This window comes from Mixophyes fleayi, chromosome 1 (genome assembly GCF_038048845.1).
Source record: "Mixophyes fleayi isolate aMixFle1 chromosome 1, aMixFle1.hap1, whole genome shotgun sequence".
Classification (NCBI taxonomy): Eukaryota; Metazoa; Chordata; class Amphibia; order Anura; family Limnodynastidae; genus Mixophyes; species Mixophyes fleayi.
Window position 1 is genome coordinate 75,777,166 of NC_134402.1, and position 144,179 is coordinate 75,921,344.

The 144,179-nt window shown below is 41.8% G+C and overlaps 3 protein-coding genes across 5 annotated transcripts; all 3 read left to right on the forward strand.

Annotated features, from left to right (window-relative positions):
• Nucleotides 1-18,639: 18,639 nt before the first annotated feature.
• Nucleotides 18,640-47,031, forward strand: CENPU (centromere protein U). 2 transcript variants are annotated; one of them, XM_075197016.1, is made up of 13 exons: nt 18,640-18,738; nt 25,345-25,414; nt 25,684-25,735; nt 27,929-28,073; nt 30,016-30,133; nt 31,644-31,740; nt 32,352-32,409; nt 33,957-34,071; nt 37,268-37,346; nt 40,693-40,740; nt 42,666-42,727; nt 43,811-43,967; nt 46,490-47,031. In XM_075197016.1, the coding sequence occupies exons 1-13, from the start codon at nt 18,690-18,692 to the stop codon at nt 46,613-46,615; spliced, it is 1,176 nt and encodes a 391-aa protein (XP_075053117.1). In that variant the 5' UTR covers nt 18,640-18,689; the 3' UTR covers nt 46,616-47,031. The 2 variants fall into 2 exon arrangements, with proteins under 2 accessions (XP_075053117.1, XP_075053126.1); XM_075197025.1 differs by lacking the exon at nt 25,345-25,414 and having other exon boundaries at nt 18,699-18,738.
• A 7,103-nt stretch (nt 47,032-54,134) lies between these two features.
• On the forward strand, nt 54,135-73,778 carry LOC142104747 (caspase-3-like). 2 transcript variants are annotated; one of them, XM_075189486.1, is made up of 7 exons: nt 54,135-54,278; nt 54,803-54,893; nt 58,017-58,138; nt 58,624-58,752; nt 59,692-59,867; nt 67,547-67,664; nt 72,848-73,778. In XM_075189486.1, exons 2-7 carry the CDS (start codon nt 54,871-54,873, stop codon nt 73,060-73,062), a joined length of 783 nt encoding a protein of 260 aa, XP_075045587.1. In that variant the 5' UTR covers nt 54,135-54,278; nt 54,803-54,870; the 3' UTR covers nt 73,063-73,778. The 2 variants fall into 2 exon arrangements, with proteins under 2 accessions (XP_075045587.1, XP_075045588.1); XM_075189487.1 differs by lacking the exon at nt 54,135-54,278 and adding an exon at nt 54,545-54,653.
• A 15,301-nt stretch (nt 73,779-89,079) lies between these two features.
• Nucleotides 89,080-132,581, forward strand: LOC142139434 (caspase-3-like). The gene is made up of 7 exons (XM_075197038.1): nt 89,080-90,139; nt 94,910-95,003; nt 104,800-104,912; nt 116,788-116,928; nt 120,612-120,787; nt 126,705-126,822; nt 129,533-132,581. Exons 2-7 carry the CDS (start codon nt 94,933-94,935, stop codon nt 129,760-129,762), a joined length of 849 nt encoding a protein of 282 aa, XP_075053139.1. The 5' UTR covers nt 89,080-90,139; nt 94,910-94,932; the 3' UTR covers nt 129,763-132,581.
• Nucleotides 132,582-144,179: the final 11,598 nt, after the last annotated feature.

Sequence of the window (144,179 nt, forward strand, 5' to 3'; positions counted from 1 at the left end):
GAAACTATGTCCTAGATTAGAACTATCATACCCTGATGGGAATTTATACATCTGGGTGCTGATTGCAGTAATTTGCCTGCACAGCCAGTGTCTGGTAACATGGGTTCTCTTGAGATCTTTTCCTTTGTGCACTACATGCCTGGATCTGCCAATCTAGCTTTTAGTGGGTTCCACCAGATTGGGTACCAATCAGGTTATTTAGTAATTGGTCTGTATGTGACAAGATCTCATGCTCCCATGGTTCTTAATTATTTTTTTTTATTTTTTTAACTTTCCCCCATTAATGCAGGGGGTGGACAGAGTGTAAAGAAACATATATTAAAGTCTATCCTGAGTATAAACAATCATGGGGAATAAAGTCTGTCAATCTGTCATCCACATTCTATATATCTACTTGTGACTCAGGGCCTGATGCGGTTTAGCATGCAACTTGGGCGAAACTTACCTCCCAAGAATGTGTCCACAAAAATAGTGTATTTCAACCCATATGCTGAGTCTGATGCATCCAGCTCTGCATATGTAGCATAAGCCAGGATTACGACGTGCTTTACACCCACACACACAGAACCAGCTGGTAAGTGCAATAAAACATTTGTGTTTTCATAGTGGGAAAACACATTTGTTATTGGGCTTCATATTACACAGCAGATGTATAACCTTCTTTCTTGCGTCCACATTGATTAAGCAAATCTGTATTTATTTATTTTTGTATAGACAAAAAACCCTATAATCTATACACAATCAATGAAGAGAGCACCCGGTAGCTTCAGAGGTGAAACCACAATAATCCAGGCTGGTGCAAATACAGTGTTGAAAGGTGCATCTGCATTCAGGTCAGCTGGCAATTCAGCAAACATGTCTTAACTGTACTCTGCCTAAGTTAGAACACCCTGTTCCTCCCCCCATCACGCCTCGTCAGGCTCAAGTGTGGATGCATGCAACCTTGCATAGGTAGAGAGGTTCTGGTTGGATTATTTGGTGGGCTTATGCAGAACGAATTCACACAATTTATGCTATGCAAATGTGTATGTATGTTCAACTCTGCATCAGCCCTCTAGTGTTTATAGTAATACTGAGATTTAATTTATAGGTGTGTGTGTGTGTGTGTGTATATATATATATATATATATATATATATATATATATATATATATATATGATTGTTGATTTAGAATTATTCTTTTATTGCTGAACCAGGTGTAGTTTTCATGTATTGCAAAGCCCAGGGACTGTACCTGACATCCAGCCTCGCTCTTCTTACAACTAGATTTGTGGAAAGTGGGATTTTCTACATTTCAAGTGTGGTTCTGGTGATTAGTCCACAAAATAGCCATATGTTATATCCAGACTGGTTTGTGTTTGTTTTAATGGCCAACTCAAAACAAATGCTCATGAGAAAATATTAAAGCCACCAGGTATTAACCACCAGGATTAATTTTTCCACTCCTGCATGGAAAAAAAAAAAAAAAAAAACCTTATAGCATTACAACTAAAAGATAATCTGAATGTAGCCTTTTAAGGACGGTGGTAACTTTGTAAATATCTAAAGTTTTATCTGGAACCTCTTTATATTTCTGGTCAATCAAACTTTCTTTTTTGTATGCAGAGCTTTACAAAAAATCCTAAATTAAAAAGCTTTGTCTTATGCATTTTACTAAGAAAATATGGGGAAAAAATAGTTTGCGGTTTTATAGGGAAGAAATTGTAGCATTATTGAATGTATGTGTCAATCATATTTCTTTATGGGGCGCAATGGAGAAAAGATTTGGTGAGGCCTGATTGCCCAAAATAAATATACAAAAAGGGAAAGAAAATGGGTGACTTACAAGGATCTGAAGCTTCATCATTTATGAACACGGTGTTAAAAAGAAATATATGTAACTAGATATGTGTGTAGTGCTCATGTGTTTTTAAAAAAGTTATTTTATTTTAAATAATTGCATGGATTGAATGCATTAAAATAGTGTCGAATCTAAATCAGATTGTTCACCTGTAAGTTTGTTTATCAGTTAGGAGTTCATCAGCTGGAGAGAATTAAATAGACTGCATGTTTTGCGTGTACAATTAGCGCTGCTTTATTAGTTACAAGTCCATATCTATATAGCACAAAATCACGTATTACAGAAAACCGCCCCAAAAGGTTTTAACCACTCATGCTTCCCATTACACAGATCTTGCTACATTCTCACATTTTCACACAGGAATACTCCCCAGGGGCGAGTTGTTCATCGCCATCTGCTATATCCAAGGTTATAGGCCTAGTTTTGTGCAAACAATGACTAACTCCTACATATTAACTGTATCTAATCTGTCTTAAAGCTATAAAAGAAGAAAATGGCGTCAGCTTAGCAATAGAAGGGATTGTCCATTGTGCTGTATATCTTCATAAGGATAAGCTTCCGTAACGAGCATGTGGATTCTAAGGAAAAGGTTCTTGGTTTCTGCACTGATCACAACTGGCAGTAGTTCTGAGAGTTCCACAATGTTCACACTCATTAGATGGGGTGTACAGTACAGCGATTAAGACAGATGTGGTTACTTTAATTTTTCTGGAAGAGAAACACTTCGCTTTACTACACTTGTTAATAAGCCACATCATCAATTTTACTAGTGTGTGTGTGTGTATATATGTATGTGTATATATGTATATATATATATGTGTATATATGTATATGTATGTATATGTATATGTATGTGTATATATATATATATATATATATATATATATATATATATATATATATGATTAGTAACAGTCCTTGAAGTACAACATGTATAAGACCTGATAACCTTCCTCCTATACCCTTGAACCTATTGGGCAAGTACAACCATGAAAACTATACTTCTAGATAAGCATCTCCTGTGTGCTTCTTTAAAAAAATGTATATTTCATGTCTTAATTATTTTGTAAGTGTTCATCAAACATTTTCTCTGGATCATCTGCATCACTAGTTAAAAAGGTGCAACCCTGGGCTTCACTTTATATATTTAGGGTCGGGCAGTGCCCTCCAGACTAAGCCATCAGGTAGTCCAATATTGACCTATTGTCTTGTGTAAATGTAATGTGTTGGGCCACAATACTGACATACATTTCTGTATTGGGTGTAAACCCCTACAGTTATGGGTTGCTCTTTTCTTTATTTCATTGGGTTAAACTTTCATATTAGAATTTTTCTCATTATGTATAATGATCTCTACATTACTATTGGCATGAGTCTGGTTCTTCCAGACCTAGCTTTCCTTTCTAGACTAGTACACATCTACAGCCTACAGCAAAGGAACATAACGTGCAATCAATATTCCTACTGCTAGTATCAATGAACACCACTCCCTGATGACCCTTGGACCTTTAAATAACTTGTAGAATACATTTTACTCAGACTCCCCTTGCCTGAAGATCTTGCAGTGGGATGCGTGTATTCAGGTGTCATTTCCCTGTACATCCACTGCCATGGGAGTCGGCAATAAGACCTGGAAAGGACTCTTGTATCTGGGTTCAAGACTCTTCCTGACGTACTTTTTCACGACCACCCAGTCCCCTGGTTGCAGTTTATGGGTACCTGCATCAAAATTAGGGCCTGAAATGGAAGGAATCACTTGACCATGTATTTCAGTTAGTTGTTTCTATAATAAAGCAACATAGTTCAACAAATCACCATGTACATGCTGTAGTTGCTATGGAAAATAACAGCCTGTTCTGTGCCAAACAATATCTCATTTAGTGCTAAACCTGTGTCTTTCCTAGCAGTGTTTCTTACTGAGTGCAGGGCCATAGGTAAACATGAGATCCATGGCAGACCTGTTTCAGCCATTATTTTCTGCATTTTCAATTTCAGAGTACCATTAAGGTGCTCCACACATCCTGAACTTTGGGTTCTATGAGAGGTGTGAAGGGCAGATATGATTCATATGTCTTTTAACAGTTCCTGGAATCCTTGCCCTGTAAAGTGTGTCTCTCTGTCACTTTCAATGACCTCTGGTACGTCATATCAGCAGATTACCTCACTCGTAATTTTCTTGGCTACTGCTTTAGCATTTGCTTTCCTATACAGCCACGCCTCCAGCCAGTGACTAAAAAAGTCGACAAACTTGCACATTCTCAAAGTCCGAGCATTTGGGAAGTTGTATATAGTCTAGCTGTATCCTCTTATACGGATACTGTGTCTGGGGTCTGCTTTTCCATAGAGTTGGGACAGACTTACCCGGGTTATTCTGTGCACAGATTAGGCATTCTGCCACTAACGACTGTGCTGCTTGGGCGAACCCTGGTGCTATCCATAACCTGCTAGTGAGTACAACCTTGGCATCTTTCCCCAGATGAACTTTCCTGTGTGCTATATTCGCCATAATGGGATAAAGTGCTTTTGGCAGACACAAACGCTGTCCTTTACACCACTCTTCTTGCACTTCTAGTGCGCCATGTTTTGCCCAAGTCTTTTACTCATTTTTTGTTGCTTGTCTCTGCATAAGTTGGAGTGTGGTACGGTCAAACTTGGGGTCAGGGGGTCACCATGTAAACAGACTCCTCTTGGGTTACTGGGGCTATGGCAGCTTCTCGTGCGGCCTGGTCTACCAGTCTATTTCCCTTAGCTTCGGGGGTAGTGTCTCTGTGTGTGCCTTCACCTTCATCGCTGTTTGGAGGGCAGCTGGAATGTGGTGAACAGTGTCCTGGTATGTTCAGCATGTTGACTGGTTTGCTTGCTGAACCCATAAAGCCCCTACTTTTTTATATAGGGCCATAATCATGCGTACTTACCAACGCATAACTTGAATCAGTGTAAATGTTTACTCTTTGTCCTTTTGCATATATGCATGCAAGTGTCAGGGCCTTTAATTCAGCTTCTTGCGCTGACATGTGACTTGGTAGAGCGGTGTATCTTTAGTGTCAGATAAAACCAAAGATCCTTGTCTCATTAGTTCTACACAATGATATTCAGAATAATTTTGTGTTTGCATTTTTTCTTTCTGTTCAAACTGGGATGGGATTCCCCCAAATCCCTAGGGGAACCCCGATATATACAGGTACTTTTCCCATTTTTTGAATCTTGCTGCAATAAGGCAGCAGGATTCAACATTGTGCACAGCTTAAGTGTAACATTACAGGGAGTTAGCAGTGCTACTTCATATTTGGTAAGTCTGGCTGCTGAGCAGTGTATGGCATGTGGCACCATTAGGGTTAATGGGTGCCCTAGCGCAATATCTGTACTGTTTCCAAACACTATGGCTGCTGCAGCCACTGCTTTAATACATGTAGGTGCTGCTCGTTTGACTGGGTCTAATTGTGCAGAGTAGTATGCAAGTGAACTTAGCTTGCGACCATGTATCTGTGTCAATACTCCTTGTGCATGTGCACTTACTTTATAACAAAATAATGTGAAAGGCTTGTCACAATCTGGCAAAGTCAGTGCTGGCGCTGAAGTTACTTCAGCTTAAAATTGGTTAAACATTTGGTTCTGCTCAGAGGAGAGTGTAAATGGATTGCTATTATCCAGAAGTGCTAACGCAGGAGCACAGATAATAGCTCATAAAGTCTTAAGGCTTTTTTAATTTATGTACAAACATTGAATTCCCATCAATGCATAACCATACTCATCATATAAAGAGGTATCTACAGTATAAAATGATTAGAGCACAGCAAATAAGGGCAGTGAATGTCTTTACAACACTGACTCAAAACTATTATGAGGATAAAAAATAAAAACCTTTTGTTATTGTTACGAGCCGCGGCGGTGCCCAGCCGCCGCGACTCTCCTACCTGCGTCCCGGCCGTCGCTATGGCGACCGGGACGTCACTTCCACCTGTGACCCGGCCGTTGCCGGGGCAACGGAGGGACGCTTCAGCGCTGCGTCCCGGCAATGAGAAGCCGGGCGCATGCGCCCATCCATATTACTAGCCTGCGGGCTAATGAATTTAGATTCAGGGGGCTGGGTATTATCAGAGCCAGGCTCTGATTGGCTGTCCTCACTAAGGCAATGAGGTCTGCTACCTCATTGCCGGTTATAGCTTCTGTGCTCCAGTCTGCTGACCTGCTTGTTCCTGTTCCTGTATCCTGATCCTGATACTGCTACTGATTTCCCGTGTATGACCCCTGGCTTTGAATTGGACTTCGCTTGTGTTTCCTGTGACCCTGATCTTCGGCTTGTTTACCGTTTCTGCTATCTGCCTGTGACCCCTGACCTCAGCTTGTTTACCGATACTGTTGTCTGCTGCCGGCCCTTGACCTCTGCGTGGACCTCACTCTGCTTGCCTGGGTTCTCCCCAGCCGGTACACACTTCACGACCCTCTGTCAGTCTGCGGCCCAGTCTGTCCCCACCATCAGGGGCTCCAGTGAACACCTGACTGGCAGAGTAGATTCCGGGTTGTGTTGTGCCGGCTGGAGGGGTTCCTAACATTATAACCGGCCCCACTAAGACGAGGTTGCGATGGATGGAAGCGGAACCACATCGTCTCCAGCACAGGCCTTAGCAGCCCATGTTGAGTCCTTGTATCAGATGATCCAGGGATTGGCTGAGCGTCTGTCGGTTCAAGAAGAAGCCGCAAAAACTTCTCAAACCACTCCAAGTTCCTCCTGTGAACCCAAGATGAATTTGCCGGATCGCTTCTCTGGAAATAGATCTCTGTTCCGGAATTTCAGGGAAAGTTGCAAGCTCTATTTCTGGTTGAGACCCCGTTCCTCCGGTTCAGAGCAGCAAAGAGTCGGGATCATCATTTCCCTCCTACAAGGTGACCCCCAGTCCTGGGCTTTTTCTTTGCCGCAGACCAGTCCGTAGACTCTTTCTTTGAGGCATTGGGTCTACTGTATGATGACCCGGATCGAGTTGCCTCCGCGGAAGCTCATCTACGGGCTTTGAAACAAGGCCGGCGGTCGGCAGAAGAATACTGCGCGGAATTTCGTAGATGGTCACCTGATAGCGGATGGAATGACCCTGCCTTACGCAGTCAGTTTCGTTTAGGCCTGTCAGAACAAATCAAAGACTCTTTGGTGCAATATCCGTCTCCTACCTCACTGGAGGATCTGATGCACCTCTCCATTAAAATTGACAGGAGAATTAAAGAGCGAAAAACTGAAAAAGAGGCATCTTCTCCTCCATCTGTTCTGATTCCTGTTTCCATGGATGACGAGGAGCCTATGCAATTAGGAGCATATCGTCTCTCTTCTGAGGAAAGAGACAGGAGACGTTCGCAAGGTTTATGTCTCTACTGTGGCATAAAAGGCCACTTCTCCCTTTCCTGCCCAAATAAGTCGGGAAAAGACCATGCCTAGGGAATGAGGGGAAAGTTCACCTAGGTCTGCAAATTATCTCCCCGAAAAATGCCGTATTAATCCCTGCACAGCTCACCTTCCGGGCTCGCTCTGTGGACCTGTCGGCCTTCATTGATAGCGGAGCTGCAGGCAACTTCCTTGATATCGGGTTTGCCCGCTCTGCCGGAATTCCGATGGTAAAACTCAAATCTGCTATTACTGTCTGTGGCTTAGACGGAAGTCCGTTGCCTGGTGGCAAGATTTCCTGGGAGACCCCGCCACTACAGTTGAAGATCGGAGCTCTCCATTCACCTTCTTCCTGATCGATTGTTAATCGGTTCCTTTGATCTTGGGCCACCCATGGCTTTCCTGTCATAACCCTGTCATAGACTGGGTAAAAGGAGAGATTGTCCAGTGGAGTACTTATTGTACACAGTCTTGTTTGTCACTGTCTCTGCGTATGATTCAGCCTATTCCGGAGCGGCTTCCCTCACAGTATCATGAGTTCTGGGACGTGTTCTCCAAGAAGGCTGCTGATACCTTACCGCCACATCGTGACTTTGACTGTGCCATCGAACTTATTCCTGGTTCCAAGTTACCTAAGGGGCATTTGTATTCCCTTTCTGCTCAGAAACAAAATCCATGCAGGAATATATCGACGAAAACCTGGAGAAAGGCTTTATCAGGCCATCTAAATCTCCCGTAGGAGCAGGATGCTTCTTTGTATCAAAAAAGGACGGAGGGTTAAGACCCTGTATTGACTACCGGGGATTGAATCTTATCACAGTCAAGAACACCTATCCCCTTCCGCTCATCTCAGTATTGTTTGATCAGTTAAAAGGGGCTACTGTCTTCACTAAAATCGACCTTCGTGGAGCGTATAATCTCATCCGTATCAAAGAAGGAGATGAGTGGAAGACGGCTTTCAATACGCACTCTGGCCACTACGAGTATCTGGTCATGCCGTTTGGCCTCAGCAATGCGCCTGCAGTGATCCAGGACTTGATCAACGAGGTCCTCCGAGACTTCCTGGGTGGTTTTGTGGTCGTCTATTTAGATGATATCCTCATCTATTCCAAATCTTTACTCGCACATCAGACTCACGTCAAACAAGTCTTACAAAAATTGCGAGAAAACCACCTCTACGCCAAGCTGGAAAAGTGTGAGTTTGAGGTGCAGAAGGTATCCTTTTTAGGTTACGTAATCTCTTCTGAGGGATTTTCTATGGATTCAACAAAGGTCCAGGCTATTGTGGATTGGGTACAACCCAACAATCTAAAGGCGGTACAGAGGTTTCTGGGCTTCTCCAATTATTATCGAAGGTTCATTTACAACTTTGCTGACATTGTGGCTCCCATTGTCGCTTTGACCCGTAAAGGAATGGACCCAACTAATTGGTCGTCTCAAGCAGTAGCCTCATTCAAAAGTCTGAAAAAGGCCTTTATCTCAGCTGAGGTCCTTAAACATCCAGATCCAGCTAAAGCATTTGTTCTTGAGGTCGATGCCTCGGACGTCGGGGCCGGCGCCATCCTATCACAGAAGGATCCTCATACTAATCGTCTACACCCATGTGCCTATTTCTCCCGACAGTTCTCTTCAGCAGAAGCCAACTACGACGTCGGTAATAGAGAACTATTGGCAATCAAGTGGGCCTTCGAGGAGTGGCGGCATTGGTTGGAGGGTGCTTCGCATCAGATCTCTGTCATCACCGACCACAAGAACTTGCAATATATACAGTCAGCCAAGCGTTTAAACCCTAGACAGGCCCGCTGGCAGAGCCGTAACGAGGCAGGTGCGGACGGTGCCGTCGCCCAGGGCGCAAGCCCAAGGGGGCGCAGAAGCCGCCCGCTACCTGCCTCTGTACCTTAACTTTCAGCCCTTGACATGAAGTTCGGCATTTGCGTTCCAAATGCCAAACTTCCTGTTAGTGGAACGCATGTGCGTTCCACTAACAGGAAGTTCGGCATTTGGAACGCAAATGCGTTCCACTGCGGAGGTAACAGGCTCTCCCTCTGCATTTGCCAGCCGCTACTCCCTTAACTCCCGCATGCACTTGGACAACAGGCTGCTAAACAAAATACCAAATCGGTTGGAGCAGTAAGTCACGGACTCTACTATTCTGGCCAGCCTGGTCTTTTTCCAGAAAGGTATCATGTTATCCACTGATAATATGTGTGTATGACGAGAGAAGCAGTTGAGAGCCGATTGAATATGTTGGGGAAATTCGCCAGGGAACTGGAATGCCATACTCCAGGTAGATAACTTTACGTGGAAGAGCTTTTACTTTTAATGTTCAACCCAAAACTTAGTTTTGTGTGGAATTATCTTTTAATATATACAAAGGTAGCATATTACTGAGCTGAATGATATATTTGAAATAACTGGAGTGTTTACATGTATACAAATAAGTGGACTATTTTCTTTTCTCACTGCTCTGCAGCCATATCGACCACCGGTCCTGATTTTGGCGGGATAATCCCAAATTGCGGACCTTGAAAGAGGCACGTTATGCACAGAAGGGACAGTGGGCATTTTGGAAAGAGCCCGGGTGTGGTTTCGTCTGTCTGTTACACAGTGTAAAGGTAACAGAGTGTAATGTCAGATTAATAGAGAACAATTACTTGAAAGGGAAAGAGTTGACCGCACTAGGTATAATTTTTAGGCATTATCCTTCAATATATCTAAATTTAGATTATTTAGGAAAGATATAATCCTAAAGGATGCACCCAACACATAACATTGAAGCATTGGAAAAAAGAAGAAAAAAAAATAAAAATATGCATTTCAGGGGCACTCCAGGGTAGCCAATACATTAAAATATATACATTTTATTAGGTATGCATTAAAAATGTAGAATTGGTTGGATGGAAAGCTAAATAACTAAAACCAAAAATAAAAAACAAGTGTGCTGTGAAATTAAAAATGCAACGTAAATTGCATAGCCTTGCTGCTCCCATGAAATAATCCCATTATTATCTATAGATTTATACAATCTGCTTGTTCTTAATACAGTTTTTTTGGATTATACTACGTCGGTTTCTGTATCATTAAAATAAACATAAATTAGTGGAGAAAAATTTGCAGACAGGACTACATCACTTCTGAAGTGGTATGACAGATGGTGACATTATAGACCCCTTTATGTTGTAAATTGATTTTTCATACACAGGTCTAAACAACCACACAGATGAAAAGGAATAAGATCTTTTAAAGGAGGCAGGGAGAAACAAACCAAACACATACAGCAAGCAATGGAAGGAGGGACAAATTAAATACATTGAGAGGGAAAATAAACTAAAAGTTCAGGTAGTGGCAGCGAAAACTAAGATCAGGGATGGATAAGACAAGTTTACATATTATCTTAAATTTCCCCAGCGAAGAGATGTAAATCAGTGATACTGACAGCAGATAATAGCTGGAGGTGAATGAGGCGGTCGTCGCCTGTGAGACCCCTTGTACCTCAGCTTACAGAAGAATGTCTTCTTCTTCTCCATGCTTTTGTGCTCATGTTTGGGGTCCGCATACATGTAAAAGAATTATTTCAGTAAAGTGCTAGCCACACCCCCACATTAGGTTGGCCACACCCACTTGGCAAAAGTCACTCTCACTGATGGGGGGGCGCCGGTGTCCTGTCTCGCCCAGGGCACTAAAATGTCTAGTTACGGCACTGCCCGCTGGGCATTATTTTTTACCCGGTTTAATTTCCTGATCACCTACAGACCAGGTTCCAAGAATGTCCGGGCAGATGCTCTGTCCAGGAGTTTCATGGCACACCATGTTCCAGTTACTAACCCGGAGCCTATTATTCCTCCTTCCATAATCCATGCTAGGTTAACCCAAGATCTGAGTGTCACACTTCAGAGATTCCAGAGATTAGCCCCAGATGCTACTCCGGAGCAACGACTTTTTGTTCCAGTTCACTTAAGAAAGACAGTTCTTGCGGAAGCACATTGCAGTAGGGCTGCTCTGCACCCTGGAATTTACAAGACGCTAGAAATCCTCTCCCGCATGGTCTGGTGGCCATCCATGTCTGCCGACGTCAAGAGTCATGTCCTCTCATGTGAGATTTGTGCTAGAAACAAAGTTCCTAGGATCCGTCCACTAGGCCAATTAGTTCCTTTGGCCCCTCCTGCGAAACCATGGACTCACTTGTCTATGGACTTTGTAGTGGATTTACCACCTTCTGCAGGACACAACACGATTTGGGTCGTGGTAGACCGGTTCAGCAAAATGTCACATTTCATTCCGTTAACCAAACTGCCTTCCGCTCGGGATTTGGCTCTCTTATTCATTCAACATATTTTCAGGCTCCATGGACTCCCTACTGACATCGTCTCTGATCGGGGTTCTCAGTTTATAGCGCAATTCTGGAGATCCTTCTGTACCTTTCTCGGAATCAAGGTCAGTTTATCATCCGCCTACCACCCTCAGTCAAATGGGCAAACTGAAAGGGTTAACCAGTCCCTAGAAAAGTTTCTACGATGCTACACATCGGAGTTCCACGATAATTGGTCTTCCTTGTTACCCTGGGCGGAATTTGCCTGTAATAATTCCTGTCACTCAGCTGCTAAAATCTCTCCGTTCTTCTGCAATTATGGTTTTCACCCCAGATCTAACTCCCTGTATTCACTCCAGTCCGTTGGTTTCCAGGAGATCCGCTCCACTGCAAGAGATCTCAGAGTTATCTGGAAGAAAGTTCACTCATCATTGAGACAAGCCTCACTTGTGGCAAAAAAAAAATCGGACCGACAACGTACCACCTGCTCCCTTAAGGTTGGCCAGAAAGTGTGGCTGTCTACAAAAAATATCAGGCTCAGACAGCCTTGCAAGAAGTTGGGCCCTAAGTTCATTGGACCATTCTCCATTATCAAGAAAGTTAATTCCGTAGCATTCAGGTTAAAAATTCCGGTTTCGTTAAGGATCCCCAACACATTTCATTGTTCATTGTTGAAGCCTGTACTGTATCCGAGCCAATCTCCAAGTGTGCCCGGGAGAAATTCGAATAGACCACAGAGATATGTGGTTCAAAGGATCCTGGATTCCAAAAGAGTGCAAGGGCAGGTGCACTTCCTGGTACAGTGGAGGAACCGCGGGTTAGAAGAGCGGTCTTGGGTTCCGCGGAGACAACTCCATGCCCCTAAGCAATTAAAGGAGTTTTTCAAGAGATTCCCAAGAAACTCTGGATGTCGGGGTCCCTCGACCCCTCCTCAAGGGGGGGTACTGTTACGAGCCGCGGCGGTGCCCAGCCGCCGCGACTCTCCTACCTGCATCCCGGCCATCGCTATGGCGACCGGGACGTCACTTCCACCTGTGACCCGGCCGTTGCAACGGAGGGACGCTTCAGCGCTGCGTCCCGGCAATGAGAAGCCGGGCGCATGCGCCCATCCATATTACTAGCCTGCGGGCTAATGAATTTAGATTCAGGGGGCTGGGTATTATCAGAGCCAGGCTCTGATTGGCTGTCCTCACTATTTGAGGCAATGAGGTCTGCTACCTCATTGCCGGTTATAGCTTCTGTGCTCCAGTCTGCTGACCTGCTTGTTCCTGTTCCTGTATCCTGATACTGCTACTGATTTCCCGTGTATGACCCTTGGCTTTGAATTGGACTTCGCTTGTGTTTCCTGTGACCCTGATCTTCGGCTTGTTTACCGTTTCTGCTGCCGGCCCTTGACCTCTGCGTGGACCTCACTCCGCTTGCCTGGGTTCTCCCCAGCCGGTACACACTTCACGATCCTCTGTCAGTCTGCGGCCCAGTCTGTCCCCACCATCAGGGGCTCCAGTGAACACCTGACTGGCAGAGTAGATTCCGGGTTGTGTTGTGCCGGCTGGAGGGGTTCCTAACAGTTATCTACCATAATTTTACCATATAGTGCATTACTTTCTTTCAAACCATCTGATATAAAATTTGGTTAAAAAAAGCAAAAACAAACCAAACACTATTTTATATTCAACTATGTTAGTCCATTTCTCCTTTTCTCTTTAAAAGTACAGTAGTCATTACTCAGAGTCTACGTTATTTAAATTCTTCATTAGTTTCTACTTATGTTTGTTGTGGCTGTGGACCAAAACACATTGCAAACTTCTATTGATTGGAAGTTGGATAAATTCAATCTGGATTGTTCTGTAGCTGGAGACCTTCCGTGAAGAAAAAAAACTTTTTGCACAGAGATTAACATTTATTCATTAGGGATTACAGTAACTATCATGCTTGTCAGTATCAGTACACCGTTATTAGGTAACCAGTAAACATTTTTGTGCAGTGAACAGCTGCTAAAAGCTTAACTATGACGCTATGCGTTCCATGCCATGAAAATATGATTTCCTCAAAGGGTCAGTTCCTAATCTCACAAACAGGAAATGTCAAAGTGACAGGACCTGAACGAGTGTTCAAAGCCACTTCTTTCTCATCATCACCTAGTACAGCCCCCTTGAATGACACTAATATGTTTTCCGGGTTTACAAACATTTAATCTGTAATCTTGGTTCCAGGCTTTCAGCCATTTGAAAGCAAAACTGCTTCTCTCATAAATCAGAGTACTCTCGTTAGAGACCTTACATTGTGTCTACAAATCACTAAACATTTTCTCAACAAAATCTCCCATCACCAAATATTCACACATATTTCCAGATTCTGTGATTTTCATGTTGAAAGTACAAATATATTAATTTAAGCAAGTCTCGCTCACAGATGACATTTTATCTCGTAACATTTCTTTATGGGCATAACAAATCCTGATTTCTGAGAACATTCATCAGCGCCATTTTTACACAGATTAAACCGCTTGTAATATTTGCATGTAAAAGTTCACTCCCACAATTCTCAACTTCATTAAAGAGAAAGCTATTTTTTTAAACTTCAGAAACAAAATTATTTTATTCAAATACAAAAATGGCTCGTTGGACCTCAGCCAGTTTTCTTCTGACACTATCTACATTATTTACAGTCTTGTCTGTCCACTGAATCTTGCAGTGACGGACCAAAGATTTTAAAACCTGTTTTGCATCTCTTCAAAAAGCTTACAATTAAGTAATGCAGGCATTACATTTACAAATGTACAACTTTTTCAACCTTGAAACATGTCTCTTTTAAAAACGGACAAGACAGACAAACACGGATCTCTCTCACACGCAGTAAGACGGAGGCAAAACTCACATACAAAGTAAGAAAAATTAACTGTTATCTTCCAGCCTACAGCTGTGGAACTACAAGTCCCAGCATTAAATTAAATACAATTCAGCTTCAATATGCTATTATCACTCAGCACTCCGGACATATTTTTTACTCGAAAAATTGAAGCATACTTAAAGAACCTTTTTATCAATGATACATACATTGCCAGATAACAAAATACAGAGTCCTTCTTATCTCAACACACTGAAGTCTTCTACATAGAATAAGGGCACATTTCACTCTTTCAGCTGCGCAGCATCAAACATACATTTTTAGTACACAACCTACTTGATTCATTATTTTAGTCATTATATCATTTAGCTTGTGATACATTTAGCATATCCACATATATTGCGACTTTCCAGTTCTCTTAACTTTCCTATGTCACCCCAAACTATCTCTTGGGGTTTGATCTCAATACCCCTTTTGTTCTTGTCACATTACCACTTGCAACACCGTTGTTTCTCCATCCACACATGTCAATTCCTTCTTTGGCTATCCCCGCTTTCTTGAAAAATTAGTTGCAGACCTTCTACTCCCCCATATTCTAGAAATCTGCGCATCATCTCTATGGAGGGGGGGGGGGGGGTTGTTGTCCTCTATCTGCTTACTGTCTATATTCCCCTATATTGACAGTACTTTTGAGTCCCAAGAGACTCTGATCTAGTTTCTGTGGGTTGTCCCGGTAGTGAACATCCCGTTCTGTGGACACCTTGGGGTGGATGTCCGGTACTGTGGGCTCCAAACATTGGATGCCCCTCTTGGACTCCTTACACTGGATGTCCGGTTCTTTGGGCTCCGTGCACTGGATGCCCCTTTTGCAAATTAGCCTGACAGCATCTGGGACGAAGGTCTGCCAAATTCATCTAACTTCTTGACAAAGTTCTGGTGAAGGTGTATCACACATGCACTCAAAGTTCACTCATCTTTCAGAAATCTAATTACCAATACAATTACAGTAAACACATTGAGTTATTAATTACTGTATAAATCTGAGACTTACAGATCTGCGTGCCTGATACCTTAGATGGACATGAGGAAGCTCTAAACAGAGGAACCTGATGAGTAGAAAACTCTACTCACCCAGGTTATAGTCAGAGTCCTGTGTCCAGGGTGACCTCCAGTTGTAACTCTCCTTGGCTCAGGGCAGCAGTCTCGATGTCAACCTGACATTGAAAATAAATCAGATTGTTCACCTGTAAGTGTCAGTTTATCAGTTATGAGCTCATCAGCTGGAGAGAATTAAATAGACTGCATAGATGGCAACAAGATGATGTCAGCTTAGCAAAATCACATTTCTCAATAGTAAGCTCTTGACGGTAATGAATGTGAAGCCTGTTGAACTGTTTGTCTTATACCCTAACACCTAAAGGCACATAAAGTCAAGAGGACATTATATAGACTGGCATTGTAGATGCCTGTACTATTTTTTGGAAAACTTAAGAAAACAATCTCAGATTTCTTCAGACTGGGAGACGGCTGGTTAAAGTCCTACCATCAAGTTCCGCTTTGGTAGCTTGTAGGGAGCTGTAGCTTTGCCAAGCACTCAACCACAAGGCAGCTCCAAGAATTCTTGTTTGTTAAAAGCGCCATCATAATGGTAGACTTTTGAGTGCTAGGAACTGTCTACTGGCTATGACCGAATCTCTGCTCTTTCCATGCTGAAGAGCAAGTCTTTGGGAGTGGAGCAGAAACTACCTGTTGGCACCAGTGATTTGGGGTCTGTGTTGTATTAGTCCCCAGAATGTGGTGACTGTATTGTAGCTTGCTTACAGGACAACCACCTTTCTGGACAAAATACTTACCTTCATCTATTGGTTTGTGCCCTGGTTTACTCTGACCGCATTAGCAGCATTTATTAATTTTTTTTGGTCAGCTTGGTTACAAAAATTAAAACCAGTTTAGCAACTCGTAATTGTTAAATTAGAATGCTCCCTGTATTGTGTAAAGACTACCAGAATAAATTTGCTATTGATTACTCCTCAGATGTAGCCACATTGTTTTATTATACTTCATTCAAATAAGAAAATAAAAATGTATAGTTTACTGGCTGTGTAAAACACAATGCATGAAACACTGCCAGCGTCCTTGGCTGCAATCGTACAATCTCACGCAGTACACCATCCAGCTACAACAGGGGTGTCCAACCTTTTAGCTTCCCTGGGCCACATTGGCAGACGACGAGTTGGTTTGGGCCGCACATAAGATACACTAACAATTAGAGATGAGCGGGCTCGGATTCCGCTAATTCGAGCCCACCCGAACAGTGCGGATCCAAACGGGATCCAAACACTGTTCGGATATTTCCGGCGGGCAAAAAATTGAAAGCGAGGCTCTGTCGTCCAAGTCTCGCGTCGAATCTCGCGAGGGGAGGGAGGGCCCAGAACAATTCCATCTTGTACCTCTTTTTTTGGCATTATGTGCTCAAGCTACCTCGGTGCAACCTTTTGGCCTAACAATATTGTGAGGTGTTCAGAATAGACTGGAAATTAGTGGAAATGATTGGTATTGAATGTTATTGAAGTTAATAATAGCATAGGAGTGAAAAAAAAACACAAAACTGGTTTTTAGCACTTTTTATGCTTTTTTAAAAATAAATCAGAACCAAAACCTTTCGTCGGATGTTTTGGCAAAACAAATCAGAACTAAAAACCTCAAGCTAATCAGAACCCAAAACCCAAAACACTAAAAGTGGCCGGTGCACACCCTTACTAACAATAACGATAGCTGATCATCCAAAAAAACATAGAAAACATGGTTAACATATATATATATATATATATGTAAAAAAGTGATATATATATATATATATATATATATATACATATATATATATATATATATATATATATAGATATAGATATCACTTCTTTTTCAAATTCCCATATACTTACCTTTCAATCGCCCTGTTCCAAAAAATCCTCTCTAGTTATTATACTATAATCACTTTTTGTATTGTTTCGATGCAATATCATTTAAGTCAGGCATTGTATATCAGGGTGCCCTGACCAGGCCTGCGGTACCTGACATATACACCACTGTGACCCCAAATTGTGACCTGTTTTGATAATTACACCGCTATGTTAGTTAAGGGATAAAAACTTATAATGGGCCAAAGAGTGGCTCCTCTGTGCTGCGCTCCGCAATGGATGTTGGGCGTGATGACATCACACCTGACATTCACTATGAGCGCCACACGGAGGAGGAGACAAGGGAGGGAGCCGGAGTACCAGCTGACATGTCCGCGTGACCGCAAGGTAAGTAGTTTCTTTTCTTCTTTTTTTTTTCCATTGAGAGCGCTGCCCCCTTGCCACAACCAAAACTCCTTCTGGGCCACATTTACAGGCGTGCTGGGCCGCGGGTTGGACAACCCTGAGCTACAATATTCCAGAGTCCTCACCCTACCAAAGCCTACCTTGGTGAGCTTAAAAGCACTGGAACACTTCGTGGGAACCCCGCTGATCCCAGTATGATGGGAATGTGGTGACTAAGATCCCTTATGATTTTTTTTTTATACATATATATATATATATATATATATATATATATATATATATATATATATATATATACATACATATACGGTATATATATATAGTAATAAGATAATCAGAAACAATTTTAAATATAAAGTTTAAATAAACTACATACACCCTCATACCTCAATTTACCACTTATTACACCACCATAATCAACTGGTACTTCTTGCACATTTTATTGCACGGGGAAATGTAATTTTATTTGTAATCCAAGTCATGCTGTCTTTTAATCCTGGCGATTTGTTTTCATAGTCCTATGATATTTCAAACATGATCCTAAAGCTGTTGCTGGATGAGCTTGCCGGTAAAGTCAGGGGAAAATGCCCTACAAGTCAGTCCACATATAGAAGTCATTGATACAAATTTCCCCTGAATAGCTTCAGAAACTGACAGCTAGAATGCCAAACATAGCTCAGTTCTAGGAAATAAAAATAATAAATTACATTTTCAAAAATATGTACTAAACAATAATAATGAATTTCTTTGTTGTATGTTACGTTCCTCTATTCAATAAATGATCATGAGACTAACGAGAGCTAGTTGCAGCCTATACACAGCATACGGGTACATTATGTATCTGCTAATACAGAGACTGTATAATGATAATGACATAATTCAGAACGCCTAGAATGTGGCATAAGAGGAGACGTTCGCACCGCGTGCGCACACAATACCGGAACTGAGCTTTCTGCGGCCCAAGCCTCGCCTTGGATTGGCGCCTGAAACGCTGAGTAATGACGTCACTAAGTGGGAGAATCAAATGTGTTGTGTTTAGGAGTGTCGGTAAGTACTGGCTTGTTCTATAGTGCTTGCGGTCAACTTGACGGTTGTAACGGAGAATGGTTCATTATAATTTATTTAATGGGTCTAAGGGTTATGCCGAGGAAAGCGTCCTATGGCTTACCACTTGTAGTCCCAGCATGCACTGCCAAGACGGGCACTTCCAGCACAAATGGAAGAGCCATTGGGTGCATATCTTTGTTGTTATTGCCGCATGCTACATCAATACACGACACTAGAGGGCGCAACTGTGTAGCAGATGAATAGTTCTAGCATCACAGATCACAATGCTGTGGTAATCGCATAGTGTACAGTATGTGCAGAATTGAGAACTAGTGATGGGAAATCTAGTTCATTTTGAAGATTAGTTCATTCTGATCTAGTTCACACAAAAGATTAGTTCAAAAGATTACTTCATTTCACTCAGTAGTTCTATTTCACTCAGTAGTTCTATTTCACTCAGTAGTTCTATTTCACTCAGTAGTTCTATTTCACTCAGTAGTTCTATTTCACTCAGTAGTTCTATTTCACTCAGTAGTTCTATTTCACTCAGTAGTTCTATTTCACTCATTTCACTCAGTAGTTCTATTTCACTCAGTAGTTCATTTAGCTCAGTTCAGTTAGATCACTGGCTCTGGAACACTGCTAAGAGAAGTGATTGGAGACATAGATCTAGTCTATTACACATACTGTAGGCATATATACTACATCTCATTAGATGAGTTTTAGTCCTGTTAAAATGATCAGATAAGTTTAATACGTTAGATCATTTTTAATATTTTAAAAAGGGCAATCACTTATAGAAAAACTAGTAGTGACATGTTGAGCTCTGCAAAGTTAATTACATTTTGATTATTATTTTTATTTCCATAATATGCGAATGAAAAAGACCCAAATTCAGAGTATTATAAAGTGTCACTTTTTTGCTTTTAAAATTGAGATCAGTGCAATCAGGATATAGGGGGGATGTATCATACTTAGGGGGGAATTTTTACAGCTGTAAAAAGACCCCAAATAGGCATCAAGTCACTGGGGGTGAAGCTAAAATGGCGCAATTCATGAAGCCCCGCCCCATACACCAATACCCCGGTCCAGGAACTCCCAGATGTAAACAATATAATGTTGGCAATTATGACTAATCAGCTTCTGTCATTTATCTAGCAGAGTCTATAAAATGACAGAAACTGATTAGTTGCTATGGGCAACACTTCCACTTTATCTCTCTTGAAGGTATAATACATCTCCCCTGTATATATGGTGCAGTAAACAGAACTACAGTATATAACATGCAGCACTCAGCAGTGCAGTGTATCTTGAGCTGACAGGGAAGGGAATGTATCCTGTGACTCATGATCTAAATGATTTCAAAGATTCGAAAGAGTGGAATGATTTGAAGACTCGTATGAGTCACTGAGTGAAATGAACTATTGAACTCCTGAGAGAATGACTCATGACTCTCAGTCAGTGATCAGCTCCAGAGTCTCACACAATGTCTGAGCACAGCAGTGCCACCTTTGGTAGTTTAGAGGTACTGACTCATGAGTATTAAATGAGAGAGCTGAATAGAAACAAAAGAGCCAGTGTGAATGAGCCAGTGAGTGAGGCTGCTGGAGCTGCTCGGCTTTATCTTTAACTCCTCCCACATGTTTTAGTTCCTGGTGAACTAATCTTTGCCAGAGCTGAGAATTAAATGATTTAGTTCACTTTGAAGATTAGTTCATTTGAACTAATCATTCGTGAACTACCCATCACTATTGAGAACATGTTACTCTACTTCACCAGCCCGGTTAGAACATCTTGTTGCAGTTGATTGGAATTGCTGGTTAATCTTCGCTAATATTCTTGATATACTATTGGAGTAAAATGCATGTAGTGTTCTAGTGTTACCAGAGGTCAAAATAAACTTTTGGTGGATAATGGAAATAACTGACTCACTGTGCATATGACAACTGATACCATATGTTTTTGCATAATATTTGACATTGATAACTATGATCATGAGGTTATGTTTGGGTATTTGTTCAGAAAGTTTTTAAACAAAAATCTATATAAGATTAACATTCTTGCCATTTTCAATAATCATCATCATCAACAACATTTATTTATATAGCGCCAGCAAATTCCGTACGCTTTACAATTGGGAACAAACATTAATTAGACAATACTGGGTAATACATACAGACAGAGAGGTAATAGAACCCTGCTCGAAAGCTTACAATCTATAGGACAATGGGAGTTAGAAACACAAGGACATGTGCTACATCATATTGCACAATGGACCAGCCAGACTGCAAAGGTAAAAGTACTGAGTGGGCTGTGTGTGTTGCAATGTTGGTCAGAAGGTTGTTGTCTTGCGTTAGCAGTGTAGAGGATGGTAATAGGGTAATCTAAGGAAATTAAGATGATGGTTGAGGAATATCATAACCTTGTCTGGAGAGGTGGGTTTTCAGTGAACGCTTGAAGGTTTGAAGACTAGAGGAAAGTCTTACTGTGCGTGGGAGGGAATTCCACAAAGTAGGTGCAGCCCGGAAAAAATCCTGTAACCGAGAATGGGAGGATGTGATGAGAGTGGAGGAGAGACGTAGATCTTGTGCAGAACGGAGGTGTCGAGTAGGTAGATATTTCGAGACAAGTGAGGAAATGTATGTCGGTGCAATTTTGTTGACGGCCTTGTATGTTAGTAGAAGAATTTTATATTGGATTCGTTGAAATACAGGCAGCCAATGTAGAGACTGACAGAGTGGCTCAGCAGAGGAATAACGGTTTGTAAGGAAAATCGGTCTAGCCGCTGCGTGCAAAATAGATTGTAGGGGTTCAAGTCTGACTTTGGGAAGACCAGTAAGGAGGGAATTGAAATAGTCGATGCGGGAGATGATGAGTGCATGAATTAATGTTTTTGCGGTGTCTTGTGTCAGATATGTGCGTATTCTGGAAATGTTCTTTAGGTGTATGTAACATGATTTAGATATAGAGTTGATGTGGGGAATAAACGACAGTTGTGAATCAAGGATTACACCTAGGCAATGAGCTTGCGGGGTGGGATTTATGGTCATGTTATCGACAGAAATAGAAATGTCAGGCAGGAAGCTTCTGTTTTTGGGTGGGAATATTATTAATTCAGTTTTTGAAAGATTGAGTTTGAGTTGGCGAGAAGACATCCAAGATGAAATGGCAGAAAGACAGTCAGTAACGCGAGACAACACAGATGGTGAAAGATCAGGAGAGGATAGATAAATTTGTGTATCATCCGCATAGAGATGATACTGAAATCCAAAGGAGCTTATTAGTTTTCCAAGAGAAGTGGTGTAGATAGAGAATAGCAGAGGACCTAGGACTGAGCCTTGTGGAACTCCAACTGATAGAGCAGAGGTGGATCCAGAGAAATTAACACTGAAAGAGCGATTAGATAGGTAGGATGAGAACCAGGATAGGACAGTGCCTTCAAGACCTAGGAATTGTAGCGTTTGTATGAGGAGAGAGTGGTCAACAGTGTCAAATGCAGCAGAGAGATCCAGGAGAATTAGAAGAGAGTATTGGTTATTATTTTTTGCTGTGATCAAATCATTGACAACTTTGGTCAGCGCAGTCTCTGTGGAGTGTTGAGAGCAAAAGCCTGACTGAAGAGGATCCAATAGGTTGTTTGCTGTAAGAAAGTGTGTGAGGCGTGTGTAGGCAATTCTCTCGAGAAGCTTGGAGGGGCATGGGAGCTGGGGCGGTAATTTATGAGAGAGTTGGGGTCAGAATTCTGTTTTTTTAAAATGGGAGTAATCACTGCATGCTTGATTATAGATGGAAAAATACCAGTAGAAAGAGAGAGATTACAGATTTTAGTTAGAGGGGGAATGAGCACAGGAGACAGGGACATACCCATTTGTGAGGGAATGGGATCAAGAGGACAGGAGGTAGAGTAGGAAGATGAGAAGAGAGTAGAAACTACCTCTTCATTTGTGGGATCAAATGAAGAGAGAGTGTCAGAGGGTGCTACAAAGGAATTGAGCAGATTGCTTGTCAAAGGAGATACCATTTCAAGCCTGATCTTATCAATTTTGTCCTTGAAATAGGAAGCAAGATCCTGTGCACTGATGTTAGTTGGAGGATTTGGGGCAGGAGGATTCAGAAGAGAGTTAAATGTGTTAAAGAGGCGTTTGGGATTAGAAGCCTGAGCATAGATGAGAGATCGGTAGTATGCTTGTTTAGCAGTGTCCAGAGCATTTCTGTAGGAGTGGTAGATATCAGTATATGTGATGAAATCATTAGAGGCACAAGATTTACGCCAGTGACGTTCTGCTTTACGAGAGAGTTTTTGTAGAGTTCGTGTTACTGTAGTGTGCCACGGTTGGCAACGAATTCTACGCGAAGTATGTAGTGTCGCTGGAGCCACTTGATCCAGGGCAGTTGCTAGGGTTTGATGAAAATGGGGTACTGCCCGATCAGGGGAGGAGAATGTAGAAATTGGGGAGAGAAGGTGTTGGAGAGAGGTGGAAAACTGTTGAAAATCAATAGCGTTGATATTCCTGCGGGTACGAGGAGGCTTGGAAGAGTTTGACACTAGGGAGGGTAAAGAACTGAGGGTGAGCGCGTAGCTAATAAGGTGATGATCCGAGAGGGGAAAAGGATTGTTAAGGAAATTAGAAACTGAGCATAGTCTAGAGAAAACAAGATCAAGACAGTGGCCATCCTGATGAGTAGCAGATTCAATCCACTGGGAGAGGTCAAGTGAGGAGGTTAGAGAGAGTAGTTTGGAAGCAGCATTGGAACGTGGATTAGAAATAGGGATGTTGAAATCACCCATGATGATGGTGGGGATATCAGTAGATAAGAAGTGAGTGAGCAATGCAGAGAAGTGTTCAAGAAATTGTTGGTGTGGACCAGGGGGGCGATGGATGACAGCAACACGCATAGAGAATGGGTTAAAAATCCTAACAGCATGTACTTCAAAAGATGTGAATGTGAGTGATGGGACATTTGGTAGAACTGTGAATGTGCACTGAGGGGAGAGAAGTAGTCCAACCCCCCCTCCTTGTCTGCCTCCTGGTCTGGGGGTGTGGGTGAAATGGAGACCACCATGTGAAAGGGCTGCAGGTGAGGCAGTGTCTGAATGCGTGAGCCAAGTTTCTGTTATTGCTAGAAGGTTGAGGTTGTATGAGAGGAAGAGATCATGTACGGAGGTAAGTTTGTTACAAACAGAGCGTGCATTCCAAAGGGCACATTTAAAGGACTTTGGAAGAGAGGGGAAACAGGTTATGTGTTTGAGGTTTGCCAGATTTCTGTAGTGTTTAGAATTATATGTTGGAGAAGTGAGGGGGACCTGGATTAGGTGATATATCACCAGCTAATAGAAGCAGGGAGGAAGAAAGGTAGGAAAGATGATTGTAGGATGTGTGTCCTTTTAGTTTCTGGCGGCAGGGTGAGGCTGTTAAAGTTATTGAATTTAAATAGCAAAAGAGTTCATGAGTGTTCACTAGAGGTGAGTGAAGTAATGAAGGGGCAATGTGGACAGAGGTGTGTGTTGCAGGATGGGTGAGGGATGATACAGTACAAAAGATAATGCCATGAAAAGAGATAAAGAAAAATATTTTGGCAAGCATTGGGAGTTATGAGTCAAGTAGCAAAAATGAGGAATTAAAGGAATTGCCTAATTGCAATGTCCAGTGTAATCAGATAAGTAGTGCAGAGCCAGGCTGCAGCAAATGTAGTGTATTCCTGGATGTCTGGATAGTATAAAGTAATGATGTGGGTGGAAGTGTTGAATGGAGAGTAATAAAGAGCAGGTAATTGAGTAGCTGAGATTTTGCAGACTCATGAGAGAGGAAAATTGGTTGAAAGACAGAATAATTTCTTCCTACTTGTAAAGGGAGACCATGCTTAAATAGAATTGAAGTACAGTGCTGAGAAAAGGGACTGAAATAACTGTAGCATGGGTAGGGAGTGGTTGTGCAAGTAGTACAGCAGGCAGATTAAACAGAGTGGATTTTGCATTGAAAACAAACTGATAAATAAAACAAACTTTCATGAGATGAGAGGAAAATGAGATCAGAGTCCAAAACAGTCCTCATGTTGCATGTAGCTTGTAGCCAGTGTGAGTTGAAAACATCAGAGGTAGAATATGGAGTTTCAGGTGAATACTGACTGTAGTCCTTGTGAAGCTGTGGTAATAGGCAGAATGTTCTTCTCCTTTTTCCTCCTATTAAACTCCGGTATAACTCCGAATTATGCTGTTTAAATTTTTGTTTCACACTTGTATCTATACACACTTGGAGCTATACACACTAACTAAGCAGCCATCACTGGCTTTGCAGCCATTCTACTACAATTTAAAGTAAAATATTATTTAAAATCTGATGTAGTAATAGCAGCCTTGTTCTCCATGTACCATTCCCTGTTGTGCACAGCATAATTATCAAAAGCTGATAATACAAAACTGATTTGTATTTTTTTTTGTTTGTTTGTTTTGTTTCTCTTTCTTTTTTTATTTGTGTGTTTAAAACCACTTTAATTGTAGGCCCTATTTTACGTTTGTGTATTAAATGTTTTTTTTTTTACAATTGTAGCCACAATGTTTGCAGGACCAGCAGTAAATACAACCTTTAATCTGTCTCTTCATGGCAGGTGTGAGACTGAGGAGTCGAAGAAAGAAAATGTCCAAAAAGAAGAACAAATCAAAAAATATAAGCACATTGTACGTTTATTGGAACATTATGAACTGATGGGTCCAGTCTGTAAATAAATTTTCCAGGATAGAAGAGTTTGTTTAATTTTAAATAAAAGAAGATATTTCCTGTTTTTGTTTCACAAAAGGGGTTTCTGGGACCCCTAATCCACACGTCATAGCAGATACTTGACATCATAGCTTGAGTTCAGTCGGGTGCTGTAGAGGAATTTACACTACTGTTTTTTCAGTGATATCAGCCAGTATAATTTATATTGGTTTTTTTCTTGTTTGATCAGGAAAAAATACCTGAAAAGACAAGATGTCAGAGACAGAGAACCTACAAGGAATGTGAGTTGTCCAGCAGTGACATATTATGTCTGCATCACGTAGCTATACTCTGTATTATATAAAGGAGATGGCCCATTAATGCATCAGTTCACATCTATGGGCTCATTTTCTTCCTTTTATTTGTATCCACTTTCCCCTCTGGAATCCAACATTGTGTAAATCTGATGGTCTATTTGTGTTCAGGTACTAATTTCAGTTGCTGGTCCCTTATTCTTTGTGGGACTATATTAAAAGGCAACTTGGTGGTATTATGATGATTACACCAATCACAGACTCCTACATAGAGCTCATTAGCTATGTGTTATAACAGCTCTCCAATGGTGCATTGGACTTTCAGAAAGTCTTTTCAACGATACAGAATTTGATTCTTGCTAAGCCACCCCGGCTGTACACATTGACCTGCATCCTGCACAGCTAGCAAGTTTAAAACTCATTGCTTCAGCCTGTTCTCTCTGGGCTCTGCTTTGTTTATACTGCTGGAGTATTTGTAATGTAAACACAGTCTGCATTAGGGGAAATAAATGTAGAAAGGAATGCAGCTGAATACACTACTTCCTCATAAATGACCTTTTATATAACAGTTACTTGTGGGAGTACAATATGAATATTACAGATACTACTCATACTAGTAAAAATGTGACGAAAGCCCTCTAAAGGGCCCCCCCCCCTTCCCTGTGGGAGGTAACCAGTGGGTTGAGCTTAAAAAGCCAATAGAATATTGTGTGGTCTTCTACAATAGCAAGGGTGGAATACTTATAAACACTGCAGGTAATTGGTTTCAGCTCACAAGACCTCTGTTCCATTCCTGGTTACAGCGCTTTTTTAGTGGTAGCATAATGCATTTTACGTTGGCTCTGCGGCAGTCTGTGTACCCCAGTGGTGGGCAGCTTAGCTTAGCTGAAGGGCCACATTTGCAGCCCTCCAAATTTTAAAAGGGCTATACAGAGGAAGGAGGGACTGCAGTGTGCTCTACCTCATCCATGTCTGCCATGTGATCTCTCTTCACTGCGCAGAGGCGGTCACGTGACTCCGATGGTAGCTGCCCGTTCTGTCATATTCTCTGCTTCATTATTTTAGAATAAGATCAGGAGCTGGGTGCTGCAGGTGAAGGCTCTGCACTGGTATACACTATGAATATTGATCTGGTTGTGCGAGGATACAAAATATAATTCATATAATAATTTGTATAGTAATTTTTTAATGTAGCTGAAGTAGAAATATTTATTCAGAGATTGAACTTATTGACAATGAAGGTGATCAGGCATCTGTTCAGTACAAATACAACAGGCTGCAGATATGAGCATTTCAATGCCAAATTCTGCATTATGCTGTACTATTTTTGACCATTATTTCTCTGGGTGCATAAGTAAGAAAAGTCACCAATGAATAAATGCTGCTCCCAATAACCTCCTTTGTCAACAGATGCCTAATGGACTACAGTGCCTGTTAAATAGAGGAACACCTGATTTTAAACTTTTAACTGGAAACCATATAATCACTTTATTAATGGATCCACCTCAGAATTCCATTCCTAAGAGCAAGTCTCTCAGTCTCTCATATCTTCGGTTAGCAGGAGCTGGCTGGGCAGTGGAGCATTTGCCCCCTGGGCCGGTCCCATAGTGGGCTACCTTGGGCTGGGTCACTGGGCCTCCTGCATTTTGTTTTTCCTTTAGAATGTTCCTAATAGGCTGCTGAGTCGATTGTTGACCTCTGGGATAAAATTTGCCAGCCCTCCCCTGTCAGTAACTATACCTTGATCTACTTCCTTTTATTTTTCTATGCTTCAATCAAACAAACAATTTCCAGCAGTCTCTCAATGTATACATGAATTTAGCATCAGCGGTACGGAGCACCTTGTAATTTGAATCGTTGAATTGGCAAGTACAGCAACATGAGATTATACCACTGTATTTGATTGGGCAATGCTGAAGAATCGCCAACTATCCGTTTTTATTGCTTGCTATATAAACACAATGTGTTAGGTTTACCAAACCTAAAATGAAAAAGTGGAGTTGTTTCCCATAGCAACCAATAGATTCTAGCTATTATTTATCTAGTAGATTATAGACAATAACTGCTATGTGTAAATACTATCTTAAACATCTTCTCCAGTTATTATATTTAGAGAGAAATTGGTTATATGTTGGATACAACTTCATCCATACATCTGTTTTATTACCCTTTCTGTTGTAGGCTGATGTTTATAATGCAACTGAGACTGAGGGCAAGAATGAGAAGTCTCCACCTCTGAAACAAATGAAAGTTCATGCTGACAGCTCCTCTATCTTAATGGCGCCGGTCAATGCTATGCAGGAAGATGTTGGGGAGGAATCTTTCAGTGAGTAGGCCTACCACCATCAATGGATGGAATGAATGTTTTGGTGACTATGTGCAACTGTGGTTTCATAGGATTTAGGAGAAATGCCAGAACTTGTTCCTAGCAGGACTGAGGTCTTAGTGGAAAATGACAGTTTGGAGTAATCTATAGGATGACAAAGTTTTGTAGAATTGAGTGACATCAAGAGGCCAGCTAAACCTTTTTAAGGGGAAATATAAAGTGGGCTGCCATTGAGATGGATCCATACTACTCCTGAAGTCATTGATATCTAGTATATTTCTTGTGCTATAGTCTATCCATCGTTCTGCAGCAATTACTGTTCACTATCCTGTGAAATGACTGACCAGCATGAGGTGTTGTAAACGTGAGTGCTGCTGTCCTTTTACTACAGCCATCCACTTGAACAGTGCTGAAAAGTGTAATATCTAGTGCAATTCACATATACCAGCCCAATTAGCTAAGACTCTTCTAACTCTTCATGAGTGGTGGAGCTTAGGGAATAATTAGACTGCTACGTTACCACGGGCTCTGACCCCCTTCCCCACCACCACTGGTGTGTGGTATAAATATCACTTCCGGGGTCCTTACAGTGGGATTAATGAGTAATGCTGGTACAAATAACACAGTCTGAGAGGTGCATTTCTTATATAGATTGTGTGTGTATATATATCTCTCTATCGACTAAACTTCTGCTTTTCTTAACCAAGACCTCACAATGCTTTGTATGCAGCGCTTGTACATTCTACAAGTACCAAAAAGGATGAATAAAAGGATTAATGTTACACACAATGAAAGTTGCCGCCAAAATTATTATTATTCAAGGCGCCACAAAGGGTCCGCAACACCGTACCTGACATACAGAAAGCAGTGATCCATAACTCTTTACATGATACACGAAGAACAAAATACAAAGACCAGACATACTGAATAAACAAAAATTACAGGTAACATGGTAATGCAGATCAAATTGTATGAGGGACAGTGATTGAGAGTGATGGTGGTGATCAGCAGGAGGTAGGCCTAAGCTTAAGAAAACAGGGCTAGGGAAGCAGGCCAAGAGGTACCGAGGGTGAAGGAGCACACAAGGAAAGAGGGCCCTGCACATGAGAGCTTACATCCTAAAGGGAAGGGGAGACACAAATAGGGTGGTACCGACTGGGGGAGAGAGCCAGGACAAGGAAGTTAGGAGGAGGACTGATAGACTTGAATAAAGAAATGAGTCTTAAGGGCATGCTTGAAGCTTTTTAGAGTAGAGGCTAACCTGATGGAGCATGGGAGATCTTTCCACAGCTGGGGAGCAGCCCAGGCAAAGTCCTGGAATCAGACATGGGAAGAGGTGATCAGTGATGTAGTGAGGTGATGGTCATTGGCGGCGGAGATGTAGGAGGGGAGGATTAATTGAGAACTTTGAAGGTCAGGGTGAGGAGATTACATTTAATTCTGTAGGCCATGGGGATCCAATGTAGGGACTGGTGGAGGGGGGCAGGAAGGAAATATGAAGTGTGCAGCAGAAATGGCGCCTGTCCTAGATTATATCTTATTGATCCTTGGCTTTCTCCTTACAAGCAATTGGGGAAATGACCAGAATTCTGCTGATCTATAAGGATTGTATTACTATACTGTTCTATATATCCTAATAATTGTGACATTGATAATAGCACATTTTGGGTCAGAATACATTGTATGACTACGTCCTTGAGCGATCTTTATCCTGTTCACAACTGTCCCATCCCTTGTTTTTGTTTTGTGATGGCTAATGCTGGCCACAAGCTGCTGTATGGGGCTATATTGCCTTATGGTTCTATATAGTATTTAGTGGTGTAATGTGCTTGCTGTTTACAAGATAATTACAGGACAGTGGTGGATGGGATGTCACTATGGTGATACGTTTATATATCTGTTACATTTCGAAGTTTATATTTTAGGATTATGTCCCCCCTAGATCCACCATTACATAGCACCGCTGTCTATACTGATGAGGATGAGGATGAGCTCCTGGCCCCTGAGCAAGTGTCGGCAAGGCAGATATCTCCAATACCACCTACAAGCCAAGAGGAAAGGTAATAACACCTCTTGTGAGGGTGAGAAGGCTTCAATGTGTAGCACAGATATAATGGTGGGTGAATGCCGGGTTCAGGACGTGGTACATTTGCTGTGGGCAGCTCTGCATACCAAACACACCATCTTTTATAGGCTTTTGTGATGACCGTTTTGAACTGGGACCGCAGACAAACTCTGGGTAATCAATCATTAGAGCTCCTGAGGTGGAGGGTAACTGTTGACAGCTTTGATAAATAGTATATGTGTTAAAAAGAAAATAGTAGCTATGAAAACTTAGACTCGACATAACATAAGCTTAATTATCTAGATCCAAGCATCTTGTGCTGGAGAATTTATAATGGTATCTGATGACAAAATACTACTTGTTTTTAAGTTATTTTTTAATCTAATTCTGCAGATTATAATGCAGCGATTTCCTTTGTTGGAAGATCCATCATTTAAGAAAGGCTGGGTGGAAATTAGAGATTACCCTATTCAAAAAAGGCCAAATGTGACCCCATTACTAGAGTCCTATGTGGACACTCAGGGCCTGATTCACTAAGGAATGTAAAGAAAAACAATTGAGTAATTTTTGAACCTTGTCAAAACCATGTTTTGGAGGGGTAAAATGTGGGGACAGATTTATAATCGGTGTAGGACATGACTTCAACTTTACATTTCAGTGTACAAATAAAGCTATGAAGTATTTGTGTGCTACATGAAAAAACTGTCAGTATATATCTTATGTGCAAAATAATAAACATATTTGCACCACGTGCATTGTAACATGGTTTGTCCAGGAGAAAACTTCCGCATTTTTTTGCCTTACTTTCCTTAATGAATCAGGCCCTCGGATGCAACTTTCCCTTCAATGGTAAGCTTATGTGATCAATTAACATCATAAATCACCATTTGTTTTTCTTGCCCTCCCCCTTCCCCCACCCCCCAGCATCATCCAGGGGGTAAGACCTTGCTTTGATTTGATCCTTCTTCTTTGGAGGACCAAAGCACCTTTTTGTATGTGTCTTTTGGGGTACTTTACATCAGAGAGCATGTACCCCAGATTTTAAAATAAATAACACAATCCCACCTAGATGCCTTTTTGAGGCTACTATTTCCAACATACTGGACACAGAGAGGCTGATTCAGTTCTGCGTGATGTGCCGCAGAGTGACTCTAGAGCTGTCCTTGAAGGCACTACCTGGTGATGAATCCCATAGAGCTGTGCAGGACAGCTAGTCATGTACTGAGTACTATAGCACCCAGAAATGATCTCCTATGGAGCTTCACACAGAACTTAACTCCCTAAATAGCTACATCACAAGATGGTAAATATAATTTAATTGCATTTTTATAAATAATGAAATAAATTTCAAATGAATTCTACATGACATTTCTATAACTAAAATAATTTTAGTTTGCTGTACATGTATCTGACTTTTGGAGTTAATATTTGATACATTGTGTTCCTCTCTGTATTGATGCACAAATATTTTATGCTTTAAAACTTTTATATTCTTCATGTCTTAGTATAAAACCGAGCAATGCTGCATCGAAAAGCCAAACTGTGGCCACCCCTGAACACGCTACACGTAAACCTGATGCTGCAATAGACAAATCACAGAGGGTGTGTAAAACCTCATTAAACTTTCTCTGCCTTATACAGATTTAGATTTCTATTTGTTATGCCCACTTCATGTATGTGCGCGTAAATGAAAACATTGTGCACAACAAAAGTCTGTGGAGGTATACTGGGCAATACTTCAGCTATATATATTATATTATATTTCTATATTATATTTCTATATAATATATATGGCAGTCTGAGATGTGGCGGTATGTCATAGCACCATATAGGTGTATGTATATATTTTTAGGGTGGGGAGAGGTTGGCTGCAGTGTGCTTTATTTGGGATTACTGTACACAAAGCCTGCTGTGTGTGTGCGAAGATGTCACTCTCCACAATCACAGTGCTATGTCCAATATCTTCAGTTGTGATCATCTCCTGAAATTGGTACAATATTGGTGTTATTAGTAGCCCATTTATAAAAGACAAATTGTATATTAATTTTAAGGGACCAGTTGTCAGCGCCTTAGACTATCTTTCAAAACTAGGGATATTTGGTACTAATTTTAATACAGGAGTTTAGTATACAGATCTGCTTTGCACATTATTCACAATGACTGTATCCCTTTGTGTAAGTATTGACAATAGCTGTTATCTTAATGTTTACCAGGAGTCTGCCGGGAAGGCAAAGTCTCAAAGAAAAAAGCGGAACACGTCAAGCAAAGGAGGTAAGTCTTTTAGAAAACATGAATAGTCTAGAAACTCTCTTTAGATTTTACACATGTTAATATGTCCTTTTGAAGAGATACATCATCATCACCATTTATTTATATAGCGCCACTAATTCCGCAGCTCTGTACAGAGAACTCCTTCAGATTAGTCCCTGCCCCATTGGGGCTTACAGTCTAATTTCCCTAACCCACACACACACACACAGGTACACACACGTCAATTTGTTAGCAGCCAATTAACCTACTAGTATGTTTTTGGAGTGTGGGAGACAACCGGAGCACCCGGAGGAAACCCACGCAAACATGAGGAGAACATACAAACTCCTCACAGATAAGGCCATGGTCGGGAATTGAACTCATGACCCCAGTGCTGTAAGGCAGAAGTGCTAACCACTTAGCCACAATGCTGCCCATGGTACATGAAAGTATTCTTAATTTTCAATACACATTGGAATGCTTGCGAGCACGGCCCTCTTTCCTCTGTATGTATTACCCAGTATTGTTTTATTACTGTTTGTTCCCAATTGTAAAGCGCTGTGGAATCTGCTGGCGCTATATAAATAAATGATGATGATTGTGTGTGTGTGTATATCTCTATCTCCTACCTCTCCCCCACAGACTTAGTATTAATCACAATTCCAAACCATAAGAGATGATGGTTGGGAACTCTTCTCTTTAATAAATAGTTTGTACTGTAGACAATGTGCAGTGCTGTCAGCATTGTATAACCTGTTACACAGTCACCATGCACAGCATGAATCTTTATGTATCCATGTTACCGCTTAGCAACCACAGAGAGTGATACTGCTGTGATCTACCAACAAAGTGTTTGTGTTCCCTCCTCTAACAAAATGTGGGCATTGCTTGAGTGTCACCTCACACTCTTCCACAGCATTCTCAAGCTCAGGTGCTGCCTTCCTAAGTCGTGAGGCAGGGGAGCTGAATGAAAGCTGCCTCAGAGTGAGTATTGTGCAGGATGTGAGGCCACTGTTTAAGACGTGGAGCAGCAGAAAGTACTAGTATGCTGCAAGTCTGTCTTGGTACTCTTAGTGGTTTCAGGAAAGGCAGCATCCTTACAGTGGGTATGTGCGGTGATCCAACTAGTCTGAACTGTACCAATACCCCCAGATTTTTTATTTGCACTTTCCAATAAAAGCTGTTCTCCAAGATCAAATGCGGTCATAGATATTTGTGCCCTGGGATTTTATTCCTCTGCGGTTTTACTTATGGAGCTTATTTCTCTTTCAGACACAGCTACTTGTTTTACTTGGTTTGTTTAACTTTTTACCTGTCCTATTTCTAAGTACTATATAATAACTGTGGCTGAAGAAGGGGAGAAGTAGGGTTACGATGGACCTTTGTTTAACCTACTGACCTCTGTCCTTCGTGTGCTGCTTTACCTCATTGGGAATATGCTGTAAAGCGGCACTGTTATGTGGTCTGTACCACTTTCTACATGCTAATTCTAAGATGATGTATCAATAACTTGCTGTAAGTGTGTCCATGTCCTGTTATAATGTAAGATTACTGGTGCTTGAATTTAGACCAGAAGAAGACTAAATCTGTGAAGAGTCCAGACGATGAGCCCAGATCTACCAGAAACCTGAATGAACTAGATATTGTACTGTTTGAGTTTGAGAAAATAATTACTCTCTACAGGTATATTTCATATATTTTATGGCACAAAACATAAGTATAATCTTAGTATTTTATGGGCTTTAATAGTGTTAATGTAGAACTGCAAACTGACAGTCTGGTTATGTAATTAATGTAAATTTAAGTACATGTTTAATATCTTCCTTGGTGTGTGTGTTCTTATTTATATTATGTTCTCCTCCTACTAAGACCTCCGCTCCACCTGCAGTTACCTCCACTCTATGTGGCTAATTGTAAGTATCTATAAGAGGGTCAGAGGCATCGGGGTATTAGCAGATACCAGTAATTGTGTTGTGTGTGTGCACACTATTGACGCTTTTGTTCCAGCACCTAAAGCTGGGTACACACTACACGGTTTTCGTCCAATAATCCGCTCAATCAGCCGACACATGACCGCTCGTTCAAAAGTCGGGTCAGTGTGTGTAGTGACACGATGGTCGAAAGTCTGCCCAAATGGACGATTGTCGCCTTATTTGGTTGGTCGTACCGTTTAATATTTTTGTTCCAATCTCGTTTCCGCTGTGTAGTGTGTATAAACTTCCGACCGATCCACGACAATCCTCCGATACTTCCTTGACCTGGGGGGCGTGTGTAAGCAAATTTTTTGATGTCTGTCCCAGTCCCCCGTGGTGCGGCATCCACACATGACTGACTTGTGTCGTTTGTATAGATGTATATTGCACCTGTCTGGCTGCAGACCATTACACTTGTATAAAGCACGTGTGTTATTACCCTTTGCATCTATGTTGGCAATGTATTCATATTTACTCTTTATAAACTTTAACCTTTATAACCTATTAAAGTTATATTAACCTTTATTAACTTATAATTGTGAAGTACCCAGAATAAACCACACAGTGTTCATGCAACATTTTTATTGCAGGAAAAAGGTACAAAAGTTTTTACACACACAGCTGTCTGAAAGATCCGCATGAGAAGGGAGCGTGCCCATACCAATCAGAGCGCAGAGTATTATTTTTAGTATTTAGTATTTTTAAAGGCGCTACTGGTTTGCGGCAGAACAGGTCTTGATGTCGCTTGGGTTTCTATTCCCTTTGATTTCTTTATCTACGATACAAGGAAATAAAAAAATGTTTACCATTTAACTTCTATATCTGTAATTTACATAAATACTCTCATTTTCTCACCTTGCACACTGCTCGAGATCAGTTTATATTTTGGTCCCTGTGGCGAAATCGCAATAATAGCGGGCTTAACCTCCATACATTCTGGAAAACAGGCGCCATTTTGGTTATTATAACGGTACAGGTATGTGGCCAAAGCATTTATCTGTCTATACATGTTCACTGAAATACCTTTGTGTAGAACTTCTTTAGTATATTTTTCTTTTTCAATATTTTCTTGTTTGATAACAGGTGTAACATTAGTGGTATAAGTGGTATCTAAACAGGCCTTCTCCCCGTTAATTTTTCGTTCTGACATAAAAAAAATTAGGTTACAAATTAGGCGTTTACATTGCTTTATGTGACACTAGAATGAAATAAAGTCCTTCTAACAGGTACACTACATGCGCTACTCACCTTTTTTAATGTCGTTGTTGTCCTGGTCCTGTACTTTGACCATCATCTCCACCTCTCTTGGGCTCATTGGATTTGCTGTTTGAGCATCTCTTCATGAGCATCTCCATCCTCCACCTTAACTTTTCCAACATTTTTTGGCCCTTCCAGCACCATCTCTGACTCTATCTCCGTCTCTGTCTCTGTCTCCATAGCTGCAACCCCAACTGACACCTTCTCCTCACCCGCAACCCCCACTGACACTTTCTCACTCGCCATCTTCTGACGCTCCTCGGCGCCAAACAGGTTCCTCTGTCATTTTATACACTCAGACATCGGCGTTTGTTTCTGCTGTGGACCAATCAGCGATGATGCACGCCGAGAATGGAGCATTCCATTACATACAAAGGGATTTTATTAGGGAATATTCATTGCATTGCACTTTAGCAGTTTAATGTTTTTCTAAATTTTATGTATGTTACTAAACTTCTATTTTATATGAATAAGGAGACAGTGTTTCCTTCTCTGTTTATGCAGCTTTGGGTGTTAAATATAGCGAAAGCTCTGCCCCTTTATGCTAATGTATTTGGTATCTCGTTACATTTCCCGCAAATGTCGCTGCAGTGTGTACGAAATTAAAATCATTGCTCACGACAACATGGCTGTAAAAAGTCACTAAAGGGATGTCCGCTCTTCCCTTTATTGTCCTAAACAAGTCTAGTGTGTATGCAGTCCATGGACCGAGCGATCGGACCATCGATCGCATGTAAAATCGCTCGGCATAAAAAGTTGGTTGAAATTTCTGTAGTGTACCCACCTTAACACTCCATTTCAGACAAATGGTGCACAAAAGCTGTGTATACTGTCCAATTTAGAACATAGATTGTTCTTCTGCATGGGGTGAGATCTCTGTGGGGAAGGTTATATAGTTTATGCATGCCGCAGAGTGTCATTTGGATTTTTTTGGCAGGAACCTAACACCAGAGCAAGTGTCAGTTTGTGATATCTTTGGATGACTGCAAACAGATTTTTTTTTTACCCGTCTGACCGGACTATCATGTCTGCATTGTGCTCCGCCCAAACACTGAACTGCTGGATTTATCAAATTTGGGCAATAAATTGTGAAGTGGGCAGTTTTGCTGGGGATTTGATTTTGGGGGTTTTTGGTGTGTATGTTTTGTTTTGTTTTTTTGTTTTTTTTAAAAAAAAAAAACCTTCTGGACTGAAATTTTCCAGTGTCTAATGCATTCATGCTTCTTATAGTCCAAAAAGCAAAGTAATTGTGCTCCAGAAACATTTAGTTCTGGCTCCACTATATTTTCCTATCCATTTTAAAGCTGCATTATCACCTAGAAAATACTTATCTAAGGTGCCCTCTCCCCAAAACTGGAGCCTCTTTGCAGCTTTTTTCCCCAGGGCTCCTCCGTTTCTTCCCCAGCCGAAATCAGGAGTGTGTGAGATGAAGGCTCAATCGCAAGTCGTGATCAAGACATAGCAGCAGGTCCTCCTGCTCACACAGCCATTCAATGTTGGTTAATAAAGTTTAATGTGATACAGAAGCGGTAGAGTCCCAAGAGATATGTCTCCATATAGCAGCCCCAGGGGCTCCAGCTAGGGGGAGGAAAATGATTTCCTAAAGCACACACTTCAACAAAAACTCAATGAACTGTTTTGTTCCCTAGGGAAACTGTTGATACAGATGTCTGCTTAAGAGCCATTGATGGATTCTTTCACAGTCTTAAAGAACAATTCACTGCATCCGTAAGTATAACGCTCCTGATTAAACTGTGTTCCAGAATTGTGAAGGTCCTATAACTTAGAGCTTGTTGGTGTAATATATTGTATGTGATAAACTGACTTACTTAAAGAAATAATGTTGTTTTCCTTTATTTATTTTTTTGGCACCACCCCTGTTTCATAATCACTGTGTGTATTGGAATTTTTCTGTCAGCCGGCCCAAAAATAAGCTGCGGTTGGATCCCCCTTGGCAACGAGCAGTTCTGCAAGGGCAGAGAACGACTCTGCCGAGGGATAAAACAGCCACAGCAGAGAGTACAGATGTGGCGGAGCTCACTCGGGACCATCATCGGAGACACCAGGAGGATTGGTGGACCTCCTGTTCCTCCCTGGTGGTGAGTAGGAATGGGAGGTCTTTCTCCTCCTTCCCCTTGGCGTGCTTCCTCAGTGGAGATGACATTTTCTATGCAGCCCGTCTCTCTCCTGCTGTGCTCATCCTGATAGTGACTTTTTAAAAAAATCATTTTATAGTCTTTATACTGTCTAGTTTGCTGTGTTCATACTCCTTTCTACCCTGTTATTCTTGTGTAGTATTCTGTCTGTATTTTACAGCTTCTGTGTTTACTGAAAATATATTGCTTTCCTCCTTCCTCTGGTAATATTTTTATTTTAACTTTACCATTATGGCTGAGAAAAGGACTTCCACGACTAAAGAGTCCGCTGGAAAGTCTGTGGTGCGTTATACTTGTGCATAATGTAATGCTGAATGGTCCTGCAGGACATTGTCCTTGCTCTGTGTTTTTTATATTTCATCTACAGACCTGAGAAAGACTTCCAAGACTAATTGATCCGCTGGAAGGTCTGTGCACCACTTTTCTTGTACCAAATGTGCTTTTATTTTATGTTCTAGACAGACTGATCACTACTTTGTTCACGGCCTCATGTTCGTTGCTTACGTGGGGGTTGATCAGTCCCAATCTACCTCCAAGTGACATGGCCATGAGGAGGGAATCACACATCCAATGTCCTTCGGTGGTTTGCTGGGTTTATGTAATATTGGCCACATTTGTCCCAGGGCTGAAGTACTGGGAACGAATCTTGGTCTGATTTGACCATACCGGAATCCATCCGGGCAGTGATCTATCACATAGAGATGCTAGCTCGGTTGGTTCAGTGCTGGGTTCTGCGGGAGATGTCTCTCTTGAATGCGCATTTGCTCTTCTGGCTCCTCGATGCAAAGTTCACAGACCCCAGTGGATGTCCGTCGGTCTGCCTTGAAATTCCTTTCTTGTTTTATTTTTCTGGTTCCAGGTGGTCTTCGGTACCTCTCTTTTTGTTGTCTGCTTTGGCGACGGGATTACTGAAACGGTGATCCTGCGGATTTTCTTCCCACAAGCTGGTAGGGGTGCTTTCCATCTCCTGATTACTACTGGTGTGGAATGTATATTATTCCTTGGTGTGCAGGTCCCTCAGATTCCCTAACCTGGGAGATTTTTCTTCCATCATTCTGTCTTGGTCTTCATTTGCTTCTTCGGAGCTTTGTTTGTTATCTCACACCTCTTTTCTTTCGGTGTGCACATGTGTGGGTGGCTGGTTCACGTGACCTCTATTTTCGCTAGATACCGTCACATTTTGTATGGCTTCCTTGTGGCGCTAAACCTGTGCCGGTCAGATCTCCTTTACTAGGGTCCGTTCGTGTTTTCTGGGTGGCGTGTGAGTGGCTTTGGCCAACTTTGTTCTTCCTGGTTACTGTATGGTCGTTGGTCCATGCTCCTTTCCGGGTTTTGCTGGTTACCACGTTTTGCATCACACGATGCGTGGGCTCATTCGCGGTTGTTTCAGAGCAATCCCTCCCTTAGGGGCAGCTTTGTAATGTCCCTGATGTATCACAGTATCCCCCAATGACATGACAGAGAAAAGAGTATTTTTTTTTACTCACTGTAAAAGCCATTTCTCTTAGTCCATTGGGGGATACTGCGCCCTCTGCTTGGTCTGACTGTCAGTTGTTTCTGTTCTAGGTAAGTTGTTGTTAGGCCGTCTCTACTGGGCTTTGTTATAAAACTGAAGGTGGCGCCCATAGGAGGGGAGGAGCTGTCCTTCATTTTATAGTTTTAAAGTGCCCTTGCTCCTATTCCACCTGCTATACCCAATGTATCGCAGTGCCCGCAATAGACTAAGAGAAATGGGTTTTACGGTGAGTAAAAAAAATCCTCTTAGCTGTGTGTATATGTGAGATACTTGACGTGAGACACGTCCAGCAGCCAGTCAATACATATAGGGCTTCATTCATTGTCTAACACAACCTGCACACAAGTAGCATTTCTAAAAGTAGCACGGAACTTGAGCTCACATGTGTCCGTATTCAAATCAAAGTGAATCTCAAGATACATCTCCATTATAATCTGGGTATAAGTACGCTCTGCCTAAACAGTACTTGTCGTATGTTAACAGACAGAACAGACTGCAGGATACACAAATGCTAATGTGCAATATCAAGTCCCAGCAGAACGCATGCAAAGGAAATGACCAACTCCTAATACTATATTCATTAATAAAAATGTGTTTTAAAAAATGTTTCCTTTTTTTTACGTTACATGCATCAGGATGTTAATGTATACTGTACATACATTACGTATTTATAATTTCTTTCATACATGTGGTCTGTGCCATCTAGTACTTTATACTGTACTTTTATACACACATGATGCCATAACAGTCATTATTATCAGTTTCCACTTACACCTGCCCTGTAGCATGCCCTCTCTGTACATCGCCTGTGTTCATCCTCCACTTCCCACCCCCTTAGTCGTAGGCAGTAGTAAGTGTAAACTGCAGGCAATTGTGTCCATTTGTGGCAGTTTGTGAGCATGTGCGGAAGCTGTTTCACACTAGATATGGCATGCAAATGGACTTAAGTCCAAAGATGAATCGAGCCCATAATGTTCAAACCAATTTGTAGCCAGCCAACCAGTGCATTCAAAAATTCACAGCACTATTCTAAAATGGTTTATAAGTCATAATGTTGCTTAAACATTACAACTTGATGTTGAAAATGCTTATTGTACACTTGTTTATATGTTTCTTCAATGAATATAAAGTAAAAAAAAAAGTCCCAACACAATAGGACAACGTCCATCTGCAATAGAATGGTAACAGTCTCTATATGAAACAAAGTAACTATATCCAACTTGTTCTAAGCTATAAACAGTATTGGGAATTCTGTTCTGGCCAAAACAAACTAATTCACAGTGAATTTCAAGTTAATTCCAATCTTTGAATATGCTAAACCGGTTTCTTTGGGGGAAGAGGTGTCTCAGCCTTTCCTTTTAGTGAGCCTGTAAGACATAAATTTGTTTCTATATTTCCACAGATAAGTGATGTACAAAAGCTAAAAGAGCTAAAGAAAAAGAATGCACAGGTAAGTGTGTGTGTGTGTGTGTGTGTGTGTGTGTACTGAAAATTATTATAAAATTCAGTTTGTCTCCGCTATTTCTCACAATTCCACCTAGCCATTGCTGCAGAATTGTGAATGTTTTCTTGTCAAGTATTAGATCCGTTGTTTTCCTTCTGCATGTGCCAATGCGTTTCCCAGAAGCACATGACTGCTTCTGGGAAATGTTTTACTTCAACAATTATTTGGTCAGGGATTAAATATTGTGTACATATTTCTTACATTTGGAATTCTCCAGAATTGTGGGTGTATGTGCCAGTATTGTGGCGTTTGTGGTAAACGTGCAGTGATTGACCAGTTTCTTGCTCATGTACAAATTGCCCCTATATAGTCCAGCTTGTGGCTTATCGGGCCTGGTTATCTTTCTGTACCATACGATACACTCAGAAAGAGATGTGCACTCTTATACATGGTAACTGGGGAGTACTGACTGCAGTTCTAATGTTTTTCTCTTTACATTTTGTAAGTTGATGTGTATAATGTATAGTTTTCTTAACTGTTGTATGATGCTCTATATTAACATCATATAATAGCAAATACTGACACCAGGGGGTAAATGTTTTAAGCTGGGAGTTTTCTAGCGGGTTTGAAAAGTGGAGATGTTGCCTATAGCAACCAATCAGATTTTGTAGAATGTAATAAATTAATGATAGCTAGAATCTGGTTTTTCAAACCCGCCAGAAAACTCTCGGCTTGATACATTTACCCCCAGGTCTGACTGATGTCTTTGTTGTCAAGGATAAGCAGAACAATATATAGAATTAGATGCATTCTCACCAGAAATAACACAGCATGCACATTTATTTTGACATTTGGTTACACAAAACACCATAAATGTGAAGTTCTGCTAGACAAAACATTGAAATGGGGCGTAACACACTTTGTTGGGGCATACAGTGACCAATTTTTCAGTATTCATACAATATAGATACATTTGAGGGATAACAATTATGGGATGTTTTATGCAAATTTGGTGCAGTAACCCAAAGCAACCAATCACGTATTTTTTGCTTATCTTGAAAATGACAAACTGCTTGTTATGTATTACAGAAACTTATGTCCCCCAATGTGTATAAATATCCATATTTAATAAACAGGCAACCATGCTATAATGTGCTCTGATTGAGGCAATTTTTACTAATAATTGTATTTTAATTTTTCTTTTTTTTTTTTAAACCCTTTCTCACCACAGTCTGTAGATGTACATGTAGATACTGAGTTTTACCTCTTGGTTTTTAATAGTAATTGTTACTCCCAGCCGACGTTACTTAACATGAAACGAATACAGCTGCTGTGTCCAGCACTCCTGTTAGTAACCTCCCCTATGAAGCATGGTGTATAGCTCCGTGCAGAAGCCCTGGCCCATTATGTAGGACTGATGGCCAGCTATTTCTATAGCTTTTTGCTGATCGGACTACTGGCATTCCCAGGGCATTTAACATGAGCGTATGAGCTCATGTAAAATGCCCTGGGAATGCAATGATTGCAAAGCAGATCGTATGTGTTTGAGCAATCACTATGTCCTAAGTATACTGTCATTTAGTCTTAAAAGAATTGCTGTGGCAGCGATTGTTGACCTAATCGAAATAGTATAAAACATAATAATGGTGTTTTATGATTAGTGTTAGAAAAATAAGAGGGGCAGGAAGGCAGAATGGAGATAAAAGCCAGTAGTTCTCCTACTTTTTGCCACCCTCCGTGTGTGATTGTTGGGGGCATCCGTAGGGTGAGATGTCTGTGTGTGGACCTCTCCTTTCACACCCAACACTTTAGATCATTTTAAGACTCATTTTTTTTTTTTCTTTCAAGTTACTCAATGTTTCGGAACCAATTTAGTTCTGTCTACAGCAAATTATTGTCAAATCCTAAATGTGTAATGTAACATCCTACAGATGCAGTCAGAAATCGGCAGAAAAAGGAAACGATTGATAGAAGTGAAAAGTGAAATCATTCAGTAAGTTACATTGTCTGTGTTTATTTAATATTCATTATGCATTATAAATCCTCATATGGTTGGTAATGAAGAACACGTGTGGCACTGTAGAGATGACTGGGCATAGAGAATAAGTATGGATACAGACAATTAGTCTGCATACTGCACAAGAAAACAAAGCACTTTGTGTTTCAAACCATTAATTATATTTTCCACGCACATGACTTTATCATTAGACTTAACATAGACCCAAGTTAATGGACAGGCTGATGCTGGGTATCTGGTGCTGGCTACGGAGAAGTGATTACTCCTATAAAACCCTAGCTTTTAGTGTATATATTAGCTTTCTCCCCTGCACATATTCTGGAAGTACGTTATCTATCGGTGTACTTGTCTTACCAGCTAATACGGGTCTCCAAATGTTCTCCTCCCTCTTGTAGAATTTTCATACTTTGGAACCAGTCTGCAATCATCATCAGATTACTTGTAAAACAATAATTAGAAGTATAATGCACAAAAGTGTCTGTGTTCCATGTGTGTATTTTAATGTATTCTACATGGTCATTACTCTGAAACATGACATAATTGAGAACATTGCATTAATAGAGCATTTCATTCCAGATACAACATGTTTGCTCTCATGTCTGAGAGATTATTTGCTAGTATTTTTCTTTTTTTTTAATGCTTAATTCTTTATTAATCTGATGGACTAGACATTTCAATAAAATTAATCCAAGTGAACAATGTAAGAGTTTATTTATAAAGAGGAATATGCTTATTTACCTTTACTATCTGTACACCAAGGAAATTATGCTGCTACCACTTGTCAGATCAATAGTATTTCTTTTTAAATCCAAGCCTGTACTCTATAAGTTTGGAAGAACATCTCGCCACTCGGAGCACTGTTCCATTAAATTATATAACCACTAATTATTGACAATGATCTCTGAAGCGAATTACTTGAGATTTTCTAGAATGAAGATGGCATTACATAAACATCTCTCTCTGTTCATGAGTTTAAGAAGTGGTGATGACAGCCATTTTTGGCCATGCACAGAATATTGCAGTTTGTGGCATGAGCTGGACTCTTTCCTCTGCTTCTAGAAAACAACCTAGGTTGAAGCAACTGCAGCGAGAATGCTCCGAGCAGGAGGAGCAGCAGGAATCCCTGAAGAATGCAAGAGCTTTCCTTGCCAATCTTGGACAACTGAAGGAGGATTACATGAAGTTCAAGGCCGAAAACCCCAACAATAAGGAAACTGTAAGTGTTTCCATGATTCTGTAAAACACTGGGCAGTATAGAGACTATAACAATAAAATAATATTATTATGAAAGTTGTTTTAGATGCTTATAAATATACCATAATGTAATCCATGATTCTGTCAGATTCTTTTAAATCCGTCATAGGCCCCTACAATAAGCAATTACTACCTTATGACTACTTGTCTAAGTGGCAGGCGTGCTGTAAGGTAGTGATATCTCACTGGTATCTTGCTTTTATTACTCTCTCTTTGGAGGCAGGGTTAGACTACTGCTTTGTTGTTGAGTCTGGCTTCGCCTTGAAATGTAACCTGGTAGCAGATTTATTCAGATATCGAACGTCATTCTATTTTTATCTCCATAAATGAGACGGCTTTAAAAATGTTACTTGTACAGAGCCTCCTGTAGAATACAGAAGTACAATACCTCATGTACGTTGTTGTGCTGTAGAGTAATGGTTCTCATCTGGGGGGGTGACTAAAGGCAGCAGCTGCCCATATGGAGGTGGTCATTCCTTTCTGGTAACATTAAAAGCTCTGTCTCTAATTGGCTGTGTGACTATCAGTCGGCATCAGACTTTCACTGCATCACATAAAGTATAAAGGGATGCAACTTTTCTGGTTGAATATATGTATATAATTACATATCTAGCAGCTCTCTGTACTGTAATCGTAGGACATTGTCATGAAACAGCTTTTAGGGGGGTTGAACCATGTTTGAAAGGCCTCCGTTTAAAAGGTTGAGAAAGCCGTTCTTTAGAGAATGTAGTCCATGAGGAGATGAGCATCATATATGATGGAGAGACCCAGTGGTGCAATACACCACACGTCTGAGATTGTTGTACTGGCTTTCAAATTGTAAATTAAGTATTTTCTCCTATTATCTGCAGAAAAATGCCAGGTCATTGCAAATAGCTCACACTCAACTTTATCAATAGCTACACTTCTGAATAGAATGTGTATGATGGAGGTTTTAGTGGGAAATAAAACACCACAGTCTGTTATAATTTGGGAACCTTGGAGCACCAGGGATGTGGCCAAATGTTAAACCCTTTTTAAATCTTGTCTGCGGAGTGCTTGGATCTCCATAACCACCACCAGGTTGATTTTTATTCCCATGTCTCTTCTTCACACCATTCTCCCCTTTCTAATCCCTCTCCTAGGGGTAAATGTATCGCGCTGAGAGTTTTCTGGCGGGTTTGAAAAGTGGAGATGTTGCCTATAGCAACCAATCAGATTCTAGCTGTCATTTTGTAGAATGTATTAAATAAATGATAGATAGAATCTGAATAGTTTTTTTTAAACCTGCCAGAAAACTCTCAGCTTGATACATTTACCCCCTAGTGTGACTGTGATAGAATGGTATATGTTTCGTTGCTTACATGTGTTGATATAAATAACTTGTCATTTATGACTTATTTACTTCAAAAGAAAATAGATAATGAAAACCTTTTATTGCACACACTCACGCTCTCTGTTATGGTGATCGCATGGCATGAATCACTGGATATCGAGATTGTTGATCCCTGTAGTAAATAAATTATTAAAACACACTGACAATGGATATAGAACTAGGAACACTACTATTTTGATCCACCATCCATTTGAAAATGTCAGTGTCTGGCTGTATTGGAGATGTATTTACAAGATGAATCAGTGATCTCTATATTCATATAGATTCCTGGGTGTGATTATTCTCACTCAATTTGTGTTCTCTTTAGTGGAGAACTTGCAGGATTTGCAGGTATCCTTTCCATTCCGGCCCTTAATAATTTGTGCTATTATTCTATATCTTGGGAACATAACGCATTACTTTCCACCTGTTGTCACATATTAGAACTGGTCTGTTTTGTCTGTTGCTGTTCAGTAAGTTTACCTGGAATATTAGTAGCCAACCAGTGAGTTACAGCTACCTATTGACTTCAAGCTATTGAGCGTGATGGGGACACTACAGAGACTTTTCAGCTCCACCATGTTAGATCACTTATTTGAGCATCACAGACACATCCAGATGAGCCATTTTTAAAAATGTTTTGGTTTTTCAAATGAAAATAAAGCTTTGAGCCTGCAGATAATAGATTGCTGTGCTGATATGTATATGTTGTTCAGAGGGACCACAATGTTTAAAATAAGTATTTTCAGTACACTTGCCTTATATCTCTGGTCAGAGGTTAAAGTTAACTAAAACTATTAACATTTTTCAGTCTACATTTTCTCTATAGTAATTACCACAGATTATAAAAGCCATACTAAATTATGATATATGGGCGTTTTCTCACTACCGGCATAAAATAAAAGTATTCGATGCCAGGGACTCCTTAGATGCTGCCCATAAAGAGTCTACCATTATAACCATGTATATGTGTGCTACCAATTTCTCTTTATATTGGGAAATATTTTTTAGGATTGTATTAAACCAATCAGCTGATATATACTAAATTGTTTCCTTCCACCCAAATCTGTTTAATTTTAGTTCCACTAAGCTTATTTTTTTTATTGTTTTTCATTTTTATTTTTTTACAGTATGGTGTTTCCAGTCTACCGGCGCTTCTTGTACAAGCGGAGAACATTCTAAAAGCTGAGCATCATTTTCATAATGTGAACACTCGTCTGCAGTGTTTCATTGATAAAGCGAGAGAAGAAGGCTAGCGAGTGTTGGTGGTACCTTTCTAGATCTCTGCACTTTTATGGACATGGTATTAATCGGATACCCTCACTCTAGACCTCGCTTTGGGCCATCCTGCTAATTTCAATTTATAGAACTAGTCGTACACAAATATTTACTGATAAAACCACTCTGTAATGGTTGTTCTACAATACATAACAAATATAGTTAATGCAAAATGTGTACTGATAATGGCAAAGAACTAATGCGAAGAATTAGTGGTTTTAAACATCTGTCTCCTTATATTACGAGGAAGTGTTATATTATTTGCTTTTCCATGTTCATGTTGAGATAGCTAAACACATAAAGACACGCATAAAATAAAGTCTGTAACACAAGCGTGGATGCCTGCAGGAAATGTTCTGAGGAGTGGGATGGAATAAAATAAGATGTACGGCGACTTTGCTCTGATCGTGGGATACTGGTTTTTCAGTATCTGTTGTAAGTGGTTGGATAAGTTGTCTTGGCAAATTCTCATTCCCCTGGATGTAACCGCAATTATTACATACAGGTATGTTTGTTTTGTGCTATCCGAGAATGCAGTGTATCCGGTATGTTAGTTGAAACAGTTGTTTGCTGAAGAAGAACTCAGAAATAGGTGTCATAAAAATTGCAATTGTATGAGCAGACTGATGTAACTTAAGTACGATAGGAGGATGTAAGCACAAGCCACAGTTATAAAAATAAAAGTAACTTAAAAAATCATCAGGCATCTAAATGGACACATTTAGATGCCTGATGGACACACACTTACTCCAAACTGAAAATTTGTGATAATTGGCGAAAGAGACTTAGGGCTAGATTTACTAAGCTGCGGTTTTTAAAAAGTGGGGAAGTTGCCTATAGCAACCAATCAGAGTCTAGCTTTCATTTATTTAGTACCTTCTACAAAATGACAGCTAGACTCTGATTGGTTGCTAGAGGCAACATCCCCACTTTTTTCAAACCCGCAGCTTAGTAAATCTAGCCATTAGTTTTTCTTATCACTTTCCCGATCATACTGCATAATAGATTTTAAACTAATTTAAAAAGGGCTAGTGCAAAGAGTTAAAGATTAAAACATTGGTTTAATGATGTGGTCTGATCACGCTCCTGTGCAAATCACCATCTTGTGCAACTATGTTCTTATTTCTCATTGGAGAATTAATACATTTTACACCATCCTAATTACATTTATTCATGTACAAAAAACAGTTATTTATAGACAATAATTGACAAGAATTGTAAATATTTACCTTGGGTTGTGCCCATAAAGTCACTGTGAGAGAAATGAACCTAAGTAATGTACACTAACGTTACAATACTGTGCTCATGGAAAACTGACATAGTCACAGTGGTGTAAAAAAATCATGCTTTTACTAGTATTTTTTAATGCTCGCATAGAAAAAAAAACTTTTCAGTTCAAATGGAGTTGAAAAGGCAATACCATATTTGGGTATTTGCTTAACTATACATTTTGAGAACACGTTTAAGGCAAAATGTCTACCCTTTATTAAGGAAATCAAATCTGCATTCAAAATATATAGAACACTTACGGTTGGGGAAGAATAGAACTCTTTAGAAGAATTCCTCTTTATATTGCTTTGGGTGGGTATAGAATGAGCAGGTGGTTGTCATATTTCCGATGAAAGAAATGCCGACACTTATCCTGCAGACAAGCTAAATGCCGGTATTTAAATATCCTCTACACTGATAGTCACGAGCGGACATTAAAACGGCAATGCGACCTCAGCAGGAAACGGTGTTAAAAATAAATAAATGTTTAAAAAAAACGTGTGCTACCCTAGTGCTGATTGGGGGACAAACAGTGTGGTGTCCCCTCGATTCTCCTTCCTCCTGCCCTAGGCTTAGCCAGTGGGTGCTGGTGGCACCATAGCAGCTAAACCTGCAGCAGGGGGTCCCCTTGCTATGATGCCAACCAGCCCCAGGCTAGTCAGCAGTGAGATGGATTCCCTGGGGAGTTGGAGTCTGCAAAAAAATGCAGGTCTCCTCCTTAGGGTTACCGAGCCTCATGTTGACTGCACTAGGGCTCTTCCCACACCCCTGTGCGGTGGGTGTGGGGTAGTAACAGTTTTATAAAACAAGGGGGCTGCAGTAAAGGTTGCATATGAGTAACAAGCACGTTAACTGCAGATCAGTAGGTTTATAAAATTGTAACAGTTATATATCTATAATATCATCATATGATGGTAATAAAGATATAACTGATAGTTTGATGTGTTTTGTCATGTGAGAGGATAGGGAAAAAGGGGAAAGAGTATGAGAAAGGGAGGGTGGAAGTCAATGTTTGTAGAAATATTTATATTGTATTCTGTACAGTACAGACAACCGATGTATGTACTGACAGCTGTTCAGCAGTCGAAGAACGTTGGCTAAGAAAATTAGTCTAGCTCCTGGGCTCACAATAGATTGTAGGTGTAACAGTGTGTGTAGGGGAAGACCAGTAAGAAGGGAATGCAGGAGATTATGTGTATGAATTCAGGTTTTTGCTGTGTCTTGTGTAAGATATGTGCATATTCTAGAGATGTTTCTTAGATTTATGTAGCAGGATTTGGAGACAGATGTGTGGAACAAAGGACAGTTCTGACATCTAGGCAGCGAGCTTAAGGGCCAGTATTTATTATATTGTTGTCAATAGAAATATGGAAGTGTGGAATAATTCCACCAGTGCACCTTATTTTGCAGAGCAATGAAGAAACAAGATTTCATTTTGCGGAATAAGGTTATTAAATGAGACCAATGGGTGGAGAGGGTACGTTTCCGAGGGACGTTCCCCCTCGGCAGAAGGAATTGGATTCTGTGTAATAAAAAATAATTAAAATGAAAAGAAAACATGAATACACAACTCTCCAAACCCCTTGTTTACCACTTTATTACATTAAAAAATTAAATGTTTCTTTGATCTGTCATAATCCAAATAGGAGACAACTAAGAAGAATCCCCATAAAAAATGACCCACACTCGCCCTACGAAGGACACAATGTGAAAAGCTAGAAGTCCCTGGGACTACACGTCACTAATAACCAAATAATCAAAAGTGGTTTTCTTATAATGGCTGCTTCTGATTGGCTGGTGGTGAGGGGGGTTCTGGGTACTCATGGGTATAGTCGTTTCAGGGCTGTTGTTTATAATGACTTATATTTTTATTCTCTCTGCTCCTGCTCCGTTGAGGCATTTCCCTTATGTATGCATCTAGTTCCCTATTCCTAGCAAGGATAGGGCATATGCCCCCTGGGCCGGTCCCATAGTGGGCTACCTCGGGCTGGGTCACTGGGCTACATTTATTTATTTCCTTTTAAAATGTTTCTAATAGGCTGCTAAGCTGAGTCTGGCTTCCCTGGGCTAAAGTTTGCCAGTCCTCCCCTGAGTCCAAGTATCAGCTCCTGTCCCCCTATTCTATAAAATTTGTTCCAGTTATGGTTATATATTGTGATTTGCTTGACATGTATTTCCCATACTGTACATACGGGCAGATCATTTATACTGAATAATAAAAATAATACATCCCCGATATCAAAACTACCTTTCCTTTGTGTCTATGCTCACCCAAACAGGACTTTTGTAAGTGAAATAAATTCCAGTAATGTAAGGAAATGAGATGACAACAAGTTACGTAAATAATATTATTATTATCTTTAATTTATAAGGCGCCACAAAGGGTCCGCAGTGATGTACATGACATATACAGAAAACAGTGACACATGACACAACATGGTACATTCAGTCCATAGATGAGGCTGCCAGTGTGTAAGGCTCTAAATATACCACAAAATAATATAGTCTTTACATGATACACAAATACAACAAAGTTCATAGTAGTTTATACAACAAACACATAATTGCACACTAGAACAATAGATGCATAAAGCAAGATTTCTAATTATTTATATAGTAAAGTAAAAAAACATTACATAATAGAACTATGTGCAGAAAGCAGGATTCCCAGAAATTGAACCTAACCCTGAATAGAAAGTGAAAGTGTTGGATTATTGACCAACAAACAGCACGGTATGACACAAAAGTATTTAACATTACAACCTACAGCATGGATAGTCCTGGCTATTTGTACAGAAAACTTGTGGGTGAGGAGAGCATCTGACCCCAGGCCGATCCCATAGTGGGTTACCTTGGGCTGGGACACCTGCATTTTTTTTCCTCGAAGATGTTCCTAATAGGCTGCTTGCCACTACTCGGTACCGCTGATCACTGACATTTGCCCGCGCTGTCACTCACCTCTTTCACGGCGGTGCTGTCCACCTTGGATGCCGCGGCTCTCCTCAGCGAGCGCCATCTTGCCGGGTCTTGTGCGCATGCAAGGACTCAGCGTTTCTCCCATTCATTCTTTGTGGCTAATCAGCTGTTCAGTTCTCCTACGTAAGGCACCTCCTGCATATCATGGGTGCCAGATTTTCAAGAATCTTCTCCTGATCAGACATGTGCTGTCCTGGCTCCAGTTCTCCCTGTGTCTGCAGAGCATTCCAACCTGTCTTGCTTCCAGTTCCCAGGGTGTGCATTTTTCTACCTCAGTGGCAGATCATCGCACCATTCTGTGATCCTGACTCTAGGGGTTACCCAGCTCCCCGGGACCTCCATGAACAAACTTCTGCGCCAGATCATTGCACCCTTCTGTAATCCAGACTAGGGGCTTCCCAACTCCTCAGGATCTCCACATCATCCTCTCTCCTATTTCCTGGTTCTTGTCTTTGTTTTGCTTGTTACCCTCTTTGAGAACCGCGACATGCGGTTGGCGAGTTGTAAAGTCCAAACTTCCTTGCGGGGGTCTCTGGCGAATATCTCCTTTTACGTTAGATTCCACGCCTCTTGGAGGGTCGTGCCAATTCGAGCAAACCGAACAGGTGTTCCCCTGAATTCCTGAGTATGATAGTAAGATTTGGCCATAATGAATGGATCCCGACTGAGAACCATCTGCAAAGGATTTATTGCAATATCTCGTGGGGAGAGCAGAGCAGCAAGATGCTACCCAAATTCAACTTCTCCAGTGTCTGCAAGCCGTGGCCACCCGCTTAGAAGCCCTTCAAGAGGCCCTTCCCGGCCCTTTAGCTCCAGCGGCATCAACTTGAATCCTGAGGTCTCCTCCTCCTCAGAAGTTTGGTGAAGACCCCAAGACTTGTCGAGGGTTTGTCAATCAATGTTCAATTCAGTTTGAACTTCTCCCGCAAAATTTTCCTACGTTCAGAAGTCGCTTATATCATCTCTCTGCTTTCCGTGCAGGCACTAGCTTTGGTATCACCACTCTAGTAACAGGACGACCCCATCCTCCGTGACAGTACCGCCTTTATTGAGGCGGACCGCATCTCTTCAGCGGTTTCTAGTATACTTAGGCTTCGCCAGGACTCCCATTCTGTTTCCCAGTATGTAATACAATTCCGTACTCTTTTATTTCAACTTCAATAGAACAGCGAGGCCCTGACAGCTGCCTTTTGGCAGGGTCTTTAAAAGATGTTCTTGTCTCTCAAGAGTTACCAACCACTCTGGATGCCCTGATCTCTCTGTCACCGAGTAAACACCCGCTTTCGGGAAAGATAGTCCGAGAAAGACACTCCTCGACGCCCTGCGTTAAAACTGGCACTTTGTTTCCAACCACTGGGATTCCGAAGAGCCTATACAATTTGGCCGGTCCAAACTTTCTCCGGAAGAAAGGCAGAGAAGAATCTCCAATAATCTCTGCATTTACTGTGCCGAGCCAGGACACCTCTTAGCCTCCTGTCCCAAATGCCAGGGAAACGCCAGGCCCTTACCTGCTCCAGGGAGGTCAGGCTGGGGTGTCCAAATTCTCTCCAAATTTAAAATAGCCATCTGTTTGTACTATTCCTGTTACCATATGCGGATCCTCTGATTCGTTCCATTCATCTACCCTTCTGAATTCCGGAACAGCAGGGAATTTAATTTCAGCCTCCATGATGGAACATCTTTCTCTGCTTGTTGAATCTCTTCCCCAGCCTATAATAATCACTGCCATTGACGCTAGCCGAATTTCCAATGGAACTATCCATTTCCGTACCGTACTCACCTTCCAAGTGGGAGCCTTACTTTTTGAAACAATCTCTTTCCTCATTCTTCAAGTCACTAGCCCTATTCTTTTGGGTCTGCCCTGGCTCCAACGATACTCTCCACACATAGATTGGACCTCTTTCCAGATATTGGCTTGGGGTCCTCATTGTCAATCCCACTGTCTAGTTCAAGTGAAACCCCTCCATGCTGTATCTTCTGCCTCCAAGGTCCCCAGGACAATTCTGCCTCTTCATTATGCTGCACTTACTGATGTCTTTGACAAAGCCCGTTCTGAGACTCTGCTGCCTCATCATTCTTGGAAATGTCCTATAGATCTTCTGCCTGGTAAGATGCCTCCCAGAGGTCATGTCTATTCATTATCCATTCCAGAGACTCAAGCCATGGTTTTCTTGAACATGGTATGTTCAAGAAAACCTCCAGCGCGATTAATCCGACCTTCTACATCTCCAGCAAGCGCTGGATTTTCCTTACGCCCGTGTATAGATTACAGGGATCTTAAAGCCGTTACTGTTAAAATTCGGTATCCAATCCCACTTGTAACAGAGCTCTTCAAACATATTAAAGGCGCTCTATTCACCAAACTAGATCTTTGAGGGGCTTACAACCTGATTCGCATCCGCAAGGGTGATGATTGGAAGACCGCATTCAACACCAGAGATGGTCACTAGGAATACCTGGTGATGCCCTTCAGGCTTTGTAATGCTCCAGCAGTATTTCAAAGTTTTGTGGATGAGATCTTTAGAGACCTGCTTTACTCCTTTGTCATCGTATATTAAGATGACATTTTAATCTTCTCGAAGGACCTTCCCTCACATCATCATCAGGTGTCTGAAGTATTGTCTAGACTTCACAGGAATCAGTTATTTTGCAAGCTCGAGAAATGTTCTTTTGAGACCCGTCAGACGACTTTTTTGGGGTACATTGCCTCTGGTTCTGGCCTTCAGATGGACCCAGACAAAGTCTGTGCCAACATCCTCTGCCTGCTTCTCAGTTGCCTGGTGCAGCCATGCAGTGTGCAGGCACCCACTTACTGGGTATGACAGTGTCATATCCAGTAGTACACCTATTGTTGAATAGCTGGAACTATCCATCAGTCAGAGTGCACCCACACTTCTAAGAAAAAGTCTAGATCTGCCCTACTGTCATTCACTGCCCCCTCCAGTGCTTGCAGGAAGAAGAACAAGAGACTCAATTGTTGCAGATTGGCTGTGGACCAGACTGATTTGGTGGATGGGGAGGAGCTAGTTTGGAATCATAAGAGAGAACATGTGTCTGATACATGTATGATTGTGCCACAGGAAATAAGGTTCTACCCTCATGGGAGTAAAAGCCCCGGAGAAGAGTAATTTATTAAAAATCAAGTTTTTTTTAAACAAATGGAAAGATAGATATAGGTAGATTGTTATATAACAGAATCAGAAAATGCTGAGTAAGTGCTCTTTAAGATCGGTTGCTTCAGGGAAAGAAGGTTATCGTTTAACAGCACACTTGGAGGGTGGGGTTTTAGCCCATGAAATACATGCAGATGTCTTTTCTGAATGAGGAAAACATGCAATAAATGAGGATCCGGTGAGCAGGGTAATCTGGGTTGTCGATTTACCGTGTGTTACTAATGTAAGTAATATTTGAACAGACTTCTTATACTTTTCACATTTAGGAATGTATGGTTAAGGTCTAAAGGAATGTGACTGATCATATTACTGCACACTGGATAGTATACTCATGTGACATTGTGTCTACTGCATGTTCCACAGTTGTCACATTCTTCCTTGTTAAATCCTTTTAAAACGGCAGCAATTGTAATTAAATTTAAACAGTTGACGAATGTCAACAAATTATGAACTTTGCTGTGATATTAGTTTCTATGGGAAACTGATCAATCTAAAAGCTTTTTCCCTCCAAGATATAACTTGGTTACGGACTCAACCTGCAGACAGGATTCCTTCCTGAAACAACAGGCTGCACCTCTGTCATTATGTCTCCTTACTGGTAAATTATTTACAAGATACTTGGGGGGGGGGAGTGTACATTAAAAAAATAAACATTTCAGAGCGGAAATGTTTACTGTACTTGGAACTGTAACATATTGTGTAGTTTTACTGAATGTGCTGTCATTCATTATCTCACTGTCCTTTCAGAGGTGAAACTTTACATTGAGGACAAGGAGAGAAAAGAATTGCTTCATCACTACAATCTGCTTTGCAAAATGGCGGAACAACTGCATGAAACGTAAGAGCTGTTTGAGTCTTCCTGATCCCTCTTATATAGTATAGGACTTTGCTGTCACGTTCAAATAAGTGTATTGATGCAAAAATGTTTGGGCAGCTAGATGCAAAATCAGAGAACCGGATTGGCTGGATGCCTGGAAAATGTGAATGTATAATAAAAAAAACAACTCTGCTCACTTTGCCACCCCAGTGGATCCCAATATAATGTTATCGAGGACCCTTCCACCATTATACTAATATATAATGAGTAAATAATATACGTTAAACATATTTTTACTTTAAGAAAATCTCTGTCCCAATTTTACCAATATAAATCTTCTTTCATGACGTAGTATAGAGGGTAAAAAGTAAAAAAAAAATACGTAAAGATAACTACTAGGTAGGAACTCCTGGAGCTGAGCCACTTTGTCCACAATTGACAGGGAGGGTCAATAGCTGCTCAGCCAATCCCAAGTGGTTTCCCGCACTTAGGGCCATTTTAGTGCGCCTGTGTGCAAGAGAGATGCTTGGGTCCCTCCATACAAGGGGAGAAAAGTGTTGGAAGTAGACCTTGTCCCTCCCAACCAAAAGTTTTCAACTGCTAATGTGTCTAGTGAAGGGCGGCTCTGGTCTTCATAGCAGCTCCATATGGGAAGGAGCCCTGTGCAGAATGCCATTGACTCAAAATGATAACGTCACCGGGGCTCGGTACGGACTGCCCACGTTATGAAGCAGCAGCTATATAGTGCAGTGCATAACTGGTCCCATGGTAAGAGCTCCTGGTAGGGGATGATAGGGAGAGCAGCTCAGTTCAGGACAGTTCCACAAAATTGTGACTGTTCCGCAAGAATCAGGACTGTTGACAGACTGTGTTGCTCTTCCCTAGCTGGACTTACAGCTTTCACTACCTGCCACTGCTGGTGTCTTAAGTTTAGTTGCTGCTTGTCCGGAGCCTGGTATTTTGTGGCCCTGTTTGGATTCAACTACTGGAAAGCCGAACAATCTAGGCCTTCCAACCTCCAACCAGTCTCAACATGAAATCAATAGCAACTTAATTTAATACATATGTCACCTTATCCCCTACTGGCCCTGTCATCAAATTAGCCACCACATTGCACTATAAGGTGATTTAAGGGTTGTGAATGTCATAAACATTTAAAAGAAAAGAAAAAAAATATATATAATATATACGACCTTCCACAAGACTGACCAGCGCCAGTGTTTTAGACTCCAAAACACTAGTGCTGGTCTGTTCTGTTTATAACTGCACAGTGGAATTTCTGCTATTTGCTTTATGGGATTTGTATGTGTATTGAGTGCTTCCTATACACATACATACAGAAATTGTAAACAATAAAATCTGCAGCAGTCATCATTATTAATTTTTCCCCCAGGCTATTCAAACAGCTTTACCCAGAGTAACAGTTGATGGTGCTGACTGCTGCATCTTTGCTCGTGACCAGTGTTTCCAAAACTCAGACCTCAGGTACATCTAACTGTGCATGTTTTCCATATCTCCTTGCTGGAGCACAGGTATATTCATTACTGACTGACACATTGTAACGGATCCACAGGTGCTATAAATATAAGGTGTCAGTCAATAATGAATACACCTGTGCTCCAGCAAGGAGATATGGAAAACATGCACTGTTAGGGGTACCTGAGGACTGAGTTTGGGAAACACTGCTCTCTCTAGACGCATCTATATGCCAGATATGATAAAATGACTCTTTTTTTCCAGGGAATCGTGTAGACCATTAAATGCATAACAGAATCACATTTAATTAATCCAACACTTCAGCTTTACAAAGCTTTCATCAGAGATGCAACAAAAAGAAAAGAACCAGTCGCCTAAGATTTACCAGATTTACCCAGGTGTTCGGAGATGAGAGGTGCCAAGCCACTGTGTGTGTGTGTGTGTGTGTGTGTGTGTGTGTGTGTGTGTGTGTGTGTGTGTGTATGTATATATATATATATATACATACATACATACATACATACATACATACATACATACATACATACATACATACATACATACTATAATTTTTGGGAAAAACTGAAACGGATTAATTAAAGGTGAACTCATCAAGCATTTCGCGGCCTACAAAATTCCCTGAGTGTGCACATGTTTTATAATATATATATATATATATATATATATATATATATATATACACACACACACACACACACACAGATCAGCCACAACATTAAAACTACTAACAAGTGAAGTCTGTAACATTAATTGTCTCATTACAATGGCACCTGTCAAGGGGTGGGATATATAAGGCAGTAAGTGAACAGTCAGTTCTTGAAGTTGATGTGTTGGGAGCAGGACAAATGGGCAAACGTAAGGATCTGAGCAACTTTGCAAGGGCCAAATTGTGAAGGCTAGACTACTGGGACAGAGCATCTCCAAAACGACAAGTCTTTTGTGGCCTTCCCGGTAAGCAGTGGTTAGTACCTAACCACTGGACGACCGGTGAACTGGTCATGGAAGAAATGATTAAAAGGTTCTGGAGAATATATTTCAATCTGGGTTCAGAAACTTTAAGGAAGTTCTGCACTTTAATTGAATCCCTCTGTTCTACTCCCCCTTAGAGTGTACCATTTATTATGGTTTATTATCAACTGTATATTATAATTATAACCAAGATCCAGCACTAACAATTACCAATGCAGGCTCTGTTTCCCTACCTCTTATAACTTATTATTTTATTATTACTTTTTATTATCTTTGATTTATAAGGTGCCCATAAATTGGGTGGTTTGACCAAACAACAAAATTACATAAAAACAAAAACAACAAAGTTACAAACTACAAACATCAAAATTTACATAACTACAGCCAGCAAAATTACATAATTACGTAAAGAAAACACGAAGAGAGAGGACCCTGTTTGTAAAATGATGTACTCTCTAAGGGAGGTAACACTTTTTAGGTGGAGAACCCGTTTAACTCTCTCATCACTGCTTCAATTGCAGATCCCCTCTAGACCACTGTTTTTAATTGCACGGTTGTTCCCCAACCATAAAATGCTTTAATTTCCCTTTAAATGATCAAGAATAAGATCTAACATCTATAATTGTCTGTAAACTTTATTCTTTTCTATTGTTGCTCGTGGACTTATATCTCTTGTAGGTGGAATAAAGCAGATGATGACTCAACAAATGTAAATGGTGGTGACCAGTACTGTTACAAGATGGATTATCCTGAAAAGAGTCTTTGTTTAATACTAAACATGGAACGCTTTGACATCCAAGGTATATTATAATAAGTGTTCTTACATTATAAGCGGCATCAAATATTTACGTCCTGTTTGCTATCCGCAAAACCTGCAATTATACACTACACACTAACCAGTTTATACAATTAGTTTGTACAATTAGTAAGGATGGGATGCCAGGCCGTAGAGACACAATAATGCTCCCAGATATTTATTTAATCTTCCAGCCTCTCTGTATAGGGGAAAGGGTAGGCAAGTTACAATGTATAGGTTGTATTTTTTCTATAGTAATGATATTTTGATCAATGTGGGGGAGACGGATTGGTGAATTTATTCATAATATATAACCTAGTTGAATCAAACACAATTAGACTCACTTATATATGAATATAATTAGATTGACAGTGTCTAAGGATGTACATTGGGTCAGAAATAAAGTAAAACAATATGTGAACATTTTTTTGGTTTCATCAAGGCATTATTATATAGGTTTATCTAATACTGTGTTAATTACTTGTGAAGGGTTTGACAGGCGTAACGGCACCCACAAAGATAAGAACACCCTCAAGAAAACATTTAAAAAATTAGGATTTGAAGTGAGAATTGAAGAAGATCTGTTATATACACAAGTGCAGAATGTTCTACAGAAAGGTACGTTACACTTACAGATTTGGCCCTTTATAATTGACTTGCTTTACCAGGAGGTTTTATCTTCTATTATGAATGCCAGTGTTATCCATGGCTGTCATGATGAAACTACGTATATTATGTGCTGTAAATACATACTATATAATTAAATGTATAATACTTCATTAACGAAGCTTTGCATTTTCCAAATAACGAACAAGGGTCAACCTGGTCAGTACTTACAAAGCACATTACAACACACCTTTTTAAATAGGCACTGAGGCCGATATGTTTTCCAAGGTGGTAAGTATCTAGAAATACCTCTTCCGACCATTTCTAGTAGGCCCACCAGCTGCCATGTTGCCTTAGAGATACGGACTGGGTTAGATTATCTGTATACTAATTACAACTCTGCTTTTATCTGTTTTATGGGCAGCGCTCCCTCATTCTGAAATATTATGTGATTCCAAGTTTTTTTGGCAATAAGAGCCACACAATACTTCCTATTGGGTGCCAAATAAAGTAAAATAACTACTAGATCCTATCTCTACGTTCGCTATTAATTCACGGTGCGTTTGACGTCTCAACTCAGGTTCCAGTGGTAAAAAACTTGAGTGTCCTGGTAAAACCATGTGACCTACCAGCAGGTGGAGAGAATGTTCAAAAAAGTGCACATTGTGAACATTGTAAGAATCAGTCAAAGTAGAGATAATTAAAAATAATAATAATTATAACTATATATACTCACAAGCCTAAAATTGATAAATTGATATGATTTCTAATATTAAAAAATGTTATTGAGTAAAAGTCATTTTTAATAAAAGTAAGACTAGTACAAAGGACACATCTACATGCGTTCATTGCTGAAAGTGTCTGGAAAGGTGCTATGTATGATGAATCCATCAGAATTGGGCAAAACCTTGCATTATACATTTTTATTATGTTTTATGTTTTTTATCTCAGTTGCTGCGGAGGACCACAGTAAGAGAAGCTGCTTTGCTTGTGCTGTTCTGAGCCATGGTAATGAAAATGGGATTTTTGCACGAGATCAAAATTTTACATTGAACTGGCTGGTTGATTTTTTTAATAAGAGAAACTGTAAGAGCCTTGCTGGGAAACCAAAGCTGTTTTTTATCCAGGTAACAATTGTGTATTTATATAAATGTAACCCCCTGTCACTGTGTGTAGTGTGGGGTGCAAAGGGTACACAGTGCACCTCCTTCTCAAGCCCTGGCTAGCTGATGGGCATGGGTGTAAATGATCAGGGGGTCCCTGCACATGCAGGTGTTTCTTTGTAGTTAGTGGGACACAGGTAATGTCACTTTGGTGCAGTGTAATAGAAGTCACAATAATTTGGGCGCCAGACCATCTCTATAACAAACTCAACTCTTTATTTACACTCTTCCTCCAGCACGATAATCATAATGGTTGCAGCAATAAAGAAATATATGTACAGCTCCTTACTCTCTCCAGCACAGTTCTTAATGAGCAATACGAATATGGTTGCAAATATATCTCATTACTCCTCCTGCACAGTTCTTAATGTTATCCAGATGTTATGTAACATAAATCATTGGTCTCTCTTACTCTCCATACTCACTGCAGATACCCTTTCTGCAGGGGCACATGCATGGATGCTAATAGGCAGGCAGCCTCTCCTCCATGCAGCTCTGACACACTCTGTGTACCTCTCAACTGCAGCTCATCCCTCCTCTGCGGGGATGATGTCTCCTGTGCTCTGACACGTCACTCTGTGTACTCTCAGCCTCAGGATCTGACACTACAGCTACCAGGCCTCTTGTAGCAGCCCTCACTCCAGGGCCTCTTCCATGCAAAGTGTCCCCCTCTCTCTTGGGTTCTCTATAGTGGCATGGAGTTCTCCCCCTCATCCAGTGCACACATTCCTTGCCCTGGCTCAGTCACCATGCTCAGACTTCCAGGCAATGCTGGGGGAGCCTGGGAGCTTCCACCCCAGGTCCCCAGCTACAACTCTCCTCTTGTGTCTCCCTTCTCAGTTCCTATCCCCCCTTAATGACAGCCCCTCCTTCCTCTCACTTAGTCTCACAGGCTGGGCTGGGTTATCACCATGGTAACCAGTTTATGTAACTTTTCAGAAACTTCTATCTTACCCTCTAGGTGACCCCTCCTCTATTCACTGAGGTAAAGGTTTAACTAAAACACCACTAGGGGGGTGTTACATTCTCCCCCGATTAGCTGGGCACCCTAAACTACACCTAATGGGGCTGCCTAGCTAATCTCACTCACACCTAACTCACATATGACCACACACATGTAAACTTTTCTACATCACTATTGCATGAAATATCACAGTGTAAAGTGAATACAGCATAGCAATACAATGGCAGTATGAATATAAACACATTTCACATTGCATACCCCACAACACCCCCAATGGATGTAAACATGTGAGTCACCGGTGTCCTGTTTTTTTTCCCAATGTACCTTCAAATATGGCTTTATGCCAAAGCAATGTAGCACCTGCCCATGCCTGCCCATGTCTCCCCCCTCCTGGGTCAAAAAGAGACAGGTGGCTCTCGTGGGCCCCTCCCAACAAATACATCTCAGCAATATATGCAGGGGTGGCATTTGACCAGCGGGGTTGCCTTCCCCCCTTTCTCTCCAACGTGGACGATCTGCCTTTCTTTGCTCCCCCTAATCCTCCGGAAGGGCAATATACAGACGTCACATTGCACAATCTGCCTCTCTTTGCTTCCCCAAATCCTCAGGAAAGCCAATATACAGACTGCATTATAATTACACCTCACACGTTGAACCTTTTCTTCTTTTGCTTCCCACTCAGCTGGGTTAAGTGGCACTACAAGTCTCAGCAACAAGCACACTGCTGCTCCATATACTGTCCCGGACAGAACTACTCAGCAAACAACTTGCTTTACCTCCTCATTACCCTTGGTCTCTGTTGGGCACCTAGAGACGGTCAGACATGGTGTCCCAAGGGTGTTTCTCCGGCTGGGCACACTGCTCTCAGTTCCTGTGTCCTGCAAGCACTTTCTCCATCTGTTGTGCTCGAGCCCCACGTTGGGCGCCATTATGTAACCCCCTGTCACTGTGTGTAGTGTGGGGTGCAAAGGGTACACAGTGCACCTCCTTCTCAAGCCCTGGCTAGCTGATGGGCATGGGTGTAAATGATCAGGGGGTCCCTGCACATGCAGGTGTTTCTTTGTAGTTAGTGGGACACAGGTAATGTCACTTTGGTGCAGTGTAATAGAAGTCACAATAATTTGGGCGCCAGACCATCTCTATAACAAACTCAACTCTTTATTTACACTCTTCCTCCAGCACGATAATCATAATGGTTGCAGCAATAAAGAAATATATGTACAGCTCCTTACTCTCTCCAGCACAGTTCTTAATGAGCAATACGAATATGGTTGCAAATATATCTCATTACTCCTCCTGCACAGTTCTTAATGTTATCCAGATGTTATGTAACATAAATCATTGGTCTCTCTTACTCTCCATACTCACTGCAGATACCCTTTCTGCAGGGGCACATGCATGGATGCTAATAGGCAGGCAGCCTCTCCTCCATGCAGCTCTGACACACTCTGTGTACCTCTCAACTGCAGCTCATCCCTCCTCTGCGGGGATGATGTCTCCTGTGCTCTGACACGTCACTCTGTGTACTCTCAGCCTCAGGATCTGACACTACAGCTACCAGGCCTCTTGTAGCAGCCCTCACTCCAGGGCCTCTTCCATGCAAAGTGTCCCCCTCTCTCTTGGGTTCTCTATAGTGGCATGGAGTTCTCCCCCTCATCCAGTGCACACATTCCTTGCCCTGGCTCAGTCACCATGCTCAGACTTCCAGGCAATGCTGGGGGAGCCTGGGAGCTTCCACCCCAGGTCCCCAGCTACAACTCTCCTCTTGTGTCTCCCTTCTCAGTTCCTATCCCCCCTTAATGACAGCCCCTCCTTCCTCTCACTTAGTCTCACAGGCTGGGCTGGGTTATCACCATGGTAACCAGTTTATGTAACTTTTCAGAAACTTCTATCTTACCCTCTAGGTGACCCCTCCTCTATTCACTGAGGTAAAGGTTTAACTAAAACACCACTAGGGGGGTGTTACATAAATATTTGTAGTGCCCTACATATGTCCTATATATACCTAAGGTTTAGTTACCGTATTTCCCCATGTACAAGACGCACCTTTTTCCCCAAAAAACTGGGTGCGTCTACAGTGGCAGCGGTATTTACCTCCGATCACCCAGGGACGCAGCATGACATTGCTGACAGAGACCCTAGTCTCTTCTCCTTTCTCGGAGCTGTCAATCACGTGACCGAGAGTTCCGATGAGCACCAATGAGTTCCAATGAGCAAGTCGTATAGACACGCCCCAAGTGTGTCTACATGACTAGTCTCTTGTTAACAACGCTGTGCAGTAGTACTGCGTTCCTGTCAGACGCTAAATAATAACAGTTTCAGAATTAGACTTGCAATCTGTATTTCAGCATCAATCTCTGCTTCCTGTCAGACGCTAAATCTATAGGCAGGGGTAGCCCAATATTAACAGTTTCAGAATTAGACTTGATACATTTTTTTTCGAATTTTGAGCCCCAAAATTAAGGTGCTTCTTATACATGGGTGCGTCTTACACATGGGGAAATATGGTATATAAGGATATATATATATAAGGATATAAGGATATTAAAATGTAAAAGAACAAGATAGTATGTAAAAATATTTATTGATGTACCAGTATCATCATCATCATTGTTTATTTATATAGCGCCAACATATTCTGTAGCGCTTTACAATTGAGGACAAACATAGACCCACCTCTTTGTCTGTTTTACCCAGTTTGTTTATTAGTTTACTATGTTTGCCCCCAATTGTAAAGCGCTACGGAATATGTTGGCGCTATATAAATAAACGATGATGATGCTGCCCAATGCTGTGGTCCCCACCCAGCACCACCGCAAAAGAGAGAGGAACTGGAGGAGAGAGAAATGATAGGGAGAGATTAATAGAAAGATAAGACAACAAGAGACTAAGTAAAGAGAATTAGAAAGAGTATTACATGACGCAGTGAACGATAGTGACAAGAAGGGGAGAGTGAGAGAATATAATAGAGTTTAACAGGATTTTCTGAGGGAAAAAGACACCAAGTCAGTGAGAGAATTATACAGAGTCTGAAAGGGTTTCCCCCAGGACTCTTATACACAGATTGACAGTTAAATAAAGTTACTCTACATTAAAAAACGTACATCCTTCATAACAGTAAAGAAGTCCCTGGCCAGGTGGAAAGAATACATTAACTGTGACTGACATCTGGGAGGATTTACATCATAGAGACTGAAGAACTAACCTTAGCACCCTCCCAGAGTACCAAGACTACTAATAATATTGAACCTGAGTATGTAACAATTTCATCAATTGTTAATTGCAGATTCAAATTAGTTTCAAGGAACAACTCAAGGAATAAAGCCAAATTAAGAAATAGACTTTTATTATATCTTAGGAGTATAAGTAGAACCAAATGACATACAAACCTTAATATAAAAGCTATTAGATTTAAGATATTTGAAAGATTTGTTAATGGTACAAATCAAAAACATGAGTTGGAGGCTTTCATAGTTCACATAATCATCTGATATGTATATTTGGCCTGGAAAATTATAAATGTGAAATTCACATTTAGCCTAAATTCCAGATTCTCAGCAATTTCATGAACAATATTGCACGCAACAGGACTTACGTCCAAAGATGAATCAGTCCCTAAATGTGTAATTGAAAGGTTCAACATCAGTCACTGCGTTACGGAATTTGCTGGCGCTATATAAATAAATATTGATGATGATGATAGTCGGTCCTTCATATACCTGTATTCCACTTCAAATGTGTCCCGTTGTTTCAGTTTACAAAAAAAAATATCAGTGGCTAAAACAAATAAAAAAAAAAGAAAGGAGGGTGGATGAGTAGGTAAACTAGCAAAAGTCTGGAGCTGTTACGGTGCTGGTAGCTACAGGTCTGATAGTCAGAGCAGGCCTGTACATGACCAGATGCTGAGTCTACTAGGTTCAGAATAAGGAGGCAAGACACAATGTAGTTCTCCAATACTTCAATGATTGATAAAACATGTGTGTATATATGTGTGTATATATATATATATATATATATATATATATATATATATATATATATATATATATATATATAAATATATATATAAATATGCAGATGATGATATGCAGATGTCAATTAGCCACGGCGGAGCGTGACAAGGCGATAAACACAATAGCAGTCTATTCACAGCACAGATGATAATATGCAGGTGTCCAATAGCTACGGCGGAGCGTGACAAGGTGATAACCACAATAGCAGTCTATTCACAGCACAGATGAGAATATGCAGGTGTCCAATAGCCACGGCGGAGCGTGACAAGGATAAACAAAATAACAGTCTTGTTATATGCACATGAACAGACGTGCAGCAGGCTGTGAATCAGTAGAGGCTCAATAGAGAGAAAACAAAGTCTTTGTAATATGCACAAGATTATACTTGCAGCAGGGGAGTCCCAGTAGAAGGGCTCCAGCACTAAGCAGAGAACTGAAACTCATACACAGGAAAGACACAGGGTCAGGATACACAGGAGTCCAAGGAATCAGGCTAGCAAGAAGTTGCACTGACAGTGAGCAGATGTCAGTGCTGAGTTTAAATAGAGCAGGTTAGAGTGCCCCGTCCTGAAGGTGAGTCATGTGATGCACAGAAAAACAGAGCAGACAGGGAAAGTAACAAAACCTGGTCAGAATTGTTACAGGAGCACAGAAAAAATACAGGAGTCAGATTTCAGCAGTATCCATGCAAGGCATTATCTAGATAAGAATCCTATCCAGCAGCATTATTCTTCTGTGATGTCTCACACACAAACACCCCTTGGCATGGCAGCTTACTCTCCTTTCATCATTGGGGAAAAGATGGCTGTCACAAAAGCCAGATAATAGGAAAGGTCCTGATCGCTGCTAGAGTGACAGCTTACCCCCAGAGAGGTGCGGAGTCTAATGGTGGAGAGGTGTTCACCAGGGATTCCCACAAGGGAATATGACCTTGGCTGCTCTCCACTGCAGGTCGCGGTCCTCTAGGGGGCGCAGAGCAGAGAATGCGCAGAACCACCAAGTAGTTGTTCGGCAGAACCGTAGTAGTAGTGAAGAGATGCACGGCAGAGAGCTGGAGCACTGAGCTCCACACGGGTGTATAACTCTGGAACAGGACCGATGATGAGCGATGCTCTGCAGTGATAGTGCTGGGAAGTAATGAGCTGCACAGGTAACTGTTGAGAAGTGATGAGCTGCACAGGTGTTGCTGAGTTGTGATGAGCTGCACAGTCAGTTGCTGAGAAGCAGTGAGCAGCACAGGAATTCTGAGCTGTACAGTTAATGCTGAGAAACAGTGAACAGCACAGGTATTGCTGAGTAGAGATGAGCTGCCCAGGTAATTGCTGAGAAGTGGTGAGCAGCAGAGGAATTCTGAGTAGCAATAAGCTGCACCATCCGCGATGTCAGGAACAACAGGAGTCAGAGGGAATGTTTCCTATCAGGTGGAGAGACCTGATGATCTCACACCCATTAAAGGGAGGAGGGCCCTTATAAAGGGAACTGGCTGCAGATGATCCAATCACTGCGGAGCAGAGGTTTTGAAGGTTCCCAAGGAAACGCATGCACAGACCACTAGGCAAGATGGCGTCCGATGATAGAGGAACGCCAGGCTGAACAGCAGCTAGCGGAAACCAAGGGAAACCAAAGCACACAGTGAACCACATGGGGCAAAACTGGTGAGATGCGTGATAATAGCTAGATAGTTGTCTCTCTGCAAACAAACTATATTTACGGCCTCATTATAAATAAATATATGAACATATATTTGTATAAAAAAGACGGCCCCTGTAAATTAAGAATATAGCATACACATAAAATAGAAAATGAATCTACTCTACAGCTGAACCTTGGGCCTGTTACTATGGACAGCAACTATATCCAATGAGCATTGAGCTGGAGCTCTGGACTACTATTCTTCTTTTAAGATGGACTATATCATCCCGTATATCATCTCATCCAACACTGCACTCCTGGGAGCAAAATAAGAGCAATGGTGTAACTGCAACTTACACAGCCCAATAGAACAAATGTCACTCCCTAGCTTTGCAGCTAGCCCCATTACACCCAAACAGTACCCAATAATACAACACACTAATTACATCTTTATTTTCTCGTCAGTAGCTTTCAAATGTGATTGCTGCCCGAGTAAAGAAATAGGCAATCTGATAAAAAGGGGCTGCAGCAGGTTCAAATTAAAACAATTTGTAGACCCTGGGCAAAATATCTTCATGTTTTACATACGGGTTCTCTTCTCGTCTTAGGATAATTGTTGGCTGAATAGAGGCCCTCTTCCAGCACTAATTTATGTAGTCTCTATTATTAAGAAGCTTTCTTTTCTGACCTGTCGGGGGTTTTAGCAAATGCTCCTTTTGTTAGTTTATTAAGAGATATTTTAATATAGCCATTATCTCTAGAGACCCTGGAGTTATACCCTTGTGCAGTATTTCTCTCTCTCTCTCTGTATATACGTGTATATTTATGTGTGTGTGTGTGTATGTATGTATGTATGTATGTATGTATATATATATATATATATATATATGATAGATATCCCTCTCTCTGTCCCTCTCTCTTGGAGAACACATTGCTTTCCGTGTACTATATTAGTTTGTTTAACCTAGTTTAACCAATGGTTGCACTAGCCCTTGTGTAAAGTAATTATGATTATCATTATTTTGATAAAACAGGCATGTAGAGGAGGGGAATATGATTTTGGCATTGAAACAGACAGCGGATCTGATGGGAGTTCAGCTATAGAAATTCCAAACGAGGCAGATTTCTTATATGCCTATTCAACACCACCTGGTAAGACCTATTAACCAACATCTGAACACATACTTAATGTATAGGAGGCATAGACAACATGTGGCACTCTAGTAGCCAGAAGTGCTAATGAGCCTTTACAATAATTCTCTTGTCACATTACATTGCATATTTCGCTGGTCTTTGTTCTGAAATTGTGATATTATCCTTATTATATTGTCATTATTTGTATGGTGGCAGCATGTGGAGATTTTGCCTGCCAATTTGGCCTATTTAGTCTAAATTCCCTGAACTCGACAGATGTGTACTGTGCCATCAGCCACAAACAATCTCCAAGACTTGTTGAAATTAGTTCTGGACAAAAATTCAGTCAATTGGGAACATTGCTGTGTGTGCGGTCAGTGGCCGATCACACTAAGGGTCCCCATAAGATCCTGTCACCAGAGCTGGATTAAGGCTTCGGGGGGCCCGGGGCACTTAAGACAGGGGGGCCCCTAAGATCTAAAATTAAGGGCATAGTGACACATCCTGCATTACATCACCTACAGCCTACAGTATGACACTTACAGCTCTCCCAGAGGGCTCGCTTAGGTTGTCTGCATAAGATAAATCATTGCTTCCACAAACTAAAATACTGTACATTAAAACAATCATCAAAACACCACATTAAAATGGGTATTGACACCACACATTAAAACTAGCAATGATATCACACATTAAAAATACCATTGATAACGTACACTAAAACTAGCAATGATACCGCACGCTAAAACTAGCAATGATACCGCAAATTAAAATACCATTGATAATGCATCATTGGGCATGGCCAGGCCACTCTCCTACAGACAAAAAACCTGCATTGTTGTGTACACCATTGAACAGTCACCAAAAATTGGGATTGTCCCACTAGAATAACAATATTTCACAGACTTTGCTGCTCTCTCCTACCTGTTCTTCTCACTTTCTCCACCTGTGCTGCAGGTTTCTTTAGTTGCTGCTTGTCTGGATCCTGGAATGTTAGGGGCCCTATTTGAAAAAAAAAAAAAAATGGGTACATTTAGAAAATTACAGCCACCCCCAGCATTATTATTATTATTATTATTATTAATTTTTATTTATAGGGCGCCACTAGGTATCCGTAGCGCCGTACAGGGACAGACAGAAACACGATACAGGGTGAGACAGCACAGTACAGTTAACAGAAATCACAGTAACTCTGAAGCTCAATGAACAGCTAGATTAGAGGTGATTAAATCAGTACCACCCATGATTAATGATTAGGCCTTCCTCCAGCCCCAACATTAAAATAATAGTATTCACATTTAATAAATAAACCTATTTCCCTCCCTACAAACAGCCCCAGCAATAAATTAATAGTATTTACATTTCAGAAATATACCTATTTCTCGCAACCATCACTACCATTAAATAATTCATAGGCACATTTAATAAAGGGACCTCATTCTTCCCAAACTCACCCCCACATTCAGTAGCGCCCAAACCACCCCATCTTAAATTAATTGTCCCCACTATTGTGCCTCTCTCCCCCCCTTTTTCCTCATGATGTTTTTCTCCCCCTTTTTTCCTTACTGTGCCTCTCTTCTCGCCCTTTTTTCCTTACTGTGCCTCTCTTCTCCCCCTTTTTTCTCCATACTGTGCCTCTCTTCTTGCCCATTTTTCCTTACTGTGCCTCTCTTCTCCCCCTTTTTTCCTTACTGTGCCTCTCTTCTCCCCCTTTTTTCCTTACTGTGCCTCTCTTCTCCCCCTTTTTTCCTTACTGTGCCTCTCTTCTCCCCCTTGTTCCTCCATACTGTGCCTCTCTTCTCCCCCTTTTTTCCTTACTGTACCTCTCTTCTCTCCCTTTTTTTTCCTTACTGTGCCTCTTTTCTCTCCCTTTTTTTTCCTTACTGTGCCTCTTTTCTCTCCCTTTTTTTTCCTTACTGTGCCTCTCTTCTCCCCCTTTTTTCCTTACTGTGCCTCTCTTCTCCCCCTTTTTTCCTTACTGTGCCTCTCTTCTCCCCCTTTTTTCCTTACTGTGCCTCTCTTCTCCCCCTTTTTTCCTTACTGTGCCTCTCTTCTCCCCCTTTTTTCCTTACTGTGCCTCTCTTCTCCCCCTTTTTTCCTTACTGTGCCTCTCTTCTCCCCCTTTTTTCCTTACTGTGCCTCTCTTCTCCCCCTTTTTTCCTTACTGTGCCTCTCTTCTCCCCCTTTGTTCCTCCATACTGTGCCTCTCTTCTCCCCCTTTTTTCCTTACTGTGCCTCTCTTCTCCCCCTTTTTTTCCTTACTGTGCCTTTCTTCTTCCCCTTTTTTTTTTTACTTACCTTTCTTTTAGCTTCTTTCTTCTCTTCTGTCTTCTTCTTTCTTTCCTGGTCCTCTCCGCGCTGCTCCTCACTGAATGACAGGCGTGCCTTGATGACGTCACGCCTGTCATTCAGTGTTAACAGTGCAAAGAGGAGGGAGGAGGGACGCCAGCGCCGCGGTAAGGTGAGTATATATATATATATTTTTTTCTTTCTTTTACTATCCTGCTCCCCCCACCAACGAAGGGAGCCCCGGACACGCCAGCCCGCAAACCACCCCCCCCCCCCCCGCCGCTGCCGCCGCCGCCACCGGGGGGGAGGGGGGCGCCATCGGAAAAAAAAAAAAAAAAGAGTATAAAAAAAAAAAAATCAAAGGTTAGGAGCGCGGCAGCGGGGGGCCCTCGGAGAGAGGGGGGCCCGGGGCACGTGCCCCCTGTGCCCCCCCTTAATCCGGCTATGCCTGTCACGCAGTCCGAATGTTAAATAATTCAATTTGTCCAGTTTGAAAACCAATATCTGTACCAAATTGGATGAAGATCTCTTCATTAAACAATCAGGCTAAACAATGGGATCTCCGTATGTGTGGTCACCTTTTTTTGACCTAGGAAACCCGCAAGGCCATCTAGTTATATTCATTGCCCCCCTCCTGCAGACTGAGATCACTTGCTTATTTCATGTTAGACTAACAGCAGTTCTAAGTGTGGTCACATGGGTGCATTACTTTAGTAATTAGATCCAAAGATTAACTATTGGGTCTTCCCAAAAGTGCAGTAAATGATGCAATAAAACAAAAAATAAAATAAAAAGAAGTATGAACTCCATCCCACCTTTCTTCCAAACAAATAATTTATGTCCAGAGATATGCTGTACAGTTGTAGTTGGTAGTATATCATAGGAGAAATGACAAAATATATAACTAAATCTTGAGCCCTTCAACTCTGTGAAACCTTATAAAAAGTGCAAATATTTGCTATCCTTATACATAAGAGAACTAGTGCATATCCGAGGTTGTTCTATTTATGTTTAACTATGCAAAGAATGGAAAAGGTTATTTTTAATATTTAGCAAATTTTTGCCTAAGTATGTACCTAGAATAAAAAATATATTTATTCTAATGTCTAAAGCTATATTTGTGCTAAAAAGGACATCTAGGCGGATTAAGAAATAAAATAAGCATACCTCTTTGAATCAATGCATGAAAGAATGTACAATTTGGTTTGGTCATGGTGGGACAGAAACCCTTGAAGTGGTTGTTCCCTCACCTCTACTCCTCTACTTGTCCTCCATTCTCCTTCTCCTCTCGGCTTCCTTCATTGACCGGGACTATTATTGTACAATGCATTGTCCAACAATGTTCATAACTTCCCCTCTACTCCCATTTCCACTTCTGACTCAATCCCCAATGTTTGTCTCACCCTGTTTGTGTCTGCAGCTCTCTGCTCCCCCTGTGTGTGTCTGTTACACCCTGTCTCTGTGTAATGGATTAGGCTGGCAGGGGCGCACGTAGGATTTGTGAGGGGGGGGTTTCCTCCGCCCCCGGGGAAAAAAAAAAATCCTAGAGACCTGCCGCGCATGCGCGGCAGCTCCGTTTCAGCTGCACTGTAGTATACAGCAGCGGCGGCGCTGTCAAAGAAGCGTCCGCGGCGGTGCTGTATACAATACAGCACCGCCGCGGACGCTTCTTAGACAGCGCCGCGGCTGCTGTATACTACAGTGCCGACATGTAGGGCACTTTTTAGCGGAGGGGGGGGGGGGTTTCTGGAGACCCAGAAACCCCCCCTGCGTGCGCCACTGGCTGGATCTTAGTGCTAATCTCGATTGACACTGGCTTACCAGAGGTGCGGAGTCTAACGAACGCGGGATGGGCTTAGCTGCCGGGAGTTCGCAGGTCGCGGTCCTATGGTCTGTACCACTAGCGGATGAGGTGAATAGGTAGGCACATGTAGTCAGACAACCGGATCTGGTACGCACACGGGCGGCACAGTACAGAATCAGCAGGCAGTCTCAACGTGAGGGGATTCCTTGGTTCGCTACACAATCGGGCAGCAGAGGTACAAAACAGCAGGCAGAAGCAATGTCAGACTAGCTGGGTCGGTACACAAACACAGAGGAATCAGAGACGTCAAACAGGCATAACTGGTAGATAGGAATCAGATCAGGAACAGATTGGCACAAGGATCCACAAGGAATAGAATCCAGGAAGCATACAAGTTGCTATGACACTCACGGAGTGTCAGAGTGAGGTTTAAATAACCAGCCATTCAAAATCCCCGCCCTGAGCTGACGATCATGTGACGGCCGATACCTGGAAGTGCGGTTTCCGATCGCAGAGAGCGGACAGCGCTGGAGTGAGAACAGGTAAGTTTATGAAACTCTGTCCCCTGTTTAAAATAAAATACATAAAAATGTCCTAAAAAGCCTCAAATTAGGTTCTGTCTGATTTTTTAGAAAACAAGGCTTCTAAAGGCGTGCTAGTGTGACTATAATGGCCCACCTACTGGTGGCACTGGTGACTATTCTATTGTGATAAAAGTGAGTTAAATATGCCTGAGCAGAGTGTTAATACTTGGTAACATTAAGCATATATTCAATCGCTGTTTTAAAAACAAACAAGTTTAGCAGAAATGTGAAATGTAGGATGCCCAGTTTCAAAGAATGTGGAACATTTGCTACCTGCAAGTCCAGGCCAATGAATCATGGTTGGACTTATCCAGCTAGTGTAGTGCCACAGTCTCTGAAATGAACTACCACATGCCACAATGTCCGGTCAATTGCAAAATATTGCTTCAGATATCAGAGCACATGTGGCCAGCATAAGACAGCAGGAAAAAAACATCACAATGAGTTACAAAACATCAACATAGCTAAAATATATACTGAAAATGAGCATTACATTAGCATTCTATTCTTCTTTGTATCTGCAGGGTACTTTGCATGGAGAAACTCAGTCGATGGTTCCTGGTTCATCCAAAGTCTGTGTAAGGTGTTGCTAGAACATGGAAACAAGCTTGAGTTACTGCAAATTTTGACCCAAGTCAACCATAAGGTGGCAATAGAGTATGAATCCAGTATTGGTGGAAAGGAGATGCCCTGTTTTGCCTCTATGCTAACTAAAAACGTGTATCTGGCAGCCCAGTAAAAAAAAAGTATAAAAATAAATGTCTTCTACAGTGTCCCTAACCACATTCCATGGCAGGAGATTTTCTGGTACAGCTTGAGACCACAATATTTCTTCCATTACGGTCACACACCTTTACTCAGATTACCAGATATGGGGAGGTGGGTATTAGTAGTTTTTTTTCCTGACACCAGTTTAATAATGTTCAACTCTTTCTTTCCCTAATTTATTTTACATTTGCAATACTTGTTCTCAATTAATGGTGTTAAAAGAAAAATAATACTGCCCAGGTTATTGTAATTAAAAATAAGTGGGGAACATAGTATGAGAAATGACCCAACATTTTAAATATTTTAATAGATTCTTCAGATATATGGAGTTGTAAGATAGTATTTTCTTTTAATCGGAACTAAACCCATTCAAAACAACTAAGTGTGTATCAAACTTGATTTAGGATTATAATGTTGAACTATGGTACAAATAGTCAGTATATTTAAATTCCTAATGAATTTCCTATCTAATATTAGAAAGCTCCTGTGAATTTTATTCTCTGGCAAAAATTGTTATAGTTGTTATGTATTGTTTACAATACCCTTGACCTTAGGCTCCAACGGCTGACCTCAGGATGCATGGACGTATTCACAATTTTGCAGCGTTATTGACAATTGTTATATGTTTTATTTTGTTAACTGTGATCCTTTTCATATGTATTTGCAGTTGTAATAATCGGAACTTCTTCAATAAAATCTTTGTTTTGTACAAATAAAATTCAGATTGACATCATGTTTATATTTAGCAAACAACTGGGCAGAATGGGAAGACTTTGGCGTGAGTTGGTCAGCTTAAAATGTATTGTAGTATGTGGAACTAACATTCCCTTTCTCTAATATAGAATACAGCATCCAGCTATCATATTATGAAACTTGGGTAACAGTGCAAATAACAAAAAATTGGGTGCAATACTGTCTAGGGGCCTGAGTCATTAAGGAGAGTAAAGCATAAAAAAGGAGTAACTTTGAATCTGGGCAAAACCATGTTGCATTGGAGGGGGAGGTAAATTTAAAATTTGGGGACAGATTTATAGTTGGGGTAGGGCATGTCCTAGATTAACTTTAAATTTCAGTGTAAAAATAAAGCTATCAAGTATTTGTGTGCTAGAAAAAAAAACAGCCAGTATTTAACTTATATGCAAAATAATAACTAATTTGTACCCCTTGCATTGTAACATGATTTGTCCCATAGAGCATTTACTCCTTTTCTTGCCTTACTTTCCTTAATGACTCAGGCCCTAGGGGCCTGATTCATTAAAGTCGGTATTTATGTTTCCGGGGAATGTAGCTGAAAAACTGGGCAAAGAGGTGGCTCTAGAGCGCATGTGTGGTCTCTTTAAGGAGCCCCTGTTGAAGAGCATGGTGATTTCCCCGATGGGTTTGGTCCCTAAGAAGGCATCGGGGAAGTTCCGCCTTATTTCAGCATCTTATCATTCCCGCCTGGGACGTCAGTAAATTAAGCTATCCCAGAACATTGCTTCAGTGTTGCCTATCAGTCTTTTGAATCTGCACTTGACTTGGTTTGTGGTTTTGGGAAAGGGGATAACTTTCCCTTCATGGGATTTAAAACAGAGGACAGGTTCTATGTGGACAAGTGCCTTTCCATGGGCTGAGCTATCTCTTGCTCTTTCTCGGAAGGTTTCAGTACTTTTCTGCTGTGTGTACTTTTCAAAGCTGTGTGTGACAGCTTTGATGGGGTCACTCACTATTTCAACAAATTCCTGGTAAAAGGCCCAGGTCAGTCCAGGACCTGGGGAGAGGTCTTATTTTCCCTGGTGGCCCTGTTTTACTCTTTGGGGTGCCAGTGACGCACGATAAGACAGAGGGCACGCGGATCGGCTATCTTATCTGGGGTTTGAAATTGACACTGAAATGGACCTGTGTAGGTTACCTTCGAATAAGGTTGATATTACTGTCAAGGAGTTGCGCGGCGCTGCAGTCTCCAAAGATATGGCTGAAGAAAGCACAATCTCTGCGGGGTCTGTTTAATTTTGCTTGTATGGCTAAACTGATGGGCAATTTTTTTTTGCCGAAAGCTGGAGAGGGTGACCGCCGGTTTCTCCAGGCCTCATGATCATATGCCTCTGTCCCAAGAGATTAGAGAGACTCGCAGGTATGGGCCTTGTTACTCCAGGATTTAATGGGTGTCCATGTCTTGTCTGACCCCCAGATTTCCAGCTAGGAGTTAGTTATTCAAGGATACCGCGGCCTCAGTGGGGTTTGGGGCCTACGTCGCCGGTGGTTAGCGCACGTCACACTGGCCTGGTGATTAGGTCCATTCCAGTTGGATGTTTAATGTGGTCCTGCTTGGACTGTTTTCCATCATAGTTGCAGTAGAACTATGGTCAGCTAGATTTCAGGGTAAACTGGGTGTCAGCCTTAGAGTGGTGCGAGCATTTGATATGTAGACCGCTTCCTTGTCCCCAGTCAGTAGCTTGCTTCGAAGACTGGTGTTGCCCTGCCTTTCTTAGGACATCTGTTTTAGTGCTTGGCATGCGCTTGACGTTGAAACCAGTCTGACGGATGCTCTGTCTAGGAGTCATTGGGACAGGTTTCAGATGCTTTCCCCGGAGGGGGCTCTTAACGGTTCTCTCTGCCCGCTTATGTCTGGCAGATTGTAAGGCCGGAATAAGGAGCCTGGCTGTTCTATCCCCTCCTTCACTATCTTGCAGTGTGCGGCGGTCCAGGACGGATCAGCTGGGTAAGGGGCTGGGGGTTACGCTGCGCCTTGGCACGGTCACTCGGTGCAAATGGTCACTGGTTTTTCTGGACTGAGTTCAAAGGATGCGTTGCTGTGGCTTAGTGAAGCCACCCCCGCTCAAGCGGTGCCAGTTTACAGTGGTTTTTAAGCGCACGCTAGATGCCTTCAGGAGTTAGACGAATGGAAGTCCACTGCTTACCAGCGATACATGAGGCCCTCTCTTCTCTCATACTTTTCTTATCCTGCGTTTCATGGGTGGACACAGGACTCTGTTGCTTGCTGCTCTTGGGTGCAGGGACGCAAAGGGATTTTTCCGGATTTTCCCACTAAAAGTGGACCTGATTGGCTATTGGTACCATGAGGTTTTGACGGTTTTTACCTTCACCTGTGTTGCTCATCTTCTTGTTCGTTTCCTCCTTATCTCTCCCAATTTTCATTCTTCTCCTTAGAGTGGGTCCCGTTTGTCTCGATGTGCAGTGGCTTCTGTGTTCAATGGCCTATGATATGTTGCTGCGTGATGACAGTGTTTTTTGGGTTTTTTTGCATTACAGAGCATGGAACTCCGCTGAAGATCTGGATACTTGGTCACTCATTTGAGCACTGGGCTGCTTTGCACCTTGCGGCTGGTGACACAGCTGCTTTCACCTGCCCGGTAGTGGTATCCTGGTTAGGTTGAAGGGGATGAGGTGGCCGAGTTTTAAGGACTACTGTCCAAAAAAATAGCAGAGAGTGGGATTCTCCATCCATATTCTTGTTATACATCTGGGGGTAATGATTTTGACAACGCTAAATCTATTTAGTGGAGCCTAGCAATAGTGTCCGACCTAGCATAGGTACATGCTTCCTGGCCTCAATTGTTCCTGTGTTGGCCCGACATAGTTCCCTGGCTAGTGCAGAGATTTTTCCATACAGAAGACTGGCAGACCTTGTCCATAAGAAAGTGAATGCGGTCGTAGCCAGGTATCTGCAGTCAATTGGTGGACTGCGAATTGAGCATCTTGGAATCAGGTTTCAGAACCCGGTCCTCTACATGCCTGATGGGGCGCAGCTAACAGATGTGGGGTTAGTTATCTTTATAGGAGAGATTTGTGAGGCGTTAGGCAACTGGGTTAAGGTATAGTATGGTGGCGGGCCTAGGTTTAGGAGGGAACCTGGTGTGGCAGGTGAACACTATACAGGATAAGCAAAGTGGTAAAGCACACATTTATGTTGGTCAGGCTTTTGGAACCTGTGCCGTTCAAAGAGGCAGCTTAGGTTCGGTGCAAGTACAGCTTATCTGGGCTGACTGGTGGTGCCTTACGATTAGCCCAGAGGGGTGCAGGTTCCGGGATGCCTGGGGACGGCTGTCCCCTTTAGGTTTAAGAAACAGGGTGCGCTTATGGATGGACAAGGTTGAGTACAGTGTTTTCCCACCACCAGCTACGGTTTAATTTAAATAAATAAGAGTTATTTGCCAACAAGTTGGTGTGGTGTCTTTTATTATATATTGCTTAAGAGTTAAGGATAAGATGAGGATCTATTGATTATGTTATCAACCGTAAGCATTTTATTGGCGGCAAGAACGGTATTCCTCATACAATATGTAGTTCATTTTAATGAATACCAATTTTCTCTACATTTTTGGCAAGTAATCTGCTTCGACGATCACTCACAATGTTCCCAGCTGTGCTAAACACTCTTTCCGAGTACACACTGAAGGGTGGGCAGCTCAAGGGGCTCCAAATTTCCCTTATTCCTTCCCAGAATTTAAAAGGACTGTCTAAGATGTTAAGTTCTAATTTATCATTAAAGTAATCCTCCACCATTCTACTAAGACAAGGTGTATCCGAGTAAAACATGCAAGAGGTGTCAATACATTTGGACAATTCTTTTAAGCCTGTCCAGATTTAATAAAGTATCACACTAGTGTACTGCTGTGTTGTTGACTTACCATCAGTGTGACTTTCAGAAAAAGGAAGTTCTTTCTGGCAGTAGCATTTGGAGAAGACCCTAAAGCAGGGAACATGTTACATGCAACTTGAGCCGATAGCTTGATCACAAGGAGCTGTTTACATCTGTGAATATTTGTGTCATTTTTGAAAGAAAGACATTACATATGACATAAACCTAGGATCAAGCATGGTTGCCAAAATAAAAAACCACAATAAGGAGCGCCAGTCACCTTGGTTATATCAAATAAAAATTAAATAGATATGGCAGAATATACTCAGATTCCTGATAATCATAAAAAAAACATTTATTTAACATTACATCAATAAAATATATAACGTATATAACTATATTGTTATTATCAACAAATTTATTTAACAGTGATTTCACATATAGAATACACAAATGTATACGATGATGGGGTTGTCCAAGCTTATTAGAACAATAATTACCAGATTATCAAGTCTAATATAAAATTCACATATATATTATACAGTCAAGTCCATAAATATTGGGATCGACACAATTGTCATATTTTGGGCTCTATACACCACCACAATGGATTTGAAATGAAACAAACAAGATGTGCTTTAACTGCAGACTTTCAGCTTTAATTTGAAGGAATTTACATCCAAATCAGGTGAACATCATCATCATCATCATCATTTATTTATATAGCGCCACTAATTCTGCAGCGCTGTACAGAGAACACACACTCACATCAGTCCCTGCCCCATTGGGGCTTACAGTCTAAATTCCCTAACACACACACACACACACACACACACACACACACAGACAGAGACAGACACACAGACTCACGGGTACTCGGATGCCCTCAGGTCTTATACTCAAAGTAGTACAGGTTTATGAACGTACAGTAGCGCAGAGTAGCGGGGTGTAGAATAAGCGTAGACCGGAAACAGGCCAAGGTCGTAGGTCCGAAGCAGGTAACGTGGTCAGAAACCGGCAAGTGTCAGGCCGTGGGCCTTCTGAGGAATGTAATAGAGCAAAACACTAACCGGTATTAGCACTACTGAACTAGTAGGTGAGGAGTCTAACCTACCCCTGGTGTTCGCCAGGGACCCCCGCAAGGAGGTTTGGACTTCGCTGCACAGGATACGCAGGTCGCGGTCCTATTAGCCAGTTGCCAGTGTAGTGTAGAAGGGTCAGACAGTCCGGGTCACTCAGATAACGGGATAGTCGCCAAGCCGGGGTCACAATGGGAAGCAGGAACTGTAGAAACACACAGGAGAGACTGGAGCAAGGGAACCAGGGACACAGGCTAGTAGACCTGTTACTCTGGCACCCTAATGGCGCCAGAGCCAGGTTTAAATAATGGTCAGAAGGCGCTGATTGGCAGGCACAGGGAGGCGGTGATCAGCAGAGAAAGCAGCGTCCCATTGCCTAGCAACAGGACGGAGGAAGGGCACATGCGCCCGACAGCAGCAGAAGAGATCCGGAAGCGAGAGGACTGCACAGGAACTCTGGGGAGCAGCCACAGCGGGAGGTCAGACGTCCGTTCCCCGTCTGACATGGAATCAGCGAGGACGGCGTCTGACAGCAAGATGTCAGGGCTGGCAGCGATCAAGGGAGGTCCGGGTCACAAAGCAGAGGTCAGGGCAACAAGCAAGAATCAATATCCAATAACGAAACCAGGGGCCATACACAGAAAATCCAGACAGTACACAGGTTCAAGCACAGAAGCACGGAAGTGACGTCCCGGTCGTTATAGTGACGGCCGGGAAGCAGGTGAGAGAGTTGCGGTGGCTGAGCACCGCCGCGGCTCGTAACAATATCCACGTGTCTGAAAATTTAAATATTCTATAATATGGCAATACCATCTCCTATGCATTATAAAGTCCCTATTAGAGATGAAAATCTAAAAAAATAAAAATAACAATAACAGCTATCTTCACAGTCAGCTATAAAAGATAGCCCAAAAAGTATCAGTCCTGAAGTCAGCTGTGCACAGTGTGTGCCGAGAAAATCGTCATAAACTATTAGCACCTGAATGTACAGCAATTCACAGGTGACCGTGATTGGTCCTAGCAAGTACTGTATTTCATTTTATTTCCAACTATTGGCATGTTTTAAGGAGTTATATTTACAGTTTGGACACATCAGCCTGCATATTTGAATTTTCAGAGAGGTTTCTGGCCCTTCTGGGGCCAGAATTCTGATAATAGGTAGAAGATGCTGTGACAGAAGAACCAGGCGCGCACCCAGTGGGGGTTTCCTAGTCCCCAGAAACCCCTGTCCTGCCTGGGGTGCGGTATGCTTACAGTGGCCCCTCTCCCGGGACCAGCCACTAATGCTTGTAGCTGCAATCATCTCCCAGTCCCCTCCCCTGCTGTGTGAGCACAGGTCTCTGTCCGGCAGCCTGGCCCCCTGTGTGTGTGACAGTTTACATGTCTGTGTGTGTTTATGTATGTGTGAGTCTGTGCTTGTCTGTGTATGTGACAGTTTACTTGCTTGTCTGTGTGGTTGACCCTGTGTGTGTTTGCAAGTGTGACCCTATCCTGCCTAAATTGGGACAGATAGGAGATATGCATTTGTGATATAGTCTGACTATTCTAGTTAAATAATTACCAGTTGAAACAAGCCACAAAACTCTGTAAATTGCTAATCAGCTTGTGCAAATGCCTGTTTCATCATTTCATAATTTTTTCCATGAGACACTGAATATTATTAACATTAGCATACAAAACAGTATATCACCTAAAAGTACAATATAGACCACTTATGAGTGATTTTAATGTCTATACAGTATAACATTTGACTATATCTGAAGAATTCAGCTTGAATGATACAGCAATGATAAACAGACAAGCATCTTTTATAGGATTTCACTTAAGAATACTTATTAAGCAGGGTTTGTTACTATGGGAAAAGATACAGCACATGACGTTTATGTTAAAGAGCAATGTTGTAAAGCGTACAGGAGCGCACTGAGATGTGTTGAGTTTCAAGAATGATTATTTGTATGCAAAATCTAGGCTGTTAAGCTTAGAAGCATTTAGTTGTACGTATAACCAGAATAATCTACAATAATCTCTCAGGACAAAGCATCACGTATGATGTTTGGTCACATTCACTATGACTGCACAGTGTCACTTTTCTTATCATTTATTGTAATTATAACATGTTTTTAATTCAGTTCTTAGGGGCATATTCAATTGTCCGCGGGATTGCCGAAAATCCTGCGGTCCGCGCAGGATTACCGTTATTACGGTAATCCTGCACGTAAAAACCGTTATTACGGTAATTTACTCTCTGGATTGCAGCTCGCAGCTCAGGGAGCTGCGAGCTGAAATCCACGAGAGATTACCGTATTAACGGTAATAGTTTTTCCGCGCTCGAACCCGCGGACAATTGAATACCCCCCTTAGTGTCATGTATTTAGCTGCACACTAGACATAGCAATGCATAGGCATTTCGATGGATCAATGGAATGTTGTGCCTTACTGACTGTGTAAAATTATAGCCACACCACCACAACACACATGCTGGTCACGCCCACCCTACTCAAATTCTCCGTTTGCCCTTGAGAACGTTGCGATAGAACGCTCGTAGAAATTGAAAGCTGCTGTAATTCTTGGATTCCTTCAAATCTTCTTTACTAAAAGGCATTTTTATGACAGTTACAACTTTTTTATTTTTGTTTTCTACCATAATATTGACTGCTTTTTTGGGCGAGAAATATAAACCTGAAGTCAGTAAAACAAAACAGTAAAAATATTATTATTTAAGTTTGGCTTACTTTTTATTTAACCACAGTGTAGTGATATACATTATATATTTTATTGATTGTATGTTAAATAAAAAGTTTTGTAATGATTATCAGGAATCTGAGTGTATTCTGCCATATCTGTTAAGCTCCTGTTAAGCAAGAGTAAGCTCCATAAGGAACTGACTCTAGCTGGTTCCTAGCACCTAGGAAATTTGGTTTTGATGGTTGCTAAAATGTAGTTATCCAATTCAAGATGCTACAACACTTGGACCCTAGCGAAGTAAATAAAGAACTTGATCCAGAAGGCAGACATACTTTGCCGAATCCAGCTGCTTTTCCAGTAGTTTGATTAGTGGGTTTCAGTAGCCTGCATCAAACAGTAAGGATTGTCCAATATGCTGGAGTAAAGTAACATGTCCCCCCTGATGTGTATGTCTTGATGCTGTTTCTCTAGTTGCTAAAGCATATAAAGTGTGGAATTCCACCTTGTTACTACCTTTTGCTAAGAGATGTTCACTGACCCCCATGCTCTGGTTTTGGTTTTGGATCTGGAGTAACTTCGTGTTTTGGTTTTAGCAAAACCGCCCTTGCGTGTTTTGGTTTTGGATCCCAATTTTTTCTAAAATCCCTATTTTTTTTTTGCTAAAATCACATAATTTGCTCTCTTTTTTCCTACATTATTATTAACCTCAATAACACAAATTTCAAGTCATTTGCAGCCAATTTTGACCACTGCACGGGTCACAATATTATTTTCATACACTTTCAAACAAAGACTGCAGCGCCCTGGCTGGATGCTAAGCAACAGAGCAATGACACAAACACACGGCAGTTCATAGCACATCTAGGAAACATTGCCACACAGCAGTGGCAGAAAAAAAAGTGGTATAAGATGGATTTGTCATTGGGCCCTCCCAGCCACCCTTATGTAAGATATTGAAAAGGACATTTACAGTTTAACAAAGCAAGCACTCCAGAGACAAGCAGTGCCACTTTTGTGGGTGAAGTGCTTGGTTTGTTTGGGCCCCCACAAAAACAGGCTAACAATGGGCTTAAGGCACCTAAGCAAACAATGCTGTTAATGAACTCTACTGTGGCAAGTCATGCACCAGTGGAAGCAGTTCTTGCCAGTGATTAGAAGAAGGCCATTGTCAAGCCTGGGCATAAGACCGAAAAATCCACCTCTTATGTGTGGAATTATTTTTACACAAATCCTGACAACAGATGTCAGTGGCGCACGCAGGGGGGGTTTCTGGGTCTCCTGAAACCGCCCCCCCCCCCCCCCCCCCTCCGCTAACTAAGTGCCTACCATAGTGGCACTGTCCTATACAGCAGCCGCGGCGCTGTCACAGAAGCGTCCGCGGTGGTGCTGTATTGTATACAGCACCACCGCGGATGCTTCTTTGACAGCGCCGCGGCTGCTGTATAGGACAGCGCTGCCGAAACGGAGCTGCTGCGCATGTCTAGCCATTTGTAGCATTGTAAAGCCACAGTCAGTAGAGGTAGGGACCTTAACCATCTAGGAACCTCATCCATGTTACACCATTTGAAGCGAGTTCATGGAAAGCTTTTGTGAAAATCAGAAACTTATGCTAAAAAATAACAACAAGCAGTCTAGCATCAGCTACCTCCCTTCTCTCATCTAGATACCAGCACCTGCAATCTACACTCCCAACACCTTCATCATCAATATCCTCACAAGTGATCGGAGTTAGTCCTACATTCAAGTTTCTAAAACGAGATGACTCCAGGACTCCTCAGAAGAATCCTTGAGCGTTAGGCCCACTGCTGCCGCTCCTGCTGCTGGGGGTGGATCTTCAACCCAGAAGCAGACCAAGGAGAAAACTACTAGTAGGTTACAACAATTGACTGTTAAACAATCCTTTGCAAGAGGAAGCAAGTATGAAAGCTGTCACCCAGTCGCAAAGCGGATCACAGACGCCATGGCGATTATGGTAGTATTAGATATGCGTCCAATATCCACTATTAATGCAGCTGGTTTTAGACAGATACTTGAGGTCTTCTGTCCCCATTATCAAATTCCATCACGACACCATTTTACTAGAAAAGCTATTCCTCACATCTACCAGAAGGTTCGTAAAAATTTAATTATTGGGCTACAAAATACCAGTCTACCCACGGTATACTTAACCACAGATATGTGGACAAGTGGAACTAGGCAAACTAAAGATTATATGATTGTGACAGCCCACTGGTTTGGTGATTCGCCTTCACCAGCAGGGACAGCAGCAGCATGTACCCAAGACCGTCACATTTTTCAGAAGTAGGCTACTCTGTGTATCAGCGGCTTCACTAAGAGGCATACAGCTGACAATCTGTTCCAAAAACTAAAGGATGTCATTGAAACATAGCTATTTCTGCTTGGACTCTCCTGAGGATATGTCATTTCTGATAATGACAACAAATATTGTTCATGCATTACAGCGGGGTGGAATTTCATCACATTTCCTGGTTTGCTCACACAATCAACTTGGTGTTAAAGAACTTTTAAAAAATGACATGCAGGAGATGCTGTTTGTGTCCAGAAAAATTTAGGGCCAATTTCTGGTTTCTGCAACAGCATGTAGGAGAATGCAGCAGCTGCAAGAAGACTAGCATTTGAGGGGAATGTACTTTAGTCCAGCGAAGTAGTCACCTGTGAAGAGAGTGCAGACACGGTTAGCTTGAGTCAAGTGATTGCCTTAATAATACATTTTGACAAGGAGCTACAGAAATTTAACGGATGAAATAAAACAAAGTAAATATGCTAACTATATTTTAATTGTAGATTAAATAATTTGCTTAGCCAGGATCCAAGAGCTATCAACATCTTCTAATGACGTCTTCTCCTTCAGTTTATCTCCTTCAGCATGTACCCAAGAACATCACATTTTTCAGTGGCAGGCTACTCTGTGTATCATCTGCTTCACTAAGAGGCATATTATTATTATTATTATTTTCGTAGATTTGTAAGGCACCACATTGCTCCACAGCGCCGTACAGTAGGGAAGACAAGGACATACATAAAACAGGACATATACGTAAAACAAGAACAGACAAAGCAGACAAAATGAATGGAGACATGAAAACAAAGGGTATGGAGGACCCTGCTCACTAGAGAGCTTACATTCTAAAGGGAAGAGTGCACAGCTGAAAAAAGAGGAGCGAGTGTGGCTCAGAGTGGAGATTGGGATAGTTGTGAGGGTGCATTAGTGTGAATAGTATTATCGAGGATAAGGTCACCTCTAAAAAAGAGAAGGGTTTTCAAAGAGCATCTAAAGATTTGAAGGCTGTGGGAAAGTCTAATTGAGAGTGGTAGGGAATTCCATAAGTGGGGAGCAGCACGGGAGAAGTCTTGATGGCGGGAGTGAGAGGTGGTTATCAGAGACGAAACAAGTCACAGGTCAGAGGTAAAACCGCTGACCACCTGTTTGAAAAACTAAGTGATGTCATTGCAACATGGCTTATCCTGCTTGGACTCTCCTGAGGATATGTGGTTTCTGATAACGCCACCAATATTGTTAGAGCATTACAGCAGGGGGAATTCCATCACATTCCCTGTTTTGCTCACACAATCAACTTGATGGTACAGAACATTTTTAAAAATGACAATGACATGCAGGAGATGCTGTCTGTGCCCCGAAATATTTAGGGTCATTTTTGGGATTCTTCAACAGCATGCAGGAGAATGCAGCAGCTGCAAGAAGAATAGAATTTAAGGGGAAAGCACTTAAGTCCAGCGCAGTGGAGAATTCTTTCCGTGTTGTGCAAGGTGCTGAAACTACTTGAAGTAGTCATCTGTGAAGAGAGTGCAGATACTGTTAGCTTGACTCAAGTGATTTCCCTAATTAGACTTTTTGAAAAGCAGCAAGAGAAATTGAAGGAAGAAATGAAACAAAGCAATTCTGCTAATTATGTTGGACTTGTAGATAACCGTATTTCCCCATGTATAAGACGCACTTTTTTCCCCAAAATTTTGGGTCTAAAAACTGGGTGCGTCTTATACAGTGGTAGATCAAGAATACTGTGGCTCAATAAGCGCAAGTCAATGTTGAGGATAATGTTTAATGCAGAGTAATTGTGCAGCAGGTACTACAGAGGAGAGACGGAGTTCTAACCCTATTGCTTATTCTGTCTTATCCTGTCAGAATCTTCCTCTGTCCGGTAAAGTCTTCTTTCTTCTGTCCGTTCTGATCCCGATGCTGGAAAGTCGCTTACCGTCCTCTTCCCGATGACCGGATGTCCAATCAGTACTTTGACAAAGTCCTAATTGGACAAAACGCCAAATGCAGAAACCGGAAATGTTCATTCCAACTGAAGTTCACACACCACATCCGGTCATCGAGAAGAGGACGGTAAGCGACTTTCCAGCATCAGGATCAGAACGGACAGAAGAAAGAAGACTTTACCGGACAGAGGAAGCATATGACAGGGTAAGGCAGGATCAAAAATAGGGTTAGAACTCCGTCTCTCCTCTCTGTAGTACCCGCTGCACAACTACTCTGCAAAAAACATTATCCTCAATTTTTTCACATGATTTATACAGGTGCGTCTTATACATGGGAGTGTCTTATACAAGGGGAAATATGGTAAATACTTTATTCGCTTCAGCCAGGATACAACAGTTATCAACATCTTGAAATCAGATCATTACATTTTGGCAACTGTGCTTGATCCTAGGTTTAAGAACTATGTCTTCTATTTCTTTCCAACTGAACCAGATCTCAAGAGATGCAATAAGCTCCTGGTTAGCAAGCTGACAGCTCAAGTGGTACATGACACAATGACGTCTCCTCCTTCACTTTCTCTGGAAATTGCTGCTAGGAAAAAACCTAGCTTTCCCAAGACACCCAGTGGTGATGCAGATGAGTCTGCACAACATTTTGACATTTGGTTTGGTCTAAAAGAATTTCCCAAAAATTGTGACAGCTCTTCTTCCTTAAAATGAACTACAAATTCCATGAGGAAGGCCATTATCGGCAATTACCTTAAAGTACACAGACTTCTGTGATGGTGGATTCCAGAGGGGATGAATTAGTATTGTTTGAGGATTATGTACACAATGATGAGGGTGATTATGACGATAGTGTAGATTGCAGGTGCTGAGATCTAGCTGAGAGAAGGGAGCTAGCTGATGCTGGTATGCTTGGAAATATTTTGTGTAGGATGGCATGTTGGCAATTTTATGTTTTTCTATAGTAAACTTTCACCTTTATTAGAGAGGTTTTTTTTTCTTTAAAAAGGTACAAGCTTTTTTATTAACATTTTTGTTTTCCTGACTTAAAACCACTATGCACTTGAACATAGGCTTTATCACATGAGGTAGTGGGATTAGTATCATCATCACTGAGACTGGAGAGTGACAAGGACACTGCCACCCCTCCTGTTTCTGTATGAGCTATGGCACAGTAAAATGGTACTGGAGACTTTTAATAACAGTGCCATCCCTATTACTTGAATTTCTATTTCAGCACTAAACACTGCCTCCTCTCATATTTCTGGGTGAGCTATGGCACAGTACAATGTAACTGCAGATTTTGAAGAACACTGCCAATTGTCATTCTATTTCAGCAATGACAATTAGCAATGGAGCTGTGCTGTTGGTGTGTGAGCTATATAACACTGCACAATGTGACTGCAGATTTAGACCTAGACTGCTAGCCCTATTATTTATATCTCAGCAATGCCAATTAGCAATGGGGCAATGGAGCTGTCCTGTTGGTGTGTTAGCTAGATAACACATTACAATGTGACTGCAGATTTAGAGCAAGACTGCCAGCCCTATTATTTCTATTTTAGCAATGACAATTAACAATGGAGCAATGGAGCTGTCCTGTTGGTGTGTTAGATATATAACACAGTACAATGTGACTGCAGATTTAGACCAAGACTGCCAGCCCTATTATTTCTATTTCAGTAGTGACAATTAGCAATGGGCCAGATGGATGCTGCAAGCTGGGGTAGAATCTGGCGGAGGTTGAGACATCCCTAAGTGGTAGCTAACATCTGGCATTCTCTCGATTCTTTGCTATCTATCCTGTTCTTTCACTATTAGATTTTGTGGAAATCGTTTTTTTTTTTAGTAAGGTTTACATACATTCAAAGTTTGTTTTCATCTCCTGACTGTAAAGGGTGTGTGGGTGGTAATATAGATTGGTGACGAAGTGTAATGCAGAGAATTGTGTCAGAAGATGTCATGTTTCTTTGATGTATATAATTCTCATTTGTGAAGTGATGCAGTAGTTTTTGTGGAGGGATTGCAAGAGAATTGGGTGCTATGATAATGTGAAGTTTCATTCCTATTAATCCATTTTACCCCTTGATGTTATATATAGTCTATTTTATTTTGGACAAAGTGATTTGGGATTTATTTTTATTGAAATTTTTAATTCAATAAAATCAACCCTTGCAAAACTGCAGCTACTTATTCCAAATAATGAAAATACTATCTGTGCCCACTTTTCCACCTGATTTCATGCCCAAAACAGTGTTGGGCCAGGCAAAAGACAGGTGATTTTTATGTAACTGACCACCCTGTGTTGATTCCCACTGTCAAATTGGTGGCCCAACGGCATTTAACCCTTGCAAAATTGCAGCTACTTATTTACAATGATAAAATATGGTGACTCTGCCCACTTTGCCCCCCTGATAACAACAATATGGGCCCCCGGGCAAAGCAGTGCACCGGGGCCTCTATATATATATATATATATATATATATATATATATATATATATATATATAATCACTTTTTTTTACATGTGCCCACTAAGCGTCCCTTTAGCTAGAGAATCAAATCCCCCTTAACTTACCTTTCAATCGCCTTGTTCTCCAAGTCCGATCCCCTTCTCTTCTTTTTTCTGAGTCGTCGCTGTCGCTGTTCTCCGTTTCTGCACTGCTCCGTGCTGCGCTCCTCTGTACTGTGCTCGCAGTGAATGTCAGCATGATGACGTCATCACACTCGACATTCACTGCGAGCGCAGCCCGGAAGAGGGGACCAGGGAGGGAGGCGGATCGCCACCGGACCTGAACTCTGATCTGAACTGTCAGATGACCGCAAAAGGTAAGTTTTTCTTTTGTTTTTTGTTTTTTTTACAGGATTTTTTATTTTCATTGAGAGTCCTGCCCATTGTGCCCAGTCGGAAAGACGCCCTGCCTTTAGTGTTAATCTGATGTTAAATCAGTGATCCAACTTGATTTAAAACTTTAAAAATAAGCTTTTCTGAATAAGAAGCTTGAGCATGAATAAGAAGCTGGCCGAATAAGAAGCTAACTTCAGCTTTGTTATTTTATTATCCTATTTTTTCATTGTAAATGTCATACATTTGCTAAACTTGCTCCATTTATCTTATATATGTTTTCATTTATTTCAATATCATGTACAAACAATTACAATTACAAAAATAATGCTTATCAGATGTACTTTATGTTTCACAATGTATTCAAAATTATAATTGTACACTCACTGTACTGGTTTAGTATGAACAGCGACGATACCACCTGGTGGAGGCATCTGTGACTGGGAGAACACCTGGTGGAGGGATCTCAGTGATCGGGGGCACACCTGGTGGAAAGATCTCAGTGATCGGGGGCACACCTATGTTTCACAATGTATTCAAAATTGTAATTGTACACTCACTGTACTGGTTTAGTATGAACAGCGATGATATTGCCTCACCCATGGTGCTACAGACAATATTGCATGAGACCGATATCCTGCAAAGCCAGCGCCTTATAACACCTGGTGGAGAGATCTCAGTGATTGGGGAGTGGACACACCTGGTGGAGGGATCTCAGTGATCGGGGGCACAGCTGGTGGAAAGATCTTTGTGATCGGGGACACACCTGGTGGAGGGATCTTAGTGATCGGGGGCACACCTAGTGGAGGGATCTCAGTGATCGGGGACACACCTGGTGGAGGGAACTCAGTGATCGGGGGCACAGCTGGTGGAAAGATCTCAGTGATCGGGGACACACCTGGTGGAGTAATCTCAGTGATCGGGGGTACACCTGGTGGAGGGAACTTAGTGATCGGGGACACACCTGGTGGAGGGATCTCAGTGATCGGGGGTACACCTGGTGGAGGAATCTTAGTGATCGGGGGTACACCTGGTGGAGGGATCTCAGTGATCGGGGGTACACCTGGTGGAGGGAACTTAGTGATCGGGGACACACCTGGTGGAGAGATCTCAGTGATCAGGGACACACCTGGTGGAGAGATCTCAGTGATCAGGGACACACCTGGTGGAGGGATCTGTGACTGGGAGAACACCTGGTGGAGGGATCACAGTGATGGGGGACACAGCTGGTGAAAGGATTTCGGTGATCGGGGGGACCCCTAGTATCAGTGACTAGGAGAACACCTGTCGGAGAAATCTCAGTAATGGTAAAAATTCACCATACGGAAAAATCTCAGCAACTGTCAGACAGTCAGATAGTTACCTATCACAATAACTGTGAGTAATAACTTCCGCGACAAATTGAAAATGTCCAGACCCGGGCAGGTTGTTGGTGCTCTAACTCTCAGCCAATATGAGGCATTCTTGGACCTGGCACCGCCCACCTTGTACTTGCCTAATAATTTCTTGTAAAGCCGTAACCCAGAGGCAGTAAGACGGGAGCTGCTGCTGGCAGAAGGACACGTACTGGTGATTTATCTTGGTAAATAAGATACATATAATTGCGGTAAGTCTGCAGGCAGATCATTTCACAATGCCCTATATTATGTGTTTACTATAACGGGTACAGCGAGATCACCCGTGGACTTTCCACCTGTTGTGGACCTACCATTGGCCGCATGTCTTGGTAGCTCTGAGGATCTTGACATTTGGGGCTTGTAATTCCTCAACATCTGTAGATCCCTATGCTGTCTACTTGGTTATAGTTATAATTAACATGAATTGTATTTAGATTAATTTATGTTATGTGTGGCTGTTAGCATTAGTATAGTGAGTAGATAAAACTTAAAACATATATTTTTTTATTACACTGCCTATGACTGGTTGGCATGTTCTTAGACCAACAAGCTAAGATTCGTAGGTAAGTCTCCACCTTCTGTTATTGCAATGAATGTGGATTTTCTATTTTCTTCCAGTTTAGTATTTGTTTTAAGGGTAATTACACAAAGACAATAAACAAAGTATAAATGTATTTTTTTGGTTTGAGATCATCAATGTATTATTGTATGATATTGTTGACTGTATATTTACCACAACATGTTAACCTCTTCCTGCCTACTGTTAGTTATATGATATATAATCTGTATTTTGATAAAGAAAATGTTAGCCTCTCTGGCTTCACAACTGTTATAGGGAGTAAAACGTGGCAGTCAGATATGCAGTTGATCCAGATCACTATAATCAGGCCATATTTTTTTTTGTCACTTAAATTACTCTTCTCTGTACTCAACACTAGGGGCCTCATTTAAGGGTCTATTTATGACCCTTCGTTTTTTTCACTTGATACTTTTCAATCCTGATTTCCTTGATAAGGATTGAAAAGTAACGGCAATGCATTAAAAAACTTCTCAGGGACAGCAGTGCCGATAACCTGCTGTCTCTGAGAACTGACTCACCTGATCATCGCAGTCTTTTCTTAATTTTGAAGGCTGTGGTGATCTTCTCTTTTTTTTTTTTTTTTTTGTTAGTGCGCATGCACCGACCGAAAACTTGGTGCATGCGAATTAACATCCTGGAAGGCAAACGGTACGATAAGTGACGGAGGGATCACATGATCCCTCCACACATGCGCTGTCCAGCTCTGCTCTTCAGAGCAGAGCTGACAACTGCGAAACTTTTCAGATATGTTAATGTACGCCAGCTTCATATGGCGCATATTGCTTTAAGTAAATAAGGTTACTGATTTTTTTTTTATTAGAATTATTGCAGTAGACCAATATAGCTATGAGATGAGGTCATCATTAGAGCAGGGTGGTGCCCAAGATATCTCCTAGCAGTGTCTTTCGGACCTTCTGTTGCTTGCTATAAGGAATATTTGTTATATTTTAAGACTTAATATATTTTTGATTGTTTTCATCAACTGGTGCTAATCACCTCTGTTATTACTACCATCTTAGAGACTGTCTGCCAGTAAAGGAGGTGTTGATGTGGCATCTAGTCAAGAAGGTGCAAAGTTTAGTGTACACCTCCATCCTGGCAGATATGAGAATTCTGTCTCACCCTGTCTGTAGTGCTAATGGCTCTCTTAAGGGTCTATTTATCAAATAGTGTAGATATGAAATATTTTCTATGTAGAAAACACCCCTATCCAGGGGCTTACCTAGAACTGGATTCTTTAGACTTTTTTGGGGGCAGGTTCTGGATCCATGCTGCAGGTTGTGTACTCCAACTCAGCAACCTGACTATGGCTCTGACACTGAAAAGACCATTTTCCAGATGGGACATTTTAGGGCAAAAAGTAGGGTAAGATCTGATTGACGTTCCATAATACCTCCGCAGTGACCACCAATCCTAAAGCGGTAACACTTTTTAAAAAAGTACTATAAACACTTTGATTATTTACATTTGTTTTCCTGCTGTGTCTTGTTTTATCTGTTTATTCTGTACATAAAATAGCTGCGTTCAGTGATATAAAATATACAAAGAGGGAAAAAAGAAGGAAAAGCAGGTAGTTAGGTATGTACCAATGTACTTTGGTGTAAAATATTAAATAAAATGTATTCATCTTTATTCAGTTCTATTAAAATATTGTTGTAACTTCAACAAAGGCAAAATATTAAAACAATGATCTGAAAAGTGTAAGAAAGATAGAAAATAATTGATTAAAATGATCAGGAGACATATGATACTGTGTATCTGGGTGGTGTTAGAAAGGTCCTGAGATCACAGAAACCTGCTTCACAATAATAGTAAGTTTATAGATATGATTTATATTCTCTGTCTCAGTGATCATAATGTTAACTAGACCCAGATTAAAATTGATGTTGGGAATAGGACATTATCGCCTTTTAAAAAGACTCAATATCCTTGCCATCATGTTCTATACTTCCTAGTGTAAATTATTCACATAGAATGTTGAAATGTCCCAGACATTAGCATGTTTAGATATAAATATAGTCATACTTGCCAACTTTTCCTCGTTGGCTTCAGGGAGATCCCTGGGGAGGTGGGTGTGTGGGGGCGGGGCTTGACTAATCACATCATTTTGGCCCCACCCCCTAAGCGATTGTCACATTCGCTTATGGGGTGGGGTGAAAATGGCTAATTACAATTGTAATTGCAATTAGCTAATTGTAATTTGGCTAATTACAACAGGGGGTGGGGCTAATTACAACAGGGGGTGGGGCTAATTGTAATTTGGGTAATTACAACATGGGGTGGGGCTAAGATGACTCAGTATTTGCATCATTAAGCCCGCCTCTTATCTATGGCGAGAACCGGGAGGTTGCTCTGCTCTCCCAGAAATGCAGGAGTCTCCTGGACATTTCCGGGAGAGTAGGCAACTATGTGTTAAAGAAAAGCAGCTAATGAATCTCTAGAGACTGAAGTGTCTTTTACATTTCTGTCTCCATTACTGAAATCATGTTATCTTTCCTGTCAGTCTTTAATTTAATTTTGGTCTCCATGAAAACAGCCACCTCCATAGGCATCAATACATGAACATAGGACAATTTCTGAACTGTGTCATCATGCCACAGATTGCGAAGCCAACCACGTCTTGTACTGGCTCAGCATCAGGGAGAATGCCAGACTCTTCAGGGAGTGAGGGAGATCACCCCTATTTCAGGGAGTCTCCTTGACATTCAGGGAGAGTTGGCAAGTATGAATATAGTATCTCATTTGATTTGCCAACCTATCCACTTCAATCCTGTATGTTAGCAATGTTGGTAGGTATGGTTTTCCATACATTTGCAAATGGGGGGAACAGATTTCTGCATTTTTATGTACAGATAGAAACAGCAGCTCCTTTGCTGGTTATAGCAGTGTGCTGGGGGATTTTCTCTGTTTTTGTTCCTTTCAGGATAACCCCGCCCTTTCAAGCACCAGCTATGAACCTATAAATTGATTGAGCAACTTCCACTTCTGTTCAATATTGGATACTATCAGATCTGCCTGTTCACAAATGACTGATTGTTGTAATATTGCAATACCCATTCTTAGGTAACCACTAACTCAGAGTATACATTTCTGATGTAATATATTGGCCATACATTAGTACTATGTATTTACTCATCCCCAATTGTGATGTCGAAATAAAGAAATAGTCACCTATATCAGGGGTATATGATTGCAATTGGAAACTATGCTTCAATGAACTTATAATATTGTTAATTTGTTCGTATTATAGTCACTAGCACTATAAGGGATAGATTGTCGAACTAAATACACTTAATTATGTACTAGAATGTTAAAGGTACCCTAATAAAGCCACGTATGTCTCCTCTTTGCCACATTCAACTCACCCCCCCCCCCCCCATCCTGCCCTCCCTCTCTGCCACTGATTGTGTCTTCTACTTCTCCTCTAAATTTAAGGCCATCAGACTCTATATCTCTTCCTCGCTTCACTCTTCTGCCACCCCTTTGTCCGCTCCTTCCTCTCCCTACAGCCACCCACTGTTTTGCTCCCTCTGTCCTACTTTGGGTGAAGAAGTCGACTCTCTCATACTTTTCTCAATTTTGCATAATTACTCATAATTGCGTAGGCTCTTTAATATCCATTGATGCAGAAACAAACGCAGATGATGAACAGTAGGGTGCCCAGACTGAAGCAGGTGGTCAGAGGCAGGCCGAGGTCAGAGGTCCGTAGCGAAACCGCAAAGTCCAGAATACAAGCCAAAGGGTCAGGGTCACAGGCAAACAGCGAAGTCCAGAATACAAGCCAAAAGGTCAGGGTCACAGGCAAACAGCGAAGTCCAGAATACAAGCCAAAGTGTCAGGGTCACAGGCAAACAGTGAAGTCCAGAATACAAGCCAAAAGGTCAGGGTCACAGGCAAACAGCGAAGTCCAGAATACAAGCCAAAAGGTCAGGGTCACAGGCAAACAGGAAAGGTCCAAGGTACAGGCAAAGGTCACAACGGAAGATCAGGTAGACAGGAATCCAACAGCAGGTCAGCAACAGTACAGTACTGGGAACGCTATACCCGGCAGGGAGGCTACGCCCTCCCTGCCTTAAATACTGAAAAGGACCAATCAGCAGGGAGATGTGGAATAGGGTAATTGTCCCACAGGAGTAGACTAATTATTGGACTAATTAGCCCCACAGGTGTTAGTGCGCACGAACCTGGCTTTCAGCATTGCCGGGATGCGGCGCTAACCGAGAACAGCGTCCCGGCCGTTTCCCTGACAACGGGCGGGAGACAGAAAGCGTAAATGACATCCCGGCTGTTGTCATGACAACAGCCGGGACGCAGGTAGGAATGAGCGTTAACAGTAACAAATGGGCTTAAACATGGAATTTTTTATGATGACATGTTCATATGTTTTGTTTTTGTACAGGCTTGAAGAAGTAAGGAAGCAGAATGTCAGACAACCAGACTGAAGCACAAGCGGGAATTGAGACTACAGACGGATCATGTTTGCCTAATAACCAGTAAGTGATGTCCTGTATGTACACTACCTCACTCCAGTTCAGTACAACCTCAGCATTAGTTTGTCATATGTACAGATGTAACTACCATGCATTCATGTCACACGCATTGACTGCTCAAGGAAATATATCAAATCAATTGTGCTTCACAAACAATATTAAAATTCCCTCCAATATTTTTTTCTCTTTGACAGAACCATACTAGACATGTCAAATGAGTAAAGAGTAAGCAGTGCATGTGTGCTGGGCTTTGTGATTCAATTTACTATGTTTCTGTTCTGGATTAATTTAATGAGACTGCAGTATCTGTGGTAGCCCACTCTGGGACCAGCCTAGGGGGCAGATGTCCCCCAGCCTAGTCTGTGCCTGGGTAACTATATGGTGAAGGGGTAAAACAAAAAATAAATACACATTTTAATCATTTTAATTGTATAAACAATTTTACATATCCCTCATTCACCAGTTTATAAAATGTAAGGTGGCATGCTGTCTTTTAATTAGTAGTTGTTTTTTGTTTTTTTGTTTGTTTTATACACACAGGACACTGTACAGAGGGACTATTTTATTACAGGTGGCACTTGCGTCTCAGAGGAATCTTCTGAAAGGTTTTGTGCAAGTGGAGAATGGTTCAACATTACCAAATGTCCTCCTACAACTACTGCATGTACCTATGAGTCACAGCATTCTTATTCTATTTAGAATTTATTGCAATATTTATTGGAGTTTGCAGAGTCATTGTTTTTATGTCTGTCTACTATAGCCTTACTATAAACACTACACAGTACTTTCTTTGCAGCCTGCAGATCTTGGATTTGAATATTTAACACATACCTGCCAACTCTCCCAGAATGTCCGGGAGACTCGGGTAGGTCTCCCGGACTCCCGGGAGAGCAGGCAAATATCCCGCAAATGGCATCTTCCTGTCAAAATTACGTGATTCACAGCGAATCGCGTCATTTTGGCCCCACCCCCCACGACAAAAACAGCATTTTTGTCGCAGGAACGGGGCCAAAATGAAACTATTCTCCGCCCTCGAACCCCGCCCCTCTGCCTGGGATCTCCCTGAAAGAAGTTCCAAAAGGTTGGCTGGTATGATTTAACATATTATAGCCAATGTAGAATTTATGCAAATATATTTGACGAAAATGGAACAGAATTATTGTATTATTATTTTACTGTTTAATAACCAATGTATGTATTATGATGTGTTCATATAAAATAATGCTAACGGGCCTTTCCTTTGCTGATGCCAAAGAGACATTGTGCGTCACTAACCTTATGATGACAGTATTGTCAGATTTTAGTTTCATTTGTTTTATGGAATCAAGATGTATGAATAAATGTGCAATATTTCCATTTCACTTATGTTAAATGTCAGTTTTTGCAAATTAAGTTCTTAGTTTTGACTTAATTGCTACAAAATAAAAATATTTGGTTTTAAAATTTTCAGAGGGCAAATCGCACTTCCACTTCTTTTTATTGTGTTAAACAATTTGGCGCCCACTGATGGATTCCCTGATAACTTTAAAAAAAAACATATATTTTTTATTGAGCAGAGGCACATAAAATAGAGTACAGACAGGGGGAAACAAGAATTAAAATATATTAAAAAAATAAAATACAAACTTGCTTGTAACAATTCATCTGTGGGTTTCCCATCCATGAAGCTCATATATTACACTTGCTAGGACAATCTCTGTGTAAAGTTAAGTTTTTGTAGTGCAAAAGTCATTAACCTACTAAACATGGTAACAATAGGCATTGATGACCCGTTCCATTTTAGCGTTATTGCTTTTCTGGAATAAAAGAGCCTCCATTAACAGCTTTTTTTGGGGATGTTGGGAGCTCAAGTCCCTCCAACACCCCCAATAGTGATAGCTTGAAGCACATCAGCATAGGTTCAAGTATAGCTATTGTGCCTTGTATATTGGTATAAACACACTTCTATGGATTTTATATCTTTACATTCCCATATCATGTGAAACAAGACGTCTTCCTCTGTCGCACACCATCCACAGAAGGAGACCTGCCTAGCCCCTATTTTGAAAAACATTTGAGGCATCTGACAAACCCTTTGTAAATAGTAATGAACTGTAGCTATGTTCCCATAATTTTAAATATCCCTCAATGTCTAAATATTCCTTCAAACTCCAAAATACTATTATGGAGTTTATAAAGTTTATGAGGACAGACACTATCAGCGCTCTACAATTCAAAAGCAGCCAGTAGTCTTAAGAATAGATGGTACACACATCTGTTAAAAAAAAAACAACTAAATACTAAGAACAACAAGATTTCTAATGCTAATGAAAACCTCAACTTGTATAAAATAATGAGTGTATTTTTAGATGTAGGGTAATGTCAGTGGCGCACGCAGGGGGGGTTTCTGAGTCTCTAGAAACCCCCCACTGCGCTAACTAAGTGGCCACTGTCCTATACAGCAGCCGCGGCGCTGTCTAAGAAGCGTCCGCGGCGGTGCTGTATTGTATACAGCACCGCCACAGACGCTTCTTAGACAGCGCCGCGGCTGCTGTATAGGACAGCGCTGGCGAAACGGAGCTGCTCTCTCTCTGTTTTTTTTTTTTGGGGTTGGCGGGGGGAAACCCCCCCGACAATTCTCTGTGCGCCGCTGAATGTAGGGTAATGGATCTTACAGTCCTCCAGTTACTCCATATTGATCAACATCACATGAAAAGAAAGAAGAGAAAAAAGGCAAAACATAGTGTAGTTTGTCTGCACATAAAAATACAAAATACAATTTCCTGGAATAGTGAAATAAATGTAAAAATAATCCCTTTGTGATTCTTGAAAGAATTAATAAAATCTTTCACCAAAAATTCCTTCTAGTGATATTCTTCCTTTAAATCATCACATGTATGGATAAGCACCCATGTTCACTCCAGTGCTCCCTTTATAATTATATTCCTGGCGGAATGTTTCTTGATTAAAGCCCTCAGCAGTTTCTTTATATCTTCTGTTTAGATAAATATGGGCATCTTTTAGGAGTGTTTGCTGTATAGATACGAAAAAAAGAAAAAGAGAGATCTAGCGTAATAAGGTTTTTAAAATTTGTTTATTTATTCCAATCAGCAATATAGATAAAATAGAATATAAAATATTTAGCAAACAAAGGTATACAGGGGTACTCCTACCATGTGGAGGATGGTAGGAGCATCATGTCAACAGAATGATGTTGTCATCCGGGCAGTCTTTCAATTCTTTCACAGTAGGCTTCACTCTCAGATGTTTCAAGGCATTGAAACACCTGATGATGTTTCAAGGCTTTATTGGCTAACCAAAATAAATTTTTATATTTACTAGCTTTCAGAGCACAGAGGCCCCTTCATCAGGCAAGTTTACAAATGAATGACTGAGAAAAGAGCACAACATTTAAGAGATGTTACATCAAGCAATTTGTAGAGGGGGGGGGGATACATCATAAAGATAAGCTTAAGTAATAAAACGGAGGTTTTCGTTACAGACAGATGGAAGAGTGAAAGTCCTAGGAGTTTAGAGATCTGGAGTCACTCTGCCAGAGCCGTAACTTAGAATTCTAGCGCCCGGGGCGAGAAAGACAAATGCTGCCTCCCTAGCCCTCAATTTTAAGCAAATGAACCTAAAATATTCCTAAGCTGCACCCCCCTTCATCGTTGCGCCCTGGGCAGTTGCCCCTATCGCACAGCCCTAGTTACAACCCTGCACTCTGCTGTGGGGTGGGAAGTGTGTCCATGTAGGGGGTCATAAATAAAGGTGTTCTTACCAGCCTGAATTCCCAGATTTTTCACTCCTTGTCATTTTTTTAAAAAAAACTTTCAGTATTAAGACTTTTAAATCTGTCATACTGTGTTCTGGACCAGAAAAGTGTTTACCCACAGGGGTGTCCAGAGTCCTCTTTATTGTGTGTCTGTGTAGATTCATCCTGGATTGCAGTCTCTGCTTGGTCACCCCAATGTAGATTCCCTCAGGGCACCTTGTACACTGAATCATGTACACCACATTGGAGGATGTACATGAGAATGTGTCATCGATTTTATAGTCCCGTTGTGTGTAGGGTATGTGGTCTGTTTTTGTTGGTAGGACATGGGTGCTGGTTTTGCATCTTTTGTTTTTGCCAGTCTCTGATGGTGATGAGAGGGCACTTCTAACGAGGAGATTTCTTGAGTTCAGAGGTTGTTTGCATGAAAGGAGAGGTAAATCTCGGAATATTTCCTTCAGTCTATTGTCTTTCTGAAATATGGGCTGAAGATCAGCAGCAATTTTCCCAAAGATGTTCATGTGGGGATTGTAAGCAGGGCCGGATTAACCCTAGGGCTAACTGGGCTATAGCCCAGGGGCCTCGGGCATCCAGGGGGCCCTTCAAAGTCCTCAGCAGCATTATTGATCGGTCCGGGGGTGAGAGTCCCCCGCGCCGCTCAGTAATCTGCTTACTGAGGAGATCTCGCGAGAGTTCACGAACTCTCGCGAGATCTCCTCAGTAAGGAGCTTACAGCGCGCCGCGGAAGGAGGAATGAACTGACAGGTAAGTGCTTGGGGGGGCCTCACGGGGGGGGCGGCGGGCGGCTCACATTGGGGGCCTCACGGGGGAATGAAGGCCCCCTTAGCCCAGGGGGGGCCTGATTGTAAGTGACCACTAGGGGTACCCTGCTGTTGTCCTCCTTCTGTTTGTAATCCAGGAGGCTATTCCTTGGGATTCTTGTGGCTCTGTGGATCTGTTCATCTATAACTATTGGATGGTATTCTTGTTATAGGAATGTATTCCTCAGTGATAGCAGGTGTTGTTTTCCGCCTTCACTGTCTGAACAAATCAGAATGTATCTTAGAGCTTGGCTGTCAATTTATGTGTCATATTATGAGTAGATCTGATTGTGGTGTGATGACAGTTTAATCCACAAAAAGGTAATTTAGTTTTGAGCAAAGTGAAACATGAAGGTGCTGTTCCAGTCTGATCTTGCAGGTCTAAACATTGCCAGGCCTCTGTAGGCTTCACTATCGACTTGGGTAAATCAAAGGACGGGATCTATTCATTGTTTCTGTTATCTTTGGGATGGATTGTCTAGAGTTCGAAGTGAGGGTTAGCAGGCTATCTGGGAATGCTGTAAGTTTGATTTATCTGTTTTCCCAACAAACTTTTTTTAATAAGCAGTTTATTTTGCATGTATAAGCATTACATTAATATTTGTAAGAAAGTTATATTTGGCACCTAAGGTCTTCTTTCCTGCTACCCATTGGAACATTAGCTAAGTCTGCTGCATGCCAATGCAGATGCACTCTCTCAGAAATATGTACTGTCTGTGGATTCCACATCATTTCCCTTGGTTCCTCTACAGGAAAGCATGTGAGACAGAGTCACAAGCAGCATGTGTGAGAGGTGGAAATTAGAGGTGATAACAAGGCTTGGATATAGTGGGTATCAGTCAATAGAGAGGTGGGTGTAGATTACAGGTAAAAAGGAGAATTGGTAGAGAGGGTGGTGCAATTAATGGTGCAGGATCTGGCTAACCTCATACAGAATGCACAGTGGGAGTTGGGAATGTTATTATGTTATTCTGATTGTATTGTGTAGGTCCTGGAAAAAAAAAGACGAATGTGCTTCATTACAAACATGGTTGTTGGATCAACTCTGGCAAAATACACACATACATATGCACACATATCTATCAGTCGTATACGTATTTGTTTTGAAGGCAGAACATGATAAGCTGGGTAAGCAGGGCTGAGGGGAGTGCCATGCCTGAGAGGCACTCCGCTCCGCCTGCCTCCCCTTACTTGTGCACCGGCTGACCTAATAATAAAACTACTTAATAATGCACCCGGCATCTGCATCGCCCCCATCACCCTGCTCACTGACTGTCGGGCGTGACATCATCGTGTCCCGACCCTGTCAGTGAGGAGCAGTACAGAGAGGAGTCAGAACAATAAAGAAAAGTGAAGCGTAAGGAAAAAAAAGGTCATAGAAAGCTAAGTAAAGAATGGAGGAGGAGCAGTGGGATGAACGGGTCACTGTGAATGTGATGAAGGGGTCACAGTATATTTAAGGGGAAACAGTGTGATGATGAAGGGGGCATAGTGTGATGATGAAGGGGGCACAGTGTGATGAAGGGGAATATTGTGATGAAGGGGGTATAGTGTGATGAAGGGGCACAGTGTGATTTAGGGGGTATAGTATGATGATGAAGGGGGGTACGGTGTAAATTCAGGGCCTGATCAACCAATAGGCTGATTATGCTGCAGCCTGTGACGCTGGGTCCTGGAGGGCGCAGGGCACGGCACAATCATTGTTTAGCTTAATTTTTTTTTTATTTTACCCTGTGATCGGGTCGGATCTCCGATCATTATTTTCCCCCTGAGCCCTTGGTCTCAAGGGGGCAGCCCCGACTGTGACTGTTCAGTGTTGCAGGCAGCTAACAGCAAATCCAATGCTGTTAGCTGCCCGGTCAGTGCAGCTGTGGTGCCAGTCGTAGTTTGGTCACGTGAGATCTCACACGTGACCAGACTATGCACACAGACAGCACTGCACTGACATGGTAGCTAACAGCAGCGGATGTGTTGCTGGCTGCCTGTCAGAAGAAGAAGAAGTGCTGGAGCCAGGAGAGGAATAAAAAGAGGAGCAGCCTGGGCCCGAAGAGAGGAAGCTAGGTTTTGCTGCTTAATATCAGGGCGAAGGAGGACTAGATATACTGTCTGGGCAGTGGGTTTAATGGCTGCGGGTGATGTATGTTGAAATGGGGGGTGGGGGTAATAAATTGGCCATTCATTAAAAGCTGAGCAGGTTAATGAATTGGCTGGGGGGTGATAAATGATGAAATGACTGGTGGGGGGGGTGAATGATGACATGGCTGGTGTGTGTGTTGATAAATTGGCCACTAATTAATAGCTTGGGGGGGTGATGACTGATGAAATGGTTGGTGAGTGTGTGTGGGGGGGGGGGGGGGGGGTTGTGGATTGGTCACTGATTGATAGCTGAGGGGGTTAATGAATTGGCTGGGGGGGTGATGGTATGGCAGGGGTAATGGTTGTTGAAATGGCTAGGGGGAATCATAAATTCACTGCTGTGGGTTGAGATGACTGAGGGGGGGGTGAATAAATGGGTGGGTGATGAAATTGCTGCTGCGGGGGGCATGATCTTTGTACTGTGTGGTGTTCATGAGGATGCCTAAACATTCAGGGTTTGTAATTTTTGCACATTTTTAAAATAGGACCCCAACTTTCCAGAAGACAGCTAAACGATGACAAAGCTGCAAGAACAGGTAAGAGAATCTGTCTAAATTTATTTGTTGAAGAATACTCCTGAGTTTTCCTTTAATTATTTGAGAGGGGGGAGGGGGGGGGGGCGCTATGGGTGTATTAGCCTAGGGCGGCCAGAACCCTTAATCAGGCCCTGGGTGTGATGAAGGGGCAAAAGTGTGATGAATGAGGGCACAGTCTGATAGAGGGGGCATTTTTTTTCTCTTATATACTTCTCAACAAACTGTTTTGGTTAAAAAATTTAAATTGTATTACAAAGAATACATATTCTTCATTTATATTTTTCATATAGCAATAAATGTTTGCTGTTCAAAGTATTTATTTGTATTACTCTTTTTATTAAAGTTTATTATATAATTTGTATTAAAGGACGAAAAGCATTATCGAATTAACAAATAATTTATAAAAGAGGAAGGCACAATTTTTTTTGCAGGGGGGTGCCAGACATGCTAGCATTGGCCCTGGTTGTAGCCAATTTGTTGGAGCCTAACATTGCTGATGACACATATTAGAACAATAATTGAATGTCCATACCAAAAGAAACAAGAAAATTAAAAAGATATAAAAGGTTTTATTTACAAAAATAATAGTGTGTGCATCACATCTTATATCTTGCTTCAATCCTGAATGCAACAGTTTGAGGATGGGACAAAACCTGTTATCTTTGTAACATATGGCAATTAACTTCCCAAATAAATATATACATGTGTATGGACATCTAGGGGGGAATTCAATTCCCCCCAAATTTCCGCGGTGTTAAAACTATTACCGTTATTATGGTAGTTTTAACCTGGCTCCTGGGCTACGAGCAAAAAGCGGCATTGAAACTACTGTAATAACGGTAATAATGCGCAGGCCGCGTTACTTTTACTCGTAACGCGACCAATTGAATTACCCCTCCAGTGTCCTTTTAAGAAAACACACACATTAACATTTTATCTAGAAATATTATAATTATATTCATTCTATAATCTACGATTCAATGTAAACTTAAATAACTTCATTTAAATATAATTTTCTTTAAAGCACATGACAATCTTTTAGTTAACAGGGTTGCATTAAAATGTTAAAAAGGTTGTCCACATTGTCCAGTTGTCCTGTTTAATTAATGACCCAACCCCCTAAGTAGCAAGTTTGTAAGTGTCCCTCCACTGAAATCTCCATCATTACCTCAGGAACAATGAATGCAATGTATGGAAAGCAGGAGAGAAGATAGAATTAGTGTTGGAGAGCTCAGTGGAGCAGGAGAGATTTAAACTTGTGTGGATATAAGGTGGGTGGTCACCGCATAGGTACAAACAGGGACCAGAGGCAAATCCAAAGATTTTATTAAGGGGAAATTCCTTCTTTGCTTTTCACTAAAATGTTATTTTGAATTCCCATTTGAATATCTCAGAAGCCAAAGAGTCCCACATTTGTAACCTCTGTTTATGTCTTCTGTGAAGTGATTCATGGTTGGGTAGCAGTGAGACTACCAGGGGAGGAACTTCCAGTAAATTGCCATGTGGGAGAATACGAAGTTAGAAATTGAACAGTTCTTTTATTCAGCATTGTTATCTTACCAACAGGAACCTGGTTTCTCTGCTGTCAGTTTCAAGAGTCTTCCCTGAACACTCTATGTGCACAAAGTGACATATTAAAACCATACTTGCCAACTCTCGGAAACAAGTTTCCGGGAGAGGGGGCGTGACTGGCGGGCGGGACAAGGCCAAACGTGTCATTTTGGTCCCGCCCCCCGCAAAAACGTAATTTACGTCGCGGGGGGCAGGGCCAAAATGACGCGATTGGCCTCGTCCCGCCCCCTCCCGCCCACCAAAATGGCGTCAATCGCCGAGAATCTCGTCATTTGACGCGATTCTCTGTGAAATCCAGGATGCGGGAGAAATGCCAACTGAACCGAATTTCGGGAGTCTCCCGGACATTCCGGGAGAGTTGGAAAGTATGATTAAAACTAAAGTGTTGTGTGCTTCTTAAACTATGGGCCTCCTCTCTAAAAATATTTGTAACTGATCACCCAGTGAAACATTTTTGATTCCAGATCACTTATTAGAATGCTCTGCAAGCACTCCACGTAATTGATATAAAAAGAAATGGCAAGTTCATTGGTATATACACGTACCCCCTCACTCCAAGCCCATTTTTTTTTTTGTAAAGGTCATACTTGCACCTGAGTTTACATTAGTGAAGGGATACCACCGTTTCTCCGGCTACTGTATAATACTCCTTGTTACTATGCACCACCAGGAGAATTTTTTTAACCAATTGATATGCTGATTGAGCTTGAACACCATGAGGCCTAATGCAGTTAACTCGCATGCTATGGCCTTAAAATGTCCCCGGTGGCTTTTTAGCAGCAGTATTGATAAGGAGAATTGACATCCAGCTTGAGAGTGAGCATTTGAGACATCTGTGTTGTACAGGACAGTCAATTAATTCATATCCAGAGATGCAACGTTTATCCCAATGAATTGTAAGTGCTCAAAAACATGTACGTTTGTTTTGTCTTTTTTCTGTTTATTTTTGTTTGCTTTATCTTTTAATTATTCTTACACAGGCAATCTAGTTCGGAAGCAAGTGTAACAGACCTGAATGAAATCTGTAAATATAAAATGGATTATCAAGAAAAAGGGCTATGTGTGATTATAAACATGGAAAACTTTTCTCGTGGTAAGTATTAAAGCTTTTTATTGTTTTATTGTTGCATTTGATGCCCAGTGTTAGGTAAGTTGTGTAGGTTTAGGTTATAACAGGATGGGCAACCTATGCCACCCTGTCTGTTGTGTTGCTAGGGGCCAGTTGGGCTTGCCATGCCAGTGTCTCCTTTTCTTTATCCCAAATGCGTCCTCTGACCACAGTAGGAGGGGCTTTTGCTTATGCCACCACTGGACTCCTTTGCGGTGTCCAGAACCTCATCCTTCTGGGTTACTGTCGCTGCTAGTGTACCCCCTTGCTGGTACACCTGGGCTGGTACCCCTGACCTCTTGCTTTCAGATCAGGGTTGCTGTGGATGGTTCCCCCTGGCCTATCACATTGGCCAGAGCTGCAGATAGCGGGCAAAGCATTTGTACTGGAATGCTGGGTTCAACCTGAGAACAGCTGTGTAACGGATTAGATTAGTGTAATCTGTGGTCACAGGTATTACAGCAGGTAATTAGGCCTCAAAGCAGGTTCTTGAAGCAATGGTGTTTTATTAGCTCAAGTAGCCCTTATAAGGACAGTTAAATGCCCGTTTGTGGTAATAGCGACCTTCCAAGAGTTACAGCTGGAATGATACTACATGGTCAAACAGTGCTCCTTTTTTTTACAGTTTTGCAGCCCTAACTTGGTAGGAGGTAAGCCAGCACCTATTTTAGCTGGCACTGCAATGTCTGATAAATCACATTCAATAATAGTCATTAGGATGTAATATATACTTTAACCATGGAGCTAACGCAAATTAAGCTTAAGTTTCCTATTTTATTTGCATCCTGCCTTAGAGAGATAGCAAGTCTAATTACCCCCTCCTGTCTTTCAGACTAAACAGACGTGTTGGCCACTGAGATGAAATGGTCTAATTAACATGAGATTACCTACATTCAGACAGTGGTAGAAACACATCCCCCCTAGCATATGCCTATTGCCTCTGAATTCAGTACATTGCTAATACAAAAATATAACAGTATCAAAATCAGTATATTTGCAATTATATAAATTAGCGCACTGCATCAATAATTTAAATATATTTATACAATAAGTTATTTATAAGTGATCCAGCCACACAGGGCAATTGCGCTTTGTCCCCAGTGTTGTTCTTATAGTTGATAGACATTAGATAGATACATGTATTGAACAGAAAACAATACACTATTATTGAAAAGGTAACATTTTACCAGATTAAACCTAACAGAAGACACATTTTTCAACTAAAAACATTTTGTGGGGGTTGTGAATTGCTGGGACAACTGAATGGCCATCTGAAACTGCACTTATTTTCCTAACAGCCTGTAAAATGAAGAAAGGCAAATGGTTGAAGATGAAAATGCTGAAATTAAAGCAGATCGAGCCCACATTATACACCAGTTACAAACAGACTTGAATGATGCATGTATTTACACTGAGGTGTCAATATCCGATGTCCAAACCATGCTGAGAAAACAAGATACTTTGATTCATTCACTGAAAATGCCGGACTTGACAAATATATACCTTCAGCTGAATTAAAGGCGATGATGACCTCTGTTTTCCAGCAAGTTTTGGCTAAGGATAATGATAACGCAATTGACAGAATCCACAGTGTGGCAACTTTAAACTTCTAATGTAAAAGGTTCAATGAGAGATCCTTTGCTATATGTGAAATTTCCGTGACAAAAGCCATTTTATTGTAAGCCAGACATTGTAGAGACATTTCTTGCAAGACCTCATCTCTCTGGCCTATTATAGCTTAGTTTTTACCAATGGTTCTGAAGTCAAAGACATAAGCAACTAGATCCAAGTGCTCATTTCTTTATTTTTATGCAAGCAAGAGTGCTACAATCTAACAAGAGTGTGAACAAGAAACAATGCATTTGAACAATCTTATATACCTTTGCTGTTGCTGGGCAGATTTTGAGTAACACAGGGGGGTAAATGTATCCAGCTGAGTGTTTTCCTGGCGAGTTTGAAAAACCAATCAGATTCTAGCTATCATTTATTTAGTACATTCTACAAAATGATAGCTAGAATCTGTTGGTTGCTATAGGCAACATCTCCACTTTTCAAACTCGCCGGAAAACTCTCAGCTTGATACATTTACCCCAGGGTGTGTTTTAGCACTAACTCCCTATACAGAATTTATCTTTGTAGGGACCCAATACACATCTTTTTTAATCTAGTCTTCTGGTACTGTGATACAGACACACATGAAGAAAGTGCCTTATCTCTCTCTTTGTAAGGCCGCAATCGAACAGACTATTCTTCCCTGCAGAATATTAACAAGCATTAACTATTTAAAGTATAAGCACATATATAGTGATTACTTGAAGTCATCCAAATTCCATTATATTTATAGCAGGCCTTTTCCGGATCTTTCAAGATATATTCTTGTTGATGTGGGCTAAGTCTGTTTCATACAGCTGGGGATCTCCTATATGAATCTCTCAGGTCCACCCTGGCTAATTGATATGACTGTATGCCCCTTGTTACAGAGTTAGTGATTGGGAAAGTTTGTGTTCTAAGTGGAGCCTTCAATTACTTTCTAAATTACTTTTACAATAACAGAGTTAATATGACCTAAAGTCTCGATACTGCTCAGTGTAGGAATAGAGACATCCATAAGTTAACACAAACTTACCAACATTTTACTCTTCGCCTCCCTGAGATCCCAGAGGGGGAGGTGAGGTGTGAGGGCATAAGGGGACATGGCACAGCGAATCGCGTAATTTTGGTCATACCCCCGCAGTGTCGGACTGGGGCATGAAGGGCCCACCGGGGGACTGCAATGCTAGGGGCCCACCAGAGGGGGTGTGGCCAGCCATCATAGAGGCGGGACCAGACACTAGAGGGGGAGTGGTCAGCCCACGAAGGACAGTTGGCACCATAGTGTAGTATATAAAGAATGCAGTGTGTGTATAAAGAGTACACAGTCTTGACCTGTCCCTTAGATTAGACAGTCACCAAAAATCGGGATTGTCCCACTAGACCAGGCTTGGCTAACCTGTGGCACTCCAGGTGTTGTGAAACTACAAGCCCCAGCATGCTTTGCCAATATATAGCAGCTTATTGCTGGAAGGGTATGCTGGGACTTGTAGTTTCACAACACCTGGAGTGCCACAGGTTAGCCAAGCCTGTACTAGTCTCAAAATATTTGACAGACTGTCCTACCTGTTCTTGTCACTTTTACCACCTGTGGCTGCTGGTTTCTTTAGTTGCGGCTTGTCTGTTTCCTGGAATTTTGGGGGCCCTATTTGGAAAAAATAATGGGTACATTGAGAAAATTCCAACCAGCCCATGTAACAGGGCCGTAGCCTTTATTGAACCATATGATGATACTAGGCGAAATATAGAGTTAAAAACAAAAAGTAAAGATAGAAAAAGACAGTTTAAAAATTAGATAAGCTCTTCAGCAATCGCTGCTAAATGACTAATAATTCCCAAATGTTTAATCAATAGTAGGTTGAAGAGAGCTAGTTAATTATAGTAAAGATTACATAAACATCATCAGTGAATCACTCTTATAGTAGATTATGATGATTATGATTACATAAGGATGTGTATAGGAAACAGCTCTATCATGGTGGTTAGCATGACCAATCTACCACCACTCCTATTATCCCCTAGGGCTAGTAAGTAAAAGTAGATAAATGAGTCACAGAGGCTTATTAAGGCATCAATGATCAAACTCTATTATCATGTTATGCAGACTAATGCCAATAAGGTTTCCTATGAATCAAATAGCATATTGGTATAGCATAATCCAGTGCTGCAACAGTATGTGAATATATCTGCAAGTAGTTTCATACAGTATTTTATTAGTGGTATAGAGCGCTGAAGCTATGCCAAAGTGTTCTATCTGATTTTCATAAAAGATTGTACCTTAAAAGGAGCATCATAAAGATACATTTTCGTTTCTTGCAGATGCATTTCTGCTATGTCTAAATTGGTATAAGGCAATTAGAATTGTGCCAGAGTGCTCTGTCTAATGTGAACATGAATGAGGTCAGAGTACAGACAAATAGTGTATCGCTAAGTTTAGCTAGATAAATCAAACAGCTAGCTCTGAACTGTCAGACACTGATAGAGGAGGTTACAGCAGGGAGATAAACTCATATGCACGTGAATGGAGTCAGAGAACAGACTAATAGTATAACGCTAAGTGTAGCTAGGTAAATCATAAAGGGCTCACTGTGTATGTTACCACAAACTTCACATTAACCTTAACTTAACACCATAGCATGCAAATAAAGACACAGAGACCTGAATAAGTTATTAAACTTGGCAGGAATTTTATTATAAGGATTTTATATTAACTAACCTATGGTGGCGGAGAAAGAGCACTGCGGGACAGCTCACGAGCTGATCACACACGATTACTTAAAAGGACTGGCGCAAACCGCCGTAAGTCCGCAAAAACACGGGGGAACAAATCCCTACATACATAGCGCTGAGTTGGCGTCAGAGTGACTGCCCCTTACTACTCACGCTGCCCTCCCTCACCGAGCCGGACAGGGACCCTCCTCACCGAAGGACCAAAAGGAGTTACTGTTACATCAAAGGGGGCAGTGACCTACGACCAACTACCAGTGCGCCCACTAATCAGCCGCTGAACGCAGTGCCTTCCTACCCCGCTGCGCCCTACAGACGCCGCAGCCCGCCACCAACTAACCGAAACACGCCTCCACTCCCCCGTAAATCCTGTCTATAAAGAAACCCATACCCTCTTCATTAAGATGAACGCCGTCCCGTCTAAAAAGATGTGGTGCCTCTACCCCTAAGCCCGGGTGGTCTATGACTATACCCCCCATGGACCGTACTATTTTCCGGATGGCACTATTTAGCTTCCTAACCATAGCCGTCATCTTTTTTATAGGAATGGCTGTCCTCCATACTAATCGGGGAATGAGAGCTGACCAACCAATAATGATATCTGGCCACGCCTCGTGTATTTGACGCAGGTCCTCTCTGATTTTAACGATGAGATCTAATGATTTACCCTTACCTAAATCGTTACCTCCCGCATGTACAACCAGAACGTCCGGTGGGCCTTGTTGTTTTATGAGCCTAATCAACCACGGAATAAGGTCCTGCCAGCCTAAACCTCTTTTGCCCCACCATCTAATCACCGTGTCCCAATTATCCGGGATACTTTTTGACCTGGGATGGCCAGCGGCCCAAAAAACAAACGAATGACCGATGATCCACACCGTCTTAGTTCTAACACCATCACCTGAAATCAGAGAAGCCATGTTAGCATGAAATCATTGAATTGGGCAGACAGACAGGCGTGGTATACAGGTATGAGAAGGATAAGTGCTTGTAACAGGAAAAACGTAACACGGAGGGGGAGGTAAGGGAAGGTAGACACAAACAGGGAGCAGACCACCCAGGCGAAGGTAAACAACACCCGGAAAAACCCCGGCTGCACACCACTAATCAGGACTTACGCCCAGGGAAACCCGGGTGAAAATCCCTTCGCGCCCCCGCGTTAAAGCGGCGAGCGGAAAAGCCCAGGGTAGCCCACCAAGTGGAGGGGAAGATGGGATGGGTAAGGGAAGTGGGATGGGATGGTTTGAAGGCTCAGGCGAGAAGGAAAGTGTGAAAAGAAAAACTGCGAAATCAAAACAAATTGGTTAAACAACACAACATTCAATCAATAACTTTGTCAATTCTCACATAAGACTGGTAAGCCGTGGACTTCCAGCGGCCCAAAGCTTTTATAGCTTCGTTAGAAGATCCCGCCAAGGCGGCAGATGTAGCTGCCCCGATCCTAAATGAGTGCGTCCCGTATAGGTTGCTGTTTAAATTAAGAAACTGTAAGGTCCGCTTTAAAATGGTCGCAAATTGATATTTCGTCAGCGGAATGCTATTACTGTGACACAGAAACAAGTTGGCCTGGGGTCTCCTACTCATAAACTGTGACGCCAGCCTAAACGGGCAGATATGCTGAAGCTGTTGAGGAGCTAACTGCACCCACGAGCCCTTCCCGCTCTGATCAGTCTTAGATCTAACTATTTTGCAGGCAAAGGTCCCTTCACCCAGACTGACATGTTCTGCTCTCAACCCAGACTCTTGATGCCCTCTGGACCTAGCTACCAGCTCCGAAATGCGAAAAGCCCCAAAGAAGGCCATGGAAAAAGCCAAACTAAATAAAAGCTTCTCGTATTCGTCCGAGGTAACCAAACCCACTCTCCGTATCAAATCCTCCAAGATGTTAAGGGTAATTGGTAAACGAGCATCGCTATGAGAAGGGCGGACTCTCCCCCAACCCTTCAAGGCCTTATTAATTAAAAAATGTTTGGTAACGTCCGGGTAACCCTGCAGCTTGGCCATGAATGATATACCAGCCAGGGTAGCTGCCATAGAGGTCTTAGAATCACCTTCGGAATATCTGTCCCACATAAAGGCTAGCATAGCATCTCTCTGACCTGCCTCGGATTGCTCTTTCTGCCTGCTGAACAACGACCACCGTCTCCATGACGCCTGATAGGATCTCAGGGTGGAGGGAGCTACCGCTTGTTCCGCGAGGCCTCTTATGCCGGCTTGATGATCTGCCAAACACAAGGGGGACACGGGGTACCAACACAGTCTGCGTGAGGAGCAAGGCTGCGAAACCTGTCCCAGTGGAATCGAGACAACGCATCTGCTAGGCTATTCTGCACCCCCGGAACATGCCTCGCCCTGAATGAAATGTCATTCTGCAAACAGCGCAACACTAGGTGCCGCAAGCAATATTGCCTGGTAGGCCGATGCACTCTGCTTGTTGATGGACTGGACCACCCCCAAATTGTCACACCAAAAAACTATGTGCCTACCCCGCAAAACGGGTGCCCACAATTCAATTGCCACCACAATCGGGAATAATTCAAGAACCAACAAGTTCCTGGTGGTCCCATCCCTGTGCCAATCATCGGGCCATCTATCCGCACACCAGTGTCCATCCAGATAAGCCCCAAAGCCGGACGCCCCAGCAGCGTCCGTGAACAAGTTAATTTCCCCGTTTGTTACTGGAGGTGACGGCCAAATACGCTTGCCATTAAAACCCCTAAGAAAAATGAGCCATATCTGAAGATCCTCCCTAACCACCTTGGATAGTTGTATGACTGCATGTGGCCTACTCCTACCTGCTGTGGCTCTTTGGAGCTTCCTACAGAAAACCCTCCCCATGGGGATTACACGGCAGGCAAAGTTGAACCGCCCTAAAAGGGACTGTATCAACCTCAGGGAACTAACGTTTGCCCCTAGCACTTCTGTGATAGCCTCGTACATCTTTGTAACCTTGTCTGCTGGAAGCCTGCAGATCCCAGCTAGCGTGTCAATCTCGATCCCAAGGAATGAGAGACATGTAGTTGGGCCCTCCGTCTTGTCTGCTGCGATGGGAACGCCTAACACCCTAAACAAGGCCTCCGTGGAAAAAAGCGTATCTCGACAAACCGTGGTACCAGGCGGCCCGATAACCAGGAAGTCGTCAAGATAATGCGCGATCCACCGACACCCTGTCCCGGCCTGAATGCACCAATGCAAGAAACCGCTAAATTTCTCGAACAGTGCGCATGAGATCGAACAACCCATGGGCAGGCAGCGATCGATGTAGTATTCACCACGATGCCGGAAACCCATGAATTGATACGACTCAGGGTGAAGGGGCAGCAATCTGAACGCCGATTCGATATCCACTTTGGCCAACAAGGAGCCCCTGCCGCATTCCTGGACCAGCGCTAGGGCCGATTCGAATGACTGATAACTGACAGAACTGAGATTCACGTCAATTGCGTCATTCACGGATTTACCGGCAGGATGAGACAAGTGCTGGATCAATCTAAACTTTCCTACTGCTTTTTTGGGAACTACCCCTACTGGGGACAAAATCAGATTGGGAATAGGAGGAAGTCGGAACGGGCCAATCATGCGACCCAAACCAACCTCCTTCCCTATTTTTTCGTCTAATACTTCTGGGAAAGCGAGCGCCGATTTCAGATTAACCGGAGCTGCCGAGGAAACGCTACCTTGGACCGGGAGTTTAAAGCCAAAATGAAAGCCGTCATGGAGAAGGGACCCAGTCACCTTATCCTCAAACCACCCTAGCCACTTATCCAGCTCAACCAAATCAATTGGCGACGGCCCCTTGACTCGGCAGAGCTGAGCCAGAGCCTCTTCCCCGTCCCCCACTTCCGCGGGCCTTTGCGCATTCGTTGGCAGGGTGATGGCCGTTACATGACGTGCAACTGTGTCTAAATCTGCAGGCTGAGCCTCTTTGACAGGCCCCTGCATTGAAGTCATAACACCTTCCTTTTGGGGGGAGGACATTCTGCGTCCTCCCCGGCCCTTGAAACCGCCTGACAGAGCTACCCTCTGCAGACTGACTGCTGGGCCTCATTAACTCCAGCCAGGTGTCAATGTCCTTCGATCCCAGAGGAAGTCTCTCACGCCCACTCATCCGTTTTCTGAAAAGCTCGTCATATGCCCTCCAAATTACTGGGCCGTCCTTTACGTACATCCCACTAATAAGGTGCATATACCTCCATACCTCCGCTTGTTCGTTGGGACGGGTCTCTACATATATTGTAGCGAAAATGGAGAAGGCATTAACCCATCTAGAGAAGGATCTGTATTTCTCCTCCCCCATTCCCGACCTCTCACAGGCGGCCGCCAGCGCCTTCCTATCTTCGCCGGTTAACGCGTACATATCCACGTACTTACCCCTCCTAATTCTATCCCGTACGCTAGGCCTTATGCCGTGTGTAATTTCCAGGGATTCTACCTGCCCCAATTCGCTACGAGCCGCTGGCTGGTCTGTGTCTCCTAATTGGGGTGTGTGCTTACTCCGTTTTCCTAACAATTCTGTTTCTAACAACTTAATTAATTTTCTGGGCCTGTCCCCCGAGCCGGAGGACCCACTGCTGGTAGATAAGACAGGTGATGCCAACAAGTGTGATTTATGTGTGTTAACGGAAATGGACTCACCGACAAGAGCAGTATTCCCAGCACCGACAGACGTCTCCCCGAGTGCAGTTGCCGCGACCTGTCCTCCAGACGTGTCCCGGACCGCATCCTCCCTGGTCCCTGCCGACCTCATGTCACGAGACTCGGACCCCGAACGATCGTTCCGACCGACCCTCGTCTCCGGATTTGTAACTGTAGTCTCTGAAACGGGAAGGGGAACAGTCAGCCGAGGTCTGGGCAAATAGTCCAAGCGCCGCCGCGCCGCGTTGATGTCTCTATCTACGTTAAACGTGTTAGGAGCCGCTAAATGGTCAGGGCTAGGGAACGTAGAAAATTCCTCCCGCATCCGATCGCTAAACCCGGAGGTAGCCCGCCCCCCTAGGGGGAGAGGCCCTGGACTTAAATTACCGCCGCTGGAGTGGTGATACTCGACTATAATATTATCAGACCTGACCCCGTGACCCCCATGGGTGAACCCACCCGCCACGTTCCCCGGGGAAGAGACCCTTCGTGACGTGTATGGGCGAGACGCTGGAGGTGACAGGCGTTGCCGGCGTAAAGAGGGCCATACAGGCGCCTCGGACCGTTCTCTGAAATCCATTGAGGCCCTGGCAGGAAGTGTATCCCACCCACCCGCATGGTGCCGGTATTCCCCGTGACCCGAGGTATGACCTTGGGACATGCTGAACTCTTGACCTCTGCCGTGTTGTGACCCCCATGCTGATCCACCACTACTATGGGGCAGGAATGGGCTGGGAGGGAAATGCAATTGGTGGGGTGCTGGAGGGTTATGACCTCTTGACCTGAAGCCCTGGGTTGCCACAGGAGGGGTGATGGGGCATAATCTAAAATGTGAATGGCTCCTATCCTCAACGGGGCTGGCTGAAATGGCACCTGATGTGTTAGCCTGGGGAGGGGGGGTGACAGCTACTTGCTGGGACCGCTGATGCTGCCCGCTAAGCTCCCTGACAGCAACGCTGGCTGCCCCTGCAGCCATGTCCTCTAGACTGGCTGCGCTGCTGGATCCGGCCGGGCGCGATGGAGCGCGCGTTCTGCGCATGCGCGAACCGGCCGGGGGGAGAGGGGAGGGGGGGCCGCTGCGCCTAGTGGCGCGAAATGCTGGGAAGTGCCCCGGAGAGGATCCCAGGGGGGGCCGTGTATAATCGCCGCTTAGCGGCATGTCTGGAGTGAGGGCGGGGGTTTGGAGGGAAGAGGCTGAGGCAGAGGCTGTAAGATGGCGGCGGGAGGGGGTGGGGGAGGGGGACCTGAGGCGTGCCGGGCGAGGAGCATTTCTCTTGGGACGGGGCATTATGCTGGAGGCTGGAGGGACAGAAACTAATGGCAAACTGGGGGAGGGGGTGACAGCGGGAACGGAGAATGAGGGGCTGAAGGGAGAGAGGGGGCAGGCCGAATGTGAGGCAGGTAAGGACAAGGGGAAAAGAATAAGGCTGGATTTAAAATATAGCGGTAGGGGGAACGTTAAAGGCAATTGGAAATGGGCAAAAGAACACAATAAAACAAAGAATAAACCACAAAAGGGACTTATCCGTTTTCCTCGCTGCTGGGTCTCCCTCTGGATCTCGTGCTGCAAGTGAATTAAAGCAGGAAGTACATCCTGCTATATTCTATCAAGGTCCCTCCCACATGGGCCCCCATTGGTCGGTCCCCACCCCATGTTAAAACACACCAGGTTATCATTCACCTTGTTACAAACCCTGTCGCCCTTTAAGTGCGTTCGTCCTAATAGCCTCACTTGTCATACAGCTAGCTCTGAACTGTCTCACGCTGGCAGAGGTTACAACGGGGAGATAATCTCCTATGTACGTGAATGATGTCAAAGAACAGACTAGTGATATAGCGCTGAATATAGCTGGATGAATACTGCAATAAGCTCTGAACTGTGACACTGAATAGAGAGATAACAGTGGGGAGAAAATAGGAGACCCAAACACGGACCAGATTGCAGTCCCGGTGATTGCTTCCGTGTGTGAGGTCAGAAATGACGTCAGCTACCCGACGTACATTTCGCCCACTTGTTTTTACGAGGGATCAGACAGACCTCAAAATAGTGTTTTTATACTTACTGAATCACTGCGCGAACCAAAAAAGTCTCCCCGCCGCCGTCGCAGTGTTGGTCTGGAGTCATCTGTCACCTGTTCTGTAAGCTCCGCCCTAACAACAGAGGGGGTGGAGCTTAACGACGGCGGGGCCTACCGGTGGTTAGTCCGGCTGGCCGGCAGGCCAGTCCGAGGCTGTACCCCCGTGACGAACATGGCTGGATTAAAGGGGGGGCATGTTCCCCAGGTCCTGCTCCTTCTGAGGCCCCCCCGCCGCCTACAGATCGGATCATCGGTCAGTTGATGAGCTGACCCTTCTTCTTGTGCATCTGTAATCTGTTTCAAGAGGGCTCAAGAAACTTATTGTGGAAAACAACTCTGGGAGATGTAGTTTATCACACTGCCAGTGTCCATCAGGAACTATTAACAATGTAACTACAACTACCAGAAGCCACTGCCCTCGACTGTCACATGTTCAATCGCTGATTCTACAGTCCACAGAGAACTACAACTCACTGACTAACATAGTTGTGTGACTGATCATACAGCCCACTCAATACCTTTTACCTTTGCATTCTAGCTGGACTAATATGCAATTTGATATAGCACTTACCCTTGTGTATCAGACTCCCATTGTCCCATATATTGTAAGCTTGTGAGCAGGGCCCTCTTACCTCTCTGTCTGTATTACCCAGTATTGTTTTATTAATGTTTGTTCCCAATTGTAAAGCACTACAGAATTTGCTGGCAATATATATATAAATGTTGATGACTATGATAAATCATTTGACTGATTCTAATAATAATAATGCAAATACTTTTGACAATAGAACCCGTACCTGTCTTGTCATTATGCCAATTTACTTTTTTAGAACTACAAGGAAACTGTAAAAAACGGGTTGGTACAAATAAAGATGCAGATTCTCTCAAAATCATCTTTGAAACCATTGGATTTAAGGTACAAATTGAGAAGGACAAGACATGCAGCGAAATATTTGAAATCCTGAAAAAAGGTTGGTGTTATACAATATTATTATTACTTTAATATCATGCATAAAAGTGTCTATTTTCTATTCCATTTGGTATACATATGCTTCCTTATTGGGGAGGCTAGAAGCAGGAGATCTACTGAAGTGTGTATAGCTGTAACACTGCTCACAATGAATCCACTGTAGCTGATAAAAACATTGTAATTTATTAGTACTCAATACTGTTAATTCCAGACAGTGCCTTGAAGTTAATGTAAATCCCATTCACATGATGTCTGTTAATGGATAAATAAGCAGTGGTGTATCATAAATACAGGCAAAATAATATTAAGGCAATATTTCAATAGTGTAGGCACATGAATATTAATAAGAGTTTCAAATTCATAACTCCTATACATCAAGTCTTCAATGGCAAGACTTAATTACTGGTATAAGTATTATAATCTATAAAAAACAAAACTCTTTGAGCAAAACTTACGGACAGAAATGTTCATAAAACTTGCAATTTATGATTCCAACATTTGTGTCTATTTCTCCACAGTGAGTGTGCAAAAATCCTAATGAAAAAAGTATCTAGAAGAAAAATTGACAGTGTCCTGTACATAAAAATACTGTGCAGAATGTTTATTGAGTAATAATAAGGAACAATGTTTTCATTAACTGCAGTGGCTTCTTTAATAGATCTCCTGGTTCCATGTTCTCCCCATAAGGAAACGTGTAGTTTCTAAGATGAATTCCATTGTAGGATTAATCGGACTAATGTTATGGGGAGTGCCCCTGTTCATTAAATATAGTATACATGTTATTCCATTTGGTGCCATGCAGGGGCGGACCCAGACATTTGCCCTACCCGGGGCGATTTTAGGGGGGGGGGATTTAGGCCCCGCCCCCTTTCTGTGTTCTAAGGCTGCCGGCGGCTGCACAGTATGTGTAGGTCCGTTCAGCAGTGAAAGTGTGCTGTCCCGCTGCTCTGATTGTGTTTAAAACACAATCAGAGCAGCCGGGCAGCACACTGTCACTGCTGAACGGACCTGCACAGTGTGCAGCTGTCGGCAGCAAGCCCCTGGATCCGCCACTGGTGCCATGGTTCTGGTCTTAATTCTAAATTGGTCATAGATAAGAAAAGATGTACTGTAGTTTCTTTATGTTTGCAAAGGCCAAGCAAAGCTGCACACAAGTCAAATAAATTGACCAACTGTTTCATGTTGTGAAAGATCATCATCCTAAAAAACCACATGAACCAATGACAATCACTGTGTGTGGCATCATTGTTTAACACAGACATTCATTAGCCCATGTCTGCATTAGGATGTTTGGCATGACCTCTGGACACACTTATAGCTACAGTATGGCCATATGTGTGGTCAAATTACTAATTACTAATTGGTGTTATTCTGTGGGCATGCCAAACAACCACACCACAATGTATGTGGATAATGTTACACTAATCTTATTTTAAATCACTTATGTGCATATATCCACTACATAATGACTCATAGCACAGTCTGTTTGTGAATATCACAAATTTAGGAAGTTTTGTTGTCTTACAGTGTCTTGGTTTATAACGGTGCCCATACTCGTGGTAATCCTGTCATTTAACTTCAGGGGGTAAATGTATCAATCTGCGGGTTCTTCAACACCAGCGTGTTCAGCCTCTTCCGCGATTAAATTTCAAGCAGCGCTGCATTGTAAAGGGTTAACTTGCCTTTATAATGCAGCTTCGCTTGAAATTTAATCGCGGAAGAGGCTGAACACGCGGGTGTTGAAGAACCCGCAGATTGATACATTTACCCCCAGATGTGTATGTAATATGTATGGCCAAATCTGGAAGATCCATATATTTGGTGCAAGTACACCCTTGCCACAGTTAGATGATGACCACATACCCCATTGCTGGGTAATTGGCAAATGCACATCAACAGTACAGGGTCTCCTGTTTTCTCAAAAACTAGATACTTTACAATTTTTTTTCTATGTACTATGTGCTTGTTTATTGCATTGTTAGAATTTGGGGAGATGAGATTAGATCTCTTTTAGGTCCCAGGATAGTTCTTAACCTTGACCTTGAGTCAGGTTTATGGATGTAGGCTTGGTCACATGTTAGGCTTCGGGGTAAAACGTGGGACAGGTTCAGATTTATAATTTAGGCTAAATGTTAATGATTAAGAAGGATTAGGATTAATAGTACTTGGTAAAGGTTGAGAATGAATTATTTTTACATTACATTGCTGCCCTATTAATCTGGGATGCTGATGGTTTCTAACAGGGCGGTGTAGTCGGCACGCTGAACCTTCCACTCCGACTCCTCTATTTTACCACTGACCGACTCAGATTCCTTCATAAATGGCAAATGTATATTAATTCACAAAATATATTTTATTAAACTTTCTGAACAAGAAAACAGTGCTAAATTCCAATCAAAGTAAATATGCAACAAACTATGCATTTAATAAATATATATTTTTTAACAGAAACATAGGATATACCTTCAAAGTAAAGACTATATAAAATGTAAGACTAACAGAACAGGATCATAATAAGCTGCCCTCTGCTTACATTTGTTTTATAATTATATCACCAAATGCTTTCCTATAAATATACTTAACTACTACTCTACTGTGTATGATAAATCTAATAGAAAATAATTACAGAAAAATAATACATGTCTTTAATCAACATTATATAAATAGGACTATTAGACCATAAAATATATTTACTTGAACAAAAAACCTGAACAAAAAAATACTTTGAGTATTTTTCATAAATCTATGAAGAATTTGTCCTCAGGAAAATAATAGCCTCATTCAGATCCTCTTTCATGTATGCTTTCAAATTTAATCTAATTATTCTAAGAGTGGAGAACAAGCTTTCAACACTAACTTGGGTCGGTGGCAAAGCAGTAACCACCAGGGACCTGATTCAATAAGGAAAGTTAAGCAAAAGTAAGCAAGTGAGACAAAACCATGTTGCATTATAAAGGGAGGTAAATTTAAAATGTGATGGCAGATTTATTGTTGGGGTAGGGCATGTCCTAAATCAACTTTAAATTTCAGTGTCCAAATAAGCTATCATATATTTGTGTACCACATGAAAAAACAGCCAGTTTTTTCCTTATGTGCAAAATAATAAACTAATTTGCACCCCTTGTATTGCAAAATGGTTTTGTCCAGAAAATTCATGTAAGAAAACTTACTCAAGTTTTTGCTTAACTGTCCTTAATAAAGCAGGTCCAATATCTCTGACACTTGATATAAAGGAATGGCTTATTTCACTGTTTGATTTGATGAACAATCAAATTGTTATATTTCTTTTACTGTAAGTGAAAAATTTCATTGAAATGTATTCAATTGTCTTTTATGTGTTGTGACAAGGTATTCATTTCTAAGCGGCAACATTTTGTTTGCTCCTTGTGATACAAATATTGGTCAAAATCAAATTCACGTTCAGTTGATGAGGGTGAAGATATATGGTAGCAGCACTTCCTCCTTTTGACGTTCCTGTAACCCATTCATCCTAACGCCTACCTCAACCAGAGCATCTTTTCCTTCTGTCACCAGTTGACCATCCAGCAGAACCCGTTTCATAGGTTCTACATAAATAGCTGCCAAAAGAATCTGTATGTATAAAAAGATTTTACCTGTCCTAAGAGATATTGTTATTATGTCCTATTATTAACAATATTTTATTTGGTTATTCTCTTATTAAAGCTGCAAAGGAAGACCACAGTCAGCGGAGTTGCTTTGTTTGTGTTGTGATGTCTCATGGAAATGAGAATGGGTTTTACGCATATGATGATATCATAAAAGAAGAGAGAGTGATGCAGTTATTCAATGGAAAGAACTGCCGAAGCCTTCTTGGGAAACCAAAGCTGTTCTTTATTCAGGTAATCTGTTTAGGAGACTGTAAAAATTATCTACATGTCCAGGGGCGGGCTTGGGCAGACAGAAAATTGACTATTTTGGGCTGGTCCCTATTGGTGGCTGGACCCAGGGCCGACATCAGAAATCATGGGGCCCAGCACAGGGTTAACTCTTCACACCTCCAGACTGTTACACAAATGTAAATGCAAGCACACACTAAGCTTGTTAATCAAATGTATCAACAAATTAAACACTGGGTTAACTTGGTCAAGTTATTTCTTCTAACAGGCTAATGGATTTGTTAGAGTATCAAGGACGCAACATGTTACATTTATAGATTTAATATACAAAAGTACAGGGCATTCAGTTATAAAGGAAAAAATAATTACTAAACAACTGATATTAAACATACACAAACAAAACAGTTTTAAATAAAAGGGGTTACAGTCAGATTAGAACTTACATGAATTGCATTCTGGCCAAGAGAGATTTGGCTTGGAAGATGGACAGCTTATCAATATGAATTGATTTCCCAAAAAGTCTGACAATTTTCTGTGTCTCGTCTCAGCATTTTAAAGACCTGTCCCTGTGCCCAGGGGTTGTGTCCTGTGACACTTTTTCCAATCACCATTTGCATGTTGTCTGATTTACTACCCAATTATACTATGTGATTTAATTTTTCTGTAGAGCGTCACATCTGTCCAATTTTATCATTAATAAATCCCCTATGATTCTGTCCATCATTTGATTCAAAATATGATGACATTTTGACAATGTGACATACTTTTTCCATAGATATGTGATTTTAGTTGTTCACGGATACCACCCATACCTGTCATTCACAACCCTAATGTGATTTCTGCACCTCAGTATGGAGTGGCACCCGAATTTCCCAAAATATGAACTATGAAGGTATTTTTCCTTTTGAAGCTCATATTTCTATATACCTGTATAAGCCTGCAAAATGCTGCCTTGGGCTACAAGGATGTCCAGCTGTGACCGGCCCCTCAAAGTCTATTCAAGAGTCCAAGACTAACAGCAAGAGCTCTTTGAAGCTGCTACAGGTGACATGGTTATCTTTTCAAACTGGGATGTGCAAAGCCATCAAATACATTTACATCAGACTTTCTGTCTTCACATTTTACACTTTAACAGCTCAATCTATACATGGATTCATGTGATATAACCTATTTACACTGCAATTATGATTTATCCCTTATAAATAACGGCAAATAACGGCAAGCTCTCTCTGTTCACGACAACACTCAATAGCATTTTACATATACAAGCATATCAAATGAAAACAAATACATACAATAATACTCAATAAATGCAGTTTATCATTTGTGAAAAACAGGGAAACTGTAATATGTAAAAACTTGAAAAGGAAAAAAAAAATTATTATTGGGATTGACTTTTGAAGTTAGTTGAAAACTATATATTATGGGCAGCATGGTGGCTAAGTGGTTAGCCCTTCTGCCTCACAGTGCTGGGGTCATGAGTTAAATTCCCAACCATGGCCTTATCTGTGTATAGTTTGTATTGTGTTTGCGTGGGTTTCCTCCGGGTGCTCTGGTTTCCTCCCACACTCCAAAAACATACTATTAGGTTAATTGGCTGCTATCAAAATTGACCCTACTCTCTCTCTCTCTCTCTCTCTCTCTCTCTGTCTGTCTGTGTCTGTCTTAGGGAATTTAGACTGTAAGCTGCAATGGGGCAGGGACTATGTGACTGAGTTCTCTGTACAGCGCTGCAGAATTAGTGGTGCTATATAAATAAATGGTGATGATAGTATTCATTTGTTGAAGTCGCTCCTTTCAAAGTGTTGAACAAAATGAACTAGAACAAGTATAATAGCTGCCCAGTACTTTGGTGTTACATGAAAAATCAGGCAGTATTTTCCTGGCATGGTTAGGTGAAAATTTATAGCCTTTAGCTGGATTTGCTCCTAACTCTAAATGAGACCCAAGGAGTATACAATGTGTAATACTACAACATTGTACAGCATGCATTATCTAATCTTACAAACACAATTAGAAACTGCTGACATTAATCACCCTCTGCTTTAAAGGCATTGATCTTGGGTGGCCTCATTGTCTGCAGACACCTTACTCATTTTATTTAGTAGACTTTGGGGGTAAATGTATCAAGGTCCGATTTTGCCAGCATGTTAAAATTGCGGCAAATCGTGGGTGTTAACCCGTGATTTTAGTCCCAAACTCATCAAATGTATCAAGCTGCGATTTTTACCCTGATCTTCAAAATCGCTGGTCATCTCTGGCGCTTTGCTGCGATGTAAAACACTCCCGTGTTAGCTAACTCTCCTGTGTTGTAGCAGCGAGTTGTATAAACACATCACTGTTACACTGTTCTGCAATACAGCAGGAGGTCCTGGCAGCTGTAAAAAGTGTTAAAAATAGATCAAAGTGTAAAAAGAAAAAAGCTTGGGGTCTACCCTCTATTCAGTCTTAACCCTAGTGCTGCCAGCCTACTGAAAATCGGGGAATTCCCAAAGTTCATGCTTGTAATGTGTAGGAAGAACCCTAGTGCTATCAGCACTGGGCTGGGTGTCCCTAGGTAGGGGGGGCCCGCTCGTTTTTTTTTGGCGGACCCCACTCCCTAGGGAATCCAGCCCAGCGCTGAACAGCCTGGGGTTGGTTTGTCACTATGGCAGGGGGACCCCTGCCACGTGTCCCCCTGCTATAGTGCCGCCAACCCCCAAAACTTTTCCCCAATTTTCACGGAACCAGCAGTAGTCAGGCAGCACTAGGGTTAAGACTAAATAGAGGGGGGACCCCATGCTTTTTTATTTTTAAACTTTGATCTATTTTTTGGCTGTTTTGACATTTGCGGCGTTCTGGCAGTATGACAGACAGTGTAACAGCGATTGGTTGATACAGCACGCTGCCTGCAAGCAGCGTGTTGTATCTGACGTGTTTGAAAGCAAACTCTCCTGAGTTTGCTTAATCGCAGCTTCATACATTTGAGAGCTGTATAGCTGCAGTGGCAAACAGTCAGGAGTTTGATCTCTATCGATTTTGCAAATAGCGATTTTGACAGAAGCACAACTCTGGTGATTTTACATGAAACCTCAGCTTCATACATCTGCGAGTTTCAACTCTACCGAGAAAATTGCTGGATTTGCAAAATCGGACCTTGATATATTTACCCCCTGATCTCAGGGTGGACAGTGGATGAGTTCTGAGGTTGTTCTCGAATTGTGAAACAGACAACAGGACACCAGCCACTTCTGGATGCCTTATAGATATTGAACTTGATGGTGGAATAGGAATTAGAAAAAACTCTTTTCAAAAAGATCTCTCTGAGAGAATACTAAAATAGTACCATTCATAGAGGCAGTAAAAGTAGAGTGAACATGATACTCTTTTATGGTCAAACTAGTCTAATCACTAGGCATGACACAATATAGTATCTGGAATGCCACATATTTATCACAGAAGTACATATGTCCTGTAAGCTATTGCACAAATATGGATGCACAGCTACCAATCAGCAAATCCATCAGGGAACTGACTCTTGAGCTGGTGATTCATATGACTTTTTTCCAGTTCATGAAGAGATGTGAGGTGAGGAACATGACTTTGATCTGATGTTTAACGGGAATCTTATATTTAGGCCAATAAAAGAATATATTTTAATTAAATGTAAAATGGAACATAAAATACAACATTGTTGCATGTATTTATATTCCCATTCCTTCCTCTCTTTCTCTTTTGAAATTCCCCATTAATATAGTGATCCTCAGGTCATTTATGCTGTGGCCACTGCTGCTGAAGAGTGCCACTACTGGAGCATCTGTTTAATGAGAGGTTCCTCCCTAACACTCCTTAATATGCGGCAGTGCAGCCGCACCAAATTCTCCTTCTCCCCGCCATCCGCTCGGTCTCTAAGGCAGGTATTGCTGTCATGTGACGACTCCACATCTTGGCTGTAGGCAGCTCATCTCCAGGCGATCATGTGATTGTCTATGAACTTGTAATTGGCTGCCTGCACCTACTTAGTGCTAGTGATAGCTCATTTTACTGCCTGTTTTAGGTGCAGTGTTCTGTTAGCTCTTGTGAGTCTGTGACCAGCTTCATGTTTGGAACTATAAAAAGGATAGCAAGAGGGTGCAAATAAATAAATAAATGTGTACTGATCTTAGAGGGATGAATCCACCTCTATATGATTAAATAGAACGGACCGATCATTATCATCATCATCATTTATTTATATAGCGCCAGCAAATTCCGTAGCACTTTACAAATGGGAACAAACATTAATAAGACAATACTGGGTAATACATACAGACAGAGAGGTAAGAGAATCCTGCTCGCAAGCTTACAATCTATAGGACAATGGGAGTTTGAAACACAAGGGCATGTGCTACATCATATTGCACAATGGACCAGCTAGAATGCAAAGGTAAAAGTATTGACCAATTGTTATGAGTAAAAGTAAAAATTGAGTAAAACACAGACACAGTAATGTTTATCAGCACAATGATTATAGCTCTTTAAATGATTATGTATGTGTTGGTACCGCTGAGAACTGATGGCCACAGTAAAGGAACAATGCAGAACATTAAGAACGAAAAATCTTACCCTACATATCCCTACTTAGTTGGCCCAGGCATCTTTTAGAAATAATTCAGTCCAAACAGCGGTCTACATTGTTTATCTTCACGTATTACTGCGTATCTGTTCTATTTAATCATATAGAGGTAGATTAATTCTTCTAAGATCGGTACACGTCTATTTATTCATTTGTGCCCTCTTGCTTTGCCTTTTATGTTTTTCTATTGATGAGGTGCTGCATTACATTCATTTAGTTTGAGCGCCTGTACCCTTTGTTTTTCCTCATGTTTGGAACTAGTTTGTTTGCTGGATTCACTGACCTCTTCTATGATTGAACTCTTATCGGCTTCTGTCTTGACCTCTTGTCTGGACCTTGATTGCCTCTGCTTGCTGTCCACTCTGACCTCTGCCTCAACCTTGACCACCAATCTTTGTCATCTGCTTTGACCACTGTCAGGACTGTTACCTGTTACTGCCTCCGGTACTGAACTTTGCTTTTGCCTGAATCATTGGTGTCAATCTCTCACCTTCACAGGGTTGTCTGCAATTCAGCACAGCACTTAGTGTATGTTTTACCTAGTCACTAGCTGTGCTTGTACCTAGCATTAATCTGAAAGATAAACATCTAAAAGTACTGTGTGTGCATAGGATCCGGGGGTAGTGGCGATATGGTGAAGTGTACACTTTGCCCGGTTTTCGAGGTTAATCCTAGGGTCTTGTTTACAGCCCCCCTGTCCCCCCCCCCTGATGCCTTTGTCCCCTGTCAAGAACAGAGCTCCTCAAAATGGAAGTCTAACTTTTAAGTACTGTAGAAATCCACAGCACCCCCAGACTAATCCACTAATTGTCCTTAGCATATGATTGGCAAGAAATCTATTCATTCTCATACAGACCTCCCAACATTGCAGATTTAAAAAGGGTCAAAACTTGGACACATCCACCTTTTCATCTCCAAAAGGCTTAGCTCCTCCCCCTTTGGTCACCACAAATCAGGTTATTGGATGTTATGCCCATTCCTACCAATGAGAACTACCAAATGAGCCCTGGTGGTTTCTACCTTATTACTAATTATAACAATAATTTTTATTACAATATTTTTCTTATATAGTTTTTACTGATCTAATAGAAGTAGTTATGGCAGTTTATGGAAGGTGTAAGAATAGCACCATTACTTGTGTCGCCTTATGAAAAAGAATGATTTAGACACACTGTTGGATCAAATACTATCAGTTTAGAATGTTATCTCTTTTCTTACTATTTATAAGACTCTTCTTATTGGAAGGGTAAAGTTATTATATATAAGGCCCTCATTCTACATCCTAAGCATAATTAACATATTTTATTTTTATGTTTTGTATATCAGTCATGCAGAGGAGATGAATATGATGCTGGTGTGGCTCTTTACAACGGATCAGACAAAAGTGCTTCTTCTACAATCCCTATTGAGGCAGATTTTTTGTGCCATTATTCTACACCCCCAGGTAAAATTGCTTCACCTCTTTGTATAGGGACACAGCTTTGTAAACCAAATACAATTTGTTGATTTGTCTTGTATGTACAGTCTGATTAACATAGTAGCAAGACCTGTCTATGACAGACAGACACTTTATTAAATTGTTATTTGTAAACTTATTGTATACTTATCTGGCTCCAGGCAGTTGGTAATTACAGACATTGTGCTAGTATCTGGCTCCAGGCAGTTGGTAATTACAAGCATTGTGCTAGTATCTGGATCCAGGCAGTTGGTAATTACAGGCATTGTGCTAGTATCTTGCTCCAGGCAGTTGGTAATTACAGGCATGTGCTAGTATCTGGCTCCAGGGAGTTGGTAATTACAGGCATTGTGCTAGTATCTGGCTCCAGGCAGTTGGTAATTACAGACATTGTGCTAGTATCTGGCTCCAGGCAGTTGGTAATTACAAGCATTGTGCTAGTATCTGGATCCAGGCAGTTGGTAATTACAAGCATTGTGCTAGTATCTTGCTCCAGGCAGTTGGTAATTACAGGCATTGTGCTAGTATCTGGCTTCAGGCAGTTGGTAATTACAAGCATTGTGCTAGTATCTGGCTCCAGGCAGTTGGTAATTACAGGCATTGTGCTAGTATCTGGCCTCAGGCAGTTGGTAATTACAGGCATTGTGCTAGTATCTGGCCTCAGGCAGTTGGTAATTACAGGCATTGTGCTAGTATCTGGCTTCAGGCAGTTGGTAATTACAGGCACTGTGCTAGTATCTGGCTCCAGGTAGTTGGTAATTACATGTGCTGTGCTAGTATCTGGCTCCAGGCAGTTGGTAATTACAGGCATTGTGCTAGTATCTGGCTCCAGGCAGTTGGTAATTACAGGCATTGTGCTAGTATCTGGCTTCAGGCAGTTGGTAATTACAGGCATTGTGCTAGTATCTGGCTTCAGGCAGTTGGTAATTACAGGCATTGTGCTAGTATCTGGCTCCAGGCAGTTGGTAATTACAGGTATTGTGCTAGTATCTGGCCTCAGGCAGTTGGTAAATACAGGCATTGTGCTAATATCTGGCTTCAGGCAGTTGGTAATTACAGGCACTGTGCTAGTATCTGGCTCCAGGCAGTTGGTAATTACAGGTACTGTGCTAGTATTTGGCTTCAGGCAGTTGGTAATTGCAGGTATAGCATTAGTCCCTGGCTCCAGACAGTTGCCAATTATAGACACAGCTCTAGCTACCAACTCTGGGTAGTTGGATACCTCAGGCAAGTGGTAGTTGGCTTTATGCAGTTGACAAGTATGTATAAAATTATATCATTAGAGACCACAAAAAGATATAGGGCCTGAGTCATTAAGGCAAAAAATGGGTAAATGTTCTCTGGGACAAACCATGTTACAATACAAGGGGTGCAAAGTAGTTTATTATTTTGTGCATAAGTTAAATACTGGCTGTTTTTTCATCTAGCACACAAATACTTAATAGCTTTATTACCCAACTATAAATCTGTCCCCACATTTTAAATTTACCTCCCCCTCCAATGCAACATGGTTTTGCAGAGGTGCAAAGTTACTCCTTTTGTTTGCTTTGGTCTCCTTAATGACTCAGGCCACTAATGTTTTTCTCTTTATGTTTTGTAAGTTGATGTGTATACTGTATAGTGCAAGATAATAGTGTACGTAAATACAGACATCAGGGGAAAAAAAATGTATGAAAGGCCGATTTCTGCAGAAATCGGACTTTCATACATTTACCCCCAGGTCTGACTGATGTTTTGGTTGTCAAAGTCAAGGATAAGCAGAACAACATATAGGGGCATATTCAATTGTCCGCGGGAATGCCGAAAATCCCGCTGTCCACGCAGGATTACCGTTATTACGGTAATCCTGCGTGGAAAAACCGTTAATACGGTAATTTACTCGCTGGATTTCAGGTCGCAGCTCCCTGAAATCCAGCGAGAGATTACCGTATTAACGGTAATAGTTTTTCCGCGCTCATAGTCTGTAATTTACACGTACAGAAAAGGCTATAAAGTATATTCACAAAGATTTACTAAGCAGAAGTAGCCAGCAGCATCAGGAAATAAGAATTGAAACTCAAACACCATGAGTACCAGTTGTATTATAAAACTGACACTTGAACTAAATATCATAATACCAAGGGGTCACTCAATTAGGGGGGAAATAGGAGCAGTATGCTCCTATGCTAGGTCAGCCATTTAAGCACAATATCTAGGCGCAAAGTAACCGGATGAGGAGTAAATAAAGATAAAAGATATTTTTCGCTGTGTATTATTGTCACCCTGGCTCTGTTCCCAAATGTTTTATTTTATTTTTTAGCATTTGGTCCTCAATTTCCATCTCACAAGTATTAAATTGTTTTTAAAGGCTGAATTCATTTTATCAGTGCCTCACGCCTCAGTAATGTGACTGGTTTCTGGTGAATTGAGAGGGTGACTTCTCAAGAATATTGGTACTGCCCTCAAAATAGCTGCCTCCTTTATGTGTGGGCTATGTAATTACTTCATGGTGTTTTATAGTATACCACAAACATATAAAAAATTTCACAGTTTGTTAAAGCCAAAATATTTACAAACTTTCCAAGCATCTGCTTTTCAGATTGCTTGAAAAAGTCCTTTGCAGGTTTCTGGGGAGGACAATAGTGTAATCCGATCAATTTCAAGAATGAATATAAAATAATCAAATTGTGGAATAAGCTATATGTGACTGCCTTTTCAGGTTACATTTCATTCCGGAAGACGGAGGATGGAACATGGTTTATTCAGAGTCTGTGTCAGAGTTTGGAGCAGTACTGGAAGACGTACGAGATAATGCATATTTTAACTTTTGTAAACTATAAAGTGGCAAACGAATATGTAGTAAATGGAAAAAAACAAATTCCTTGTATTGTCAGCAAGCTTACCAAGCTTTTGTATCTATCTCAGCCTAATATAAACATCGCCTCATAAAAAGCATCTTCTAATAACCTCTGTCAACCATTTCACCCTTGTCATGATCAAGCTGATTGTTTTAAGTTTTGAGTTTTTCTGTTTCATTAGGATTACCTTTTTTTTTTTTTTGCTTTGTGTTGTTTGATATTTTGTTTTTCTTTTCATTTTCCCAGAGATAGAGGGCTTTCTTTTGGTAGCATATTGGAATTTGTTTATCTTACACTGATGTCACAGGCCTCTTTTTTCGGAGAAGTATGCAGCACATATTGTTCACTTTGAATGGCATGTCCAGTAATGGCAAAAAAATATTGGCACCCTTGCAGTTTATCTCTAATACATTTTTCTTGCAGAAAATTGTTGAAATTAAAAAGTTTTGGTATCCACACAGGGGAGGGCTGGCAAATTTTAGCCTTAGGGGCAAGACTTGACTCAGCAGCCTTTTAGGAATATTTTAAAGAAAAAAAATACAGATGACCCAACCCAAGGTAGCTCACTATGGGAAAGGCCCAGGAGGCAGGTGCCCCCCTGCCCCCCAACCCAGCCAGCCCCTGTATCCTCATATGCATTTTTTAGTTTGCAGGGAAATAAAACACAAAAAAACAGAATTTAGAGACAAGATTCAAGTTTCAACTTGCACATTTCATTGCCAACTCAATGAATGGGGGATATACTGTATGGTAGGAGGCCCAGGAGGGCCCTGCTGCTGAGAGAGAGAGAGAGAGAGAGAGAGAGATATATAAGAAAGCCCATCTGAAGTTTGTCAATAACATAGCTGAACCAGCCAAAATCCTTCAGGAATAATGTCCTTGGGACAAATTATACCAAATTAGAGCTTTTTAGTAAAGCACATCCCCTATGTTTACAGAAAGTAAAATGAAGCTTTCAAAGAAAGAACACCATCCCTACAGCCAAACATGAGAGAGGTTCAGTGCTCTTTTGGATTTGCTGTGCTGCATCTGGCCCTTGGTGCCTTGAACATGTCAGTGGCAGCATGAAATCTGGAGATCACCAGGCCATTTTGGAGAGCAATTTTGAACCCAGTGTTCGAACGCTGATTCTCCATTGAAGGTCCAGGGTCTTCCAGCAAAACAATGACCCCAAAGACATTTCAGAAAGCACCAAGCACCCAAGAGTGGTACAAGACAAGATGCAGGATAGTTCTGAAGGAACCAGCAATGCGTCCAGATCTACATCCCATAGAACACCTGTGGAGAGATCTGTAAACAGCATTTGGGAGAAGAAAACTTCACATCTGGGAGAACTGGAGCAGTTTGCACTAGAAGAGGGGACCTAATTCCCGGTAGAGGGGTGCAGGAAGCTTATCCACAGATACAGTGTCACACTCCGCTCCGCTATAGGTATCTCCACCCGAGCCTCTAAACACTGACTGCCACTTTAAACTTCTCTTCCTAGTGCAGACTATCAGTCACGGTCTGCCCCTGTGATTACTTCACCTGTGTGTTGGTCAGTTCTGCCATTGGTCAGCCTCCCTTTATAAGGTCCCTCCTTCCACCTTCTCATTGCTGGTTCTTCAAGTCATACCTGATCTGATTCTGAAGCCTCTTCTGTGATGCATACCCCGTGGAAGCTGTGCTTCATCGCTGCTGTATGGTTGTTTTTCACATACCTGTTCCACTGCCTGTGTTAAACGCTATGATCCACACCTGTTACCTACTCAGCCTGCACTGCTGACTATTGCTATTCTGTTCCACAATCTGTGGTAAGATGTGCTTCATCGCTGCTGTATGTTTGGACTTCATCGATCTCTGCATACCTGTTCCACTGCCTGTGGTAAAAGCCATGATCCACACCTGTTACCTACTCGGCCTGCACTGCTGATTATTGCTATTCTGTTCCACAATCTGTGGTAAGCTGTGCTTCATCGCTGCTGTATGTTTGGACTTCATCGATCTCCGCATACCTGTTCCACTGCCTGTGGTAAAAGCCATGATCCACACCTGTTACCTACTCGGCCTGCACTGCTGACTATTGCTATTCAGTTCCACAATCTGTGGTAAGCTGTGCTTCATCGCTGCTGTATGTTTGGACTTCATCGATCTCCGCATACCTGTTCCACTGCCTGTGGTAAAAGCTATGATCCACACCTGTTACCTACTCGGCCTGCACTGCTGACTATTGCTATCCTGTTCCACAATCTGTGGTAAGCTCTGTGCATCAATTCTACTACTTGTGATAATTGCTGTGATCATCGGTCGCTATCTATGTTATTGCATTGTGCTCAACTGCTGGCTAGTGTAACATCTCAGTGGTGAGCTGGGGGTCATCTTCTGCATATCAAGATTCCACATATCTGCTCATCTTCAGTGATCTTCATTGAACTCTGTATTGTGTTCCACTCTTTAGTGGTACTTGTTGTGATTTTGATCATTACGTATGCAGTCTGTACTATTGAACGTAGCTGTCGGTAACTACTTTTGCATATCTTGGTGATCATCATTTGCCAGAGCCGTAACGAGGCCGGTGCGGGCGGTGCCGCTGCCCCGGGCGCAGTACCAAGGGGGTGCAATGGCCGCCCACACCGGCCTCTGTGTGAGGAGTGGAAAAAAAAAAAATTAAACAGACCTCAGATTCAGACTGCCGGCCGCCCTGCGCATCCAAAATGGCGGCAGGCACCCAGCTCCACCCCCTTCTGAACTCTGCCCTCTGCCTCAGCGTCTGATGTCATGACGTTGCTAGGCAGCAGAGGAGCAGAGAAGCAGAGAGGAGCCAGGCAGCGACGGCTGGTCAGGAATAAAGAAGGTAAGCTTCAAAGCAGGGGAAGGGGGCTGTGTGTTGTTATTATGGAGGGAGGGAAGGAGGATGTAAGCTGCCATTATGGAAGGAGGGGGGGGGGGAATGTAAGCTGCCATTATGGAAGGAGGGAGGGGGGAATGTAAGCTGCCTTTATGGAAGGAGGGGTGGGATGTTAGCTGCCTTTATGGAAGGAGGGAGGGGGGGGATGGAAGCTGCCATTATGGAAGGAGGGAGGGGGGGGATGGAAGCTGCTATTATGGAGGGGAGGATGCTGCTATGCTTTATGAGGGAGGGGGGGTATGCTCCCATAATGTGTGAGGGAAGGGGGGATGTATTAATATAATGTGTGATATGGGGGTAGCGAGGTTGAGTGTCTTAGTACATGGTTGGGAGGTAGGCTATTAATTTAATGGTGACATTTAGGTGTGGGCTAATTATTTAATGGGTACTATTTTATTTGTGGGGTGCTGGTGGGTCAATTTAATTTATTGATGGGGCTTTTTAATTTAATGGTGGGGTCTATTAATTTCAGGTGAGGTATTTATCTGTATCGCAGTCACAAGAATGCTCTCTGTATTGTGTGGCGGTTATAGGCATGCTCTCTGTATAGTATGGCGGTCACAGGAATGCTCTCTGTATAGTATGGAGGTCACAGGAATGCTCTCTGTATAGTATGGAGGTCACAGGAATGCTCTCTGTATAGTATGGAGGTCACAGGAATGCTCTCTGTATAGTATTGAGGTCACAGGAATGCTCTCTGTATAGTATGGCGGTCACAGGAATGCTCTCTGTATAGTATGGAGGTCACAGGAATGCTCTCTGTATAGTATGGCGGTCTTTTCATTTCTTTTCATTTTCTGATTTAAAAGAACATGTACTAGTAATTTCAGAATAAAAAACAAAGGTCCTGTAATATTAACATAGAATTATGGGAAGCAACGACTGTTGTTAATTTTAAATTATTTTTAGATGAAATTGTGAGCTATTTGAGTAAAAGTACAAGGGTGCCAACATTTTTGGCCACGACTATACTATCATCAACTTCCTGTCTGTCTGTTAAGCAGTCATAATGTGTATTTTTTGTAATTCTGGCTGATTTTGTTATTCCTGCTTAAATCAGCAATCCCACATAGACTATTGCGTTTTTCCCTTTACATAGCAAGTTAAGTACCCTTTAAACATACATCATTTTTCTTAGCTATCATCCCACAAATCATTATCTCCTTTTCAAAAGCTCTCTCGGAAAACAAAAACGACTGACAGACACAGTAAGTTTGCTACACAAACACAGGCTCTCAGCATGGCATGTGATGGTAGAGGGGGAGGAGGAGAATTTCACTGCACACGTAGCTAGAAGGGATGTTTCATAGCCCTCTGCTCAGTACATCGTGTGCAATATGACTGTGGTTGCCATCGTAAAAGCCAGAATCATAAATCATTAATAACAGCCTGAATAACAAGAACAATGGAAAATAGTAATACATTGTACTTACAGCGTGTCACATTGATTTATGTTAAAAATACATACAAACCTAATTATTTCATGTAATTGCTGCTTTGATCAAAGATAGTGGATTTTGCATAGTTGCCAAAATCTTAGTACTTTGGAATATCCTGAAGGCCTCATTGTATACTCTGTTTGTGCTAATCATCATTTCTAATAATGCTGCAGGTATATGTATTTTAAATGCTACAACATGTTGCTGACTAATGCTTTACAATGTAAATGATTCAATAAAGAACAAGAGGTTTAAACAAATATTTTTGAGACATTTTACTGCTGAGCCGTTGCATCTAAATGGTCCCAGCTCCACAATCCCCATCATGTCATGTTTACTATATTTCATAGCATTTTACTTTGCTTTATAAAAATAATTTAAGACACAAAGAAAATAAAAGTAGATACTAAGAATTGCATCTCAACATGCAGAAAATTAAGTGTATTGTGCTGTTGGTCAGTATTGAGTAATGATGACATTTTCATAGACAGTTGAGAACTTAGGGTCTGATTCATTAAGGATCTTAACTTGAGAAACTTCTTATTTCAGTCTCCTGAACCATGCTACATGAAAAAACAGACAGTATTTAATTTATGTGCAAAACAAAATACTAATTTGCACCCCTTGCATTGTAACATGGTTTTGTCCAGGAGACTGAAATAAGAAGTTTCTCAAATTAAGATACTTAATGAATCAGGCCCTTAGTAATTATTTGACTCCCCTGGGATACAGCCTCTGTAGGGTTTGGGTTTACTTGGTGTAACATCTATAAGTCTATGGGACAAGTAGAGTTTGATATGTGGCAGCACAGTGGCCTAGTGGTTAGCACGTCTGCCTCACAGCACTGGGGTCATGAGTTCGATTCCCGACCATGGCCTTATCTGTGTGGAGTTTGTATGTTCTCCCTGTGTTTGCGTGGGTTTCCTCCGGGTGCTCCGGTTTCCTCCCACACTCCAAAAACATACTGGTAGGTTAATTGGCTGCAATCAAAAATTGACCCTAGTCTCTGTCTGTCTCCCTCTCTGTCTGTCTTTGTGTGAGTGTGTGTATATATTAGGGAATTTAGACTGTAAGCTCCTATGGGGCAGGGACTGATGTGAATGAGTTCTCTGTACAGCGCTGCGGAATTAGTGGCGCTATATAAATAAATGATGATGATGATGATGATGATATAGTTCAATAGAAGTGACTCTGCAGAAGAGCAGCACGTCTCCAGGACCCACACTGAAATATAATCTGAAGACGATTGTTACTTATAATCTGCAACCTCATTGGGAATCCTCATCATTATCATATCACCATAAACCTACATTTATGTCTGGACTATTTATGAGTTTATATTATTTTTTTAGTTTTTGGGTTTACTTTCTTGCAATTAATATCTCTCTTTCGATTTTAATCTTCCTTTAATACCCTTTAAGTGGCTCTTTCGTAGAATTTATTTTCCCGGACTTTAATCACTGTGAAAACGGGCATCAGCTGTTTGTAAAAATATTTTTTTTAAAAGACATACTTATTATGGCCCACATACTATATGTAGGTCAAACCTCAATTAAAGTGCACATACAGGTTTTGGTATTCTTATACACAGTAAAATAAAATTATAAACATATTGCAGGATAGTTGATGATCACTGTCATGCTAAGTTTGTGAGTGTCTAAAAAATATTACCTGAATGTTTTTATATATTTTCACCTCTTGACTCAGTATTGCTTTAATTCTTTAATTCAATTCTCTCTCAGAACAGAACTGTGTTACCAGTGCTATGGCTTACTGGCTACATTGGCTTCCACCCTGCAGGTCGCGCCCCTTTCAGGTTATTAGGAATATATTTTTTGAGTTAAATGTAAAAGTATTGTTCACTTTTGCAAAACTCTTTCTCCTACATATAGCAAATCAAACCCTCTGGAACTGTAGTGCGTTGACAGCTTGCAGGACACTTGTTCACTGCTCTCAATTTTAGATAACTTGCTATACATATGGAAGTGTTATGAAAGTGGGAAAAAAATCATGAAAACATGTATATTTAAAGTTTTTCTTACCAGTTTTTCCCCTTATAATGCTAATAAATTACAAATATATTTACTTGACTATGGCACCAAAAGAAAGTACAGCCACCCTGCTTCCCCACTCCTCAATAATTGTTTGTGTAGAGGTAAATATAAAAATGTTATTGCTGACTGAACTGATACAGTGTTAGGGCTGACTGCAAGACATAAACTTGTAGAGCAGGTCACAGAGGTCTTCGCCTATGGCAGCCGCCTTTCCCGTAGAGCTGAGCGTGCTCACAGGTACTCGGATGCCCCCAGGTCTTAAGCTCAAAGTAGTACAAGTTTATAACCCTACCCTACCGCAGCGCAAGTGAGGGCCAGGTGGTAGAATAGCAAAGTCCAAACGGGCCAAGGTCAAGGGGTACAGCGGGTAGCGGTGGTGTAGTCCAGGCAAAAGGTCAGGGCTGGCGGAAAACAATGAATCCAGGTAATAGGCAGAGATCAAGACCACAGGCAATACAGCAGAGTCCAGTACACGGTCCAAGGTCATACACGACAAGATCAATCCAAAGGCAGAGAAGAGGAACAGAGCAGGGAGCAGGTAAGTATGCACAGAGCAGGAACTATAACCAGCAGGGAGGTAAGGCCCTCCTTGCCTAATATACCCAGGACAACCAATCAGGAGCAGGTAAGTGAAACAAATGATATTCCCCAGCTGGGGATACAGGGAGAAGCACATGCGCCCGGCTGGTCAGCTGGCCGGGTTGCAGCGATAATAGAGAAGCATCCAGACAGTCGTCATGGCGACGGTCGGGGCGAAAACCGTAAGTGACGTCCTGGTCATCATGACGACGGCCGGGACGCGTCAATGGGGCCGGAGCGAGTCGTGGCGGTGACTTGCTCCGGCCCCATTGACGAGTCCCGGCTGTCGTCATGACGACCGGAACGCGTCAGGAGCATTACAGCAGGAAAATATGCTAATTTGACTCACTCTTTGAAAGGCATTTGAAAAGCACTTGCTCTATGCAACCAGCTTATCATCATCATCATCACCATTTATTTATATAGCACCACTAATTCAGCAGCGCTGTACAGAGAACTCACTCACATCAGTCCCTGCCCCATTGGAGCTTACAGTCTAAATTCCCTAATATACACACACATACAGACAAAGAAAGAGAGAGACTAGGGTCAATTTTGACAGCAGCCAATTAACCTACCAGTATGTTTTTGGAGTGCGGGAGGAAACCCACGCAAACACGGGGAGAACATACAAACTCCACATAGATAAGACCATGGTTGGGATTTGAACCCCTGACCCATGCTTATATTGTTCTTTTCTCTGCTGCCGCTCTGTGGAGAGATTTATCCTAATCCAGAGGAGATCCCACTTGCATTTGACTCTGTTCCTCATATCGCCTCTTTAGTGAATCTCCTGTCTCCACACCTTTAGTTTGTATGCTGGATTGAACAAGTACTTCTCTACCTATCTTAGACACAATGCCCACTGCGTCCCGATACTTCTCTTTTAATTGACTTTTATCCAGTAAAATTTATTGTTTGAGATTTATTTCTATCACAATTCCTCAAATTGTACTATGCCGAGGAATATGCTGACATATTCAAAATAATTATATATACAGAATAATTGTAATAACAATAATTGATAAACTGAATATGAAATTAGTGAAGTCTCCACACGTTTGCTTTGTTTGTATGTACTCAAGAGATTCCTTTATAAGGTGCACAGGATAGATGAATTAATCATAGAGTAATAAGACATAGTGATACTATTTTTGTTTAGATAGCACTACCCTGATTTTTATCATGCCAAGGGTTTATATATCCTTTAAATCTATTTACTTAGATAACATATTCTTTAGTTTTAACCTAAATACAAATTAATATCACTAGAGAAAACAAAAAGCCTGTGTTGTGTTTTGTCTACTTCCCACACAATACTGATGGTCACAGAAACATCAGCATGGATCACGCACATCTTTTTCTATTGAGATCCAACCAAGGTTAAGCTACTGCTCAACTCATTCTGTTTTTTTTTTCCACAGACATCATTATCCTACATTTTATAAATAACAAATAAACAATTTGTTCAATTTAATGTTGTTCAATGTAATCCCTAATTTATAATTAACTCTTACGATCCCTCCTCTTGTGCTTTTTTGAAGCACAGCACTTAATTTCATACTACATTTATGAGTAATTATTATTCTCTTTCATTTAGCTCTCCATAGTCTAAAAAATCATGTCCACTTAATTTTTAGCATAGGGCCAAGGCACGTTTTTTTTTTGGTTTTTTTTTTTACCCATTATATTTAAGCAGCACTTTAAGGGAGAATAAGGAAGTTGAGAATCTTCCATTATAACCCATCCTGCATGATCAAAAAAGTCCTTGTAATTATTTGGAATTAAGGTGCAAAATTCATAGAAACATAGAATTTGATGGCAGATAAGAACAGCTTGGCCCATTTAGTATGCCCATTGTTTTATTAACCTATGATAACCTCAAACCCTATTTGATCCTTTATAAAGGTATCCTTATGTCTATCCCAAGCAGGGGCGGGCTGGGCCGGGGGGCAGGGGGGCATCGCCCCCCCGGGCCGCTCAGAATCACGGCTGTTAGGGCCGCCCGCTCCCCGGAAGTAATATCAATGTGATGCGGCCGCGCATTGATGATGCAGCCGCGTCATTGATGACGCGGCCGCATCACGTGTCATGTGATGCGGCCGCCTGTGCGGCGTGTGCCCCCCGGGCTGCCGTCAGCCCGCGCCTGATCCCAAGCATGTTTAAACTGCTCTATTGTATTAGCCTCTACCACCTCTGATGGGAGGCTATTTCACTACCTACTACTCTTTGTGTGAAGTAGTTTTTCCTCAAATTTCCTCTGAACCTACTTACCTCCAGTGTCAGTGCATGTCCTCGTGTTCTAGTACTTCTTGTCCGTTGAAGAATGTTTCCCTCCTGTACCTTGTTCAAACCCTTGATATAATTGAACGTTTCTATCATGTCCCCCCTTTCCCTTCTCTGCTCCAAACTATACATATTAAGTTCTTCTAGTCTTTCCATGTAATTTTTGTGCTGTAGCTCATGCACCATTTTAGTTGCCCTTCTTTGTACAGTATTTAATGTATTTATATCCTTCTGGAAATATGACCTCCAGAATTGAACACTGAATTCTAGATGAGTCCGTTCCAATAACCTATACAGTGGCATTATTACTTCTTTTTTTCTACTACCGATTCCTCCCCCTGTGCAACCAAACATCTGACTTGCCTTCCTCATTGCTTTGTGGCATTGCTTACCTACCTTTAAGTCACCTGAAACAGTGACTCCTAGATCCCTTTCCTCCTCAGTAGTTTTCATTATAGTGTCATTAATACTGAATTTAGCCTTTGGGTTTTTAAGACCCACGTGCATGATTTTGCATTAAACTGTAGTTACCACTCTCTTGACTATTACTCTAGTCTACCTAGATCATCAATCATTTGTTGTACCCCTCCTGGTGTGTCTACTCTGTTGCATATCTTTGTGTCATCTGCAAAAAGGCCATACTTTACCTTCAATACCATTTGCAATGTCTCCAGTAAAGATATTAGAGAACACTGGTATAAATATAGATCCTTGGGGTACACTGGTAACCTTTCCCTCCTGTGAATGCACTCCTTCTACTATAACTCTCTGTTTTCTATCCTGCAACCAAGATCTTATCCATCCAACTATCTTTGAAGCCAAGCTTTCAGGTTTATTTAACAGTCTGCGATGTGGGACAGTGTCAAAAGCCTCACTAAAATCTAGATAAGCTACATCTATGGCCCCACCTGATCTATTAGATTAGTCACCCATTCAAAAAAGTCAATAAGATTTGTTTGACATGATTCATGATTAATGGTGTTACCAGCCCCCCTTTAAACTCTTTTAGTATCCTTGGATGTATTCCATCTGGCCCTATTGATTTATCCACGAGAACTCTGTTAGGACATTCTCCACTGTAAATGTACTTGTATCTACCTCATTTTTATGAGTATATTTGCAACTTAACTGTGGCCCCTTTAACACTATTTCTGTAGTAAACACTGAGCAAAAATAATTATTAAAATAATCTGCTATATTGGTGTATTTTGCTTAAAAACTGCTACAATTGTAGAAAGCTAAACACAGATATTAGTGACCCTTTCCAATGTCAAAAATAACAGCTGAAACTCTGCAGTGGTACAATATTGATCATAAACTGAATTTAGAAGACAAATATTAGAAGAACTGTTGCCATCTCCTGGGATAGAAGGTAGTGTACAGCAGCCAAGAAATCACACAAGTCCAAGTATTTCGTACAACTAGCCTCAGCCAGTTTTATTAATCACAAAAAATAAAGAAAAACTTCAAAGCAAACACCTGGCCTGTCTGGCACTAACTCAGCACAAGTTCTTCCTGACTGTCAATGTATACAAGAACACATTAGCACTACCAGCACACAACAAGTATCAGGCTTTCTCTTATAGAGACTCTGCAGTCCCTTCCCCAAGGCAGAGCATTGAGACTGATCACACTGACATCCTTTTAAACTCACAGGTGCAACTATTAATCAGTCTTCCATTAGACTGACGATCAGAAGACCTGGACTGGGCCTTATAAATGGAGCCCACTCTTCTCCCTCCATTTATACCTCAGAGACCCTTATCAGCTTTTTCATAAAGCTGAACACACTCTTTGAAAAACTTTCCCACACAAAACAGGCACCAAATACCTGCCCAAAAACACTATTCTGGTGTCTTTATCACAAATCCCCTCCCCTGTTTCATTCTAAGGTGGATAACAGTTGCAGCCCCTAAATTGAAGATACAAGACAATACATCTGTGTTGTTTAGTTGTGTACAGGGCCTATGTTCAACTGTAAGCTTAAAATTTTGCAATACTAAAACCATCTTGTAACCCAGGCATTCTAGCAATTATTTGCAAACATTCATTTTAATGGGGCATGATGTGTGATTAGTTTAAACTGTCTGCCCAAGAGGTAATATCTTAGAATATCTAATGCCCACTTAATGGCCAGCGCTTCCTTTTCCACAATGGCGCACATCTTCTCATGTTCATTGGATTTTCTACTCAAATAAATTTTAGGGTGCTCCTCCCCATCTCTGTTTTGGGACAATATAGCACATATTCCTACATCTGAGGCATCTGTCTGTACAACAAATTCTATAGAAAAATCTGGCATTATCAACACCAGCTGCATATATAACGCCATCTTTAATGCCAGAAATGCTTTTTCTGCCCAGGGTTCCTCTGCACCTTATTAGACTGCCATCCTTTGGTAAGGTCTCATAATGGAACCGCTGTGGTGGCGAAATTAGGAATGGATATTTTATGAACCCCAAAAAGGCTCTCACCTATTTTTTATTCACAGAACAGGGCCAGTTTTGGATAGCCTAAATTTTATTCAGTTTGGGCTTAACCAAATCTCTACCTATGGTGAACCCCAGGTACTTAACCTCTTCCATCGCTAAGCAACATTTCCCTGGGTTGGCTGTTAGCCCTGCCTTTCTGATTGAGTCAAACACTGCCTGAACTCTAAGTGAGACTCCCAGTCTGGACTTTGAATCACATCATCATCCAGATACGCAGCTGCTCAAATGTCTGTGGGGCTTCAGAATCTTATTCATTGCCTGCTGGAAGGTTGTTGGGGCCCCATATAACCCAAACGGCAACACCTTATAGCCCTTCTGGAACAGAGAACAATGCTTTTTCTTTTGCGCTGTCAGTTAACGGTACTTTTATTTTATTATTATTAATTTTTATTTGTATTCACAAAGTATTCATAGCGCTGTACAGGAACAAACATAGTATAGTACAAGGTATAACATTATGGTACAATAAACAAGTAGCACTATAACTCTGGTAGCTCAAAGCACAGCTAAAAATGGATGAAAGAGTGAGGGTGAGGGTAATTCAGCACAGCAGGAAACCTGTGCACAAGAGTTTGGGCGCAGCTAATAGGTTAAGAGCCACTGAAAAAGAGTAGAGAAAAGCAAGACTGAAGTCAGTGGGTAGAAGGTCCAAGAAGGGAGTAGGCAGAGTAGCTGGAGAGCAAAGTTAAAAGCGATGGAAACAAGAGGAGCGAAGGCCCTACTCAGGGGAGCTTACAATCTAAAGGGAAAGGGCGGACAAACCAAAGACACAAGGGTGAAATGGGGACAGGGTCAAATGGAGCGAGAATGAGGAAGGAAGAGGAAGAGGGAACAAGGTAGGTAGTTAGGCGGATGACTGATAGGCTTTTAAGAAAAGGTGTGTTAATGCTCGTTTGAAACTGCTCAGATTGGGGGATATTCTGATAGAACAAGGGCGATCGTTCCAAAGGAGAAGAACAGCATGAGAGAAGTCTTGAATACGTGAGTGAGAAGAGGTAATCAGAAGGGAAGAGAGGCGACAATCATTGGCCAATCGCAGTGGGCGAGATGGAATGTGAATAGAGATGAGATTGGAGATGCACTAGTGGGCTCCTGAAATGGGGTGCGGCAGCATGATACTGGCACTCCGGACAAAAATAACACCACTTTATGCACCCCTAGCTAAAACAACTGCTGTAAAATTCTCAATAGTTTTTTTCTGTCCCTAAGTTGTCACGAATCACCCTACAAGCTGAGTTACCATAACCTGTTGTTGACGAGAGCTTCACCTTTAGCAACCCCCTTTCCCATGGAACCAGATTTGTTTGCTGGTATTCGGTTGTCCCCAGGACTTATTCTTGAGTAGTGATAACTTAACTCAGGTTGGTGGGCACCACAGAAGACTTGACAGTGGGATGCTGAGCAGAGAAACTGTATCTATGGCAATAAGGATGCAAGATACACCTGGACCAGATAAGGCAGATTTACGGAGTTGCAATAAGATGTAGTACCAATCTCCACCAGTATAACTGCTTGGTAATGTTGAGTAGAAGATGGGTGTAGTACCAATAGTGGCCTGTGTGGAGGTGGAGAGCAACACCGTGCAAGATGCCGGAGCAAGATCGAGCTGGGTTTCTGGAAGGAGAAACACAGCTGACACAGGTGAGTCTGATGGAAATCTGGCCCTCTAGGTCCCAGCATGGCCATGCAGAAATTGAGTATTCTTATCCTTGTAATGCTAGTGCTTCTTTGCCTAAACCTTCCAATCCTGGGACCTATAGTCCAGTGAACTTTTACTTACATGGAATATTGTTATCCCACACACACACTGTATTGTTGAGGGATATATTAGTTTCATACCATGGGTGGATCCCCCTATGTAGGGGGGGTGGGCCTAGTGGCACATCACCCTAGGCAATGCAGGCAAGTGCAGACTAATCAGGGCTTGCTTGCCATTATGACAGGGGGACACTATGCTGTTGGAGGCCAAGCAAATTGCTGATTAATAGTGAAATTGGTCGCTCTGAATTTGGTACAATGTTTGGAATATTCTTTTGGACAGTTGTTTAGGCTGTCTAGGGGGTATAATAATTAAACTTTGTGGGACCTTTTCTGTACAAATGTTTTTTTTTTATTTTTGTTATGCTTTATTAATGGATTCCTGCTATCCTCATCACAAACTTACTGATGGATTTAATTTTAAGCAACACAGAGGGTATAGTGGTGTTATTGATAGTGAGGGAGATTGTAAGGCAGTTGGTAACTCAGGCATTAGGTACAATAGTAAGCTCAGTTTATACATGTTGAGCTTTAGGTATCGTTGTGACATCCCTCCCCACGCTCCATCCGTTTGTCCCCTAACCTGTCCTCCTTCAAATGGGCACTCAAAACCCATCTCTTCCTTAAAGCCTACCAGCCTTCCACCTAACCCTCTCTCTATGCTCGATCTCATCTCCTGGCTCCTCCTCTGTAGAGGTGTGCACTTGCTCCCCTCCTCTGACTCCCTTTGTGCCGGCTGTCTGTTTCCCCTCCCTTTAGGATGTAAGCTCTTATGAGCAGGGCCCTTCTCCCTCCTGTCTCTCTAACTTCTCTTCTGCTCCAACTCCATTATATTTGCTTTGCCTGGAGTCTCTGAAGTCTTGTTATTACTCGTGTATTGTTCTGTACTGTTATTTCCTGTACTGTCCATTGTTTGTACTGTGTTCGGCGCTGCGGAAACCTTGTGGTGCCTTATAAATAATAATAATAATAATAATCCATGGGAGAATGCAGAAAGACAGCGGTTTACAACA

Coding starts and splice junctions, on each gene's coding strand:
- CENPU (XM_075197016.1), top strand. CDS start 18,690: ATGACGTCACTAAGTGGGAGAATCAAATGTGTTGTGTTTAGGAGTGTC. Junction 31,741..32,351: donor CAATAGACAAATCACAGAGG/GTGTGTAAAACC, acceptor AATGTTTACCAG/GAGTCTGCCGGGAAGGCAAA. Junction 43,968..46,489: donor ACCCCAACAATAAGGAAACT/GTAAGTGTTTCC, acceptor ATTTTTTTACAG/TATGGTGTTTCCAGTCTACC.
- LOC142104747 (XM_075189486.1), top strand. CDS start 54,871: ATGGCGGAACAACTGCATGAAAC. Junction 58,139..58,623: donor GGAACGCTTTGACATCCAAG/GTATATTATAAT, acceptor TTACTTGTGAAG/GGTTTGACAGGCGTAACGGC. Junction 58,753..59,691: donor GCAGAATGTTCTACAGAAAG/GTACGTTACACT, acceptor TTTTTATCTCAG/TTGCTGCGGAGGACCACAGT.
- LOC142139434 (XM_075197038.1), top strand. CDS start 94,933: ATGTCAGACAACCAGACTGAAGCACAAGCGGGAATTGAGACTACAGAC. Junction 95,004..104,799: donor TCATGTTTGCCTAATAACCA/GTAAGTGATGTC, acceptor ATTCTTACACAG/GCAATCTAGTTCGGAAGCAA. Junction 116,929..120,611: donor ATTTGAAATCCTGAAAAAAG/GTTGGTGTTATA, acceptor CTCTTATTAAAG/CTGCAAAGGAAGACCACAGT.